Source organism: Pongo pygmaeus, chromosome X, assembly GCF_028885625.2.
Source record: "Pongo pygmaeus isolate AG05252 chromosome X, NHGRI_mPonPyg2-v2.0_pri, whole genome shotgun sequence".
Taxonomy (NCBI): Eukaryota; Metazoa; Chordata; class Mammalia; order Primates; family Hominidae; genus Pongo; species Pongo pygmaeus.
The window spans coordinates 53,919,535-54,062,095 of NC_072396.2; the positions used below are offsets into that span (position 1 = coordinate 53,919,535).

A 142,561-nucleotide genomic window follows, 5' to 3' on the forward strand; every position below is an offset into this window, starting at 1 on the left:
TTTTCAGCTCCATCCTCAGGTAGGCCTTCCACATGTTCACAAGATGGCTAACAGCAGCAACCAGGCTACATGCTTCTTTGTTCTTATCCAAGGGAAGATAGGTCATCTCCTCCCTCAAACGCTGAATAAAAGTCCTAAGCCTCATTGTGATTGGGTCATCCCTGAACCAGTCATCACTGTGGCTAGGAGGGTGAAATTACTCAGATCAGTTTATACCAATAAAGGCCTACACCTAGAGCTGGTGGTGGGGTCAATCCCTCTCACATCCCATAGTTGTTACACAGCGGGAGAGGAGTGGAATGGATGCTGCAGAACAACTACAATGTCCACTACAAGGGAGTAAACTAAGAAAGAGGAAGATATGGGGTCCAAGAAAGATTGGGTCCAACCCAGAATAATGAAGGGACGTCCCAGGATGACAGCTGCACCGCAGGCCTACAGAGCAATCAGTCCAAATTGGAACAGGAGACGAAGGACTCCAGGAAGAAGTTATCTGGGGAAAAAGGGGATTCAAATGATTTTATACTTTCCTTGAGAATTTGGAATAACTTAAGAAGGTGATAAAGTCAGACAATGCGAGGAAAAAAAGAAAGACAATTAGAAACTCTAAGGAAAAAAAGCTGTATAAGAAAAGCAATGTAATCCTAATATACTAATTGGATCTTTCTGGAACAATATTTACATAATCATAATAACGTAAACACTTTATTGCCCTTAAACTTTTAGAATGACCTAGTGGCAAAGTATGGATGACTTAATTATGGTTATAGAACAAAGTGTAAATATTAACCTTGTTAATATAAAAGTAAAAGTGCAGTTGACAAGTTAAAAGAGAGAAAAGGGAGAGTAAATCTATTAGTTAAAGGTAGAAAGATAAGGAATAGAGGATATATAATTAGTGACATGGCTATATTGGAGGCATGGGAAAGGCATTTGGGTGGTATAAATAGCAGGAAGTTAATAGAGAATGACTAAAATTGATCAATAAAAGTTGATAAATAGAAAAATCTGTATATTGGCTGAGCGTGGTAGCTCACGCCTGTAATCCCAGCACTTTGGGAGGCCAAGGTGGGCAGATCACCAGAGGTCAGGAGTTCAAGACCAGCCTGGCCAACATGGCGAAACCCCATCTCTACTAAAAATACAAAAATTAGCTGGGCGTGGTGGCGCATGCCTGTAATCCCAGCTACTCGGGAGGCTGAGGCAGGAGAATTGCTCGAACCCAGGAGGCAGAGGTTGTAGTGAGCCAAGCTCGCACCGCTGCACTCCAGCCTGGGCGACAGAGCAAGACTCCGTTTCAAAAAAAAAAAAAAAAAAAAAAAAGACAGAAAAGAAAAATCTGTATATTATTTAGAGATATGAAGATAATTACTGGAAAAAAAAAAACCCAAACAGTTAAAAGTAGACTAGTAGATTTGCAGGTCAAAATGATAAACTTACCATGTGTTTTTCTCCACTTCCTCCTGAGACCCTGCTAAAATCATTGTAAAGGGATTAAAAAGGGTATAAATACACAATGATGAAGAGAGTGGGAACAAGTCCATCAGCAAAAGAGAGATTTCAACAAATTTCTGGAAGATAGAAGTAAATGGAGGAATGGTGACTGATGGAGCATGGTGGAGGAAGCCACAGCCTGGAGTATGCATGGAGGTGATGCTTCAGAGGAAGAAGTTGCTCTTTCTCTGCAGAAGCCTGGAGTGTCTTGGTCTTGACAATGCCAGGTATGATGAAGGATGGGAGTCAAATGCGGGGCTGAAAATTGGGAGTTTAATGGGAAGGCTGCATATCAAACCATGAATCCCCCTCCCCCTCCCTTGTGCACAATTCACAGCAGCCAGGTATCTACCCATTAGGCAAAAACCAGCGGGTTCTTCGCTAAGGCAATTGAACAACCTCAAAGAAAAGACATTAGCATTCTGGCATTCAGGGACTCTGCAGTATAGCAAGTTAGCTCTCTAGTCATCCTAAAGGAAGGCCACCAGTTGCCTAGCCCTGCCCCCATACACAGAGCTTCTGATCAGATTTTTATTGCTACATTCTTAAATATCAGCAAACAACTATGGATCACTAGGCATTTGAGAAAAGACTGCAACTTGAAAGAGACCAAAATAAATAAACAAGGGAAAAAATAATCCAAATGAAATAGATATTTCAAAGAACAGAAAGAAATATAAAAATACCTCTATTATTTTCAGATTCAAGATGATAGTACATCCATAAAACAAGAACAGAATGCAATAAGAAAGGAAAAGAGAACAAGAGTGAATGCTAAGAAATTTAAAATGTGATTGCCACATGAAAAGACATGCAATAGAAGGGTTGAAAGATAAAGTTAAGTCTTCTCTCAGAAAGTAAACAAAAACAAAAGGAAGAGAGGGACAAAGCTAGGGAGGGAGGGAGGGAAAGAGGAAGGGAGTGAGAGATGGAAAATAGGAGAGTGGATAAAAAATTACAAAAGATAAATTCAGGAGATCTACCATCTAACATTAAGGATTTCCAGAAAGAGAGAATAAAGGAAATGGAGAAAAGGAATAGATCAAAGACATAATATGTCAGAATTTCCCAGAGTTAAAAGACTTCAAAATGAAGGGATGTAACAAATGACCAGCACAATGAATGACAAAAGATCTGAAACCTAAACACATAATTATTAAGTTTCAGAATACCAAGAATACAATTCTTAAAAAATAACAGGAGGCCAGGCGTGGTGGCTCAAGCCTGTAATCCCAGCACTTTGGGGGGCTGAGGCGGGCAGATCACCTCAGTTCAGGAGTTCGAGACCAGCCTGGCCAGCATGGTGAAACCCCATCTCTACTAAAAATACAAAAATTAGCTGGGTGTGGTGGCAGGCGCCTGTAATCCCAGCTACTTGGGAGGCTGAGGCAGGAGAATCGCTTGAACCCAGGAGGTGGAGGTTGCAGTGAGCCGAGATCGTGCCATTGCACTCCAGCCTGGGGAACAAGAGCGAGACTTCGTCTCAAAAAAACAAACAAACAAACAAAAAAAAACAAAAACAAAAAACAGGAGGAGGGATGGATGGAGTAGAAGTACTTTTCCCTACGCTTCCCACCAAATACAGCTAAAATTGAACTTGGACATTATATATAAACATAAAATTCTGAAAGGTGGATAAAAGGCGACAAACCGGGTAGGGAACTTGGTAGCAGAGAAGTGACATACTGGTGAGTTCCCTGAGTTTGTTTTTTGTCTCATATATCCCAGACTTAGGGCTGGAGAAGCCAACAATTAGATAATAACTGCTCTAACACCACAGAAGAAAGCTGTAGTCCCACTCCCATCCACCAGCAAAGGCCAAGAGGGAAGCTTAGACTTCACACTTGCTAGCTGTAAGTGGTTGCCCCTCTCCCTTTCTGCTGGGGTGGTGTCAGAGAAGGTTGCATGGGCAGCTGGAACTCCCACTCCCACCTAGCAGTAACTAGGAAACCCTCCCGGTGAGGTATCAATAGAGAGTGAGTGGGGAATCTGGACTTCTACTCCCACCTGGCAGTAATGAGGCAGTGTGCCCTCTCCCTTGCCAGAGTGGTGTCTGAGGAAGCAAGCTAAAACTGAGTATTCAAATAAGATCCAACGTCTCACAACACAATACCCAAAATGCCCAGTTTCAGTAAAAAATCACTCATCAAACCAAGAACTAGGAAAATCTCAACTTGAATGAGAAAAGATGCTCAATAAACACCAACATTGAAATGACAGAAATGTTAAAATTATCTGACAAGAGCTTTTAAGGAACTATCATAAAAATGCCTCAACAATTTGCTTAAACATGATTAAAACAAGTAGAAACTGTCAGCAAAAAAATAGACGATATAAAGAACCAAATGAGAATTTTAGAACTGAAAAATACAAAAAAATAAAAACCTCAACAGATAGGTTAACAGCAAAATGGAGAGGGCAGAGGAAAAAAATCAACAACCTTGAAGATAGAACAATAGGAATTACTCAACAAACTGGGGGTTGGGAGGCAGGAATGAACAGAGCCTCAGGGAGCCGTGAGGCTATTATAAAAGATCTAACATTTGTGTCACTGAGGTCCCAAAAAGAAGAGAAAAAGTGATGGGGAAAGTCAATTATAAAGCAATGAAACTCAGACTGCTATCATGCATCTTATGATCAAAACTGAATGCTAGAAGAAAGTGAACCAATGCCTTCAAAGTTCTGTGGGAAAATGACATTGCTCTTCAAACTTTATAGCCAAGTGTGAGGATGGAATAAAAATATTTTCACCACCCTGGCTAACACGGTGAAACCCCGTCTCTACTAAAAAAACAAAAAATTAGCCACGCGTGGTGGTACGCACCTGTAGTCCCAGCTACTCAGGAGGCTGAGGCAGGAGAATCACTTGAACCCGGGAGTTGGAGATTGCAGTGAGCCGAGATCGCACCACTGCACTCCAGCCTGGGCGACAGAGCGAGACTCTGTCTCAAACAAACAAAAAATATTTTCAGACATGCAACGACTCAGGAAGTCTACTTCCTATACAACCTTTCTGAGAAACTTACTTGATGATGTGCTCCATCAAAACAATGGAACAAGCAAACAAACAAAACAAAAACCTTGGGAACCAGCAAACAGTGGATATAATCACAGAAAGCAGTGAAGAGAAGCCACAAGATGACAGCTATGCATCAGACCTTAGAAAGCAACTAGTGAAGATTTGAAAAGGAGACTGAGGGCTCTGGGAAGGTCTCCCAAGGGGCAAAAAGTAGACGTGATGGAATTCCTAATGGAGATTTTGGAAAAAAAAAAAAAAGGAATATATGATAAAGAGGAAAAACAGAATTAGAAACTTCAGAAAAAATAGAAAGCTGCTACAAGGAAAAAGTATTAAAAAGTACATTGCTTTGCTCTGCAATGAAGATACATAGTCATATTAACAGCTGTTTATTGCTTTTCAATTTTTAGAACCCAACTATAAACAAACATAAAAAAACTCAATTATTATTATGGAACAGAATTTAACATTATGTTTTGACAATATAAAAGACCAGATGACAGAAGTTGGGAGGTTAATGGTGAGGAAGGGGGCTATAGGAAATGGTATTCTCTCATCTAACAAAATTCTAGTTTAGAAATATTGTCTGTAGTTCATGGAACAGGAAATAAAGGCATTACTCAATAACCCACAGAAAAACTAAACTATACTAGAAGCAGGAAGGAGTTGAACTTGCTGTAAATGATCTAAATCCTCATCTCTCATAGCAGGCCATCAATGGGTAATGTCTGAAAGTAATGATTTTTTAAATGCCCACATATTATGGAGGTATGGAGATAAAAATCAGAACAAATAACTAAAAGTGGTGGCGAAAAGTGAGAGTGGGGGTGGGGATGTGTGGGGCAGTAGACTTTTGCTTTTCACAAGTCCGTCTGTAGTGATTTGACTTTACTGATTTGAGTTTTCTAAATAAGGTACATGGATTACTTCTATTTTAAAATGAGAAAAAAAATTTTAAAAAGGACACTCCTGCCCACAACCCTCCTCCCCCCAAATTTCCTTATCCCTCCAGACCGACTGTAGCAGAATATAATAAAGTTTGGGAAACCTTGCAGTCTCTCTTCCTGCTTCTCCCTTAGGTGAAGCCTCTTTGCTTTAGTCAAAATGGAATATTTGTTAGCCCAGACAGGGCATATTTATTCTCACCTTCTTGTTTTTATGTCTCCCAGGCCTGGAAAGCCTTTCCTCCTTATCTCTACCAGTTGGAATCCTCCCTTTTAAAAAGGCTCAGCTCAAATTCCACCTCCTCCAAAAGTCTTCGTTGTCCCCTGGTAGAACTCTCTCTCTCCTTGGGGGTTCCTACGAGTCTTCATTTATGCCTCTGATTATGACACTTAAATGTACTTTTTTTTTTTTTGAGATGGAGCCTTGCTCTGTTGCCCAGGCTGGAGTGCAGTGGTGCGATCTTGGCTCACGGCAACCTCCGCCCCCTGGGCTCAAGCAAGTCTCCTGCCTCAGCCTCCCTAATAACTGGGATTACAGGCATGCGGTACCATGCCCGGCTAGTTTTTGTATTTTTAGTAGAGACAGAGTTTCGCCATGTTGGCCAGGCTGGTCTTGAACTCCTGACCTCAGGTGATCCACCCGCCCTGGCCTCCCAAAGTGCTGGTATTATAGGGTGAGCCACTGTGCCTGGCAAATGTACTTTTTTCAAGTACTGTTTTTTTTGGTTTTTTTTTTTTTGAGACAGAGTCTTACTCTGTTGCCTAGGCTGGAGTGCTGGGTTCAAGCAATTCTCCCACCTCAGCCTCCCAAGTAGCTAGGATTACAGGCGCATGCCACCACACCCGGCTAATTTTTTTTTTTTTTTTTTTTTTTTTTGAGACGAAGTCTCACTCTTGTCCCCCAGGCTGGAGTGCGATGGTACAATCTTGGTTCACTGCAACCTCTGCCTCTCGGGTTCAAGCAGTTCTCCTGCCTCAGCCTCCCAAGGAGCTGGGATTACAGGCGCCTGCCACCACACCCAGCTAATTTTTGTATTTTTAGTAGAGACGGGGTTTCACCATGCTGGCCAGGCTGGCCTCAAACTCCAGACCTCAGGTGATCCACCCACCTCGGCCTCCCAAAGTGCTGGGATTACAGGCGTGAGCCACCGTGCCTGGCCTAATTTTTGTATTTTTAGTAGAGATGGGGTTTCAGTATGTTGGCCAGACTGGTCTCAAACTCCTGACCTCAGGTGATCCTCCTGCCTTGACCTCCCAAAGTGTTGGGATTACAGGCGTGAGCCACCATGCCCAGCCTGAAGTACATTCTTTAGGTCAGTGTTTCATGCCCCCAACCTTCTTTCACCCCAGCTACCAGAGTGGTCCTCCTAAATACCAATCTGGCCCAGTTAGTCCCTTGCTTCAAACCCTTCTACAGCCTCCCATTGCTCAGAGTCAAAGCTAAGCTTGACTGCTTGGATTCCACCACTTCTCCCACTGCATGGGTGATGCCCCATTCCCCCTGAAATCCATGCACTTTCACCCTCTTGATTTAACTGTGCTTAGGCAGCTCCTCTGCTTGGAATGTTTTTTCCTCCCTTTCCAAGTGGTAAGCACTCATTCCTCTTTCAAGACTCAGTTCAAGTGTCCCATCCTCTATAAAGGCTTTCCCACCCCAGGGAGAACGATCTAATACTTCCTATATGCTCACTTTGCCTCACCTAGACTTCCGTTATATCATCTTCCACAATTAGTGTGCTTAACCGCTTACTTATCTGAGTTCCCAATTAAGCCAAGAATTCCTGGAGGGCATGTATATCTAATTCCCAGAACCTAGCACAGGGCCTGACACATGACAGGAATTCAACATATGCCTGCTGAACAAATGGATGGAAAAATGATGCATGAGTGAATACAGGAAAGAGCAAGTGAACTGGTAAATGCTTACATTAATGTATTAATGAATGAGTGAAGTTGTGAGTTAGTGCATATATAAGGTAATGAATAAATGAGTGGATGAATGAATGATAAAAATAAGTCAAGTAAGTGAATGAAAGGTGCCCATGCCAGTGAGGCAGGCAAGGATGAGTGAATTCCCACCTCTATGTCTTGCTTCAAACCCACCAGGAAGACCTCCTGCCCTGCTTTCCCCTCATCTAAACTGCACACCACAGTGTTAACCTTTTAGATTCCAAGGAACAAAGACACACACAGGTTAGTGATGGGGATTTATTAAAGCATTCACAGGGAAATAAGGAAGACAAGAACAGCTACACAGGCAGCCTCATGGAAGAACAGAAACTTGAAAATGGTTCATGATCCAAAGCAGCTCTAGAGCCTGGCTTATCTTGTCACCCCCTCAGCTGCAGGCATCTGTTGCTCCCTTCTCTAGTGCTTCCCAAATTGGTGACTCAACTCCTTTCTGGCTGTATTTATACTCCTCCTACTGCTACTGACTAACTTCTTTCTGCCCCCCTCGATGCTAGCCCATGGCTTTTTCTGCCTCATGGGTCCTGCAGCTTCATGGCTCCCGGCGCTTCAGTTCCTATTAATCCATGGCTTTTCTGCATTGTAGCTCCTGCTGCCTCTTCCATTCCTGTTGCCATGTTGCCACATGGTTCTGGCTACCTTGTGGTTCTTGCAGTCTCATCGCTTCTACTGTCTCATGATCTTATCTATTCAAGCCTTCTGCTGCTTTGTGGATCTCATAGTCAGTTTTGTCTCATGGTTTCTGTTCCTCGTGGCTCCTATTGCTTCATGGCTTCTGCGTCCTTTTAGCCCATTGTTGCCTTGCTGCTTCATGGCTTCTGCCACCCTGTGGCTCCGTGATCTCATTATACAAATGTCTCATGACCTCTGCTTACTTATGGTTTCTGCAGCTTTCTCTTTGCTTTTGCTGTTTAGTTTCTGGCCACCCCTCACCCACCACCACTAATGCCTCATTAAATTCTAATTAACTGTTCTCTTCTTCTGAATATCTCACATTCTGCCTCCCTGAAAGATCTGGTTGTTTCATGCGTTTGCCATTTGATACATGCCACCCCTGTAAGGTGGAGTCTTTACGCCAGTCCAGCTAATAGGCCACTGGCCAGCCTAGAGATTGGTTGCCCTTGAATCAGACACTATCCACATCCAGCTATCTGTGGCCAGGATTGTGAGGTCACATGGTACAGAGCATGGCAACTTATGCTAAAGAAACCCCTTAGAAGGGACTGCAAGCATGGCAGGTTTGCTAAGGGTTTCCAGAAGGGGGCAGTGTAATTGGCAAGCATCTTGTTTGACCTGTCCAATACATCGACCTTCAAGGTTCAACCTAAGTCCCACCTTCTCTCTGACCACCTCTGCCTGTCCTGATCTACAATGGGATAGATCAAGATCAAGGCTCTAGAGATGACATAGAAAGGAAACCTAGGTTCCATTTCTGGCTCCAACACTTCCTAGCAGTGGGACCTTAGGAAGTTAATTCCCCTCTGAGGACCTCAGAAGGGGTTTGGGCAGTCTTCCCTTACAAGTCTGACATTCTGGGTATCTCACTATAAGTTATTGTATAAGAGATGTGACTCTTACCTGGGAAAGCCCTCAAAAACATCTCTTGTAGGAAAGAGGGAGTCAGAGTCCTGGCTTGGAAGAGCCTTACTGCACACTGGAGGTGCTTAGCCAAGATTTCTTGAACTGGATGAATGAATCAATGGCTTGTGGAGGGGTGGGGAGAAGGGGGGCAGTGAGAGACCACACAGCACACAGAATGTCTAACTAACTTGAGGAATTCCAGTTGCTGAGGAGGATGTAAGGAGATTCTGTTTCAGAGATGGATAAGGCAAGAGATGACTGGGACAGGGTAGGAATCATGGCTATTCATGGGTACTCATTCTATCCTCTCAGTCACCCTCCACATCCAATAATCAGTCATTAAGTTATCATCTTCCCTTAACAGTTCACACCTTAACACCTCCAATCTATTCCTACTGGCCTTTGCCCTAGTGCAGGCCTTCTGGTCTTTTTCCAGTCTCCTAATCTTGTCATCTCCATTCGCTCTCTCACAAATGGATTCACTCATGCATTCATTCATTCAAAAACTTTACTGGGTGCCTGTTTTGTGTCAGGCACTGTGCTTTTTTGCAGGGGCTATACTGGTAAGCAAAATATCCCCAGGCCCACCCTTGTGGTGCCTAAAGCTTATTCAGAGACAAAATAAACAAATATAGTAGTGTTAAGAAGCTGATTTAACAGGGAAACTACAGGCACGGGCACATACAGCATGAACATCTAACCTAATCTGTTTTCCATGCTGGTTGGCTAGCCAGCCAGAAACAGGTTAAGTTCACATCTGATCTGGAGTCCCCCTATTAAAAACCATTTCATAGCTCCCTCACCGCCTTCAAGCTATGGTTTCCAAATCTGGCTGTACCCTAGCCATGTGGTAACCTTTATAAGCATTCAAGATTCCAAATCCTCACCCCAGACTTACTGAATGTTTTAGGGGCCGGGGTCCAGAATGCCCTACCTGTTTGTGGTATACAGCCAATTTGGGAACCACATTGTCCTACAAGACAAATTTGAATTCTGTAGCCATGCATTTACGACCCTCTTCCAATCTGGTTCCTCTCTACCTTTTCTTGCTGCTTTTCCCCCACCCCAGGAATCTTCATGCTTCAGTATTTGTTTTGCTGTTTCTTGCCTTCATGTCTTCATGCATACTGTTTCCAGTATCTGGAAATTCCTTCTACTTCCTCAACTGGCTAATTCCTACCAGTCCCTCAAGACTCAGTTCAGGTGTCACCACCTAGACTACAGGATGCCTTCTCTGAATCTTCATATAAGCTAGATGTTTTTCCTGTGCCCGTCACAGTGTTGATCATACTGTATGGTTAATGGCTGTTTTACAAATTGTTTCCCCAATTAGACAGTGAGCTCCTCAAAGGCAGGATAAAGATTTGACTCATCTTTGTGTTCCTGGTGCACAACACTGTGATTTCCAGAGAGAAGTGCCCAATTAAACTTAGATACTGTTGTGGAGTACTCTTCAACTCCCTACAGCAAGGCTACTGCGTCCACAGTATAAGGGAGTCAAACTAGTTCCTCCAACAAGCCCTAGGGAATCTACTCGGATCCAGCTTGCTCTTGGAAACACTGTGGTGCCCGGCCTCCCGTGAGCATAGCCTTCATTGACAACGGTTGCCCTGTGATGCCAGGAGGTGGTGGGGCACAACAGGAGAGAGCAGGGGGCAAGCACTAAATAGATCCGAGTGGAAGTCTAGGCTCTGCCACTAAACCAGTGGAATCTTGGACAAGTCACCTCACTTCCTGGATCCTCAGGACTTAAGTCCCCAAAGCTCCTTTGTAGCACATGTGTTCCTGTGTGCCAGGGCCTTAGCCTAAGGCATCTCATGTAATCCTTTTTATCCTGTGAGGTAGGGGTTAGTTATCTGGGTTATTATCCACGCCTGCTGAATCAGATTTCCAGAGGCGGGACCAGAGCAATTTATTTTTAAAGAGCTCCACATCCTTTGGATGTGGGGGTGCAAGCAGGGAACTGCTGCTTCTCATTATAAGCCCTTCTGTACTATTTTATTTTTTTACCTATGTATATATTGCTTTACTTTTTAAAAAGGAAAAAGAAAAAGCTTTACAAACGATTCTGATGTGCAGCCAAGGTTGATAACCACCTGTACAGTGGAGAAAGCAGTTGAATGACTTGGAAGACCTGGGTTCAAACCTTTTTGGGCCTCAGTTTCCTTATCTGTAAAGTGGGGAGAATAGCAAAGGTGACCTTTAAAGGGCTGTGAATGATCTAGATGCCAGCCAAATTGCTTCATATATATTTAATTTTCTCTTTGCTTCACTACTGCAAGGTAGGTGTTTATTATCTCCTTTTACAGATGTGGAAACTTAGGCTCAGAGGTGAAGTAACTTGCACAAGTTTCTACAGCTAGAATTTGAACCAGGTCTGACCCCCGAATTGTGCTCGTCCATAAAGGCCAGCATTTGCCAAATTATGGCACACAGTAAGTACCACCAGTGGTACGTGACTTCTTTGGTTGAAAACAGACAAATTTATTTTGTTTTGATAGTTACGTCTTTTAATATGTATTAGAAAAATACATAATTAGCACACATCAAACCTGCGATTTCACAGATATCACTACTTGGGATGAAAATGATATAGGATAACAATGTTAGACCTCAGATCAACCTCAAGAAAAATACTGAGTAAATAGTACAGGAGGGCAATTTGGAAGTATTATTAAAAACCAATATATAAATATCCTATGACTTTGCAATTCCACTTCTAGGAATCAACCCTAGGTAAACTTTCACACATACACTTTCACACAGGCATAGGGACGCTCCTGTGTAGTATTTTGTAATAGCAAAACCTAAAAACAGTCTTAATGTCCATCACAAGAGAAATGCATAAGTAAAATGTGGTAATCATATGATGACAATCTATACAGCAATTACAGAAGATGGATTGAGCTACATTAAGTAACATGCACAGATCTCAAAAACATCGTTAAGCAAAGAAAACAAATTGCTAAACAATTCAATATATCATTTGCATTAAACACACAATATTTCCAATGAGTTCACATATGTACGTACAAGCATTAAAACAAAGTCTAAACGGAAGTACAACAAACAACAGCCACTAAGAGGGGAAGGATCAAGAGGGGGAGTGGTTGGTAGCTGAATGAGACTATCTTTAACAATCTAATTTCTCAAAAGGAGAATGAATTCATGCATTATTTGGGTAATTAGAATGGACTTAACTTTTAAAAAGCAATATACAGATTGGAATTAAAGTGTGATGGTGTATGTGAATGAGTAAAGGCTGAGCTCATCGCACCCGGCTTTGCTGCCTCTTCATGATCCTTATAGCTAATGAGGTTAGTTCCTAAAATGAACCTCACACGTGTTAGGCTGGGATGTGGCCCAGGATACCTCTCCCCTATTTCCTCACAACCCAGATTGGGGCTCAGGCACCCGGTTACCAGACATGATTGAAGCTACAGGTTTCCTCAGGCCTTCCACTTACCAGGTAGACCCCATCAGTGCCCTGAAACTTTCCCAGTCAGCAGGGCATTCAGCACCTTCCAGATTTGGAGGCTTCTTCTGTCCCTAACAGCTGGGATCAGAAGCTCTCAGGGGTCCAGGCATGAGGGTTATATTCTGAGGGGTCGGCACCTAGTGGGCTCCACGAACGGATAAGGCCTCCAGTGAGGAGCTTGACATCATTAAATCCTATGAGGTAGGTAATATTGTTAGCCCCATTTTACAGATGAGGAAACTGAGGCACAGAAGGTCAAATGACTTGCCCAAGGTCAAACAACTAGTAAGTGACAAAAAGTGGGACCAGAACCCATAACTGTCTGTCCCCAGAGCTCATGCTCCACTCCTAGTGCCTGACCAAATCCTACCAATTTGTCAAGGTCTAGCTTAAATGTGACCTCCAGGAAGCCTAGAGGGGATCACCCTCTTCTCAAATTCAAAGTACATATGACATTCAGCTAACTATAGTCATTCATGAACCCACTGTATCTCCTTACTAGGAGGGTAGAGATCATGTCTGATTCAACTCTGTATTCCAAGCACAGAGCCTGACAAATAGAGGGTGTTCAGTATGTGTCTGATGAATACATAAATGAATGAATACACAAATGAGTGAATGAAGGCAGTTTCAGGTAACTGCCTAAGACTCCTATGAGGTCCTGAGTACCTTTGCCCAGCTCAGGGGTGCTGTCATCCTAAGCTCTCTTGGAATCAAATTCAGCCTAGGCTCCTTCTAAAACAGGTCTCCAATATCCTTTATTATTTTGCAAACATACTCACATGCACACATGCGGATACATACACACACACATATATACCCACACACACAGTGGGCAAGAGGCCCAAGGGGCCCACGATTATGGGTGATGAGGGGGAGGAAGGGGGTGTGTGTGATGAACAGATGGCCCTGTTCAGCTCAGCACCTCCTTTCGGAGGCCAGAATACTCCCTGTCGTTCAGGAATTTCTGCTCCAGACCTAACATCACCTCTGTTCCTCTTCATGCTTGATTAGCAGTGCCTAAATCCCATGACTACACCAAAAAGGGCCAGGAGGTAGGGGGAAGGTTGGGAGTCAAATATCCAGAGATTGGGAGAGGGACAGCTTAGGAATCCAGACAGGGCGGGAGGGCAGAACTACTGCTACTGCTCATTGGGGTTGGGGTTGGCATCTGGGTACTTGGTGAGGTCGAAGGTCAGGACTTTGCTGATCACACAGTCCCCTTGCTGAAGGAGGAGGGAGAAAAAGAAAAATAAAATTGTAAGGAGAGAATTAAGAGGGGTCTAGTGCCCCAGGACCAGGGGCCTCAAACCCTCCTCCCTGAATACCTGCCCAAAGCCCAGTCAATGGTTCTCTCTGGGTGTGAGAGGATATGCTCAGTCCCATGTGCCTTCTCTCCCTGCCTACTTCTGTACTCTCCTCCTTTCTCCACTGTCTGGCTGCCTCTGCCTGCCTTTCCACCTGTACCCAAATGCAATGGCCCTGCCTGACTGGGCTGGCTAAGCCTCCAGAGGCAGGGCTCCAACAAGCCCAAATGGCCATTCAGGACCTGATTCCCTATGCTCCCCCACCTCCTTTCCCCTCCACTGCAGCCTTCCTTTCCTGCCCTGGGAAATCAGGCAGGGAGTAGGACTGGCTCCTGAGCCAGGCCCGCCCTACCTCAGGATAGACTCCAATGAGGCTCTCGGCCTTGGTGTAGAACTCCTCCTTGAGAGAGATGACGATGGCCTGGAAGTTGCAAGTCGACTGCTCCTTGATGTAATTTGCCACCTGTGGGAAAGGCCGCCAGGCACTTAGCAAGGCTCAAACCTTAACAATCCCCTGTATTTTCCAGCCACAACCAGAAGGCAGAAGAGGTAGGGTAGGGAGAGGAAGGTGGGGAAAAGAGAGGTTGAGAGAAGGAGACTACTGACTACCACAGCATGGATGACTCTGGGCCCAGCCTCCCAGGCACAGAGAGCAGGCAGCAGGAACGGCTAGGGCACACTCAGGAGTTGCTCCCTGAAACCCAGCCCCGACCTGGGGGCATCCCTCCCAGGCCCCACTTTCTTTGCACCCACCTTGCCAATGTTGGTGTTATCCAAGGCAGCATCGATCTCATCCAGGACGAAGAAGGGGGCTGGCTTGTAGCTGGGAGGGAACCAGTAGGTGAGCTGACACTGAGGCGGGGAGGGGGTGGCAAGGCGGGGTGGGACAGCCCCAAGGCCCATCAAACAGGCCAGCTTCCCACTCCACTTCTTCAGAGACTAAAAAACCCAGGTCTCAAAGTTGCCGGAGCCCCTAAAAGCCAACACATCAACAAAGCCCTCCCCTCTGCACTCAGCCCTGTGTTCCAGGTTCCTACAGAACCACAAGAAGACATGGTCCCCTCAGGAGCTTCCAGGCTGGCTGGGGAGCTAAAGCTGTCCAAGGTTCTAGTCGTAATGACCGAGCTACCTAGAGGTCCACCCCATTCCAACACACGCCATCACAGCATGCTCTGTCATGCTTCCTTGCCTCTGCACATGCCGCACCCTCAGCCTAGAATGCCTGCTGGTCTACCTGGCACTTCTACTCATCCTTTACATCTCCTGCTCAAGTGGCACCTGTCATTAAAAGTCTTCCCTGGCCTACCCATACCCTCCCCACAGACTGGGTTAAGTGTACCTCCTCTGTGTATCCATCTCGCCCATGCTCACCGGGTTACAACACTTAGCACATGTCTGTTTATGCGTCTGGCTTCTACTAGACTGTGAGCTCCTCGAGGCCAGAGACCCTGTCTGATAATCTGTGTCCCTAATCCCTCCGCAGGGTCTGGTACAGAGCAGCACTCAAGAAATTGATGCTGTACAATCAAGCAATATAAGTTGCAGGAGTCAGACTCCAGTACTACTGGCATTCAGGAGGGGAAGGTCAGGGTATGCCACAGTGATCAAGGAGGGCTTCCTAAAGGGGAGGAGAATGAGGAAGGGTGAAGGGGTGAAAGGTGATGATCAAGCTAGATTTACATGGAAAGGGATTATTAGCCAGCAACCTTGTGAGCAAAAGCCTGGAGGCGGAACTGAATACATGCAGAGGCCAGTGAGGACATGCTGAGCAGATGAGGGTGGATGGGGAAGACAGGTCCAGAAAAACCAAAGCCAGATACGCTGCAGTAGATACTGAAACAGGGATGCAATCCAGATTCCACCAAACCATCTTCACCTTCGCAGATCTCCGCGTATCCTTGGGCCCCAGAGTCTCTGGTGGCCTCAGTTCAGTCTCTTCGTCAACTGCCCTAGGGGATCAGCCTTACCTGTGGATGGCAAAGAGCAGGGCCAGAGCTGCCACTGTCTTCTCCCCCCCTGACAAGTTGTCCATAGGCCGGAAGCGTTTCCCAGGAGCCACACAGTTGTAGTTGATGCCATCCAAGTAGGGCTCTTCAGGGTTCTCAGGGCCCAGGAATGCCTAGGGGAAGGCAGATATGTCAGGATCTGTATCCGAGTCTGGATGGAGACAGGGACAGGAAGCCTAGAGGGAAGGACAACTGAGGATGGTAGCAGCTGGTTGGGTAAGGGGCTCCAGCCTACCTGGGCACTGCTATTGCGGGACAGGGCCTTATAGATCTCATCAATGTTGGTAGCCACAGATTCAAAACAAGCATTGAAGCGGTCAAAGCGCTCCTTCTTGATCTGTTCGAATGCCTGCTTGGCCTTTTTTGCTCGCTTTCGGGCTGCTTCAAACTCTGCCAGAAAGAAAGACAGAAGACCCCTCAGTGCCCTGGCAAGAAGGACCTGCAAATGACAATCCAGAGCAGGGACATCCCACCGAGAGAGAGGAATGCTTGAGGAGGGTCCCAGAAGGATCTGTATCCAGTGGACTGGCCCCTGGATACAATGCAGAGTAAGAAACAGGGGCCTGGAGCCACACAAATATGGGTTCCTCCCTGTGTTCTACCAGCAACCAGCTGTGTGACCTTGAACAGGTCATTTACTCTCTGGGAACCTCACCAATTTTCCGTTCTATAAAGCAGGTATAATAACCCCTACTGTTTAGGGCTCCTGGGAGTTTTAAGTAAGAAAACATGTCAGAACAGGAACTGCTGTGATGTACAGCAGGCCCGTGGCATACCTTTAGCCTCTTGTCCTCATCGTAGGCCCAAGTAGAAGGGTAAATCTTACCATCTGAGGTCTCCTGGAACTTGTCTCGGACACTTTCCAGCTTTTCCATGGCCTTCATGTTGGGGGCGGCAATACGCTGAAGCACACTCTGCTGCTCGTTCAGCTTCTGCTGCAGTGTGTTCATCTCTTGCTTGATCTCTTCCTCAGCCTGGGCATCCTGTAAGCCCCAGGCCCAGCAACGTCAAGAAGGGCCTGGCCCCTGTGCCAAGGCCCCCACCGAAAGATGACTGACTGAGTGTGGCCTGGGCGCCTGCTCCTATACGGAGGGCAGGTTCTTCTTCTCTAGCTCAGTTCCTTCCACCAGATCCTACCCATAATAACCATTCCCACCATCTCTGGAAATTATAGGCTGAGGCTGCTTTCTAATCTCTAGCCCTTCCCCCAGGCCCTGCCAACCTCTTTGTCTCTCAGGAGGAGCAGCTGGTGGTGTCCCTCTCTGGCTCTTAGCCCAGGCCATGAGCCAGTACCAACCCAGGGTGACCTGGAGGCTCCCACACTGGCCGCTTTGGACTCCACTTACAGCTCCACAATAAGTAAGGCAATTCACGTTTTCTGCTTAGATCACTACATTTGAGCAAATTCCATTTGAGTTTAGTTTTAGTTGTTATAGATATTGCAATGCATTTCTGGGCTTGTGCCTTTCTGCCACTTTCAGTCAATAAATATTTACTGAATGCCTACCAAGTGCCAGGCACTGGGGCCATCCTGTCCTGTGAGCCCTGGTTTCTGTGCTCACAGAGCTCAGGGGTCTAACAGAGGAATGCACATAAGTAAACAACCAGAATACTGTAGGATGAATGTGAAAACAATGATAAGCAGGCAGTGTTGAATCAGCACACAAGAAAGACACCTAACTCAGACTCAGGAGGACTCAGACTCCTAACTCAGAGATCAGGAGATTGATAGTTCTTGAGTGGTGAATGTTAGTACTATTATGTTTAGTGAGCCTAGGGTATTTTGGGTATAAATAAGTATAATAAGTAGAAGGAGGGATCCCACTAGTATATAGAATATGTGCCTGCATTGAGGTGTTCTGGTTGGTTACCTCATCGGGTGATAAAAATTAAGGTAGGCTTCCAGGAATATGTTTAAGCTAAGGACTACAGGATGAACAAGTGAAGACAGAGAAAAGGAATAGACTTTTTTTTTTTTTTTGGAGACAGAGTCTCGCTCTATTACCCAGGCTGGAGTGCAATGGCATGATCTCTGGTCATTGCAAGCTCCACTTTCCAGGCTCAAGTGATCCTCCCACCTCAGCCTCCCAAGTAGCTGGGACTACGGACACGCACAACCATGCCTGGCTAATTTTTGTATTTTTTGTAGAGACAGAGTTTCGCCATGTTGCCCAGGTTGGTCTCAAATTCCTGAGCTCAACTGATCCACCCATCTCAACCTCCCTAAGTGCTGGGATTACAAGCGTGAGACACTATGCCCGGCCAGGAACAGACTTCTATGCAGTTGGGAGCATCACAAAAAATAGCCAGGGGAGGTTGCTCATGGTCCGTTCATCGAATTGAAAAGAATTCAAAAGAGAAAGCAAGCCAGGAATGGTGGCTCATGCCTTTAATCCCAGCATTTTGGGAGCCTGTCAGGAAAAGCGCTTGAGAATAGGAATTTGAGACCAGCCTGGGCAAAATAGGGAGAGTCCATCTCTACAAAAATAAAAAAATTAGCCAGACGTGGTGGCACATGCCTGTGGTCCCAGCTCCTTGGGAGGCTAAGGTGAGAGGACTGTTTAGGTACAGGAGATCGAGGCTGCAGTGAACCATGATGGTGCCACTGCACTCTAACCTGGATGACAGTGCGAGACCTTGTCTCAAAAAAAAAAAAAAGAGTAATCAACTTTAATAAACTTCGAAAGCTAAAAAAAAATATATATATATATGGCAGTAGTAGCAATTGTGTGTGTATGTGCATGCGTACAAGTGTGTTGGAGGGCACAGAAAGAGAAGATGCTAGATAGACAAGTAGAAGACAGATTATAAAGGGCCTTATAAAGTTTAGACTTTATCCTGAGAAAGGTGAGGTACCAGTGAATGATTTCAAGAATAAGGACATAAACTTATGTACATTTTAGAAAGCCCTTATGAAGATCTCTATACACGACTTTGGAGTGGTCTCCAGGATAGGATTTTTTTTTTTTTTTTTAAAGTTTTTTTTTGAGATGGGAGTCTTGCTCTGTCGCCCACGCTGGAGTGCAGTGGCGCGATCTCGGCTCACTGCAACCTCCGCCTCCCAGGTTCACGCCATTCTCCTGCCTCAGCCTCCCGAATAGCTGGGACTACAGGCACCCGCCACCATGCCCAGCTAATTTTTTTTTTGTATTTTTAGTAGAGACGGGGTTTCACCGTGTTAGCCAGGATGGTCTTGACCTCCTGACCTCGTGATCCACATGCCTAGGCCTCCCAAAGTGCTTGGGATTACAGGTGTGAGCCACCGCACCCGGCCCCAGGATAGATTTTTAAGTAAAATATGAAAGCTACACAATAGTGTATGCTATATTTTATTGAAGTGAAGGTAGAGGGAATATAAATATATTTGTATTTTAAACATATAACGACAAGAAAAAGAATCCAAAAACTAATTAAAGGGTTATCTATCAAGAAAAAGAGGTGAAGGGGACAGGAATGGAAGCAGGAATTCTCTTCATGTACCTCGTTTTATACTTTTGGTTTTAGAAACACATAAAGATGTTATATATAACTATTAAAGCAAAATTAAATCAAAATGTGAAAACCACTGGGTAAAAAATTGTTGGGGAACAAGATATTCACAAGATGCCAAAGCATCACTCTAAAGATTACTAATTAATGACAAAGGTAAAAGTGTACATTTAGCGTTGAAAAACCTAGCAACTGACACTTTAACTGAGGGATCAAACTCAATAACACTAATAGTGGGCACATTCTGACATGATGTACCTTCTGGAGGGATGCCACATCAAGTTCACCAATGAAATGTTCTTTCCAAAAAATACTTAACATGAATCCATTGAGTCTCCAGACTGGATGAAATTTCCAATTTACAGGAAATACAAGGGTTGGAAGAGCAGGTTAAATAATATTGTAAAAAAAAAAAGAACATATCCATAATGTGGGACATTTTTCAAGAAAACTCTCATAGACTCTTTAAAAGATCAATGCCATGAATAAAAGGTAAAGGGATAGCTCCATATTAAAAGAAACTAAAGAGACATAATAAATAAAATAAATTCATAAATTTTGATTGGATACTAGTTCCAAAAAGAAAAAAAACTACAAAAGACACTTTTAGAACATCTAGAGAAATTCAAATATGGGTTGATGATTAAATATTATGAAACCTAATTATTCATTTTCTTAGGTATAATATGAAATTATGGTTAGGTAAGACAATCCCTTGCTCTTAGCATGCTGAAGTATTTAGGGCTGAAGTATCATGGCCACACTTCCTTCAAAAGGTTCAGCAAAAACAAAAAAACTGCAAGTAATGGGAGGCAAGAGGGAAGGAGGGGAAAGATAGGGGAAAGATGAGAGAAAAAGCAAATGTGGTAAAATATTCACTGGTGAATCTAAGGTGAAAGGCATATGAGTGTTCACTGTTCTAGTCTTTCAAGTTTTCCACAGGCTTGAAACATCTCAAAAGTAAAGCTGAAAAAAAAATCAAAATGCTAAAAAGAGTAACCCCTAAAAATGAAAAACAAACTAAAACAAAGAAACCTAACTATATATTAAGCTGGTTAGACACTCAGATAATTCTTTCAAATTACTTTAAAACATAGGAACATGACTATACATTCCCAATAAGGCTTTCCTTAGCTTAATAATAAAAATAATCTCAGAAAATCTTAAACTATTTAAAATTACATTCAATAATCAAATTGTTACTATCTTTTTTTTTTTTTTTTTTTGAGATGGAGTCTTGTTCTGTCGCCCAGGCTGGAGTGCAGCGGTGCGACCTCAGCTCACTGCAACCTCTGCCTCCCAGGTTCACACCATTCTCCTGCCTCAGCTTCCCGAGTAGCTAGGACTACAGGCGCCTGCCACCACGCCTGGCTAATTTTTTGTATTTTTAGTAGAGATGGCATTTCACCATGTTAGCCAGGATGGTCTCCATCTCCTGACCTTGTGATTAGCCCGCCTTGGCCTCCCAAAGTGCTGGGATTACAGGCGTGAGCCACTGCGCCTGGCCCTTTTACTAATAATATCTTATTGTGATTTTTCAAACTAGTATATACAGAGTAGGATAAAGTAAATGTGTTATTATGTTAGTGTTGCTAGGAACTGAGATTTTCAGCAACTGGGAGACTCAAAAAGAAAATCAATGACGTTAAACTAAAAATTACAATTTCAATTCAAAGTATCAATATGAACTCATGATGCATTTTTCCTTCAAAATAAAAAAAAAATGCATTTAATAGCCCAATCTATTGAAAAGTTCTAGAAGCACTAACAAACCCAGCAATCATGAACACTCCAATATCCAGATGTTAGCTGCTAAATAATAGCATTTCCCACTAAAGGAAGTCAGAGCTTCCTGGAGAAACAGTTGATTCCAGGTCTGGGTGGAAAATGGGGAGGATGAACCTGGACATATTGGAAAGCAAGGGAGATATCAAAGACTACCAGGGTTGTGTTGAAATGATTCAGAAGCCAAACTGAATGAGTCACCATTGGCCAAAGATGGGACAACCTGAGCACCAAGAAGGATTTCTAATAACCACAACAGACTGAAAGACACCAAATATATTTAAATTCATAATGATATGAGAACTCAGTGGACAAATCTTGAGAAAGCCAAGGAAGCAATTCTTTATTTTATGAACTGATAAAGGGGGGAAAAAATCAAGCATATATATCCTGCCTTTCCTATACAAACTGTATCTCAGAATAACCAAATAAATGATGAGAGGAAGTATCTCTTTATAGTATTCCAGCTAGTAAACACAGAAATGATAGAATAAGGTCACCATTTTGCAACGCCTGACTAATTAATGGATCTATGCAATAATAAGCATGGCTGCAAACCACACAAAAAGAGCCACTAATGGACATTATGTACCTTTTGATGGAAGTACCACCACCAGCTGTGAAGGAGCCGTAGCTACAACAAACAATTGAACCCCAAAATTTGAATCTAACCAAGCCACTGTGCTGTCCAATCCGGTTGCCAGTAGCCACATGTGGCTACTTAGCACATGATATTTGGCTAGTGCAACTGAGGAGATAAAATCTTAATTTTATGAAATTTTAGTTCATTTAAATTGAAAACCTGATATTCAATTCAGTTACTGGAAAACTTTGATGTATATTTGGAAAACTTGGGTATGTGGGTCTCCTTTTTCAATTGTAAATTTTAGGAAATCTAAATATAGATCAAGTATTTCTGAGGAAATTTTAGCATCTGAATTGAGATGTGCTGTGTTAAAATACATACTAGATTTTGAAGACAGTACAAAAAAGATCATCAAATATCTCATCAATAATTTTTATATAGTTCACACATTGAAATCATACTCCTGAGGATACTAGGCTAAACATAATATAGTATTAAAATTAGTTTCACCTTTGTCTTTTTATTTTTAAAATGTGGCTACTAGAAAATCGAAAATTGGCCAGGTGCAGTGGCTCACACCTGTAATCCGAGCACTTTGGGAGGCCGAGGCGGGTGGATCACGGGGTCAGGAGATCGAGACCATCCTGGCTAACACGGTGAAACCCCGTCTCTACTAAAAATACAAAAAAAATTAGCCGGGCGTGGTGGCGGGCGCCTGTAGTCCCAGTTACTTGGGAGGCTGAGGCAGGAGAATGACGTGAACCTGGGGGGCGGAGGTTGCAGTGAGCCGAGATCGTGCCACTGCACTTCAGCCTGGGCGACAGAGCAAGACTCCATCTCAAAAAAAAAAAAAAAAAAAATTACATATGTGGATCACATTTTACCTCTTCTGAACAGCACTGATCTACATCTAACTACCCACTTATAAGAACTACAGAGGATGGCAGAACCATCTATGGTTTTTTTTTGGTGGGCGGGGGTGAAAGGAACATTTTAAACACTACAGGACACAATCAGTAAAGTATAGAATGTGAACAATCCTTCAGAAGAAATGAGTCAATTTCTACAACAACAAAAAAATAGTGCAAAGAAAAATAAAAACAGGTGGAGGGGGATCCTATAAGTTAAATGAGATTCAAGTGACATATCAATTAATGGCTTTATCAATCATCCACTAACTATCGTCAATCATCTTATTTGACTTCCAATTCAAGCAGGTAAACTGTAGAGTGTGTGTTTGCGTGTGAGCATCATGGATGTGTAACACTATTAAGAAATTACTGCCAAGCGTGGTGGCTCACGCCTGTAATCCCAACACTTCGGGAGGCCGAGGCGGGCGGATCACAAAGTCAGGAGTTCAAGACCAGCCTGGCCAACATAGTGAAACCCCATCTCTACTAAAAATACAAACAATTAGCCGGGCATGGTGGCAGGCGCCTGTAATCCTAGCTACTCAGGAGGCTGAGGCAGGAGAATCGCTTGAACCCGGGAGGCGGAGGTTGCAGAGAGCCGAGATTGTGCCACTGCACATCAGCCTGTGATAGTACGAGACTCTGTCTCAAAAAAAAAAATTATTTTTAGGTATGTAATGGTTCTAATTATTTTTAAGAATTCCTATCTCTTTCAGAGATGTATCCTGCAATATTTGCAAATGAAATATGATGCCCAGAATTTCTTTTTTTTTTTTTTGAGACGGAGTCTTGCTCTGTTACCCAGGCTGGAGTGCAATGGCGTGATCTTGGCTCATTGCAACCTCTGACTCCTGGGTTCAAGTGATTCTCCTGCCTCAGCCTCTCAAGTAGCTGGGACTACAGGCATGTGCCACCACGGCCAGCTAATTTTTTGTATTTTTAGTAGAGACGGGGTTTCACCGTGTTAGCCAGGATCAATCTCCTGATCTCATGATCTGCCTGCCTCGGCCTCCCAAAGTGCTGGGATTACAGGCGTGAGCCACTGCGCCCAGCCCAGAATTTACTTTAAAATAACCTAGGGGTAGGGAGGGATAATAAAGTGTCAGGGGGCGGGGGGGCCGGGCCCCGTGGCTCACACCTGTAATCCCAGCACTTTGGGAGGCCAAGGCGGGCAGACCACGAGGTCAGGAGTTCGAGACCAGCTTGGCCAACACAGTGAAATCCCGTCTCCACTAAAAATACAAAAAAATTAGCCAGGCGAAGTGGTGGGCGCCTGTAATCCCAGCTACTCGGGAGGCTAAGGCAGGAGAATCACTTGAACCTGGGAGGCAGAGGTTGCAGTGAGCCGAGCTTGTGCCACTGCACACCAGCTCAGGCCACAGTGTGAGACTCCATCTCAAAAAAAAAAAGAACTGTGTGGGGGTGCACATTAAACAAGTTTGGCCAGCAGCTGACTGTTGTTAAAACTGGTGATGGCTATATGAGGGAGCACTGTAGTATTTTACTTTTGCATATAAAATTTTCCATACTAAAGATCTAAAAATAACAACAACAAAAAAACTTGAAGTGGTTCCCACTGGCCAAGATGAACAATGTGAGCATCAAGAAGAAAAATGGGGGCCAGGCGCAGTGGCTCACACCTGTAATCCTAGCACTTTGGGAGGCTGAGGCAGGCGGATCATGAGGTCAGGAGATTGAGACCATCCTGGCTAACACGATGAAACCCCGTCTCCATTAAAAATACAAAAAATTAGCCGGGCGTGGTGGTGGGTGCCTGTAGTCCCAGCTACTTGGGAGGCTGAGGCAGGAGAATGATGTGAACCCGGGAGGCAGAGCTTGCAGTGAGCTGAGATCATGCCACTGAACTCCAGACTCCGTCTCAAAAAAAAAAAAAAGAAAAATGGGGCCGGGTGTGGTGGCTCATGCCTGTAATCCTAGCACTTTAGGAGGCCAAGACAGGGGGATCACATGAGGTCAGGAGTTCAAGACCAGCCTGGCCAACATGGCAGAACCCCGTCTCTACTAAAAATAAAAAAAATTATCTGGGCGTGGTGGCGCATGCCTGTAATCCCAGCTACTCAGGACGCTGAGATAGGAGAATCACTTGAACCCAGGAGGCAGAGGCTGCAGTGAGCTGAGATCATGCCACTGAACTCCAGCCTGGGTGACAGAGTGAGACTCCGTCTCAAACAAAAACAAAGAAAAATGGGCCAGGTGCAGAGGCTCACACCTGTAATCCCAACACTTCAGGAGGCTGAAACAGGAGGATCACTTGAGGCCAGAAGTTTGAGACCAGCCTCGGCAACACAGTGAGACCCTGTCTCCACATTAAAAAAAAAAGAAGAAGAAAAATGACTCTAACAGACTGAAACATAAAAGACATCTAAACGTTGAAGTTTCTTTTTTGAGACAGGTTCTCCCTGTCACCCAGGCTACAGCGCACTGGTGTGATCTAGGTTTAGCGCAGCCTCAACCTCCCAGGATCAAGTGATCTTCCTGCCTCAGCCTCCTGAGTAGCTGGGACTACAGGTACATGCCATCACACCCAGCTAATTTTTAAAAATTAGCTCTTGGGCTCAAGCAATCCCCCTGCCTTGGACTCCCAAAGTGCTGGGATTACAGGCGTGAGTCACCACACCTGGCCAACATTTATGTATTTTTTTATTTTTTGAGACAGGGTCTTGAACTATTGACATTTTGGGTCAGGTAATTCGTTGCTGTAGGGATTGTCCTGCGCACAGTAGGATGTTTAGCAGCATCCCTGGTGTCTACCCACTAGATGCCAGTAGTAACCCCCCTAACCCAGTTATGACAAGCAGGCGTGACGAATATCTCCAGCCATTGTCATATGTCCCCTGGGGGAACAAAATATCTTACCCTCTCAATGAGAACCACTCCTATAAAAGGACTTAAAAAAAATAGTGATACCACTATTACACTTAAAAGTATTAACAATTCCCACGGCCGGGCACAGTGGCTCACGCCTGTAATCCCAGCACTTTGGGAGGCTGAGGTGGGCAGATCACGAGGTCAGGAGATCGAGACCATCCTGACTAACACGGTGAAACCCCATCTCTACTAAAAATACAAAAAAAATTAGCCGGGCGTGGTGGCAGGTGACTGTAGTCCCAGCTCCATGGGAGGCTGATGAAGGAGAATCGAGTGAACCTGGGAGGCAGAGCTTGCAGTGAGCCGAGACCACGCCACTGCACTTGCACTCCAGCCTGGGTGACAGAGCCAGACTGTTTCAAAAAAATAAATAAATAAATAAAAAAAATTTCCCAGTCTGGATTTGGCTAACTACATCCCTGTGCATTTTTTTTTTTTTTTTTTTTTTTGAGACGGAGTTTTGCTCTTGTCACCCAGGTTGGAGTGCAATGGCACAATCTCGGCTCACTGCAAGCTCCGCCTCCCGGGTTCAGGCGATTCTGTCTCAGCCTTCCGAGTAGCTGGGATTACAGGTGTGCACCACCATGCCAGGCTAATTTTTGTATTTTTAGTAGAGATGGGGTTTCACCATGTTGGCCAGACTAGTCTTGAACTCCTGACTTCAGGTGATCCACCTGCCTCGGCCTCTCAAAGTGCTGGGATTACAGGCGTGAGCCACCGCGCCCGACCCTCATGTGCTTTTTTAACATTCCTCTGGCACCAGTGTTTCTGATAGTTGGTAGATATAGAAGCTTGATCAGAGCCACGTTTGTTTTTTGGCAAGAATACTTCATAGCTAATGTTGAACACTGGTCAATTTTAACATTACAAAGAAAGTGAGAACTGACATCAGGTGTTTACTGATGTGATGCAGATGGAAGTTCACAAGTACACAATACCACCTATGATATATACTTGCCTAAAACAGAACTTGAATCCAATCAAACCCTAGATTTACCTACCAGTTTATAGGAAATACAAGGAATAGAAAAAACATGTTCAGTAACATCAAGGGGACATAATCAGCCAAATCTAGAATGCAGACAATTCTATAGTACCAACGACCCAGTTCCTTCCATAGATAAACACGAAGAAAAAAAATAAAATAAAAACGAAGAAGAAAATGTTATAGACTAGCAGAGACCAATTTTAACATACGGACCTTACTGGAATATTGATCTAAACACATAAACTGCAAAAAATAAAAAAAAATAAAAAAATGTTATGGGACTTTCATGAAATCTAAACATTTACTGATTAGATGATATTGTGGAGTTATTGTTAAATATTTTCAGGTATAATATTATGGTTGTTTTTCTTAAAAGTTCTCATATTCTAGAGATACATGCTGAGCTAATTGTGGATGGAGTAATGTCTAGAGTTTTCTTTAAAATACTCCAATGGGGGGTATAAAAAATAAGATTGCTTAACTGTTGAAGCTGAGTGCCTGAGGTTCATTATTATCATTCTCTTTACTTCCATATGCTTGAAATTTTCCATAAGTTAAAAAAATCAAATCCTCCTGAATATAATGACGATTGAAACACACCATAAACTATTTAGGAGGCTCCTGTAGTTGGCTATGTGAGATGAAAGTGGCCTGCATTAGAGACAGTGGAAACAAAAACCAGAATTCAATAGATATTTAGGGCCGGGCACAGTGGCTCACGCCTGTAATCTCAGCACTTTGGGAGGCCAAGGTGGGCAGATCACCTGAGGTCAGGAGTTCAAGACCAGCCTGACCAACATGATGAAACCCTGCCTCTACTAAAAATTAGCTGGGCATGATGGCGGGCACCTGTAATCTCAGCTACTCGGGAGGCTGAGGCAGGAGAATCGCTTGAACCCGGGAGGCAGAGGTTGCAGCAGTGAGTAGAGATCATGCCACTGCACTCCAGCCTGGGCAACAAGAGCGAAACTCCGTCTCAAAAAAAAAAAAGATATTTAGGAGGCAGAATCCATAGGGTTTGGTGCTTGGTAATTAATTGATTATGTAAAGTGAAAGAGGGAGAAGTCAAGGATGAGGCTCAAATTTCTGGCTGAGCATGTGAGTGGCACTGAGGAGATGGGTAAATATGGGGAGGAAGGCTAGGGTTTGAGGTACCTGTGGGACCTAGCATAGAGATTGCAGCGGAAGCCATGGAAGTTTACTTTAGTGTGCCAAGTTTACTTTAGTGTGGTATCCACTTTAGTGATACCCAGGATGAAAGAATGCCAAGCGAGGAGGAAAGAGCCCTGAGGAACACCTGAGGTCAATCTGTTCACTGTACTGAAGTCTCTTCTCTGTGTGTACCTAGGCTTAGCTTAGTTATATACACACATGGAAGGGGAAGACTGATAGCAGGCAAGGGCAGGAGCAACTCGGGGTATGGGGTGGGGAATGTGCATATGTCTGTTTGTATATATGAGGGCGAGATCCTGCCTCACAACTGAATCCTCCCATCCTTGCCAGCTTTCCCCTTTCCAGCCATGGTCTCCATAGAGCCCCCAGATGGGCTGACCCCCTCTCTGGACAGCTAGGAAGATGGTCCTACTACCACCCAACCCCCACCCCCACCACACCCCTGTGGTTGATCCTCACCTTCAGATCCTCACACAGATCACCGTAGTCAATCTCAATGAGGGCCTCTCGTGCATAGATACTGGAAATTCTCTGTGAACCACTCACTGAGTCCTCCCCCTGGGAGCTACCCTGCAATGGCAACGGAGAGTCAAGTGGAGCAGACTGGCCATGAAAGTGCACTTCTATAGGGAGCTCCTTTGCAGCCTTCAAACTTTGAGAAAGCACCTTGCTAGAAAGCACCATGGCAGAAGGAACAGAGGCTTTGCAGGCAGAATGACTCAAGTTCAAAATTGAGCTCTATGGCCAGGTGCAGTGGCTCGTGCCTATAATCCCAGCACTTTGGGAGGCCAAGGCAGGTGAATCACTTGAGGCCAGGAGTTTGAGACTAGCCTGGCCAACATGGTGAAACCCTGTCTCTACTGAAAACACAAAAATCAGCCAGGAGTGGTAGTGCATGCCTGTAATCCCAGCTACGTGGGAGACTGAGGCACAAGAATCACTTGAAACTGGGAGGCGGAGGCTGCAGTGAGCCAAGATCACGCCACTGCACTTCAGCCTGGGTGACAAAGTAAGACTCTGTCTCAAAAAAAAAAATAAAAATAAAAATAAAAATAAAATAAAAAAATTGAGGTCTACCACTTACTAACATTGTGATTTTGGGCAAGTCACATTCTCAGATCCTGAGTTTCTTCACCTGTAATGTGGGGATAATGCCTGTCTGGCAGGTCTGTGGTTAGGATTGGGGTAATTATGTCACACACTACCATGATGCCCAGAACATTTCTGGTATTCAAAATATTTTACTGAATTAAACTGAAATGCCATTTGGAAAGTGAGGAGGGAGAAAGATACATGGGACTGAGATACATAACCAGGTCTAAGACAAGATATTAATATATGCAAACCTCCTCTAACATTTCCCATCCCCTTGCTACAAATCTTTGCTTCCACTGCTCCTCTTTGGCTAGTATCTCTGGTTTTCCTACAACTAAACTTCCTCACCTCTGCATTGCTGATGTCCCTTACCCAACCCTCTCCTGGCCAATCTCCCTCACTGCAGCTAAGCTATCACCCTCAGGTCCCCTAGCTTTCTGTCTTCCTTTGCTCTTGGCTAATGTCCCTCAATTCCCACTCCTACCAATTTCTGTCACCTGCTGGAGCTAATATAGCTCAGGTCCCTAAGGTTAATGAATTACTTCATTCTTTCCTGGCTCAACTCTCTCACCACCCACTCACTGGCTTGCAGCTGTATTCCCAATTCAACTTCTCTCTCACACCAAAGCCATTATTACCTTTCGCCTCACCTGCCTTCACCACTGCACCTTGCCTCATCTCTCCTGCATCCCTTTTCATGTCCCTTCACCATCTGCCCACCATCTTTCTCTCTTTTGCTGCCCTTCCTGGTCACTTTCACTCCCCATCCCTGGTTAATGATGTTCATAGCCCACTCCCACCACCAGCCACAATACTCACCTCTTCCTGACTAATATCATCCATGGTGCCTTTTGACAGTGGCAACTTAATGTCCTGCATCTTACAGGCCTGTAGCAAGTTGTGACGGTCACTGCGCTTCTGTTCAAGCTTGGTCTCAATGGCTGTCACCTCCTTCTGTAAATGAGTCATTTCCCTAAAAAAGGTCCAGGGGCTAGGTGAGACCCAAATCTGGCAGGGTGCCTGCTCTACCTACGTCCTCCCACCCCAGGCCTGAACCCACTCACTTGTTGGCGCCCCCCAGTTTCTTACGAATCTCCTCCATCTCATGATTCTTGTCATTCACTTCCGACTTCTTGGCCAGATGCTGATTCTTCAGGTCTTGTAGCTGAGCCATGGTCTCATCTATGATCTTCATGTGTCTTTGTTCCTCCTGGTCCCAGCAGTGGGAACAGGACAATAGGTGAAGACTTTCCCCATCTTACCCTGGGATATTCTCCTGCTCCCACCCTTCCTACTAGGCAGTTTATTGGAGTCACTCGTCAATGAGCTTTGCTTTCACACCCCCATCACCCCTCAGCCTTCTATCTTTTTTAAATTTGGTTGTCCTCTCCCACACACCCCAATTTTACAAGTTATCTAGTATATGTAGAAAAGTATAGAGAAAGTATTAAGGGGGGAATCACTCACAATCTCATCAGCTAGATAATCAATTAACATTCTAGCACATTTTCTCTCAGCATTATTTACAGACAGCTTTACATAGTTGAGACTAGATTGTAATTAAAACTGTATTCTGACTTTGTTATATTTGAGCATTTTTTTCTATATCAAAACTTTGTCATGTGCAGTATGGTAACATTTGTTGTTTTTTTTTTTTTAAAAACCCACACAAACAATACTGTGCATTTTCTATGAATACACATATGCAAATGTACAAGTATTTAAGTAAATCCTTAAAGGGTCTGGAAGAATCACCTCTGGCAAGACGAAGGGGACTAGGATGAAGAGTGGTCAGCCAAAGGGGATTGTAGCCTTATGTATAATGTTCTGATTTTTACAAAGGAAAATTTTTGTTTTCATTTTGATCTTAAGTCACATAAAGGGGGCCTGGTGGAGTGGCTTACACTTGTGATTCCAGCACTTTGGGAAGCCAAGGTGGGCAGATTGCTTGAGCCCAGGAGTTCGAGACCAGCCTGGACAATAAGGCAAAACCCCGTCTCTACAAAAAAATACAAAAATTAGCTGGGTGTGGTGGTGCACGCCTGTGGTCCCAGCTACTTGAGAGGTTGAGGTGGGAGGATCATTTGAGCCTGGGAGGCAGAGGTTGCAGTGAGCTGAGATCGTGCCTCTGCACTCTAAACTGGGCGACAGGGCGAGACCTTGTCTCAAAAAAAGTAATAATAATCACATAAAGGGGACATATCTGCAACTTACTCCCAAATGGCTCATAAAAAATAATAAGCATATATATATAGAGAGAGAGAATGCAGAAGATAATGCGGCAACATGTTGATGACCGATGAATCTTGGTGATGGGTAGATGGGAGTTCTTTGTACTATTCCTTGCAATTTTTTGCAAAGTTGAAAATTATTTCAAAATAAAAAGTAAAAAAATTGCATATATTTAATATCCCAAATCATCTAGGTATCTAACTTGTCTTGCCTCAGGATTTTACTGCCCAAGCTACAACTGCATTTAAGATTTCAGACACCAGGCCGGGCATGGTGGCTCACAGCTGTAATCCCAGCACTTTGGGAGGCAGAGGCAGGCGGATCACTTGAGGCCAGGAGTTCCAGACCAGCCTGGCGAACATTGTGAAACCCCATCTCTACTAAAAATACAAAAAATTAGCCGGGCTTGGTGGCGGGCGCCTGTAATCCCAGCTACTCAGGAGGCAGAGGCAGGAGTTATCGCTTGAACCTGGAAGGCAGAGGCTGCAGTGAGCCGAGTGCTACTGCACTCTAGCCTAGGCAACAAGATCAAAACTGAGTCTCAAAAAAAAAAAAAAAAAAAGATTTCAGACACTAAAGAGGACTACTTTAATCATCAGGGGTTAATGACGAAAACACACAAACAAGCAACAAACATAGGCAGACATAAGTCAAACAGTAAGTTCAAACCAAGAGAAGGCCAAATCACCTCAGGAGGGAATGCTATAAGGAACAAAGGCTTCATAATAGTTTAAAGAGAAAGGATGTGAGAAAATTGAGTCATCACACAATACATGGTGGCACAGGCATGCTAAACTCAAAAGAACTGAGCTGTAGCAGTCAGTAGCATAGTCACACTGTGAAGTGACTAGGTTTCAGCAAAACATCATCATTTGTTGCACTGAATTTACATAGTCAATCTAAATTTTGCTCATTTTGTTAGTATTTAATTTTTAACGTTCTCTTAGCATTTGGTTAAGTGTTCTAAGTATATATATTTGTATATACTTAAGTAACATCACGGATTTAAGGCAACACTGGCAATCTTAGGGACTATTTTTCCTTTAAAAAGGGTCTGTGTATTACTAAAGTTTGAAGACACTACATAAATAATTTTACAAATGTAGCATGATTTGCTAAATTCCCACTTTCCAAGGGGCACTGAGTAGTTTCCAATTTGGAACTATAAATAATGCTTCTTATAAACATCAAAGTGTTCGCATAAAGCTTTGCCAGCATTTTGGATCATCTCCTCAGGTATTACTGAGTTACAGGGTATAAATGCATTGTGAAGCTTCTTGAAGGATGGGTGCCACATTACGTAAGAATACTCGTCTCCTGGCCAGGCACGGTGGCTCATGCTTGTAATCCCAGCACTTCGCAAGGCCGAGGCGGGTGGAACACGAGGTCAGGAGCTCGAGACCAGCCTGGCCAATATGGTGAAACCCCGTCTCTACTAAAAATACAAAAATTAGCTGGACGTGGTGGGAGGCGCCTGTAGTCCCAGCTGCTTGGGAGGCTGAGGCAGGAGAATGGCATGAACCCGGGAGGCGGAGGTTGCAGTGAGCTGAGATAGTGCCACTGCACTCCAGCCTGGGCAACAGAGCAAGACTCCATCTCAAAAAAAAGAAAAAAAGAATACTGGTCTCCTATACCATGGCTGGTATTGAGCATTGTGTCCTTTGTTTTTACATTTTCCATGATGTGCTAGAAAATACATTGTATCTAATTGTTGCTTTAATTTGCGTTTCTTTAGTAAGACTGAATTATTTGTATGTGTTTAGGGACTATTTGAAAGTCTTCTTGAACTGTTTGTGACACTTATCCATTTTTCCTGTTTAGGTCTTGGTATTTTTCTTATTGATTTAGATGAGAAATTTCTAAGTTGTGGACATTATCCTTCTGTCTGCCATATTTCTTCCCATTTTTCCTCCCAGTTATTAGTCTGTCTTTTAATTCTTTCCTTCCTTACCTTTTTGAGCTTTTCTATCTCATTTTCATCTTTTTTCACTGTCTGCTCCCACATGTGTACTTTATCTTGGTCCTCCTTCAGTTGGTTCTTTTCAAAATCCAACTGAATGCCCAAGCGAGTCTTCTGATTCTCAAACTCCAAACTGTGTATAAAGGTGGGGGGAGAATCACTCATAATCTCATCAGCCAGAGATAACCAATGTACAAAATCCAACTATGGGAAGAAAGGGAAACTAGACCCAGGGCTCAGGGACCCAGAGTTACTGATTTTCAGTCACAACTTGCTTCATCCATCCATATGCACGTAAAACGGTCCCCTGAAGCTGAAGAACTAAGTTCCTCAGCCTAGCCCTGTGGACATGGCATAAGGCAGGGAAGATTTGGCCAAACCTTATTTATCCCTCTTTAAACACTGAAGACCCCAGCGCCCTCCAAGTTCCTACAAGGAGGCATAAAAGAGTCTATCTGATTCCACCAGCTATGGTAATTCCTATTTATTAGGCTTCCATGTACTTTACATACATTATCTCTAATCCTCTAATCAACAGCTCTGCAAGTAGGCATTATTATCCTAATTTTACAAATGAGGAAAACTTAGGCCAAGAGGTAAAAGACCTTGCCCAAGGCCACATAGCTGGTAAATGGCACATGTGAGACTGAAACCCAGATTTAACACCAAAACCTGGGCTCTTTCTAGTATACCACCACTGCAACATAATGTAGTGGATTAAGAAGACTGGCATCTCAACTCTGCCACTTACTAGTAATGTAATTCAGGCAAGTTGGTTATACTCTCCAGGCCTGTTTCCCCATCTGCAAAATGAACATCATAATAATACTTACCTTAGGGTTATTGGGAAATTTTTAAATGAGTTAATATGTATAAAGTCCTTAGAACCACACCGGGTCCATGATAACTACTCAATCAATTTTAGTTACCATTATCACCAGGTATATTGACTGTACTCAGCTTACTTTTGTCCAAGGGCTTCAACTAGAGCATCCCAACTTCTGCCCCAAGGTCCCAGAACCTCTTAAAGGGCAGAACTTGGATAGTACAAAAACATGGAGAAAATACTGGATTCCTGCTATTGTCCTCCTCTCCATCTCTTCAGAAACTCAAGAGTATGCAACCAGCATACACAGTCACTGGCAGGCCAGGCAGGACTAACTTCCAATTGCCCTCTCCAACTCCTAATATGGTGTGACAGATGCTGCCAGATGTCATGCTAGCAGCTTAAACCTATTAGCCACTATAATCCAAATGAAATGTAACTAACTCTATAATTTTGAGCTATGCAATTTTATATCCAATCTCCTAAGTATGACTCATAAAGGCCTCTGTGATCCGGCCCCTGCTGACCTCTCCACCACTCCCTACCTTCTTCCTGACCCTGCTTTTATGCTCCAGACATTAAAAACTACTTAGTATCCAGAACAAGGCATGCTCTCTCACACCTCCAAGCATGCTGTTCTCTCTGCCTGGAATTCACTTTTTCTGTCGCTGCCTGGCTGGCTAAATCCTACTCACTCTTCAGGTCTCCAGTCATCACTCCCTGTTTTGTAAAACCTTTCCTGACGGTTCTGAGCAGGTTCCTAGTTTCTATTACACTTTGTTGGGTTCCTCCCTTTTTAGACTTCAGGTGCAGAAGCAAGTTAATCATATCCCACAGTTCATAACACACTTATCATCACTGCCTGGGCAAGACCCTTCCCTTGTCCTCTTTGTTTCAATCCCCAATTTCCATTCCCATTACCTTCCCTGCTGTGAACATGCACCACAAAGTGACATACACACATGCATTCCTTAAAAATGCATATCCTTGTAAAATGTCTTGGTTCTAAAATTTACACAAATCTACTGCATTAAAAATTTTATTCTTTTTTCTGGTCAATACCAGGTTTATAAGTTATCCATTACTGCCCATAAATCTAGTTCCTGCTGTGAACTCCCACACAGTATTCCAGTCTATATATTCATTTGACTTATGCTTCCCCCAGTAATGGCCATCTACATTGCCACCAATGTCCCACTACTACAAGTTATGCCAAGATGAATGACACTGAATGTGTATCTCTTTGGGACCCTATGGCAAGACTCTCTCTGGGATATATACCCATAGGTTATAATATATATATATGTATATATATACACATGTATTTTTTTCACATACTACACAGGACATCTATAGATTTCCACCTACTACTGTTAGACTTTTTAATTTGCATTTCTCTGATTAAGAGGTTAGACCTCAATTCCTATGGTCATTAGCCACTTGAACTTCTCTTTCCATGAAAGCCTATCTATATTCTTTGCCACTTTTTTTTTTTTTTTTAACTTTTTTCATCGCATTGGGTATCATTAAGTACTTTGCCACATTTCTATTGGGTTTCTTGTCATTGTTTTTTATTTTTCCTGTTGTTGATTTGCAGTTCCTTGAAAATTTCTTCAGTATTTTGTATCTACCTTAATTACACCATTGATCACACTGTCCTCAAATTGATGTTTCCCCCAGTACTCTATATGTTTCCTGAGGAAAGAAACAGAGTCTGATTCAATTCTGTATGGGCAAAGGGCTAAACTGCTAACTGAAGCCCAGGGTACAAGGGATGACCTCCTTCAGCAAAGACTGTGCTGTGTTCATCTGTCTTACCTCCATCTCCCTTGTCCCCCTTCCAATACCTAGCACAAGACAACCTGGCACAAGGTAGGTACTCAACAAAGGTTTGTTGAATGAATGAATCAACTAAAGTGAGGAAAAATGAGAAGATTATTTTCTTCTGGCTATTGTTTCAACCAAGAATTTCATCTCCCGCCTCCCTCCACCTCACATTGCCCATTATGATAATAACAACAAAAGCTACTATTTCTTGCTCTTAGTAGATGATATGTAAGCTGCTAAATACCCTTTAAAAAGGTAAAAAAAAAAAAAAAAGCCAGGCGGGGGTTGGGGCCAGGCGTGGTGGCTCATCCTGTAATCCCAGCACTTTGGGAGGCCAAGGCTGGTGGATCACGAGGTCAGGAGTTCGAGACCAGTCTGGCCAGCATGGTGAAACCCCATCTCTACTAATACGAAAAATTAGCCAGGCATGGTGGTGTACACCTATAGTCCCAGCTACTTGGGAGGCTAAGGCAGGAGAATTGCATGAACACGGGAGCCCAGAAGGCGGAGGATGCAGTGAGCCAAGATCATGCCACTGCACTCCAGCCTGGGCGACAGAGCGAGACTCCATCTCAAAAAAAAAAAAAAAAAAAAAAAAAAAGGCCGGCAATATGGCTCACACCTGTAATCCTAGCACTTTGGGAGGCTGAGGCAGGAGGATCACTTGAGCCCAGGAGATCAAGACCAGCCTGGGCAACATGGCAAAACCCCATCTCTACAATAACAACAAAAAAAAAACAAAAAAAGAAAAATTAGCCGGGCGTGGTGGCAAACACCTGTAGTCCTAGCTACTCAGGAGGCTGAGGTGGGAGGACCACCTGAGCCTGGGAAGGTCAAGATTGACACTGCACTCCAGTCTCGGAAACAGAGTGAGACCCTATCTCAAAAAAAAAAAAAAAAAAAAAAAAAAGGTAAAACAGGTAATCTTAAAAAAAAAAAAAAAAGATTATTTCACCTGATCCTCCCAACAATGCCATGAGATAGGTATCATTATACCATTTTGCAGATACTGCAGCTTACAGAAGTCAAGTCACTGCCAAAGATAACGAGTTGTGGAGCTGGGGTTGTAATCCAGGAATCCAGAAAATCAAGTTTAGAGTTGGCACTCTTAACCACTATAACTATACCATACTGCCCTCCTGATTTCTGTTCTTCAAGGCCTACCTACAAAAACTCACATAGTTCTAAGAGCTGACCCTTGCCTATGACAGCATCTGGTTTTCCAAGGATGTCAAGCTAGAGGCTCAAGGGCATCCCAATCTCTTCTACCAATCCTCCCACCTACCGCTTCTTGGCGATTTCATTCTGCCGTTTCACCTTCTCTTCCTCAAACTCCCGGATGTTGCGCACACCAATCTCCCGACAAAACTCTTCAAACACCTCATCCTCTACCTGAGAAGAGAAGCCAGGGAGGGCATCGGCCCTTTTAGTCTGTCCTGCTTCCAGTCCCAGTCCTGCCCTGACGCACACGCTGGCATGGCCCACACCCTACCAACCTGGTTCATCTTCTCCTTCAAGTCTTTCATTTCCCTCTCTCGGCTCTGAATGATCCTCTTGATATCATTAATGCGAGGCCCAAAGTTGGCTAGCTCACTCTCCAGCTTGGATTTTTCCTACAGGCAATGGGTTGAGAGGACAAAGCAGACCAGGCTCCTTGGAGAAAAAGCTACCTTGACTGCATTGGCCCCACAGTCAGGAAGGGCTAGCTCTCCACAACTGAGAGAACCTGGCTTAGCACAACTGCCCTAGTCAAGTCTCCATGATGTTGCACTGAAGCCATCACATGGCTTCTTCCCTGCCATCCAGTTCAGCCAGCTTCAATCCACAGGGCTGGGCACACAGTAAACATCATTAGGTATAGGTCCCAATGTTTGATCTACTTGATTCAGAATTCAGTTTAGATTTTTTGAGTTTAGAAAGAGATATATAAATACACACACTACATATAAAACCTCTAGCGCGGTCTGGGGAAGTACTCAATAAAAAAAAAAAAAAAAAAAAAAAACCACATGAATATACCTAGAACAGTACCCTCCCCCCGCCCCACTACCACAAGCAGGGACTGAAATGCCCATAGTTCACTTTCAAAAATTCAAATTTGTTGAATGAATAAATTATGCTAACAATAGCACATAACATAAACTGAACACATGGTAGTCTTAAGCACTTTACATGTTAACTCATTCAATAATGACCCTATAAAGTAGGTATCATTTATTTATTTTGAGACAGAGTCTCGCTCTGTCACCCAGGCTGGAGTACAATGGCACGATCTCGGCTCACTGCAACCTCCACCTCCTGGGTTCAAGCAATTCTCCTGCCTCAGCCTCCCAAGAAGCTGGGATTACAGGCGCCTGCCACCACGCCCGGCTAATTTTTTGTATTTGTAGTAGAGACAGGGTTGGCCAGGCTGGTCTCCAACTCCTGACCTCAGGTGATCCACAGGTGATCCACCGTGCCCGGCCGAGTAGGTATTATCTTAACTCGCATTTCACAGATAAAGATGTGAAGGTTGACACTGAGAGGTGAAATTACTGCCTAATGTCATACTCAAGGCAGAGCCAAGCTCTGAACCCCTGGCTGTCTGACTCTATGCTATACTTGACTTCCTGTGGCAGGCTGGGAGGAGACGGGGAAGTGAAACAAGTTCCCCACCCCCAGAGAAACCTAGGCCAGGAAAGTGTGGATGGCCTTTGGAGAACAGGGCTGAAGGCCAGGCCCCACCTGCAGATTCAGAGCTAGATGTCGTGTCTTGGTCTGTTCTAGGTCACTCTGGGAGTACTTGAGCCGCATCTGCAGTCCATGGGCCTGAGACTGCACCTGACGCAGCTCTGCCTCTTTCCGTTTTGCCTTCATCTGCTCCTGAAGGGAACAAGAAAGAAGGGCTAGGTGGTAAGGTGGTGGCTGACCTAGGCTTAGGACTCCCACTGCTAAAAACAGCACTGCCTGTGGCTTACTTTCAGCTCCTCTGTCAAGCGCTCCTTCTTCTCTTTCAACTTGTCTACTGCTTTCTCATCCCAGCGCCGCGCCTTGGCCTTCAGGTCACTGGCCCCACCAGAGATCACTCCTGACTTCTGGAATAGGGTTCCATCCAGTGCCACTGTCTACACACAGCAGGGGGAAGAGAGAAGAGGGGGAGAAGCTGAACAAATGAATCTCCAGTACTGAGTCTGTCCAGCTCCAACCTGGGCAAGGGAATCCACACCTTGTGGCGCTGGTGGCCTCCAAAGGCAATGCGGCGGGCATCCTCCACGTTGTCACAGACAAGGGCATTGCCACAAGCATACTGCAGGGCTTTTTTGATATGAGGTGGCTCATAGCGAATCACATCAATCACTAGCTTGGCCCCCTTCAGCTCCCGGAGTTTCTCATCTGTAGGCTTTACCTGTGGGGAGAAGCTCAGTCAGTGGCAGAACACAAACACGGAGTACTAGAGGAGGGACCCTTGAACACTGGCCTGACCCAATCCCCAACAAGCCTCACCTCCAGGTAGTCAAGAGGCAAGAAGGTCTCAGGCTCCCCACGCTGCTCCTTGATATACTGAATACAGTCCCGGCCTGTCTTCTCCGAGTCCACAATAATGGCATCCATGTTCTTGCCCAAAACCTTGGTTACAGCAATCTGATACTTCTTTTGTGTGGGCTGGCATAGGTCAATGAGGCGGCCGTACTGAGTAAAGTAGGAAGGGAAAACTGAAGTATGAAGCTTTTGGAAGCTGGCTTAGGAATCCTAATTCCCAGTATGGAAAGGGGGACAGACTAGAATCTATATCAGGAAGTGACTGCAACTGTATTGCCTAGTAGTTAAGATAATCCAATACCAAGCATGGTGGTGTGTGTTTGTAATCCTACCTACTTGGGAGGTTGCAGTGGGAGGATAGCTTAAGCCCAGGAGTTCAAGACCAGCCTGGGCAACATAATGAGACCCTGTCTCAAAACCAACAAAAAAGACAGCCCACTAGTTCTGTACCCACGTAACCCTACCCTATCTGAATGGGACTGTATGGACTGAGGAGGAGGCAACTGCAGACTAGCTTGCTGTGTGCACTCTAGATCAGCACAGTGGCCAATCCTAATGTCCCTCTGAAAGGTGGAAAAGTTTGGGTAAGAGAAGGGAGGTAAAGAAATGAATAAATGAGTTACATAATGAGGGAAACTCAATATTACATTAACACCTCAAAAGAGGTTCAGAGCAAGAGATGATATTGTCTCTTAGCACAATTATCCCAGATGCCTGAAAGTGTGAAGCTATGTTTGCTGAGAACACTCCTGGTTTTGGAACCTAACAAGATTGAATAGAAGCCTGCAAACCTGAATGGCCTCACCCTAGGAGACATTTTTATATGACATGATCATGGACTAGACTAATTATTAATTAATGACTGAATGGGATTCTAGTAATGTGCCAGTATCTTTCTACTTTTTTCTGGAGACGGAGTCTTACTCTGTTGCCCACGCTGAAGTGCAGTGGCGCAATCTTGGCTCACTGCAACCTCCACCTCCCAGGTTCAAGTGATTCTCCTGCCTCAGCCTCCCGAGTAGCTGGGGTTACAGGTGCCTGCCACCATGCCCGGCTAATTTTTGTATTTTTAGTAGAGACGGGGTTTCACCATGTTGGCCAGGCTGATCTCAAACTCCTGACCTCCGATGATCTGCCCGCCTCGGCCTCCCAAAGTGCGAGGATTACAGGCGTGAGCCACCGCTCCCAGCATCTTTCTATTTATTACATGATTGTTCTGATGTAAGGGATCTGTGTTTGAAGATCAAAGTGGACTGTGGTTTTATGAAATATATATTTAGTCTTCTACCCGCAAGTTCCTGACACACAACTCCTAAAACCCTTAGAATCTCAGGAACGAGCAGTGTCTTTTGTATGTTAATGAGATGATTATGGCTGGAGGCCCATAGATAGCTTCTGGATAGGGGCTGGTTACCAGAAAGACCAAGGCAGGATTAGATTTGGGACTCTTAGCTCCACCCCCGCAACCTTCAGGAGGGGAGAGGGGCTGAAGGTTGAACTGATCATTGATGGCTGATGATCTGATCAATCATGCCTACATAATGAAGCCCCTGTGTGGGGGTACCTGGAGGGTGGCTTGCCCAGATTGGGCATGGAAGCTTCACATCTCTTCCCCCATACCTTGCCTTATGCATCCATCTGGCTGTTCTCTGTATCCTTTGTAATATCCTTCATAATAAATGGGTAAACATAAGTAAAACATTTTCCTGAGTTCTGTGAGCTGCACTAGTAAATTAATCGAACCCAGAGAGGGATTCTTGGGAACTGTAATTTATAGCAGGTCAGTCAGAACCACAAGTCACAACCTGAGACTTGCAATTGACATCTAAAGTCTTGGACTGAGCCCCTAACCCACAGGATCTGATGCTATCTCCAGATAAATAGTGTCAGAGCTGAAGTGAATTATAGGTCACCCAGCTGGTGTCTGCTGGAGAATTGCTTGCTGTGTGAGGAAAAACCCCCACACTTCTGGTGTCAGAAGTGAAGTGTTGTGCTGGTTGTGTGAGAGTAGAAAAAACACTTTGGTTTTTTCCTATCTCACAGAAGAACACAGCCCCCATGCTGTAAAGGAAAAGCCTATTCTGGCTCCCAAGCAATGACTTCAGGCAGTCGTGTCTGAATCCAGAATCATCTTTCTAAACCTCACATTTACCATTTTACAGACCACCACCACCCAGGAACTATGCCAAATATATATATTATTTCAAATTCTCACAAGCACTTAGCGAAATACATCTGGCTGGGCGTGGTGGCTCACGCCTGTAACCCCTACCACTTTGGGAGGCCGAGGCGGGCAGATCACTTGGGGTCAGGAGTTTAAAACCAGCCTGGCCAACATGATGAAACCCCGTCTCTACTAAAAATACAAAAAAATTAGCTGGGCATGGTGGTGGGCACCTGTAATCTCAGCTACTTGGGAGGCTGAGGCAGGAGAATCACTTGAGCCTAGGAGGCAGAGATTGCAGTGAGCCGAGGTTGTGCCACTGCACTCCAGCCTGGGCGACAGAGCGAGACTCCATCTCAAAATCAATCAATCAGTCAATCTCTTTTACCAGTTCCCTTCCCGCAGCCTCCAAAACCAAGCCTGGTTCCCTAAGAACTATCAGATTAAGGGGGCAGGGACTGACTCTAATCATACTTATCTCTCCAGCAGTGTCTAGAGAAGTGATAGGGAAATATTAGTGGAACCAAACTAAGTTGAACCCAGGTATGGGATAATATTCAGGGAACCTGGGAACTCAGGATTTGGTGAAAGAGGCCAAAAGATCAAGAGATCTGATAAAGCTCAGGGTGTCCCTAAAAGTTACTGGGCCACTTAATACATGCCAAGGGAGCCCATTTAGAAGACTGCACCGAGCTACTTCCTGGGAGAGAAATTCCAGCCCCATGGCCCCACCTGCTTCCAAAATCTTTCCTGGTTTTCCAATTCCCCTCCCAGAGGCATAGACATAGCAAGACAAAACCTTCAGAAAGACACAATTGGTATGATGAAAACAACATGATTGCCTAGTATGACAGGTTGAAAAATTAAAAAAAAAAAAAAGAACATGAGCTTAGAACAAGTTGGGTTTGAACTGCAGTTCTTCCTCTTAGAAGCGGTGCTTTTTTAAACCTCTCCGAGCCTCATTTCCCCCAACAATAAAAATGGGATTGGCAACCCTGTCCTTACAGGGCTGCTGGGAAAATCGTGTGACAGTGAGTGTAAGTGCTCAAGAAATGAGTTCCCTCTCTGTTCTTACCACAGAGCCAGGGTAAAGGCGCTTGATGCTTTCCATTATCTCTGCCTTTCGCTGCTGGCGGCTGCTCTCCTGGCGGTCGATGCGGGCATCCCCTAGCTGCTCCATCACCTGGTTCAGCTCCTTATTGATTTCATCAATACGCCGCTTGGCCATCTCCACCTCCTCTGTCAGCTCCCCCTCTAGCTTCTTCTGCTCTTCTAGGGACTGCCTACAAAGTGAGGGCACACAGGAGTTACTCCTGCTGGTGAGAAAATACTCCTGGCTCAGAGCTCTGGGGGTCCTGCATGAAGAGGGGCAGGTATGTAGGGTCACAAGAACAGGCCTGGAAGTAAGGGGGACAGTTGCTGAGCTACATACTTGCTAGTGGTGATGTATTCCTCCAGTTTCTCAATCCGCTTCTGATTCTCTTCAATTTCCCGCAGCTTTTGCTTGATCTTGGCCTGGGAAACAAACATATTCCATCATCAGGGGCTGCACAAGTTTACGCCAAGACCATGGGGGCCCTAGATAACACCCTTTATGTGCCCACTCATCCAAGAGCCAAACAGTCCAGGACAATCTGTCACTAATATAGGAGGCCTACTAAAAAGCAGACATAGGTGGTGTTCGGTTTGATCTACTAACTGATGATGGGGGCCTCCCAGAGCTCCAGAACCTCTCACAGGTGTTCTACCCAGCCAAGGCATCTTCTTCACCAACCATGGAGGCTCAAATCAAGATAAAGCTTCACAGGCCTTTCTGTACCTCTGTTTCCTCATCTGCAAAATGTGGGTAATCTCCACTGCATAGAATACACATTAAGTGCTTAATATAGGGTTGCTATTAATATTAATGACTATCACATTCTTTTTTAAAAATTTTTATTATTTTTTAAAATTTAATAAATTTTAAAAATTTATTTTTAAATAAATTATTTATTTAAAATAATAAAAAATTATTAGGAGAGCAGCCGCCAGCAGCGAAAGGCAGAGATAATGGAAAGCATCAAGCGCCTTTACCCTGGCTCTGTGGTAAGAGCAGAGAGGGAACTCATCTCCTGAGCACTTACACTCACTGTCACACGATTTTCCCAGCAGCCCTGTAAAGACAGGTTGCCAATCCCATTTTTATTATTGGGGGAAATGAGGCTCGGAGAGGTTTAAAAAAGCACCGCTTCTAAGAGGAAGAACTGCAGTTCAACACAGTGAGACAGGGTCTCACTGTGTCAGGGTCTCGCTGTGTTCAGCTCAGGCTGATCTCAAACTTCTGGCCTCAAGTGATCCACCACGCCTGGCCAACATTCTTTTAAATATTTAAAAGTGCTTAGCAGAATGCCTGGAACACTGTACACTCCTGGGACACTATGACAACTTTCTATCGTTGTTATTACAATATTGATATCAGGGAGGCAGTAAGTAAAGTATATTTGGTAAGAGTGTGGGCTTTAGAGCTACACTGCCCAGGGTCTGGTTCTGATACTTAATAGTTATGTGAGTGGCTGGGCACGGTGGCTCACGCCTGTAATCCCAACACTTTGGGAGGCCAAGGCAGGCTGATCGCAGAGGCAGGCAGGAGTTTAAGACCAGCCTGGGCAACAAGCAGAAACCCTGACTCTACAAAAATAAAAAAATTAGGAGGCCGAGGCAGGCAGATCACTTGAGTTCAGGAGTTCAAGACCAGCCTGATCAACATGGTGAAATCCCATCTCTACTAAAACTACAAAAAATTTAGCCAGGTGTGGTGGCACCCACCTGTCATCCCAGCTACTAGAGTGGCTGAGACACAAGAATCACTTGAACTGGGCTGGGTGCGTTGGCTCACACCTGTAATCCCAGCACTTTAGGAGGCCAAGGCGAGTGGATCACCTGAGGTCAGAAGTTCGAGACCAGCCTGACCAACAAGGTGAAACCCCGTCTCTACTAAAAATACAAAAATTAGCTGGGCATGGTGGCTGGTGCCTGTAATCTCAGCTACTTGGGAGGCTGAGGCAGGAGAATTGCTTGAACCCGGGAGGCAGAGGTTGTAGTGAGCCGAGATGGCACCACTGCACTCTAGCCTGGGCAACAAGAGAGAAACTGCATCTCAAAAAACAATAAAAATAAAAATAAAAAAATAAAAAGAATCATTTGAACCCAACAGGCAGAGGATGCAGTGAGCTGAGATCATGCCACTGCACTCCAGCCTGGGCAACAGAGTGAAACTTTGTCTCAAAAAAAAAAAAAAAAAGTAGCCAAGCATGGTGGCAAGCACGAGTAGTGCTGGATACTCGGGAGGCTCTGGTTGGAAGATTGCTTAAGCCTGGGAAGTCGAGGATGCAGTGAGCCATGGTCGCATGGCTGCACCTCAGCCTGCATGACAGAGAAAGACTCTGTCTCAAAAATAACAATAATCTTGTGACCTTAGGCAAATTACTCTGTGTTGTAATTTCCTCATTCATAAAATAGGGTAATGGTAGCCATTCCATAAAGATAATCATAAATAAAGAATTAAATGAGTGAATACATGTAAAGAACATTGCCTATCATACAGTAAGTGCTCAACAGATGTGAGCTACTGTCATTATCATTAAGATTATCATGGCCAGGCACAGTGGCTCAGGCCTGTAATCCCAGCAATTTGGGAGGCCGAAGTGGGTGGATCACAAGATCAGGAGTTGGAGACCAGCCTGGCCAACATAGTGAAACCCTGTCTCTACTAAAAATACAAAAATTAGCCGAACATGGTGGTGCGCGCCTGTAGTCCCAGCTACTCAGGAGGCTGAGGCAGGAGAATTGCTTGAACCCGGGAGGCAAAGGTTGTGGTGAGCTGAGATCGCACCACTGCACTCCAGCCTGGGCAAGAGCAAAACTCTGTCTCAAAAAAAAAAAAAAAGATTAACATTACAGGTTGGGTAACTCTAATCTAAAATGCTTGGGACCAGAAACGTTTCAGATTTTGGATTTTATTTTGGATTTGGGATGCTCAACCTATATCCTTTTCTGTGGACCATCATCCCTAATCTTATAACTATAGCCCACCTCTGTCTCTACTTTCTTCCGTTCTTCCAGATCCAGACGGTCCTGGTCAGCTTTCTGGTCTCGATTGAATTTCTCCAGCTCCTGGGCCAGGGTAGCCGCTCTCTTGCTGGCTTCTTCTTTCAACCGGTGGTATTTCTTCACCTGTGTTAGGGACAGGGAAGGAGAACAGGGATGACCAAGTCAGCAGATGTCAGCCCAGGGATCTCCTCCCTGCCAACCCCTTCCACAGCTTACCTGATTCTCCTCCAAGGTCAAATCTCTGCCCTGACTCTGACTCTCTTCTTCCATCCGTTCTTCAAACTCCTGCCGGGCCTTCTCCACTGACAGCATCTCCTTCTCCAGCTCATCCATGTCACCTTTACGCTTCTTGTAGTGCTTCTGAGCATTCTGCAGAGACTTCTTGGCTGCTTCCAGCTTCTTGATTTTGTGGGAGGTGTTCTCCTTGGCTTTGATGTACTGAGGCCGCTTCTGGTTCAATTCTGAGTCCTTCTCCCTTTTGCCAGAGGGGTGGGGGAAACCAGTGAGCACTATGGAAGAAGGGAGGGTTCCCAGGCTTTTCACCCAAAGGAGAGCTTGAGCCCCTGAGACAACCTCAGGGAATTACTTAAAAGAACAAGGGCGTAATGCCCCACAGATCCTGAAAAAAAGCGGCAGTCTGACTACTCCCTGAAAGGTATGACTTCAGCCTGGCATTCCAGCCACTCCATAAGGCAAAGCTACCAACTCTGCCTCAACCCTGGCCAAGAAGCTCATTAACAACTCCCAAGAACATCCTGTATTTACTTAGTTGGCCCCTCAAATTCCTATCCTTTAAACTTCTAGCTTCAGTTTCCTCTTCTAGGAAGGCCTTCTCAGCCACTCCATTGGCTCGGCCTCACACTGGTTCCTCTTTCTTGGCAAGGCCACCACCCCTTTTGAGTTCTCCCTCATCTGAGCACCTGTCTACCCAGGGCCTGAGTGCTTAAATATTCTATTTGTCTAAACTGCAAGTCAAGAAATGTGCCTGGTTCTTACAAAAGCAAGTCAGGAGAATAACAGAGAAATGAGTACAGGTACTGAACTCCGGGCTCAGAGGAACCCTAATAAACAGCACGGCCTCTTGGCTTCCCACAAGTCGCAGGCCCAGGTCTGCCTCTTACTTGATCTCCTTCTCAATCTGCTGCTGCTCCCGCATCATTTTGCCCAGCTCCTTCTTCTTCTCCTTCAGCTCATCCTCCACCTTGTCCATACGCTTCTTGTCCTTCTCGATCTCCTTGTTCTTTGAGGCCAGTTCCTTGTTGAGCTTCTCAATTTCCACTTCATTATGGTAAAGCTTAAAGAGCTGCAGCTGTACCTGAGCCCGTACTACCTCATCCTTCAGGCGCTGGTAGCGGTCAGCCTGTGCAAACAGGGGAATGGTGGCAGGGGTGCATCGATAAGGCACTGGCTCCATCCTGGTCCCTCAGAGCCAAGAGGTAGCTTGGCCACCTACCTCTTCTTTCTCCTGCTTTGCTTCCTTGCGTTCAGCCGCAATATTTTTCTTGCGATGGTAATTAAACTGTGTGTCCTCTTCAGCCTTCACCATTTCCTTCTTTCGCTTGTCATACTCCTGCGCCAGCTCCCCAGAACGACTAATCTCTTCAAATAGAGCTGTCCTCTCTTTGGGGTTCTTCATGGCAATAGATTCCACAGCACCCTAGTAAAGGTTGAAACACTCTTCCACTTCAGACCCCAGCCAACCCAGTTCACCTTACCCACTTCCACTCCTTCATCCAGAAAAAGTTACCAACTTTCTCTCTCCCATGCCCCTGGTGCCACATTTCACACTGGGCTTTGAGGACAAATTCCTTGCCCTCTGAGGAACACAGGGAGCCAAAGGGACAAAGACAACAAAGTGTTATGTGCAGTAACAGAAGCAGCACAGGAAAAGGACAAAATGAAGCTTGGGGGTAGGAGACTGATAGGGATATCTATCTCAGAAGGCTTCCCAAAGGTGACATCTGTGCTGAGTTTGGAAGATAGAGGGAAACTAACCAAGAAAATAAAAGAGAAAAGGTGGCCGGGTGCAGTGGCTCACACCTGTAATCCCAGCACTTTGGGAGGCTGAGGCAGGCAGATCACCTGAGATCAGGAGTTCAAGACCAGCCTAGCCAAAATGGTAAAACTGCATCTCTACCAAAAATACAAAAATTAGCCAGGCATGGTGGCGGGTGCCTGTAGTCCCAGCTACTTGGGAGGCTGAGGCAGGAGAATCACTTGAACCCTGGAGGTGGAGGTTGCAGTGAGCCAAGATCGTGCCACTGCACTCCAGCCTGGGTGACAAGCAAAACTCCATCTCAAAAAAACAAAACAAAACAAAAACAAACAAACAAAAAAAAAACAGAAAAAGTTATTCTACGTAGAGGAAAATTAATATGCAAAGACCTGTAGGCCAAAGAAAGCAGGTGAATTTGCAGAACCATAAATGGTTTAAGTAGGCTGGAGTGCAAGGCTGGAGAAGAACATGCAGATGGTATTTGGATTTTGATGATGGTGTTTCCCAAATGATAGGCTTAGGAGTTTGGATCTCATCCTAAGGCAATAGTTCTCAAATTTCAGCCGACATCATAATAAACTGGAGAGCTTGGTAAAACACAAATTGCTGTGCCCCACCCCACAGTTTCTTCCAAGTAGGGAAGTCTAGGATAGGGCCTGAGAATGTGCATTTTCTAACATGTTACCAGGTAATGCTGATACTGCTGGTCTGGAGACTACAGTTTAAGAACCACCATTGTAAGGCAATACGGAATCACTGAAATGTTTTAAGGAAAAAAGGGAGGGGAAACAAAACAAATGTGTCTTCATAAGATGAGCCTGGCTCAGGGGCCAGACTGAAGTTGGGAAGCTCAGTGAACAAGATGCTACATTAGTTCAAGGGAGAGATGATAAAGCCTGAGATGGAGCAGACAGAGTGGGGATGGGACATGGTCTGGCAAAAACCAGATAGCCAATAACTGTTAAAAACGCCCACCTGGAAAACGAGGAAGTTACGAGCTTTGATGAGAATGCCCAACTTCTCTAATTCCTCACTGTACTCATGTAGTTGGACCACTTTGTTGTTGATCTTGTACTCAGAAGAACCCCCTACAAGACAATGCATGAGTTGGCAAGGGTCAGGCCTCCTTCCTGTCCCAATCAACTAGTCTAGCCACCTCCCAGGACCCAAGGAGAGCCTTCTGGCAAGCCTCACCCACCTACAATGACACGGGCAAAGGTACGGTCCTCAGCACCCTCCTCAGAGTAGACCATGCTGACAAAGGCCCGGTTGGCAGCTGGCTTGCCCACAGGAGCTCCATGGATCAGGTCCCGCAAGGTCTTTACCCGCAGGTTGCTGGTTTTTTCACCTAGCACAAAGCTGATGGCATCCATGAGATTTGACTTACCTAAGGGAAGAGGGACGAGGCAGTAGACGGAAAGTCAGGATGAAGAGGAGAGGAAAAGGAATAAAGATATTGAGACGAACAAAAATGTCCCCTAATCACTCAGTACTCAGACTAATGGGAAGAGAGACTACTCCTCTGTCCCCATAAAGACTGAGCACAACCAAAGCTCTGGGTCAAAGGCTTAGGGAAAATAGTCCTTTTGCAGTTACTATATAGCAGCCAGAAGCTAGAACCCAGGACAAGCGTAGTGACTCACACCTGTAATCCCAGCACTTTGGGAGGCCGAGGCAGGAAGATCGCTTGAGGCCAGGAGTTTGAAACCAGCTTGGACAACAAGGCAAAACCCAGTCTCTACAAAAACTTTAAAAATTAGCTGGGCATGGTGGCATGCGCCTGTAGTCCCACCTACTCAGAAGGCTGAGGAGGGAGGATCGCTTGAGCTCAAGAGTTCAGAGCTGCATGAGCTATGATGACACCACTGCACTCCAGCCTGGGTGACAGAGCAAGACTCTCTTTAAAAAAATAGTGAAAAAAAAAAAAAAAAAGAGGAAAGAATAATTTAAAAAAAGAAGCTAGAATCCAATCTAAAGAAATGGTATATTCACAGAATGGATAGTTCTACAACCTTTAATGATATGGACAAAAGCCCACAATAGGTGAAACAAACAAGACACAAAACTCAACGATGTTAAAATAATATAAAGTAGGCCGGGCACGGTGGCTCACGCCTGTAATCCCAGCACTTTGGGAGGCCGAGGCAGGTGGATCACCTGAGGTCAGGAGTTCAAGACCAGCCTGACCAATATGGTGAAACCCTGTCTCTACTAAAAAAATACAAAACTTAGCTGGGCATGGTGGTGGGCGCCTGTAATCTCAGCTACTTGGAAGGCTGAGGCAGGAGAATCGCTTGAACCTGGGAGGTGGAGGCTGCAGTGAGCCAAGATCGTGCCATTGCACTCCAGCCTGGGCAACAGAGTAAGACTCCATCTCAAAAAAAAAAAAATAATAATAATAATAATATAAAGTAAAATTTAAAAATAGGCTGGGAGGAGGGGAAAATGGGAGTTTTTTGTCTTTTGAGATGGAGTCTTGCTCTGTTGCCAGGCTGGAGTGCAGTGGTGTGATCTCAGCTCACCACAACCTCCAACTCCCTGGTTCAAGGGATTCTCCCACCTCAGCCTCTCGAATAGCTGGGATTACAGGCACACATCACCACGCCCAGCTAACTTTTTGTATTTTTAGTAGAGACGGGGTTTCACCATGTTGGCTAGGATGGTCTCGATCTTCTGACCTTGTGATTCGCCCACCTCGGCCTCCCAAAGTGCTGGGATTACAGGCATGAGCCACCACGCCTGGCCTGGGAGTTGTTTTTTAATGGGTATAGATTTTCAGTTTTGCAAGATGAAAAAGTTCTAGAGATCGTTTGCACAAAAACGTGAATATATTTAACACTACTGAACTGTACACTTAAAAATGGTTAATTTAGGAAATTTTATGTGTATTTTACCACCATCTAAAAAAAGAGCGTATTCCTGTTGTGATACAATATGAAACACACAGCATCATTTATGATGTATCTTGCCAAAAATATTTAACCTGAATCTATTTTTTTCCTTTTTTAAATTTTTTGTTATAATAAAGACAAGGTCTTGCTGTGTTGCCCAGGCTAGTCTTGAACTCCTGGCCTCAAGTGATCCTCCCACCGTGGCCTCCCAAAGTGCTGGGATTACAGGCATGAGCCACCATATCCAGCCTAATTTGAATCTAAACAAGCCTTTAGACTTATCTTCCAGTTCCTAGGAAATACAGCAATACAATATAGAGGAACATAGTAAGGTTTCCATGAGGAAATCTTAACACAAACACAGAATGTGGGATGTTCTCAAAGAAAAATGGCCCGGTCTTTTCAAAAAGTCAGTGTCTAAACAGAAAGGTTGAGCCGGGCATGGTGGCTCACCTGAGGTTGGGGAGTTCCAGACCAACCTGACTAACATGGAGAAACCTTGTCTCTACTAAAAACACAAAATTAGCCGGGCATGGTGGCATATGCCTCTAATTCCAGCTACTCAGGAGGCTGAGGCAGGAGACTCGCTTGAACCTGGGAAGCAGAGGTTGCGGTGAGCCAAGATCGCGCCATTGCACTCCAGCCTGGGCAACAAGAGCAAAACTCTTTCTCAAAAAAAAAAAAAAAAAGTTGAGCGAACCATTCCAAAACATGAGAGATTTCTGAGACATAGGTAAACAGTGCACAAACTTTGACTGGACTCTGGTTCCAAAATAACAAAAAGACATTTGGGGAGCAAGTTAAGGAAGCTTAAATATAAACTGGATAATTGATGACATGAGGAAATTTTCTTAGTTGTGATCACTAAATAGTCGTAGTACAGGAGAATGATGATTTTAAGAGGTGAATGCTGAAGCACTTAGGGGTGAAATGTAATTGAGTCTGTAATTTACTTCCAAATGACTAAGTAATGCACATATATGCTTGCAAATTTTCATAATAAAACTTGGGAGAAGAGAAGGCATAGGAAACAAATATATGAAAATGTAAACAGTGCAGCAGTGATTGCCTCTGAAAAGGAAACTAAGCAGCTAGGGTCAAGGGAGTCTTCTTTTTACTACTGTATATCCTTAAGGATTTTTAAAATTGTATACCATGTGCATGTATCAGCTATTCAAATAAATAAGGTTTTCAACATTAACAGTGGCTATCTTTTCAGCAATGGAGTTACAGCTTTTACTTTCTTCATTTTAGAATCTGAAAACAAAAAAGGTTTTATTTATTTATTTTTTGAGATGGAGTCTTGCTCTATTGCCCACGCTACATTGCACCTACCAAGTTCAAGTGACTCTCCTGCCTCAGCCTCCTGAATAGCTGGGACGACAAGCGTGTGCCACCACACCTAGTTAATTTTTGTATTTTTAGTAGAGATGGGGTTTCATCATGTTAGCCAGGCTGGTCTTGAATTCCTGACCTCAAGTGATACACCCACCTCGGTCTCCTAAAGTGCTGGGATTACAGGCATAAGCTACCACGCCCAGACCTTATTCATTTATTTATTGAGACAGGGTCTGACTCTGTTGCCCAGGCTGGAGTGCAGTAGCAGTATCACAGCTCTCTGCAGCCTTGACCCCCTTGGCTCAAGTGATCCTCCTGTCTCAGCCTCCCAAGTAGCTGGAAGCATGGGCATAAGCCACCATGCCCAGCTAGTTTTTGGATTTTTGCAGAAGCAGGGTCTCCCTATGTTGCCTAGGCTGGTCTCAAACTCCTGAGCTCCAGAGATCCTCCACCTTGGACTCCCAAAGTGCTGGGGTTACAGGCATGAGCCACCGTTCCTGGCCAAAAAAAAAGATGTTTTAAAAGTTTAGGCCGGGTGCAGTGGCTCATGACTGTAATCCCAGCACTTTGAAAGGCCGAGGCAGGCAGATCACCTGAGGTCAGGAGTTTGAGACTAGCCTGGCCAACACGGTGAAACCCCGTCTCTACTAAAAATACAAAAATTAGCCAGGCACAGTTGTGTGCCTATAATCCCAGCTACTTGGGAGGCTGAGGCACGAGAATCGCTTAAACCCAGGAGGTGGAGGTTACAGTGAGCTGAGATCGCGCCACTGCACTCCAACCTGGGTGACAGAGACTCACTCTGTCTCAAATTAAAAAAAAGTTTAGTCGGGCTGGTGGATAAGGAGGAACAGTTTAGTCTCTATAATTTCTATCTCAAGACTGTCTCTAAACAACTTATATATGACTTTGAACTGAAGATCTGATTTCCAACACCTTTCTACTCAGCCATAAAAACAGCAGCCCAAGTCCTTCCATGGAGATGGTGTAAGACTATGATTAGGTTGGGCACGGGGTCTCACGCCTGTAATCCCAGCACTTTGGGAAGCAGACGTGGGTGGATCACTTGACCTCAGGAGTTTGAGACCAGCCTGGACAACATGGCAAAATCCCATCTCTACAAAAAATACAAAAATTGCTCGGCATGGTGGCGCACTCCAGTTGTCCTGACTACTGGGGAGGCTGAGATGGGAGGGTTGCTTGAGCCTGAGAAGTTGAGGCTGCAGTGAGCCATGATTGTGCCACTGTATGCCAGCCTTGGTGACAGAGCAAGACCCTGACTCCAAAAAAAAAAAAAAAAAAAAAAAAAGGCCAGGCACGGTGGCTCACACCTGTAATCGCAGCACTTTGGGAGGCCCAGGTGGGCGGATCACGGGGTCAGGAGTTTGAGACCAGCCTGACCAACGTGGTGAAACCCGTCTCTACTAAAAATACAGAAACTGGCCGGGCATAGTGGTGCACGCCTGTAATCCCAGCTCCTCAGGAGGCTGAGGCAGGAGAATAGCTTGAACCCGGGAGGCAGAGGTTGCAGTGAGCTGAGATCGCACCACTGCACTCCAGCGTGGGCGACAGAGAAAGACTTCATCTCAAAAAAAAAAAAGAATCACTTGAACCCAGCAGGCAGAGGTTGCAGTGAGCCGAGGTCATGCCACTGCACTCCAGTGTGGGCATCAGAGTGAGACTCCCTCTAAAAAAGCTTGAAAACTTGGGCTTACAACCAACAGACCAGGTTCTAATCTTACTTTCACTACTTCTTAGCTGACCTTCCATTCCCTCACCTGGAAAAAGATGAAAAAACCACAATTCACAGGTCTAAAAATATGTGCGGCACATACTTCTCTATTAGAGTGGCAGGAGCACAGGCATGGGTTCTGAGAACCACGGACAAGTTATCACACCTCTGTGCCTTAGTCTCCTCATGTATAAAACGAAGCTATTGGCATTTTCCTCCTAGGGTCATTTTAAGAATTTAAATGTAAAGGGTCCCTTGGCTGGGTGCAGTGGCTCATGCCTGTAATCCCGGCACTTTGGGAGGCTGAGACAGGCAGATCACTTGAGCCCAGGAGTTTGAGACCAGCCTGGCCAACAGGGCGAAACACCACCTCTACTAAAAATACAAAAACTAGGCAGATGGGGTGGCGCACGCCTGTAGTCCCAGCTACTTGGGAGGCTGAGGCACGAGAATCACTTGAACCCAAGAGGCAGAGGTTGCAGTGAGCCAACATCACGCCACTGCACTCCAGCCTGGACAACAGAGCAAGACTGTCTCAAAAAAAAAAAAGAAAAAGAAAAAGAAAAAACAGGGTCCCAATAAATAAAGTACTTGACACAGAGTAGGTACTCATTAATTAGTCCTATCCTAAGTCTGGACTCAGCTCTTGTCTCCCTCATCACAGCAGGACTAGCACATCATGCAGACCAGGAATCAGCCTTTTAGGAACCAATATCCAACCTTTGGGCTTCTCCCATCATTTCCAGGGAGGACATCATCATCTCACAACCACAAGCCTCTCTAATCACAATCAATATGGCAAACATTTTTGTAATATATATTATGGACTGAATACCAGTAAAACCTTTCAGGGAATGTCTGCTTTAAGGTACTCACAGGTCCATGAAGATACAAAAACATGCACCATCAATATAGGACTTAATAAACATTAATGTGTACCAAGTGTCTACGGTATGCCACAGAGGAAGAGTAATTCACCAAAGGGACTAAAGGAATGGCTTGTAGAGGTGGGCCTTGAAGAACGGGGGCAAGTGGGGGAGTGCCATGGCCCTTTTCAGAACAGCTGGGAATACAAATCTACTAATGCTGAGGGGACTGAATGCCAAGAGGTACATCCTAGCTCTTCCAACAGGGGCCACTACACTAAAACCCGAGGAAACTGGGTGGACACCAAGCATTAGCCGTCCAGGCCAGTGGTTCTCAAACAAGTTAGGGGTTTGGGGGAGTCACACACACTCTCTGTGACATCTGGCAATGTCTAGAGACAGTTTTGATTGTCATGCCTGGGGAGGAGGGGTGCTACTGTCATCTAGCAGGTAGACAGACGCCAGAGATGCTGTTAAACATCCTACAACGCACAGGGCACATCCCACAGCAAAGGATTATCTCGCTGGAAATGTCAATAGTGCCACTGTTGAGACACACAGTCTCCAGGAAAGGTACTCAGTATGTGCTACTTCAGCAAGGGCAGCCTCTTAGGCTAGGATATCATTCAGCTAGAACATCTCTGGGGTGGAAGAATACAGCAGGATTCCAAATGGACATCTGAGGTGAGAGGAATCCACGGTGTATCGTTTAGAGTTGGGAAGATACAAAATAGAGGCTTTACCTGACCACCCTTTCTAAAGACACCACCCAAGTCACTTTATCACATCCACCTGTCTCATTTCCTGTATAGCACTTGTGACAGCCTAAAACCATCTCATTTTCTCCTTCTTTATCTTCTTTCCCCTCTGGAATATAAGTTCCCTGTGAGCATGGAGTTGGTTTATTCTATTCTCCGCTGTTTCCACAACTTGCAATTGAATAACTCCTGATAAACAATAAGCATTCAACAAATTTGGTAAATTAGTTAATTTCGGCTTTTGACGGTTTCGGTGGTAGTAAAGGGGCGAGTTCGAGGCAACTACCTCTGACATAGCGGTTGGGGGTGGGGATCGACACCTCAAGCACTCTAAAGACTGGAGCGCTGGGTCTGAAATTCAAAAGTGCCGCCTCCAGAGAAGAGTAGAAAGGAAAGAGTTAGAATGTACCAATGCGAGGCGAGAGGGGACGCTGGGCTGAAACAGAAGTGCACCGTTTGGGACCGAAGGCCACGGGACAGCTACCAGCGTCCCCACATTTTCCGGAGGGGGTCAAGTAAGGCTGGGAAGCCGGCTCCGGCCGGTCCGGCGGGGAGCCGCGCGGCGGGGAACTGAGCTGGCGGGAAGCTGGCTCCAGACGCGCCTCCTTTGGCGGGAGGGGGAAGTAGGCGGGGTAACTAGCAGCTCGGCCTGTACTACTTGGCCGGGGCGGGGGCCGTGCAGGAAGCGGCAAGTGACACCTGGAAGGGGTTCGAGTTAAAGCACCCGCGCGGGGACAGTGGGTTCGAGCAGAACCCCCTCTGGAAGGGCAAGGAACCCGTAAGGGTCCGCGACGTTTCAGGTTACATGGGCTGGGTTGTACTACTCCGGCACCGGATAAGGGGTCCAGGCCGGGACGTGCGCAGGGCCGCAGCCAGGTTTATCTCACCAGAGCCATTGGGTCCAATGATGGCGGTGAACCTCTGAAATGGTCCGATAATCTGTCGACCCTTGTACGACTTAAAGTTCTCAATCTCAATCAGTTTCAGGAACCCCATGACGGCCGCGGCGCCGGCGGCGGTAGGACAGGCCGCGCCGTACGCCCGAGAACTGAGGTAGCCCGCGCGGGAAACGCCGCAATGCAAGCCGGGCGACCGGCAAGTGTCGCGAGAATACGTCCAGGCCTAACGGGATTTTCCCCTTCCGGCAGGAGTGGGACCAGGGGCGGGGACTGATGTTGCGTAAACGAGGAGCGAGCTGACGACTGGCGTGGTGCCTCCGCCCCCCTTTCTTGTTGCATGGCAACAACAAACACTTGCTCCTGCGGACCAGATCCCCGGAGGAGTTGGTGCTGGGCAGAATCAGAGCAGTTCTTGAGGTTCAAGGAGGCGGGGGAGACCTGAGCTCACGCTTGCTGAGACGGAAGTCACAGCAGGATTATGCCCCTCAGGGCAAGAGGAAGGTGGGAGCTCAGCTGTGGCTTTAGCCTGGCCAGCTTTCAAGGCTAGGACAAGGACAGGGTCGGGAATTGGAAGGATCCGAGGGGAGCAGAGGGCTGGACGGGAAGGAGGGGCCAACGGGAGGATTCAGTGTTAGGTGAGCTCAGACTTTGCTAATGGTGGGGTGGGATTGGAGGCGGGACGGGATGCGAAGGCGGATGGGTTGTGAATGGGGCTGGGGCTACTCCCAGGCAACAGGGATACAGGCTGGGGAAGGCTACGGCCTGAGATACTACCCCTATCCCCTGCCTCCCTCCTGCTCTACCAAGCAGAGTTCAGAAACTGCCGCCGTAACCCAAGAACAAAGTTGCATGCAGAGCCAACCTAAGAGCTTCAAAATCGGGATTCCTTACTGAGAAAGGTATTTTGTGTGAACCCCCAGGAGTCAGGGTCCCTAAGCCAGTGGTCTCCACCTCCACCTACCTCTGCCTCCATGCCTCTCCCCCATCCCATTCCCACAGCTCTATACCACAATGCCACCTTACCTCTCTTCCCTCTCTGCTCTCTATCATTAATAAGGCAGGGGCCTTAGCAATCCAAGAAGCTTAAAATGTCAGTTGAATCTTCCCCTTCAGTGACCTTATACTGTGATGGCAGGTGAAACCAGTAGGTAAGTTGGTGCCATTCTCAGACTTAAACATGAAAGGATCTGGTGGTTGCCATAATTCTTCCTTTAACTATTTATTAAATTATGTCCGAAGGCTAGAAAGAATCCTAAAGACTTAGGACAAGTCCAGGAAAGTGAGGAAGTGGCTGGGCATGGTGGCTGACAACTGTAATCCCATCGTGAGGGAGGCAGGCCAAGGCAGGAGGATCACTTGAGACCAGCAGTTCAAGACCAGCCTGGGCAACACAGTGAGACCCTATCTCTACTAAAAATTTAAAAATTAGCTGGGTGTGGCAGCTGTCACCTGTGGTCTACCCAGGATGCCGAAGCAGGAGGATCACTTGAGCTTGGGAGATTGAGGCTGTAGTGAGTGGTGTCCGCACCACTTCACTCCAGCCTAGGTGACAGAGCAATACCCTGTCTCAAAAATAAATAAAGGGAGGAAGCTTGGTAGATGGAATCTAGTAGGGGAACCATAAATGAAGTTCAGTTGGGAGAAACAATCAGGCTGAGGGGATAAAATGGCTAAAAGACAGCAATCTCATGTAATCCATGGGGAAATACTGTTCCCTTTTAAAAGATGAGATGGTGAGCCTGGGTGACATAGCAAAACCCAATCTCTACAAAAAAATTTTAAAAATTAGGCAGGCATGGTGGCACACACCTGTAGTCCCAGCTACTCAGGAGGCTGGGGCAGGAAGATCCTTTGAGCCCAGGAGTTTGAGGCTGCAGTGAGCCATGATTGCACCACTACACTCCATCCTGGGCAACAGAGAGAGACCCCATCTAAAACAAATTAAAAATAAAATAAATTTTATTCTCTGCCTCAGCCTTCCGGGTAGCTAGGATTACAGGTGCCCACTGCCACGCCCGGCTAATTTTTTTGTATTTTTAGTAGAGACAGGGTTTCACCATGTTGGCCAGGCTGGTCTTGAACTCCTGACCTCATGATCTACCTGCCTCGGCCTCCCAAAGTGCTGGGATTACAGGCGTGAGCCACCGCGCCCAGCCAAAAATAAAATAAATTTTTAAATTTAAAAAAAGATGAGATGGCACTTGGGGGGAAAATTAAATTGGATCCTTATCTCACACCATACACAAAATACAATTCCAAGTGGATTAAAAACCTAAGTGAGGCCGGGCACAGTGGCTCATGCCTGTAATACCAGCACATTGGGAGGCCGAGGCAGGAGAATTGCTTGAGTTCAAGACTAGCTTGGGCAATATAGTGAGACCCCATCTATATTAAAAAAAACTAAATGGGGCCAGGCACGGTGGCTCATGCCGGTAATCCCAGCACTTTGGGAGGCCAAGGAGGGCGGATCACAAGGTCAGGAGATCGAGACTATCCTGGCTAACACTGTGAAACCCCATCTCTACTAAAAATACAAAAAATCAGCCGGGCCTGGTGGCAGGTGCCTATAGTCCAGCTACTCGGGAGGCTGAGGCAGGAGAATGGCATGAACCCGGGAGGCGGAGCTTGCAGTGGGCCGAGATCACGCCACTGCACTCCAGCCTGGGTGACAGAGCGAGACTCCACCTAAAAAAAAAAAAAAAAAAAAAAAAAAAAATTAAATGAGGCTGGGAGCGGTGGCTCACGCCTGTAATCCCAGCACTTTGGGAGGCCAAGGCGGAGTTCGAGACCAGCCTGGCTAACATGGTGAAACCCCGTCTCTACTAAAAATACAAAAATTAGCCGGGCGTGGTGGCACATGCCTGTAATCCCAGCTACTCAGGAAGCTGAAGCAGGAGAATCGCTTGAACCCGGGAGACGGAGGTTGCAGTGAGTCAAAATCGCGCCACTGCACTCCAGCCTGGGCGACAGAGCGAGACTCCATCTCAAAAAAAAAAAAAAAAAAAAATTAAATGAGAAAGGCAAAACTTTAGAAATATAGGAGAATATCTTTATGACCCCAGGATAGGGAGGGATTTCTTAAATAATAACTACTAAGCTCAAAGGGAAAGATGGGTAAGTATGACTACATTCAAATTCACCATAAAGAAAGTGAAAAAATGTGGTAAGTGCACACAGAAAGCTTCTAAAATATTGATAATGTTCTATTTTCCGAGATTTGTGTAGAGTCCACAGGTGTTCGTTTTGTTAATGTGCTTCATAACCTATATGTATATTAACCACATTGCTTTGTATGTATCAATTATTACCTTAAAAATCAAGTGGGCCGGGCGCGGTGGCTCATGCCTGTAATCCCAGCACTTTGGGAGGCCGAGGTGGGCAGATCACGAGGTCAGGAGATCGAGACCATGGTGAAACCCTGTCTCTACTAAAAATACAAAAAATTAGCCAGGCGCAGTGGCGGGCGCCTGTAGTCCCAGCCTGTTGCCCAGGCTGGAGTGCAGTGGCGCTATCTCGGCTCACTGCAAGCTCTGCCTCCTGGGTTCATGCCATTCTCCTGCCTCAGCCTCCTGAGTAGCAGGGACTACAGGCGCCCGCCACCACGCCTGGCTAATTTTTTGTATTTTTAGTAGAGACGGGGTTTCACCATGTTAGCCAGCATGGTCTTGATCTCCTGACCTCGTGATCCGCCCGCCTCAGCCTCCCAAAGCGCTGGGATTACAGGTGTGAGCCACCCGCCCGGCCTACAATTAATTTTAAAAGGAAAACCTGGCTGGGCATGGTGGTCACACCTGTAATCTCAACAATTTGGGAGGCTAAGGTGGGAGGATTGCTTGAGCCCAGGAGTTCAAGACCAGCCTGGGTAACATAGAGAAACCCTGTCTCTACAAAAAATACAAAAATTAGTCACACCTGTAGTCCCAGCTAGTCGGGAGGGTGAGGTGGGAGGATCACTTGAGCCCAGGAGGCGGAGATTGCAGGGAGCTAAGATCGTGTCACTGCATTCCAGCCTGGGCAACAGAGTGAGACATTGTCTCAAAAAAAAAAAAAAAAGGACAACCTGATTTTTAAAAAAATGAACAGATATGAATGGGCACTCCAAAGAGAAGTAAATAAAAATGGTCAAAAAAACCATGAAAAGAACTTTATTAGCAATAAGGAAAATTCCAATTAAAACAAATAATTATAATTTTGTACCCACAAATTGGCAAAAATGTAAAAGTATGGTATACCAAGTGTTGGTGAGAATGTGTAATGACTAGAATTTTTATACACTATTGTGAAAGTGTAAATTACAATCTCCTTGGAAAACAACTTAGCACTATCTTGTAAAGTTAAATATGCACATACCCTATGATCCAGCACTTCCACTCCTAGGTATATACTAGAGAAACTTCCACCCTGTATATATAAATCTTTTAAAATCTATAGGTCCTTCTGTCTTTTTCTCTCAAAAAAAAAAAAAAAATTAGCTGAGTTGTTTGTCCTGCAGTCCTAATCTCTCTTGAGCCCACCTCAATCAGAGTTTCATCCCCAGAACTCCATCAAACATGTTCTTGTCAGGCCGGGTATTACAGGTGGCTCACACCTGTAATCTCAGCACTTTAGGAGGCTGAGGCAGGAGGATCACTTGAGCCCAGGAGTTCAAGACCAGCCTGGGCAACATAGTGAGAGAGAGAGGGAATGGTAACACATTTTGGATAGTGTGTGGAGTGCTCTTGGAGTAAGGATGAGGGGGAAGAAATCAAGGACACTTCAGTGGTATCAATAATGTTCTGTTTCTTAGCTGGGGAGTTAGTTCATGGATTTCTATGTTATCATGCATCCTAACTTAAATATATGGGTTATATATGTTCTCCTATATGTATCAACTACTTCACAGTTACAAAATGGAAAACAAAACAAAGCACCAAAAAGATCCAAATAGCTATAGGAGGAATTGAAGAATCACGCTCCAAACAAAGGAACAGCACATACAAAGGCCCTGGGGTGGGAACAATTACTGTGTTGGAGGACTTAATCAGCTTGCCTGGAGCACTGTAAGCAAGGGAGACAGTGGTTTGAGACAAATTGGAGAGGTGTGCAGGAACTAGATCTTGAAAGCCCACAGTAAGGAGTTTGGATCTGATTCTAAGTACAGTGGGAAGCTAGTGGAGGATTTAAGCAGGTGAGAGACATGATCAGATTTATGTTTGCTAAAGTTTTTTTGGCTGCAGCTTTGGCTGGGTTACATGCCAAAAGTGAGCTTCCCAAAATATGAAGGAGCACAGGCAAATTTAAGCTTTCTAGCCTTTCATTTGACCAGAAAATAATTAATAAAAGTAAAAAAAAAAAAAAGGGGGGGGGGACATATATTTCAGAAAAGAAAGCTGCTTCTGGTTTCTGTGATTGGGCTATAGGAGTCAATAGAGGAAGCTGGAATACCAACATGGAGACAGTTGTGGTTATTCAGAAAGGTGGCAATGGTGGCTTGGACCAAGGTTATTTTGAAAGAAGAAGGAGTGAGGGAAAGGAAGGATTAAAGGATGTCTCCTAGTTTTTAGCCTGAGCAACTTGGTGAATGGTGGTGCCACTTACTGAAATAAGGAAAACTGAGTACAGTATAATGAAAAAGGAGTGTTGTAGATGTGTTTGAGGCTTAGAAAGGTGAGCAGGGGTCAGATCATGAAGAACCTTATAAATCTGGCAAAGGGGGTTGGGTCTTATAAGCACTGGGGAGCCATTGCTTTAAAAGTGCTTTCAAAGGCTTTATGCTGAGGAGTGCCATGGTCAGATTTGCTTCCCAAAGATCACTCTGGTAGCCAGTGCAGAGAAATCCAGTGCAGAGAGGGTAACGTTGGAGCAAGAGAACCCAGTGGGGCTCCTGAGATACTGCCTGACACCAGATTGTGAGGCCTGAATTAAGCTGGTGACAGCAGAGATGGAGGGCACAGATATGAAATATATCAGGAAGTAAAATCAGTAGGAATCAATAACTGCTGAAATATTATAGGGAGGAAGGAATGGGGGTGGCGTGTAGTCAAAGATGGTGGTCGGCACTGATGGGCCATTCCACCTCCCTTTTGCTCCAGATGTATAACATAAACCAGTCAACAGATACCAAGGAAGCAGCAGCCATCGAGGCTAGAAGAAATCGAGAAAAAGAGCGACAAAACCGATTCTTCAATGTGCGGAACCGAGTCATGGGGGTGAGTGGGTAGTAGGGACTGTTGCTCAGGATCAGGGCCACCTCACTCATACCTGGAGAGGAATGTGTAAGTGCCCATGATAGCCCTTCCCCTGATTCAAGCAGGCCCCTAGGGCAGGAAAGGAAAGAGAGGGAGAAGGCACCCACCCCTACAGGCCTGGGAAGAGCTTGGGAAGAGGGATAGGTCAGTGCAAGGGAAGAGACTGGGGGGACGGCTGACCCTTCTTCAGTCAGCTCTGGGCCATGTGACCTGGTTCTTGAGACAGGCAACACGGAGCTAAAAGAGGCCTAAAGAATATTTGGAGTCTGGGTGCAGTGGCTCACACCTGTAATCCCAGCACTTTAGGAGGCTGAGGTGAGCAGATCACACGAGGTCAGGAGTTTAAGACCAGCCTGGCCAACGTGGTGAAACCGTCTCTACTGAAAATACAAAAATTAGCTGTGCGTGGTTGTGCATGCCTGTATTCCCAGCTACTTGGGAGGCTGAGGCACAAGAATCACTTGAATCCAGGAGGAGGAGGTTGCAGTGAGCCGAGATCACACCATTGCACTCCAGCCTGAGCGACAGAGTGAGACCCTGTCTCAAAATTACTGCATATACCTAAACTATCTCTGCAAGGCTATGTTAAGAAACTGTTAACCAGGCTGAGAGACAGAGATGGAAGGGACACTTACTCCTCACTAAACTGTATTCCTTTTTGTATGATTTTGAAATGTGATAAATGAATTATAATCAAAATAAAGAGAAAATATTGATAGTTTAAGAAACAAAAGATTGCTAGGTGAGTGGATAGAAGGGGGATGCAGCATGGTATTTTGGAAGAGACCCCGTAAGTATTTAAGGCCAGGTCTGCTGACTGTTGTGTGTGTGGCTTTGGATAAATCACCTGTCTTCTCTGAGCCCCAGGCTCCTCTTCTGTAAAATGAGGCTGAAGGAAGTCAGGCGAGTATTAACACACAGTGGCAGCTTTGAAAACCAGTGCATAGTACCTGCCGTAAGAAGTTGGCTAGGGTATTAGTGTTCTGATTGAGATCCAGCTGACAAGCTGACAAGCATTTCCTCGGGGCCTGCTCTGTGCCAAGCACTGTGTTGGGCAGTGGGGATATGAAAATGACTAAGGCCCAGTTTCTGTCCTGAAAGGGCTCACAGTCTGGTGGAGGAGAGAATACAGAGAGGCGAACATCAATATAATGTAGACAGTGGGTTCTAGATTCTATGGGAGTAGAACCTGCCTGAGGGGTCAGGAAGGTGAAGGCTGAGCTGGTCTGGAAGGACGAATTGGAATTTATGTAAAGAGGGGAGGAAAGTGTTCCAAGTGGAGGGAGCAGCTTGAGCAAAGGCTATTGGTTCAAAACAGCCTAAGATATTCAGGGAACTTTAAGCACAGCTCATAAGGGTAAGGTGGGACTAAGAGATGAGGCCAGAGAAGGAGGCAGAGGCTAGACCATGGAGAGGCTTACAAACCATGCTCAGGAGCTAGAACTTTATCCAGTAGGTACTGGGGAGCTACAGGATTCTGAAACAGGTAAATTCTAAGAAGTTTGTGGTAGGACATTGAAGGCCCCCTGCTGGGCCGCTACTCTGATTGTGCTCCTTTCTTTGGGATCAGGTGGATGTCCAGGCCCTGAACAACCAGGTGGGAGACCGAAAGCGTCGGGAAGCAGCAGAAAGAAGCGAGGAGGCAGCTTATGGTAAAAGCCAAAAGCCAGGGGCCAGACAAGGGTGTAAAGAAAGAGCTCGAGTGGGCTAAGGTAGGGCAGTTCTGCCTCTGAGGCCTGAGGCCCTGGGGTGGTGGGACAAACTGGATGGACCTTGAGAGTAGAGGCCATGCTAAGTGGACTCTGTCCCTCCTGGGGTATCTTCTCCATATCCTTGCTCACCACCCCCAGGTACCAGCCAGGTGCAGTATGATGTGATAGTCCAGATGTTAGAGAAGGAAGAGGCAGATCGAACACGTCGGCTGGCCAAGAAAGTCCAGGAGTTTCAGGAGCAGAAGCAGCAGCTCAAGAACGAGCGTGAATTTAGTCTTTGGGATCCAGGCCAAGTCTGGAAGGGGCTTCCAACCTATCTTAGTTACAGTAATACCTATCCTGGTCCAGCCAGCCTGCAGTACTTCTCTGGGGAAGACCTAGACAGGGACACACGGCTGAGAAAGCAGCAGGGGCAGTTCAGGTACAACTTGGAAAGGCAGCAGCAGGAGCAACAGCAAGCCAAGGTTGATGAGAATTATGCAGGTAAGCAGCCCGATCTGTCCTAAGCTGAGTACAGCACCCAGGGGACCAGAACTGTGTGGGGAGGTCCAATTATCCATAGGGTTGGTGCTGAAATGTTAAGTTGTGCAGACCCCAACCTCCCTGACTTCCTTCAGTAACTGACAGTGTAGCATTGTTCTTGATTAGCTTGGCACTCCATTATGTGGAGGCAGCACAGTGCAGACAGACCTAATGGCTCTGCCACTTACTAGCTGGTTTGGGCAAATGAATTTTCCCTCCTGTGCTTCAGTTTCTTCATCTTTAAAATGAGAATAATAATCTATACCACATAGAGTAGCTACTATTATGATATTGTCTGTGGCCACATCCTTCTCTTCCATTAGAAGAAGCCCTTCAAGGGCAAGGACCATGTCTTATCTACTTGCACTGTTTATTTACCCTTCACATCAACCCTGTTACAGCACTCTGTTCTGTTGGACCACTTATTGTAGTTGTAGCTAATTGTGAAAGTATTTATTTAATATCTGTCTTCTCCCTAAAATGTCAGCCTACTGAAGATGAACCATCTCTTTCATGTCTACCCATCTCCCAGTTGCATAGTACAGTGTCTGACAGGTCTTAGGAATAGCAAGGAGCTCAGTGTGGCTGGAGCAGAAAAAAATTGTCAGTACCTTTGCTCATGCCATGCCCTCAGCCTGGAATGCCCTTTGCTCTTTTAGCCTGTATACAAAATGTATTTCAAAGATCACCTCTTCCTGGAAGCCTTCCTCTTTTCCACCACCCAAAACCCTCTTAATACCCTGTGTACATCCCTGCCATTGCTCTTGCCAGATTGTGGTCTATCTATGTTTGATCTGTGTCCCCAACTAGACAGGGAGTTCTCTGAGGACAGGATTTAATTCAATGGTATCATTAGAACCCAACACATGGACCTTAGACTGAGATTCAGAGATATGAAATGATTTACCCAAAATCACACAGCTCAGAAGCAGCAGAACTGACATTGGGACCCAGGTCCATTGGAGGCATCTTTTAGTTATGCACTTGAGAAATCCTTGTTGCTGCACCTAGTTCCTTCCACATCCCTACAACTCGGACACTAACCCCCTCCTAAACATTTGTACACACACAAACACAAAACTTGCCGAACAAATGGCTGGATGAGTGAAACAGGAATGGAGCAAGCCAGTACAGTACCCTGGCCATATTTCTCTGTGTAGATGCGCTCAGTAACCAGCTGCGCCTCGCCATGGACGCGCAGGCCACCCATCTGGCCAGGCTGGAGGAGTCCTGTCGTGCCGCCATGATGTGTGCCATGGCCAATGCCAACAAAGCGCAGGTATGGCCTGAGCCATGCAGTACCTTGGGCTCTCCCCAACTCCTGAACAAAATCCTGGGGAACCTTAGCCACATTCTTCCTCTTACATCCCCTCTTAAATCAGCATCAGCCCTCTCATCTGAGTATTCCCCCTTCACTGAAGGCCCCTCTTAGGGTACAAGTCACCTCTCCCCACCTCCAGAAGCAGGATGACTTGAGAACAGAACATTGCCCTCTCATCCTCCGCTTCTCAGTCTAAAGGCTTCCTGAAGGCAGAGAAGTTCCCTGCCCATTCTCCCCAACACATGTGTTAGAGGCATTGAAAGGCCATACAGTATCTGTTCTTTCTCTCCTTGAGATGGAAGAGTAGGGCCATGTTCCCCCCTCCCCTGTGACAGAGTTCCCTGAGGTTGGGCACCCAAATGTTTGCATCTGGGGGCTCCACCAGGCAGCTGTGCAGGCTGGGCGTCAGCGCAGTGAGCGTCAGCGTGAACAGAAGGCCAACCTTGTGGAGATCCAGCACCAGAGCACGAGTGACCTACTGACTGAAAACCCCCAGGTCGCCCAACACCGTATGGCTCCCTACCGGGTCCTGCCCTATTGCTGGAAGGGCATGACTCCAGAGCAGCAAGCTGCCATCAGGAAAGAGCAGGAAGTACAACGCTCTAAGAAGCAAGCACACCGTCAGGCTGAGAAAACATTGGATACTGAATGGAAAAGCCAGACCATGAGCTCAGCCCAGGCAGTGCTGGAGCTAGAAGAGCAGGAGAGGGAATTGTGTGCTGTATTTCAAAGGGGTCTAGGCTCCTTCAACCAGCAGCTGGCTAATGAGCAAAAAGCCCAGTGAGTTCTAGGTGGTGGTGGTGGAGATAAAATGCCAAGGGAAGGAGAGGAGGGATGGTGAGGAACCATGGAGAGAGGGAAAGCATGTCAGCTGAGACCTCTGGACTTCTTTCACAGGCAGGATTACCTGAATTCAGTAATCTACACCAATCAACCTACGGCCCAGTATCACCGGCAGTTTAACACCAGCAGCCGCTAAGTTCAGGATGTTTATCTCTCCCTTCTCCTCCATCAAGCTCACAGGTGGTTAGGAGTCAAAGAGAAAAATGCTGTATACTCCCACCTTCTAACCTAGGTAATAAAGTTCTGCACTCAAAATCAAGTCCACGCGTTGTAACAGGACACAAAGTATTATGAAGGTACTGCCTTTCCCACCCCACCCTGGAGCTCTGAGCATCCAACCCTGTCACAGCCTTCACATTTCTTCCCCATGCCAGGCCCCCTAGCACAAAACATTGCCTACATTCTGTGAGAAAAAGAGACTTTATTAGGCACAGAGGGCGACTGGTAGGCAGTTACAAAATGGCTACTGGGCTTCCTCCCAAGCTGGAGAGTAGTACCCCAGGGGAAGGAAGGGCAGAGAAGCGTGTGTTTTCTCTGCCTTCTCCCTTCAAGGCTGCATACGAATGGCCCCATCCAGCCGGATGACCTCTCCATTGAGGAATGGGTTCTCGATGATGGCCTGTACCAGGTGAGCATACTCAGCAGGGTCACCCAGTCGGCTAGGGAAGGGCACTTGGCTGGCCAAGAAGTTGCGCACTTTCTCTGGGAGGCTGGTCAGCAGTGGGGTGCCAAACAGACCTAAACAATATAGCCAAATTCAGAGACTCACCCTTGCTTTCATATTTACCTGGTTCTTCCTTACTTTAGCCCTACTTCTTGGTGGTTCCCTGGGACCCAAAGATAAAAGGCTGCTGTTGCTTAGGTGGTGGATACCTTCCCCTCTCAACTGTCCATGGATCCCACCCAATCCCAGGTATGATGGAGAGAGGGGATATGTCTACCTGGAGCAATGGTCATCACCCGGATGCCTATGGGAGCCAGATCCCGAGCAATGGGCAGTGTCATGCCCACTATTCCCCCCTTGGAAGCAGAGTATGCAGCTTGTCCAACCTGGAGAAAAAGTAGAGGTCATAGGTGGGAGGGCCCCAACAAGTCACTTAGGAGGCATAAGTCTTGCCCTTGCCCACACACCTGACCCTCGAAGGCAGCCACACTGGCAGTGTTGATGATGACCCCACGTTGGCCTCCCTGGTCTGGTTCATTCTGGCACATCTCACCAGCCACCAGGCGGATCACATTGAAGGTGCCCATGAGATTCACCTGTAGGACAGGTGGAGACATGCTATAGGACCTGAGGCAGAAGAAGCCTTTGTCCCCTAAAAACTTTGGGGTCCTCCACAGCCAGACACTTCTTACTCCCACTATCCCTGGAGAACTTCCAAGGCCTTACATTAAGAACTCGCTGGAAGTCTTCCAAGGTATGGGCCTGGCTCTTCTTTAAGTTGTACGTCTTGTTAGCCACCGCGATGCCTGCACAGTTGACAGCTACATCCACACGGCCAAACTTTTCTTTTGCTAGAGCCAAAGCTGTTTGCACATCCTTCTCAGAGGTCACCTTCAAAGGGAGAAGTGGAGAAGGTATTCATCTCCCAGCACCCACTCTCACCACTAAACCTGAGGGAGGGCAGGGCAGGGCATGCCCAGTCCTTGGGTGAGAAGAGATTTGTGAGAAGGGAGAGGCCAAGAGAAAGGTTGTAAAACTTGAGAGATAGGCTGGATGCGGTGGCTCATGCCTGTAATCTCAGCACTTTGGGAGGCCGAGGCGGGTGGATCACTTAAGATCAGGAGTTTGAGACCAGCCTGGCCAACGTGGTGAAAACCCGTCTCTACTAAAAATACAAAATTAGCCGGCATCGTGACACATGCCTGTAATCCCAGCTACTTGGAAGGCTGAGGCAGAAGAATCGCTTGAACCCGGGAGGCAGAGGTTGCAGTGAGCCGAGATCATGCCATTGCACTGCAGCCTGGGCAACAGTTAGACTCTGTCCCAAAAAAAAAAATTGAGAGAGTAGGTCAAAGGTGAAAATGTTAGGTAATATAGAGCAGTGTTGCAAAACATTTTTCAAATCAATACCCTCTTGATATATTCACATGCTCCTGAAGATTCTTAATTGCTGTGGATCAGAGCACTAATGCAACCCTGTTGTGAGGCCGGGTGCAGTGGCTCACACCTGTAATCCCAGCACTTTGGGAGGCTGAGGCGGGCGGATCACCTGAGATCAGGAGTTCAAGACCAGCCCGGCCAACATGGTGAAACCCCGTCTCTTCTAAAAATACAAAAAAAAATTAGCTGGGCGTGGTGGCAGGTGCCTGTAATCCCAGCTACTTGGGAGGCTGAGGCAGGAAAATCGCTTGAACCCAGAAGATGGAGGTTGCAAGGAGCTGAGATTGTGCCACTGCACTCCAGCCTGGGCAACAGTGAGACTCCATCTCAAAAATAAAAATAAAAAATAACCCTCTTGTGAGAATTATTGATAGGAAGATAAACTAGCTTTTTTGTATTCTTACCTGCTAAGATTTCATCAAGTTTCACTTTCTGTAGTTTGTTTCATGAAAACAAGTTTTTTGACTTTGTAAATATAAAATTACAAGGCACAATATGCATTTTCAAACTATACATAACTCCTCCAGGAGATTGTTATGTCCAATCCCCATCCCCATTGTTGTGAATCCCAGCTTTAGAGAATCCTTATCACAGGTGGTCCCACAGTGCTTGAAGGCTCAGGCCAAAAGAGACAAGGAGATGGGTCTACCGCCCCCATAGAGGAGACCCTTATGGGAGGGACCCCCACAGGTTCCCAGGCCGGTGTTGGTGACCTCATGCACACCCTGGGAGAGGAGAGGTGACCCCACTTACGTCGGCTGGGGCGAAAACGCAGTTGTTTCCTAACTTCTTGGCCTGGGCCTCCCCACCCGAGTTGGGCAGGTCCAGAAGCACAGCAGAGGCTCCCTGCCCCACAAGTCGCTCCGCCGTGGCCAGGCCCAGGCCCGAGGCTCCTCCGGTTATTACCGCCACCAGGCCCTGTCAAAAGGGACACGGTCAGGGTCAGCTGTTACATTGCCCAGGCCATCCCCACGCTGTCGCCTGCCTGTTCTCCAGGCTTCTGAGGAGAAGGGGGGAGGGGAGCGGTCGTGGTCACCCCTGCGGGTAAACTAGGTGTGCTGCTTCTCCTCACCGTTGGGACCTCGGAGGCAGAAGGGATTTCAGCCCCAGACAGCCCGTCCCGTGACCCTAGATAGATAGACAAATAGATAGATAGATAGATAGATGATAGATAGATAGATAGATGCGCCGCGGAGTGTTGACTTTCACCTCTTGAGCCCAACGGCCACAATACCAGGCCTACATAAGCATGACCCTTTCCCTCGAAACCGATCTCTTTCTCCTAGTTCCACGGCCGCGCTGTCCCGGCCCGTAAAGGAGGGCAAGCAACAGAAGCAAAGAACCTTCTACCTTCACGCTCCGACACGCTGCTGCCATCTTGTCGCCGGCCACTCCACTGGATGGGGGCGCAGGCGCTCGCTGATTGGCCGAGGCGAAGCGGCGGAAGGGGCGGTTGCGACGGGCCGGGGCGTCTGCCGCTGCCGCGTGAGACGTGGGGGCGTGGCCTGGTACTTTAGTCCTTTGGCCAGAGGGCGGATTCCTCCTGCTAAGGTATCCCCAGAGTTATTTCAACTGGGGAAAGAGACCAATAGCAGAAGTACAATACCACAACACCCCTCGCCCTACTCTCTAGCTGGCCTTTTGGCAAGTGGCCTGCTCCGCGTGGGGGAAGAGGGGTGGATATTGAGAACGGATGCCTTCCTCCTCTGAAAAAGTCTTCATTCAAGTATGAATGTATTTGAGACTCCTATATGCTAGACTGTGTGCGGGGCACCTGGGATACCCAGCGGAATAATAGATTCATGCCTTCCAGGAGGGCACAGTCCAGTTGGAGAAAGAGAATTACAGTACAGACACAGAAGAATGGACGGAACCAGATTCTGGGACACTCAGACAAGGAGATCCAAAGATGAGGAGTCTGAGTTACAGAGAGAGAGCCATGTAAAGAGAAATATGTTGAGGCCGAGACAGATGGAAGAGAGATGCCAGATAGGATCACAGAGAGATGAATGTGGAGAGCCGCTAAGAGAGATGCTTGGAGACAGACATTCTAGGACAGCTGCTGAGAAGCACAAACCTAAAGAGGCAAAAACATCTTTCATCAGTTCAGGCTTTGCTACTCTCCTCTATCTTTGTCTAATTTATTTTAAGTCCAAAAACCCAGAACACACTCTGCAGATTGGACTTCAACCAGAGACTATTATTTAAGACCCAGGTCTTCGTAATCCTAGAACATCTTTTAGGCAGCTTCCAGAAGCTATGTCATTAGAGTCTTGAGCCCAGATATCTAATCTGTCTTCCTTCTATACTTTTCCTCAAACCAAGGTCTTCAGGCCATAAATCTTAGCCTACTATTTCAGCCTCAGAACTGCTTTATGTTTTCTCTATCTGAAATATCTCTCCCCACCTGCTTTCTCACCCAGGAAGATTCCCCTCCAGGCCTTCTAGTTGTTGACGGCGACCACACTCATAATCACTACACCGTATTTACCAAAGGATTTAGCACACCGGTCTCACAATTTTCCTATCTACATGAAGTGCTTCCATCAATTTATAGCACTCTTCATCTGGCCCAATATGCTGTAGCCACAGTGGCCTCCTTTGTGTTAATCTTTGCATTAGCTGCTCCCTCTGCTTGGAATGCTCTCCCCTGATCCTTGCATGACTGCCTTTATTTTTTTTTTCATTCAGAACTAAGCTTAAATATCACCTTCCCAGAGGGGTCCTCCCTAAATATTCAAACTGTAGCCACCTAGACACTATCCCATTGCATATTTGAATTCTCTTCATAGCACTTGCATGTCCGTAATCCATTTTCCAACCTTAGGGCCAGATGTGCTGTGGAATTCAGAGTTTTTTTCAATTTGAGAAAGGAAGACATGTAATTTATATTACATAACTCTTTAAAAAAACTAGTCAAACATAACTCTTTGTATAGTCTATATTATATAACTATTGAGAAAGGCCTGGAGCATCGTAATGAAACATTAATATTTCTGAAGTGAAAGGTATGAAAATTCACACCAAGTGTGAATAAAGACTATAAATAGCCTCACACTACTTCAGGTCAGGTTTTGTCACCTATTGAGTTTGAGCTCCAAAGTATGAAAAAACAACCTTATGCTTTTCAGAACTTTTGGCATCGCAGGATTGTGCCTACAGGCTTGTGAGCCTGCACGCTCCTCTAACCTGGCCTTGTTTGTGTAGTTCTCCCCCTGCTGGAAGGTAAGCCCCATGGCACCAGGGGCTTGTCCAGCTGGTTCACCCAATGCCAAGAACACTGCTTGGCGTGTACAAGACACTTAAAACAAATGTGTTAAATAAATGAATTAATGAATTAATCTTGGAAGAATTTCCAGGCCCAGTTTTATGATTCTTTCACCTGCCCAACTCCGGGAACCTTCACCTCCTCTCTACTTTAACCACCTGTCCAGGCCACATTTATTGCACTTGTCATTCCCTGGAATAACCTCCTGCCCTCCCCAGCATCTAAACACCATCTTTTCTCTCTCTGACCATGTTCTCGAGTTGTCTTGGATCTCTTCCCCTCTACCGCTTTTTTTTTTTTTTTTTTTTTTTTTGAGATGGAGTCTCCTGCTGCCCAGGCTGGAGTGCAGTGGCGCATCTTGGCTCACTGCAACCTCCGCCTCCTGGGTGCAAGCAATTCTCCTGCCTCAGCTTCCAGAGTAGCTGAAATTACAGGCATGGGCCACCACGCCCGGCTAATTTTTGTATTTTTAGTAGAGATGGGATTTTACCATGTTGGCCAGTCTGGTGTCGAACTCCTGATCTCAGGTGATCCGCCCTGCCTCGGCCTCCCAAAGTGTTGGGATTACAGGCATGAGCCATCGCACCCAGCCTCAGCTCTATTATTTACTAGCCGAATGACCCTGGACAAGTTACTTAACTGATGTGCCTCAGTTTCCTCTTCTGTAAAATGAGTATAATCAAATGACTATTCGTAGGGTTGTTAGGAATAAATGAGTTAACAACTATATATTTAAAAAGGACTTGGAACAGTGCTTGGCCATTAGCAAGAGCTATATAAGTGTTAGCTATGGTTACTCTTCAGAGCAGTGTTTCTCATCCTTTTCTATGCTACGGACACCTATGGGAGTCTGGTGAAGTCTGAGGAACCCCTTCCCAGAGTAATGCATGCGTCCTATAAGTAGGATTACAAAAGAAACCAATTATATTGGGGTACAATTTTCAAAATAAAAAACGCACCTGTAATGTAGTAATATATGTGCTTCTTTATTGACACATTAAATAGCAAGCTCTATCAACAGGTCTAGTGACAACCATGATTTTTGAAATAGTGATGTTATTTTGAGAGATGTGCAACAACTGTAATAATGAAAATCTGATCTCTCTTAGTGTCAAAGTCACAGGTGCTAATATTACTGCAGTTTGTTACCCACATCCCCTAGAAGGATATGCTATATTTCTATTAGTAATAGCGAAAATAATGATGCAATTTCCCCTCTATCCAAGTCCATGGGCTCTTTGAATTCTATTCACTGACTCCTCAGGGGTCTTTTGGATTGTGGGTTAAGAACTGTGTTTAGAGGGAGCTCTCTGAACTTCTTCTAGTTCTGAGGGCTGCACAATTAAAAGAACTGTTTTTAGAGCAAACGGAAGCCATTAGTGAATACTTCTCTCTTGCCACCTCCAAAATTGTCTCTACCCACCCCCAAAATTGTCTCTACCCACCCCCAAAATTGTCTCTACCCACCCACACCATCCTTTCCTTGGGTCTCAGAGAAGTCCTGTTTAGGGCTCACCCTTCCACTGGGTTTTGTGTCCCAGCCCCTCCCACTTTCTTGGGGATTTCTGCTACTGAGCATCCTCTCTCTTACTGCATGCATCTCTGTCTCAAAACCATTAGAAAATAGGGAATGGGGGCTGAGTGTGGTGGTTCACACCTGTAATCCTAACATTTTGGGAGGCTGAAGCAGGAGGATGTCTTGAGCCCAGGAGTTTGAGACCAGCCTGGGCAACATAGCAAGACCCTGTCTCCACACACACACAAAAATAGGGAATAAAGTGATGTCAACCTTTACACGCACATACTCAACAGTTTGGATGCATGTCTCATGGGAACCTGAGGGCCAGAGGTGCGCAAAGGGGCCCAGCAAGGACACCAAAACAAGCAACATGCAGCATTGTGTCAAATTAGCCCTGCCAGGGAACAGAGAAAAACAAAGGTGGTCTTTACTCCTGGGTGGTCTTCACTCCTGGGAGATAAAAACCACAAGATAACCCATTTAACTCTTGTGGGCACCTGCAGTTACCTCTGCAAAGACAGAGCTGCACTGGTTCCGGCTGGCTCTGAGGTGACATTGACAAGTATAAAGAATCCCAATTATATCGTCATTTATGTGAGGGGAAAAGAAGAACCCCAAGTGATGATTATACAGAGCCTGTCATTTCTGAGTGAGCTGGGGCACAATCTGAATGATTGGTTTAAACGCTGAAGGACTGCAGGGGACATGAAAATTACTGTGGCGAGCGTTTGAGAGGATGCTGAGGACGCATGTTGGCTGAGTATTTGCCACTTGAATAAATGGGGCTGATGTCTGAATGAGCCTGAAGGATGACAGCCTCAGGTTATGATGACTTTGCCATTGCCTAAATCAACTGCCATTTTTCAGGCTTTGCGTAATCAGACCTTTCTGGCTGCATTTGACATATTCATCACTTGCTCTTCCTAGAAACTCCCACTTGGCTTCCAGGAAGCCTGACTCTCCTGGTTTCTTGTACTCCCCTGATTGTTCTTTTGTCTCCTCCCTGGGTTCTTTTTCTTCTGTCCCCTCTCTGGGGAGCTTATCCATCTCCTGGTTTCAATACTCCCTCTCTGCTGAGGACTTCCCAGTCTCTACTTTGAGCTCATCTTCTCCACTGAACTTCAGAATCATATAGCAAATAATTTGCTGGCCCTCTACACCAGATGTCCTAAATTAAACTCAACCATTGCCCCCTAAAACTGCTGTATCTCAATTGGTTGCAGTACTAACTTCCCAGACACCCAAGCCAGATCCTGGGACTCACGCCCTTTTCACCCCATCTAAGCAACTGCCAAGTCCTGCTGATTTAACTCCTACATACTTTTTGGATCTGGCACCTCCTCCCACCTACTTTCCTATTATCACCATCCAAAATCTCTTGCCTGTACAATTGCAACTGGTCAGACTCCACTATTGTTGCTCTTAAAAGGATCATCCAAGAAACCAGCAGAAGCCTCTTCCTAAAACCCAATTTTTATTGTTACCCACTTGCTTTCAAACCCCTTCAGTGCCCCCTCTTCACTTTTTTTTTTTTTTTTTTTGGAGGGAGTCTTGTTCTGTTGCCCAGGCTGGAGTGCAGTGGCACAATCTTGGCTCACTGCAGCCTCCACCTCCCAGGTTCAAGCGATTTTCATGCCTCAGCCTCCCGAGTAGCTGGGACTACAGGTGCCCACCACCACACCCGGCTAATTTTTATATTTTTAGTAGAGACAGGGTTTCACCATGTTGGCCAGGCTGGTTTCGAACTCCTGACCTCAGGTGATCTGCCTACCTCGGCCTCCCAAAGTGCTGAGATTACAGGCGTGTGCCACCGTGCCCGGCCCCCACCTCCTCGCTTTTAAGGCTTTCCATAATCCGATGGCTGCTGGCTAACTTCGGCATCTATAACACGACACTTTCCAGTAACAACACACTACTTGGTACCCCCACAGTAGTGTTGCCAGATGAGGTATAGGATGCTCAGTAATTATATTTGAATTTCAGATAAAGGATGAATTTTTCTTTTTTTTTTGAGACAGAATCTTGGCTCTGTCACTCAAGCTGGAGTGCAGTGGCACGATCTCAGCTCACTGCAACCTCTGCCTCCTGGATTCAAGCAATTCTCCTGCCTCAGCCTCCCTAGTAGCTGGGACTACAGGCGCCCACCACCACCCTCGGCTAATTTTTGTATTTTTAGTAGAGACGGGGTTTCATCATGTTGGTCAGGCTGGTCTCGAACTCCTGACCTCAGATGATCCACCCACCTCGGCCTCCCAAAGTACTAGGTGTGAGCCACTGCGCCCAGCCGAATAATTTTTTCATATAAGTAATCCCATGCAATCTTTGGGACATGCTTATATTGTAAAACTATTTGTTATTTATCTGAAATTCAGACTTGTGGGCACCCCGTATTTTTATTTGCTAAATGTGGCAACCCTACCCCACAGATGACCCCCAGGATGGTGCGATGCCCCTTCTGAGGGTCCCACAGCTCTGAACCAACACTTACCCACCTGAGAGACTGAGGATCTATTCTGATCTCTGTATTCTTGCTACGCAACACAGAGAGCCTGGCATAGAACAGATGGCAGTGTTTGCTAAGTGAATGAATGCATATGTGTGACATAGCAATAAACCTGTATCTTCCGGTGGAATCAGTAAGTGTTGTGATCAGTATACAGTGTCAGTTCCGCTTATATCCACCTTCCTTTCACAGTCTTGGAAAAATCACCTCATGGTTTACACATTCCCCCCAGCAGGTGAGCTAGAAAGCCAGGAGTCATCTGTAGACTTAGGGAAGCCATTATAGGACCAGTTGGGTTTTCTGTTTTTTATTCGGAGTTGGAAGGAACGGGAGGGAGACGACCATCTTTTGGCGATATGAAAGTCGAGAAAGGCAAACAGGAGGGGAGCAAGAGAGGAAAAGAAGAGGATGTGAAAAGCCCGAAGGAAGGCAGGAGAGCAAGCAGGTAGGAATAAAGGCGAGGAAGCGGGAGCCAGCTGGCACTACAGCGAGGAGTGACAGCCGCCGCCAGCAGGGGCCGGGAGCTGGGAGGAGGGAGGCTCAGGCAAGCCGCCCTGAGCCATTCTTCTCCTTCCTGGACTCTTCACCACCCATCCTGCTAACCAAGGGCCTCCACCTTGCTCGTCGTCAGAGGCAGACACCCAGGACTTGGCCCTCTTGGGCTTTCTAGCTCTCCAGCCCGGGAGTTAGACTAATTTTCCAACTCCCCCGGCCCCAAATCGGGAGGACAATAATCCCTTCCGCTCCGCGCCCGCCAAGGTCGAGTTAGGAAAGACTTGGAACAGAATTAAACGGCTTTGGGGAAGATGAGTCAGCCGAACGGGGCTGCAGCTGCCAGTGAAACCCCTGCCAGTGTGATTGGGCAACAACCAGAAGTAGGGGGCCCGCGGGGTGGTGGTGCCATCCCTTAAAGGCAGTTCATATAATAAGTCTTGATCGCGCACCCACTAAAGGGGCGGCTTTGGGGTCAGGCTCAATTTCCTCGACTGTGAAGTGGGAATATGAATACTTGACTTATCCGAAACGAATCATGTCTGCAAGGTGCCTGGGCTATAAAAAGCGGTCAGTCAATAGTCACGGTCGTGCTTAGTGCAGTGCCCTCCACCCTAGGCCACTTTCGCCATGTGAGACTGTCCCAAAGGCGGGGGTGTGGGGTGCAGGGGGGAGCCCCTGATCGGGCACGGGCAGAAGACAAGTTCTTTTTTTTCTGCCACTTCCAGGTGAGGAAGAAAAGACGCCTGCTCCGGAACCAAGGGTTGGGTGGCGATGTACTGGCCTCACCTGCTTTAAGCAAAGTCACCTTAGATTTACCATGTTTGCTATTCACTCCTTCATTTTCTTTATTAGAGGGAGGGCTGATTAAACGGAAGGACTTACACTAAGACTCCAGTACGAGGCTGTACTATAGACCTGACCGAGTGAGCATGAGAAGACGAGACCCGGGAGAAGGAGGGCAACAGCGGGCACCGAGATCCACAGGTCCAGAGTCTAGCCGCCACCCACACCCTGTCTTTTCGGAGCGGTGCGCGCCATCTGCGCATGCGCTCCCCATCCCTGCCAGGTCCCCGGCGGGGTCAGCCGGCTGGCTGGTGGAGGTGCTACCCGCGCATGCGTGTCCTGCTCACAAGGCGCTCCCAGTGCGGTTGGAGTGTCTCCAGTGGAGCTGACAGTTGGGAGGACCGAGGCCCGGCCCATAGCGGGTGGCTGTTAGGAGGTATGGATAAAGGACCTGTGTATCTTGGTGCCCACTGTCGCCCTCCTTCTCCCGAGGTCTCGTCTTCTCACACTCACTCGGTGAGTGACAGCGACAGGTCACAGAGGGCGGTAAAGTGCGGCGCCCCTGGGGGGTTTCGTCTGGCGCGGAGTAGAGGTGGACGGCAGTTGTGGTTGCTCCTTTCACCTGGACTCACCTGTGTGGTCCCCTGGCAGGGACTAAAAACCAGAAGACGGAGAGGAGTGAATGTGTTTGACTCGGAGGAAACCTCTCTTGAGCCTGCCCTCACATCCTTACAAGGGATCCAGTCTGAGGTCCAGTTGTCCCCAAACCCATCTACTCCCCCACCACCCACTTCCCTGACTAAAAGCTAAATTTGGACGGTAACCACGCCCTACCCCATCCCCTTGGAGTCCTTCAGTCAGCTCCAAAGGCCCACCCCACATTCTGGGGGCCTCTGAGTCAAAAAGGAGGGCCCATTGGGCAGGGTGGAGTTGAGGGACCTGCTGTGGAGATGTCTCTGGCCTGGGGAAACCACTGCTTCCTCATCTGCCACTGAGACTGAGGAAGACCCGCAGATGGGCCTTGGCAAGCACCCAGAAGAATAACTCCAGACCACCATTCAGGAAGTTAAGACAGTGGGAGATTGGGTTAATGACCTTGACCCCAGACCCCTGTAAGGAAAGGAAAGGGAGCCTCTGGCTGCTCCTTCTGCAGATGGGAAGTTGAGGCTTCAGGGACCTTAAAACCTAATGGTTCTTATGAATGAGAAACATTCATACCCAGTAGTACTGTTTAACTCACATACCATGTCTCAGGATCTGTTGTAAGCATATTAACTCTTATTTACTTATTTATTTATTTATTTATTAAAATTTTTTTTTTTGAGACAGAGTCTCACTCTGTCACCCAGGCTGGAGTGCAGTGGCTTGATCTCAGCTCACTGCAACCTCTGCTTCCCGGGTTCAAGCAATTCTCCTGCCTCAGCCTCCCAAGTAGCTGGAGTTGCAGGTGCATGCCACCAAGCCAGGCTAATTTTTTTTTTTTTTTTTTTTGCTTTTTTTTTTTTTAGTAGAGATGGGGTTTCGCCATGTTGACCAAGCTGTTCTCGAACTCCTGACCTCAGGTGATCTGCCCCTCTTGGCCTCCCAAAGTGCTGGGATTGCAGGCATGAGCCACTCTGGTCAATTTTTGTATTTTTAGTAGAGACGGGGTTTCACCATGTTGGCCAGGCTGGTCTCGAACTCCTGACCTCAGGTGATCCACCTGCCACGGCCTCCCAAAGTGCTGGGATTACAGGCATGAGCAACCGCACCCGGCCCATATTAACTCTTTTTTGTTTTGTTTTGTTTTTTGAGACGGAGTCCTGCTCTGTTGCCAGGCTGGATTGCAGTGGCACGATCTCAGCTCACTGCAACCTCCACCTCCCGCGTTCAAGCGATTCTCCTGCCTCAGCCTCCCGAGTAGCTGGGATTACAGGCATGTGCCACTACGCCTGGCTAGTTTTTGTATTTTTAGTAGAGACGGGGTTTCACCATGTTGTCCAGGACGGTCTCGATCTCCTGACCTTGTGATCCGCCCACCTCGGCCTCCCAAAATGCTGGGATTACAGGCCTGAACCACCGCGCCTGGCCATATTTACTCTTAATCCTCACAACAACCCTATGAGGTAGGCATTACCATCCTCCTCGTTTTACAGATGAAGAAAGTGAGTACTGAAGTTAAGCCACTTCCCAAGGTCTCACAACTAGTCAGAAGCAAAGCAGGACTTCAAACTCAGGCAGTCTGGCTCCAGAGTCTGCACTCTTTTGAACACAAGTGATGCTGCTCTGGGGAAGAGAACAGATAAGAGAGACCCAGTAGAGGTCAAGATTGGAACTCATTTCCTAAGCACCTTCTCTCACACTATTTCAGTCTTCCAAATGACCCTGTGAGGGAGGAATCTGAGGCAAAGAGAGGTTACATATTTTTAAAGAAATATATTACTCATGACACTTATTAAAGATGGTAGGGCCAGGCTTTATTCAAGGCCATGGCGACAGGTATGCAGACCACTGCAATGGGGTCTTGCAGTGGGAGAAAGATTGGACTCAACTCTAAGTCCAACAATGACAAGTGGAGATTTGTAACCAAGGAGCAGGGTGGGGTCAGTGGATGAGAAATTACTAAGAAGAAACATCTAGGACAAGGGGTTTCTGGCTAAACTGACTTGATAGGATTATTGCTGAAGGCAGGCCAGGATGCTAAGAATCCAGGGTAGTCAGATACCAAGGGTGGGAAATTTCCCCTAAATTGACTTAGCAGGATTCTTGCTCAAACTAGATTCAATAAGGATAGAGAGAGTCCTTATAAGGACCCTTATAAGGACAGGTCAGGCCTAGTCAAGCAGAGTACATGGAGGAGACTGACTAAGGTTTTGGTCAAAGGAGACAGTCTTTGTCAAATATCTTGCCCAGCCGGGCAAGGTGGCACATGCCTGTAATCCCAACACTTAGGGAGGCCAAGGTGGGAGGATCGCTTGAAGCCAGGAGTTCAAGACCAGCCCGGGTGACATAGCGAGACCCCATCTCTACCCCAAAAAATGTTTTGGGATTTTTTGAGACAGGGTCTTGATCTGTCGCCCAGGCTGGAGTACTATGGCGCAATTTTGCCTCATTTGCAGCCTTGACCTCCTAGTTGAGATGGAGTCTCGCTCTGCTGCCTAGGCTGGAGTGCAGTGGCGTAATCTCAGCTCACTGCAACCTCTGTCTCCCGGGTTCCAGCAATTCTACTGCCTCAGCCTCCTGAGTAGCTGGGATTACAGGCGTGGGCCACCATGCCCAGCTAATTTTTTTTTTTATTTTTAGTAGAGACGAGGTTTCACTGTATTGGCCAAGCTGGTCTCAAACTCCTGACCTCAGGTGATCCACCCACCTAGGCCTCCCAAAGTGCCAGGGTTACAGGCATAAGCCACCACGCCCGGCCCACTACATGCATTTTAACAAACATTTATTGGTTAATTCAGCAGATGTTTATTATGCTGGGTGTTCTCGGAGGCACTGAGGACTCAGCAGTGAACAAAACAGACGTGGTCCCTGTCCGCAGCTCTCTGAAGGAGGGTGAAAGTAAAGAAACACAGCCAACATTAGTTAGCGGTAAAAACCGACTTTATTCAGTAACTACTGACAGTAGAGGAAAGAGCTGAACTTCATTCTTATTTGCACAGAGGTGACTAGGAGTTTTGTTTTGTTTTTTGAGATGGAGTCTCACTCTGTTGCCCAGGCTGCAGTGCAGTGGCACGATCTCGGCTCACTGCATCCTCCCAGGTTCAAGTGATTCTCCTGCCTCAGCCTCCCAGGTAGCTGAGATTACAGGCACGCACAACCACACCCGGCTCATTTTTGTATTTTTAGTTGCGATGGGGTTTCACCATGTTGGCCAGGCTGGTCTTGAACTCCTGACCTCAGGTGATCTGCCCACTTTGGCCTCCCAAAGTGCTGGGATTACAAGCGTGAGCCACTGCACCCGGTCCATGACTAGGAGTTTTTTTTTTTTTTTATCTTTATTTTTATTTTTTATCTTTTGAGATCTTGCTCCGTCGCCCAGACTGGAGTTCCGTGGCGTGATCTCAGCTCACTGCAAACTCCGCCTCTGGGTTCACGCCATTCTCCTGCCTCAGCCTCCCGAGTAGCTGGGATTACAGGTGCCCGCCACACGCCTGGCTAATTTTTTTTTGTATTTTTAGTAGAGACGGGGGTTTCACCGTTTTAGCCAGGACGGTCTCGATCTCCTGACCTTGTGATCCGTCCCCCTCGGACTCCCAAAGTGCTGGGATTACAGGCGTGAGCCGCCGCGGCCTCATATTGTTAAACTTTTCTTAGAGCTAAGGAAGAAGGTGGTCAGGACCCATCCTTGTCAGGTGTTGGCTAGGATGAATGATAACACTCTTTTGACAGCCCTGAGCTTTTTCAGACTGGAACTCAAAAGGGAGCTGGGCTGCCCCCAAGCGGTAGCCTTAGGCTGCTAGAAGCTATGACAAAGTTTGGTCATGTCTCTTAGTGCAGGGGTTTGAATGCAGTGTTTCTGCATAGAGTTTGTGCAGTTTGAGGGGGAGTGTGGAACCAACAATAAACATGTAAATGACTTTCAGGTAGCGATATTTGAAGACAAGGGAGGTTGGGAGAAGGAATTGACTATTATGGTGAACTGAGAATCCAGAAATACAAAGGCCTGGGAAGAACAAGTGAAAAGCCCCGAGGCAGGACCAGGCCTGTCTTTTGCCGGGGCAGGAGGGAAGGCCCGTTTTCCTGGAGCACGGGTAGCACTCAGTGAAAGCAGTGAACAGGGTGAGACTAAGGCAGAGGATGGTGGGACAATTGAAGTCTGAGATCTTGGAGATACTCAGGGGCCAGATCACAAGGACTATGTGCCAGCAGGCCCACCCCATAAACTCATGCAAATTTGCACTGTATAAGCGCAGCTTGTGCTGAAGGGATGAGGACAGGGACCTAAAATTGCACTTGTACTATGTTCACCAAGTTGTACAGTGCATCCTGGTACAGGGCTAAGTCAGCCAGAAGAAAAGGGTGCCTTTTCCCAATAACCACAAGTTAGGCAAACTGTGAGCCAGAGGGGTTGCATCTGCTCAGAGGGGCACTGCTGTGGTCTGAATGTTTGCGCCCCCTCACCACTAAATTCATAAGTTGAAATCCTAACCCCCAAGGTGATGTTATTGGGAGATAGGACCCCTTGGGAGCTGGGCTCCACCTTCATGAGTGGGATTAGTGCTCTTATAAAACAGGCCCAAAGGAGCTCAATTGCCCCTTCCACCAGGTGAGGACACAGTGAGAAGGTCTCATCTATGAACTAGGAAGTGGGTCCTCACCAGACACTGAATCTGCCAGTGCCTTGATCTTGGACTTTACAGCCTCCAGAGCTGTGAGAAATGAATTTCAGTTGTTTAAGTTTATGGGGTTTTTTTTGTTGTTGTTATAGCAGCCCAAATAGACTAAGACAGGCATTTTTGTCTAAATAGCATGAAGGGGGCTGGACATGGTGGCTCACGCTTGTAATCCCAGAACTTTGGGAGGCCAAGGCGGGCGGATCACCTGAGGTCAAGGGTTCAAGACCAGCCTGGCCAACATGGTGAAACCTTGTCTCTACTAAAAATACAAAAATTAGCCAGGTGTGGTATGTGCGCCTATAATCCCAGCTACTCCGGGGGCTGAGGCAGGAGAATTGCTTGAACTCGGGAGGCGGAAGTTGCAGTTAGCCAAGATCTTGCCACTGCACTTCAGCCTGGGTGACAGAGTGAGACTCTGTCTCAAAAAAAAAAAAAAAAACCAATAATAATAATAAATAGCATGAAAGTGTTCTATGGGTTAGCTGTGGCTTGTGGGCCAGGCGCTGAGCTAGCAGTTGCCAGGGTAGCAGACCAGTTATGAGGTTATTGAAAAAGCTGAGGCAGCTGTCTTAAGAAAAGATAGCCATGAAAAATGAGTTTATTTTACATTATTACAATGGCCCATAGTGGCTGTTCAATGGGCATGTTCAGCACCTCCATGGAGAAACTGCTGTGACAGCTGTACAAGGGAAAGGATGATATGTTCAGGTACTCATTGATATTTGAGAGTGACTTCATCCAGATGAATGAACCCCTCTTTCCCCTCTTCCTCCTGCATTCCCTTTTCTCTCCCCACTCGAGACCTTCCTCAGTCTCTCTCACATTCCTTTATTTTTTATTTATTTATTTATTTTTTTGAGACAGTCTTGCTCTGTCACCCAGGCGGGAGTGCAATGGTGCGATCTCAGCTCACTGCAAACCTCTGCCTCCTGGGTTCAAGTGATTCTCATGCCTCAGCCTCCCAAATAGCTGGGATTACAGGCATGCACACCACGCCCAGCTAGTTTTTGTATTTTTAGTAGAGATGGGGTTTCACCATGTTGGCCAGGCTGGTCTCGAACTCGTGAGCTCAAGTGATCCACCCACTTCAGGCTCCCAAAATGCTAGGATTACAGGCGTGAGCCGCCATGCCCGGCCTCCTTTTATTTCTTCAACAAAGCATTTATTAAGCACTAGTATGTGCAGCACATGCAAAAATGTCCTCAGTGATGTCTCCAAAATCAGGTAAACAGACAAGTTTTAAAAAAAATTTATTGAGTTATCAATTTATGCATCTCTATCTTACAAAAAGAATTTGAGCAGCTGTCAATTCCAAGATTTATCTTTTCCTGCCACTATACCATGATGGACAGCAGACCTAAGCTAGGGCAAGATGATAAGAATTCCTTCTATTTATTTTGCTTTAAAAATGTTTATATTATAGGCCAGGCGTGGTGGCTCACACCTGTAATCTCAGCACTTTGGGAGGCTGTAATCCCAGCTATTTGGGAGGCTGAGGCATGAGAATCGCTTGAACCCAGGAGGCAGAGGTGGGCGGATTGCTTGAGCTCAGGAGTTTGAGACCAGCCTGGACAACATGGCAAAACACCGTCTCTACGAAAAATACAAAAATTAGCTGGGCATGACGGTGCGTGACTGTAATCTCACCTACTTGGGAGACTGAGGCAGGAGAATCAATTGAACCCAGGAGGCGGAGGTTGCAGTGAGCCGAGATCGCGCAACTGCACTCCAGCCTGGGTGACAGAGCAAGACCCCATCTCAAAAAAAAAAGTTTATATTATTATATTTATGTTGTATATACTTTATCTTCTTTTCAAGTGTGCAGAAGGGAATGATAGAAAATAAAACACTCCCAGTTATATCAGATACTCACATTTTGCCATGTTTACTTTGGATTTAATTTTTTTTTTGTTTTTGACACGGAGTTTCACTCTTGTCGCCCAGGTGGGAGTGCAACGGCACGATCTCGGCTCCCTGCAACCTCCGCCTCCCTGCAACCTCCGCCTCCCAGGTTCAAGCGATTCTCCTGCCTCAGCCACCCAAGTAGCTGGGATTACAGGTGCCTGCCACCATGCCTGGCTAATTTTTGTAATTTTAGTACAGATGGTGTTTCACCATTTTGACCAGATTAGTCTCAAACTCCTGACCTCAGGTGATGTACCCACCTCGGCCTCCCAAAGTGCTGGGATTACAGGTGTGAGCCACCACGCCCGGCCTAGACTTAATTTTTTTAAAATAAAGCATGAAAGATCCAGTTGACTCTCCCTTGGTTCCCTTCCCTAGGTCCCCAAGGTGTATCCCCTGTAAGCCCTCAGTTTCCCTTGTCCTGAATTTGGAGTTTTTCATTCCTATGCATGTTTTGTCCTTCAATTTTATATGAATGTATTCATAAATATTTTCTAGTAATTTAAAGAACATGATGTGGTCTTGTTTTGCGTGTCTTGAAACCTTAGACCCGTATTGACACTGTGGGGCCCCTCCTGCAGGTTGCTTTTTATCGTTCAACGTTGTCTATATTTGTACACATAGCTCTAGCTATCTCTTAATTGACATGGTGCTCTCCAGCATCCAAGGACTTCAGGGTCCATTATTTTCTACGATCCTCACAACAAATGTCATGATGCCCTCAGGACTCAAGAAGAATCTGAGACCCAGAGAGTGAAGTGAAGACCACAAAGGGGCAGAGCCCCAGGTTTCTGACTCCTGGCTCACTGTGGCTCCTCTGCTTGGGTGCTATCTGGATAATACCATGAGTCGCATCATTAAGACAAGAAGGGTGAGTAACAGAGGGCAGGCAAGTGGGAGAGAGAGGAAAGGAGCATGGAGAAGAGGGTAGAAAGGAAGGGTAGACAAGGGAAGGAAAAAAAGGGGGCAGAACCAGCAGAGGGAGCTGTATAGCTTTAAATCGATCTGATTCTCATGCTCAACCTTGGCCACTCATTGGGATCACCTGGGGAGCTTTGCCAACTAGTGATGCCTGGAATCCACCCCCAGAAATTCTAACATAATTGGCCTAGAGGGAGGACTGAATAGGAGGATGTTTAAAGGCTCCCCAGCTGGTTTGAATGTATAGTTGGGGTTGCAAGTCATTGACTAAGCAAAGCAATTTGTCAGGCAGTGAATTGGCTGAGGGGGCGAAACTCAAAGGCTGGCTTGTTAACATTAATAAGATCTTACACCTTGAAGGCTGGCTTGATAATACGATGTAAATAAGGTATTGAGATCTTGGGCCTAGATTCTATCAACAGAAATGGGCTAAAATGAAGGAGGTGATAATCCATTTTCCTTAGGGTTGTTCATACTAGTCTTACACTATTGTGTTCAGTCGTTGGGGCTTTGACTTGAAGGAGAGACCAGCAATTTTCACAATGAATACCAGTAAACCCCTACAGAGTAACAGAATTCAGCAAACACTCTAAGTACTTCCTTTATGCTGGGCCTGTGCTACAGGGAAGGAAGACAGAGATGAGAAAATCATAATCCTTGCCCTCAAGAAGCTCAGACAAACAGGCAACCTGGACATATATACAGACAATTAACTCAATGGGCTAAGTGCTAGAGATAAGTCCAAGGAACAGAAAGCAGAGAACACCTAACTCTACCTTGGGAAGACTGGCAGAGGGGCTAAGGGTAGGCTTCACAGGAAGGCTGCATGAGTGAACCAAGTCTTGAAGGTTGAGTGGGAGTTGGTTAAGGGCATGGTTGAGGCTGGGAGTTAGGAAGAGCATGTGTAAAGGCTTAGGGTGGTAGAAGCACATGGAACACATATGTGGCAGGGGAGAAGCTGGTGATGAGGCTGGAAAGATGGGGGCCTTGTGTGCCATACCCAGAAGTCCTGGCTTGACTCTGTAGGCAGCCAGGCATCATCAAAGCGAGGAATATAGGGAGAGCAGGGAGGGCCTTATGGAGAGGTGGCATCTAAGCTGGGTCTTGGAGGATGAGTAGAATTTCAACAGGCAGGGATGTGGGATGGAGAAGAAGGCTTCCCAAGAAGGGACAGGAGCAGAGAGAAAAGTGTGAGCAAAGATGTGGAGGCAGGATGAGTTTGACATGTGTCAGACACAGTGAAGGAACCGATCCTCTGGTAGGAGTGATCACAGTCATCTGGGGCACTTTTATTTTTGTGACGGAGTCTTGCTCTGTCGCCCAGGCTGGAGTGCAGTGGCGCGATCTGGGCTCACTACAAGCTCCGCCTCCTGGGTTCACACCATTCTCCTGCCTCAGCCTCCTGAGTAGCTGGGACTACTGGCGCCTGCCACCACGCCCAGCTAATTTTTTTGTATTTTTTTGTGGAGACAGGGTTTCATCGTGTTAGCCAGGATGGTCTCGATCTCCTGACCTTGTGATCCACCCGCCTCGGCCTTCCAAAGTGCTGGGATTACAGGCGTGAGCCACCGCGCCCAGCCTATCTGGGGCACTTTTTAAAAAAAATTTTTTTTTTTTTTTTGAGACAGAGTCTGACTCTGTCGCCCAGGCTAGAGTGCAGTGGTGTGATCTCGGCTCACTGCAACCTCCACCTCCTGGGTTGATTTGATTCTCCTGCCTCAGCCTCCCAAGTAACTGGGACTACAGGCACATGCCACCACACCTGGCTAATTTTTGTATTTTTAGTAGAGATGAGGTTTTGCCATGTTGGCCAGGCTGGTCTTGAACTCCTGGTCTCAAGTGATCCACCTGCCTCGGCCTCCCAAAGTGCTGGGATTACAAGCATGAGCCACTGTGCCTGGCCAAAATATCTTTTTTTATTTCTTTGCTTTCTTAATACACTTACTTTAAATTAAGAAAAAGAAAAAAGCCTGGCGCAGTGGCTCATGCCTGTAATCTCAGCACTTTGTGGAGGCCGAGGTGGGAGGATTGCCCGAGCTCAGGAGTTCAAGACCAGCCTGGGCAACACAGTGAGACCCTGTCTCAATAAATAAATAAATTAATTTTAAAAAGAAAAAAGGATAAAATATCAATCCCTGGCATCTACTCCCCTCCCATCCTCCAAGATGATTCTAATTTATATGGTCTGGTAGTGCAGTCCTGGCATCAGTATATTTTAAAAGTCCCCCAGGTGATCATAATCTGCAGCTGGGCTTGAGAGCCACAGCTGTAGGGGAGCTGTTGAGGACATGGATGGAAAGGTCGGCTAGAGCCAGATACCATGACTATAAATTAGCTAATGTTTATTGATTTTTTTTTTTTCAGATGTGGTCTCTGTTGCCCAGGCTGGAGTGCACTGGTGCAATCACGGCTCACTGCAACCTTGACCTGCTGGGCTTAAGTGATCCTCCCACCTCAGCCTCCTGAGTAGCTGGGACCATAGGCATGTGCCACCTTGCGCAGCTAATTTTTAAAATTTTTTGGTAGAGACAGAGTCCTGCTATGTTGCCTAGGCTGGTCTGGAACTCCTGAGCTCAAGTGATCCTCCTGCCTCAGCCTCCCAAAGTGCTAGGATTATAGGCATGAGCCACCTCGCCTGGCCTATTGAATGTTAACTGTGTACCATTCACTTAGTGTATATTAATCCATTTAATCTTCACAACTCTATGAGGATGGGTACTATTATCATCCTTGTGTTGCAGTTGTGGAAACATAATTTGTGCAACGTCATATGCCAAAGTGGCAGTCTGGCTTTCAAGGCATATCCTAGAAGGGCTTGTATTCCAGGCCAAGAGGTTGGCTTTTCTTCTGTAATCACCTTTGTTAGTTCAATGTGTATTCATCCAGAATTTTTCTTTATGCACCTGCAAGCAAGTATCCATACACATTTCCCCCTTTCTTTCTTTCTTTCTTTTTTTTTTTTTTTTTTTGAGATAGAGTCTCACTCTGTCACCCAGGCTGGAGTGGAGTGGCATGATTTGGCTCACTGCAACCTCTGGCCCCTGGCCCCTGGCCCCTGGGTTCAAGCAATTCTCCTGCCTCAGATTACAGGCATGCACTAAAAAGGTGGCATACTCTTTACGCCTTCTGTGCCTCGCTTTTATGAACAATGTATCCTGGAAATCATTACACATCAGTACATAGAGAGCTTCCCCATTCTTTTTTTTTTTTTTAACAGCTCATTAGCATTTCTTTGTGTGCATGTACCCTACTTGATTTCATCTTGGATTGGTTTCAGTTTCTGGCTGTCAAAATGCTGTAATGAATTATCTTGTTTATGTGCCATTTTGCATATTCCCAGAAATGAAATTGCTGGGTTAAGGGGTAGGTAGATGTGCATTTGTAATTTAAATAGGTGTGGCCAAATTGTCCTCTGTAGATGTTGTACTGTTTTGCATTCCTACCTGCAGTGTATGAGAGTATGTTGGCACTTAAAAAATTTTTAGAATGCCGGGCGCGGTGGCTCGTGCCTGTAATCTCAGCACTTTGGAAGGTCGAGGCGGGTGGAACACGAGGTCAGGAGATTGAGACCATCCTGGCTAACATGGTGAAACCCTGTCTCTACTAAAAATACAAAAAATTAGCCGGGCGTGGTGGCGGGCACCTGTAGTCCCAGCTACTCAGGAGGCTGAGGCAGGAGAATGGCGTGAACCCGGGAGGCGGAGCTTGCAGTGAGCCAAGATCACGCCACTGCACTCCAGCCTGGGCAATGGAGTGAGACTCTGTCTCGTAAAAAAAGAAACATTTTTTTAGATTCAGGGGGTACATGTACAGGTTTGTTACATAGGTATATTGCATGATGCTGAGGTTTGGGCTTCTATTGATGCTGAGGTTTGGGCTTCTATTGTACCTGTTACCTGAATAATGAATACAGCACCCAATAGGTAGTTTTTCTTTTTTTCTTTTTCCTTTCTTTTCTTTTCTTTCTTTTTCTTTTCTTTTCTTTTTTTTTTTTTTTGACAAGACCTTGCTCTGTTGCCCAGGCTGGAGTGCAGTGGCGCGATCTCAGCTCACTGTTACCTCCACCTCCTGGGTTCAAGCGGTTCTCCTGCCTCAGCCTCCTAAGTAGCTAGGACTACAGGCATGTACCACCACGCCTGGCTAATTTTTGTATTTTTGGTAGAGACGGGGTTTCGCCTGTTGCCCAGGCTGGTCTCGAACTCCTGACCTCTGGTGATCCACCCGCCTCGGCATCCCAAGTTTCTGGGATTACAGGCGTGAGCCACTGCACCTGGCCAAAATAGGTTGTTTTTCAACCTTTGTCCCCCTTCCCTCACTCTCTCCTTTTGGAGACCCCAGTGTCTATTGTTCCCATCTTTATGTCTGTTTGTATCCAATGTTTAGCTCCCACTTATAAGTGAGAACATGTGGTGTTTGTTTCTTTTTTCCCAATTAGATCCTGATATTTTAGGGCCAGGTGTGGTGGCTCATACTTGTAATCCCAGCACTTTGGGAGACCAAGGCGGGTGGATTGCTTGAGCTCAGGAGTTTGAGACCAGCCTGGGCAACAAGTCAAAACCGCATTCTACAAAAAGTATTAGCCAGGCATGGTGGCATGCGCCTGTAGTCCCAGCTACTCAGGAGGATGAGGTGGGAGGATTGCTTGAGCCCAAGAGGCGGAGGTTGCAGTGAGCTGAGATCACACCACTGCACTCCGGCCTAGGTGACACAGCGAGACTCTGTCTCAAAAAAAAAAAAAAATCCTGATATTTAAATGTGGATTTTTTTCAACTTTTATTATAGATCAAAGGGTACATGTGCAGATTTGTTACATGGGTAAATTGCATGACGCTGAGGCTTGGGGTCCCAATCATCACATCGCCCAGGCAGTAAGCATAGTACCCAACAGGTGGTTTTTCAGCCCACGCCCTTCTCTCTCCCTCTCCCATCTAATGGTTCCCAGTGTCTATTTTTCCCATCTTTTTTGTTTTAGTTTGCAAGATAATTTTTATTTTTACTTCTTTTAAAAAATGGACATTAATATTCAATATATATGTATACCTTAAAACTTCACCCAGTTTTACAAAAATTAGTCGGGCGTGGTGGCACATGCCTGTAATCCCAGCTACTCGGGAGGCTGAGGCAGGAGAATCACTTGAACCTGGGAGGCAGAGGTTGCAGTGAGCTGAGATCGCGCCACTGCACTCCAGCCTGGGTGACAGAGCAAGACTCCATCTCATAAAAAAACAAAAAACCAAAACCAAAAAAAAAAAACCCCAAAAAAAAAACTTCACCCAGGCTACTCTGGGCACACTGTCCATGGGTTAGTCCTGCTCTGTAAGGAGCAGTAAAAAACAACAACAAAATCTCCCAATTTAGTGAAAACAAGGCATTCAATGGCAGACCAGCAGCAGAAACTGCTTATTAGCTAATAATCATTTTATGAAGTCATATCTATATAAAAACAAACACTAAAGAGAATAGACAACTAAAGTGACAGGCATAATTATAAATAAATACCAGATTACCAGATTTTAAATAGTAATCTATAAAAGTTTTACTATCTAAGGATTTTCACTCAAAGAAGAAAAAACACATAGTAATGTCAAGCTTGCAGAATGGGGAGTTAACAGATACATTTTCTCTTAATGGAAACCTATCTAGCTTCAGTAACATTCCTGGATGAAGCATTAAGTTACTGTTGCACTTTTTTTTTTTTTTGAGACGGAGTCTCTCTCTGTCACCAGGCTGGAGTGGTGCGATCTCAGCTCACTGCAACCTCCGCCTCCCGGGTTCAAGCCTCCTGAGTAGCTGGGACTACAGGCACATGCCATCATGCCCAGCTAATTTTTGTATTTTTAGTAGAGACGGGGTTTCACCATGTTGGCCAGGATGGTCTCAATCTCTTGACCTCGTGGTCTGCCCGCCTCGGCTGGGATTACAGGCATGAGCCACTGTGCCCAGCCTTTTTTTTTGAGATGGAGTTTCACTCTTGTTGCCCAGGCTGGAGTGCAATGGTGCGATCTCAGCTCACAGCAACCTCTGCCTCCCGGGTTCAAGCGATTCTCCTGCTTCAGCCTCCCAAGTAGCTGGGATTACAGGCATGTGCCACCATGCCCGGATAATTTTGTATTTTTAGTAGAGACAATGTTTCTCCATGTTGGTCAGGCTGGTCTGGAACTCCTGACCTCAGGTGATCTGCCCACCTCAGCCTTCCACAGTGCTGGGATTAAAGGCATGAGCCACCATGCCTGGCCACTGTTGCACATTTTTAAAAGACTGGTCCAGCTGTGTTTCCTCTCATTTTAAATCATTCTCTTCATTTAAAGTATTGGCAGGAGCATCATTACATAGATTGTCTAGAATGTCTTTGTTTAATCCATTTGACTCCTCCTTTTGATCTTCATCAGTATTAACCTCTTCAATTGTCTGTACCCTGGGTGTATTCATTAACATTATCATTTCCTAGGGACTATTACTCAGCAGCTTTGCCTGCCTTCTTTCCAAGGCCACTTGTTTATTTCTCTCAATCCTTTGTTGTTGCTCATCTGTTAGGCTTCTACTTGACTCAGAAGCAAACATCTCACTTTCAGATGAGCTTGTCAGAAAGGGATCTAATTCAGTAGCAGTTACACAATGTCCATTATTTTCCCCAACTTCCTCATTATTGCTAACAACATATTCATGTAAAATAGGGAGATCAAGTCGAATTCATTTTAAACAGGTCTGAATTTCCTTTTTATTTCTCAGGTATTCAACTCTGTCAATAAAATCCTCAAACTGCAGTTTAGGGAATCGCCTACGTGCCTAGTGTTCCATGTGTCTGATTAGCATCATTAAGTCTTCAGCCTCATGACTTTTACCTTTGAATTTTGCCTTATCAAATACATGCCTTAAGGCTGGAAGCCCTCTCTCTGAAATTAATCTGTGAGCATCCAGCTTGGATATATTTCTTTTAATTGCTCTCTTTGGAGGTACAGGAACAAGTGCTCCACTTCCTGACTCTATATCAGGTTCAGCTCCTTCACCATCTTGTCTCTCTGGAGAGGCTGGAGGTGGGAAAGGAGGAAAAGTTTCATCTTTTACATGCTCATAATCTGGAAGGTCAATCATGCCATTCTCCTGTGGTTCTAGCATCTTTTCCTCTGGCTTTCCTCTCTTTCTGGACGCTCCTGGATTTTCTTTCCAGGTTCATCTAACCTCACAGACAGCAGGGGCCACAGTGCAGAGCTCAGTGTGCAAACTAAGCATGCTTCTTCTATTTTTCCCATCTTTACGTTCATGTGTATTCAGTGTTTAGCTTCCACTTATATGTGAGAGCATGTGGTATTTGTTTTTCTGTTCCTGTATTAATCTGCTTAGGATAATGGCCTCCAGCTGCATCCATGTTGCTGCAAAGGACATGATTGTGTTCTTTTTTATGACTGTGTAGTATTCCATGGTGTATATCTGACACATTTTCTTTATCCAATCTGCTGTTGATGGGCATCTAGGCTGATTCCATGTGTTTGTTTTCATGACTAGTGCTGCAATGTGTCTTTTTGGTAGAACGATTTCTTTTCCTTTGGGTATATACCCAGATGTGGGCACATTTTTAAAGACTTACTTAATTTTTGAATATGTGATACGCATATGCTTCAGAAGCAAAGGTGAAAAGGAGTGCAGTGGGCTGGGCACGGTGGCTCTCGCCTGTAATCCCAGCACTTTGGGAGGCCGAGGTGGGCGGATCACCTGAGGTCAGGAGTTTGAGACCAGCCTGGCCAACTTGGTGAAACCGTGTCTCTACTAAAAATGGAAAAATTAGCCGGGGGTGGTGGTGGGTGCCTGTAATCCCAGCTACTTGGGAGGCTGAGGCAGGAGAATCACTTGAACGGAGGCAGAGGTTGCAGTGAGCCAAAATTGCACCACTGCACTCCAGCCTGGGCAACAGAGCAAGACTCCATCTCAAAACAAAAAACAAAAAACAAAAAGGGCAGTGGAAAGCTTCCTGCCATCACAGTCCATCTACCCAGTGTCCATCCCACCATTAATCATTATTAGTCATTTATTACGTAATCTTCTAGTGTTTTCATTCTTTCGCTCTTTCGGTGTATGTGTGTGTGTCAGATATAGATTTTTATAACTTATTAATAGAACTTTTAAAACATAAACCAAAATAAAGAATACTTCTGAAAGGGCTGGAACATTCTGGGTCCCATGAACTGTCAAAATAGGCACACTGGAAAAACTGGAAATAGAATCCAACGTGAGTAGGGGGAACATATAAATAAAGGAAAAACAAAGTTCATATAAAAGTGAGAGACAACAGAACCTGGCTATCTCTGAAAGCAAGCTCCCATCATTTTGAGCTCTTCACAGAAACAGAAGAGGGAGCTATAACCATGAACTTAGAAGAGCTTTCCTTCTAAACATGCCAGAAAATTAATGTCGTATAAAAAGATGGAAGTCAAATCCCATAAAAAGTTATTGTAAGAAAATAGAAAATACAGAGCAGAATGACCTCACTACAGACAATGGGAGAATGCCAGAAAGATGTGCCTGCAAAACAGATGAAAATTCTATCCTAATATTGCCAAATGAGCTCAAAGAGATTAAGAAATTATAAAAGATAAGAAAGAACAGCATACATCAGAAAGAGAAAAATTCAGAAATGGAGTAATGGAATTTGAGAAAGAATTAGAAACAAAACAAAAAGTCGTTTCAGAAATGCAGACTAAACTAGAAGGAAGCTGGGTGTGGTGGCACATGCCTGTAGTCCCAACTACTTGGGAGGCTGAGGTGGAAGGATCACTTGACCCCAGGAGTTTGAGGCTGCAGTGAACCATGATTGCGCCACTGCACTCCAGCCTCAGCAGCAGATTGAGACTCTCTCTCTAAAAACAAACAAACTAGAAGTAACATAAGAACAAATAAAAACAACAGATAATGGCTTGAGAGGAAAAGGAGAAAAGATTTTAAAATCAAAAAGAAGTAAAAGGCTTCTGGTTTTAACATGGACATAAAAAGAACTGAAAAGAAACTCCTAACCTCACAAGAAAAAACCTGGGCAGAAAGCGAATGAACAACTGCACGAACTCATCAGAGAACTGAGATCACAGGACAGGTGACCATCCTGAAATCTGGAGAGAGACACAGTACCTGCAGAGAGACACAGGACCGGAGCATTTGCTTACCCCAGGCTGAAGCCGCTAGATGCTATATGAGCTGATAGGAAGTTTAAACTTGAAATGTTGATGGATTTCTGGAGGCCGAGTGCAGGCTACGGAAAGAGTGTGAAGCTTTTGGGGACCGCTGTCATAGGGGAGTTCCCACCCTTTTGCAGGTTATTTTAAAATTATTATTATTTTTATTTATTTATTTATTTATTTTTGAGATGGAGTCTGTCTCTGTTGCCCAAGATGGAGTGCAGTGGCGCGATCTTTGTTCACTGCAAGCTCTGCCTCCTGGGTGCAAGCTAGTCTCCTGCCTCAGCCTCCTGAGTAGCTGGGATTATAGGCACTTGCCACCACGCCCAGCTAATTTTTGTGTTTTTAGAGAGACGGGGTTTCACTGTGTTGGCCAGGCTGGTCTTGACGGGTGATCCGCCTGCCTTGGCCTCCCAAAGTGCTAGGATTACAGGCATGAGCCACTGCGCCCGGTCTAAAATTGTTATTTATTTATTTATTTATAATAGAGACAAGGTCTCACTATGTTGCTCTGGCTGGTCTTGAACTCCTGGGCTCAAGCAATCCACCTGCCTCAGCCTCCCAAAGTGCTGGAATTACAGGTGTGAGCCACCATGCCTGGCTAACTTTTGCAGGTTTTTACTCCAGAAACCTCACCAGACTCTCACTGGATGAACAGAGAGAACCTGGAGAAAGATTCCTTCTTGCCCCCTGTGGTGCTGGCTGGAGGAGGGAAACAGTTACCACACTGCCTAGACCACGTAGCCTGTTACCCTTACAGAACAAACGGCTTAATCTACAGGGGAAAGTGTAAGGCTTATTTGAGGGACTATGTCTCAGGTACGAGATCTCTTAATTCTTTGGGGATCTGTGTCTTAGGGTGTGATATCTACAAACTATTTGGGGTTCTGCTTCTCAGGGTTAACCTAAATAACAGAGAGGCTCTCTACAGAAAAAGATATTTGGCTGGCCGTGGTGGCTTACGCCTGTAATCCCAGCACTTTGGGAGGCCTAGGCAGGCGGATCACAAGGTCAGAAGTTCGAGACCAGCCTGGCCAATATGATGAAACCCCGTCTCTACTAAAAATACAAAAATTAGCCAGGCATGGTGGCGGGCACCTGTAGTCCCAGCTACTCGGGAGGCTGAGGCAGGAGAATCACTTGAACTTGGGAGGCAGAGGTTGCAGTGAGCCAAGATCGTGCCATTGCACTCCAGCCTGAGTGACAGAGTGAGACTCTGTCTCAAAAAAAAAAAAAAGAAGGAAAAATATATTCATTCAGGGATGGGGCATTGCAATGGGAATATGTGTGCCATAGTAAACTATGTGCATACTCAGGGAGGTAAAGGAAGGCAAAGGTTTTTAAAGGAAAAATGAGGAGAGTTATGTAATTGTTTTCAAATGATTATCCTTGGCCACAAAGATCAGTAACAAGGGTGATGCCAATCCAGAGTTGGATAGGCAGTTGCTAGGCAGATGTCCTCAAAGTATTTTTTGCTTAAGGTTGTAATGGGCTTTGTGCAAAATTGTGGGGTTTTTTTCTTTTTTAAATATATTTTTTTGGCCAGGAGTGGTGGTGCACTCCTGTAGCCCCAGCTACTCAGGAGGCTGAGATGGAAGGATCAACTGAGCCTCAACCAAGGCTGCAGTGAGCTGTGATCATGCCACTGCACTCTAGCCTGGGTGACATAGTGATACCCTGCCTCAAAAAAAATTTTTTTCTTTAAAAAATTTTTTTAGAGATGGGGTCTCGCTATGTTGCCCATGCATGTCTTGAACTTCTGGCCTTTAGCAATCCTCCCACTTCAGCCACACAGAGTGCTGGGATTACAGGCGTGAGCCACTGCACCAGGCCTTTTTTCTTTCTTTTCTTTTGAGATGGGATCTCTCTATGTTACCCAGGCTGGTCTTGAACTCCCTGGGCTCAAGCAATCCTCTCACCTCAGCCTCCCAAGTAGTTGAGATTACAGGTGTGCACCACCACACCCCAACAGGATTTTTTTTTTTTTTTGCAGTCTTTGGTGATACGTTTTGTTATCAGGTATACAAACTTGAGAACCCTCTCTTCCCCAGCTCTATTTGCCAGTTTTTGTTTGTTTGTTTGTTTGTTTGTTTTTGAGATGGAGTTTCACTCTTGTTGCCCAGGCTGGAGTACAATGGCACGATCTCCGCTCACTGCAACCTCTACCTCCCAGGTTCAAGAGATTCTCCTACCTCAGCCTCCTGAGTAGCTGGGATTACAGGCATGCGCCACCACACCCTGCTAATTTTTTGTATTTTCAGTAGAGACGGGGTTTCACTATGTTGGCCAGGCTGGTCTCGAACTCCTGACCTCAGACGATCCACCCGCCTCGGCCTCCCAAAGTGCTGGGATTACAGGTGTGAGCCACCGCGCCTGGCTCTTTTTTTTTTTTTTTTTGGTTGTTTTTGTTGTTTCTGTTTTTCTGGGTTTTTTTTAACATAAGTGACTCCATTTAGATTCTGACACCTTTCATATCAATAATGTGAGGACCTTGAGTACTTTGCATTTTTTTTCCAAGGTGTGAGCTTTCTGAGGTATTTGGAGGTTGCTGACCAACAGTATGAGGTCCTGAGGTGTTTAGGAGCCTGTGTCACGAGATGTGAAGTCACTGAAATATTTTTCTTTCAGACTATGAATTTCTTGGGATATTTGGGGGTCTGAGTTTCAGGGTGTGAAGACTGTAGGCTGTTTCCCAGGTCTCTGATCTATAGGCCAGGCTGTGAGGCTTCTGAACCCTTTGGGGTTCTACCTCCCAACATGTGACATCTCACACTTCCTTGAATGTGAGTTCTATGTGAGGCAGAAATTTTAAAATAATAATAATAATAATAATAATAATATAATAAGTACTGCATTTATTCATTCCAAGAAAAGTAACAGGCAAGGCAAGGGTTAAAAAGAAAAGAACAAGTTTTCCTCTGCCTAGCAATTTCACTTCAAAGACAGTTTTAATACAATGCTGTCCGAATACCCAAGGCCAAAGGGATGGGCTCCAGACACCCCCACCCCGCCCTGCCAACTTCCAGAGCAAGGTTGAAGGAATAAAAAGAGAAAGACAGATTCTTTCACTGTTGCTCTTTTCCCAGACTTCTTAAGCATTATTATGTTTTATAAATGTCTCCTTTGCCTCTGGGGGCTGGCTTTAGCTCAGCAGTTAACTTCGACAATGCTTTCCATGGTTAGGAAACCAACCTCTCTGGGTGGTTCGAGACCCGTGGGCCCTCTCCAGTCCTTTCGTGGTCGCCAAAAATGTTGCGGTAAACTGAGGAACAGAGAGACCAATATGGAGTACATGAGGATTGTTGTTTATTTTAGGTACGCACCGGCTCAGTGGTTTCATATCTAAAAAGCTGAGCCAGTGTGTACCTAAAATAAACAACAATTCTCCTCTACTCCATATTGGTCTCTCTGTTCCTCAGTTTACCGCAACATATGAGCTGGTTTATTTTTATCATGGTGTGAGTTCTCTGAACTCTTTGTGGGTCCATTTTCATCATTGTGAGGTGATTACCATTTTTGAGGATTGGTGTCCCTGACTGTGGACATTTCTGAACTTTTGAGGTTCTCTCCTTGAGTTTGAGGCCACATTGTTCTTCCAAGGCATATTTACCCATATGCTAGGTCTCTGAGCCGATTTATTGACTATATCCAAAATGTGAGGTCAATAAGCTTCTTTCTTTCTTTCTTCCTTCCTTCCTTCCTTCCTTCCTCCCTTCCTTCCTTCCTTCTTTCCTTCCCTCCCTCCCTCCCTCTCTTTCTTTCTTTTCTTCTTTCTTTCTTTTTTTTGATGGAGTCTAGCTCTGTCGCCCAGGCTGGAGTGCAGTAGCTCGATCTCGGCTCACTGCAACCTCCGCCTCCCAGGTTCAAGCGATTCTCCTGCCTCAGCCTCCTGAGTAGCTGGGATTACAGGTGCCTGCCACCACGCCCAGCTAATTTTTGTATTTTTAGTAGAGACGGGGTTTCACTGTGCTGGCCAGGCTGGTGTTGAACCCCTGACCTCAGGTGATCCACCCGCCTCAGCCTCCCAAAGTGCTGGGGTTACAAGCGTGAGCCACCGTGCCTGGCCAATGAGCTCTTCAGTATCTTTTTGTAGGATGTTAAATGTACAAGTAATTTTGGGAGTCTGTATTTCAAGTTGTCAAATCTCAAAGACTGGTGGGAGCATTTTATCATGTGGTGATATTAGCTGTTGGGGGGTTCTGTGTGCTAGAGTGCCAGGTCCCTGAGTAGCTTGAGGGTCTTTGTACAGGCTGTGATATCTTTAATCTGTTTGAGAGTCTCTATACCATGGTGTATGGTATCTGAGTTACTTGGGTCTTTCTTCCATGGAGTGAAATCTCTGAGCTCTTTTGTGGCTTGTGTCACATAGTGTGAGGTCTCTAAGCTTTTGGGGAATCTCTGTCCAAGGTGTAAGGCTGGCTGGCTTTCTTTCTTACTTTCCTTCTGTCTTTCTCACTTTCCTTCTCTCTTTCTTTCTCTGTTTCTCCTTCCTTCCTTCCTTCTTTCCTTCCTCTGTCTCTCTCTCTCTTTCTCTCTTTCCCTCTCTTTCTTTCTCTTTCTTTTCTTTTCTTTTTTTTGAGACAGGATCTTGCTCTGTCACCCAGGCTGGTGTGCAGTGACACGATCTCAGCTCACTGCAACCTCCACCTCCTGGGCTCTAGGGATCTTCTCACCTCAGCCTCCCAAGTAGTTGGGACTATAGGCGAGCACCACCACATCTGGCTAATATTTTTGTATTTTTTTGTAGAGACAGGATTTTGCTGTGTTGCCCAGGCTGATCTCAAACTCCTGGGCTCAAGTGATCCACCCACCTCTGCCTCCCAGTGTTGGGACTACAGGCGTGAGCCATCGGGCCCAGCCAGGTGTGAGGTTTCTAAGCTATTTGGTGCCCTGTTTTCTAGCCTGTGAATTCTCCAAGTCAGTTTGTTTATTTTCTACCTGGGTATAAGGCCTCTGGGCTTTTTGTGTTTTTGCTATCCAGGAGATGGGGACTCTCAACCTTTGTGGACCTCCTTCCCTGATGGTCAGGTTTTAATATTCTGACAGTGTAATGTCCCTGAGTGTGGAGGCTCTGTCATTTTAAAGGTCTTTTGTTTTTGTTTTTTGATATTTTTTGAGATGGAGTCTCACTGTCGCCCAGGCTGGAGTGCAGTGGTGTGATCTCGGCTCACTGCAGCCTCCACCTCCCGGGTTCAAGTGATTCTGCCGCCTCAGCCTCCTGAGTAGCTGGGACTACAGGCGCACGCCACCACACCTGGCTAACTTTTTTTGTATTTTTAGTAGAGACAGGGTTTCACAATGTTGGGCAGACTGATCTTGAACTGCTGACCTCAGGTGATCCACCCGCCTCGGCCTCCCAAAGTGCTGAGATTACAGGTGTAAGCCACCGCACCCAGCCTGTTTTTTGTTTTTTGAAACAGAGTTTTACTCTGTTGCCTAGGCTGGAGTGCAGTGGTGCAATCCCAGGTCCTTGCAACTCCCACATCCCAGGCTCAGGTGATCCTCCTGCCTCAGCCTCCTGAGTAGCTGGGACCACCACGCCTGGCCAATTTTTTGTATTTTTAGTAGAGACGGGGTTTCACCATGTTGGCCAGGCTGGTCTCCAACTTCCAACCTCAAATGACCTGCGTGCCTCTCCCTCCCAAAGTGCTGGGATTATAGCCGTGAGCCACCATGCCTGGTCTGAGTTTCTTATTTTTATTTTTTATTTTTTAAATCAATGGGGTCTTGCTTTGTCACCTAGGATGGAGTGCAGTGGTATTATCATAGCTCACTGCAGCCTTGAACTCCCGGGCTCAATCGATCATCCTACTTCAGCCTCCCAAGTAGCTGGGACTACAGGCACATGCTACCACACTTGTCTCGAGTTTCTTATTTGTATTACTTGTTTATTATCTGTCTCTGTCCTGTGAGAAAGTGACATTCATGAAGGCAGAGGCTTTGTCTCGTTGCTGTGCTGCTGTGTCCCCAGCAGCTAGAACATAGCCTAGTACAGAGCTAAGCAGTTCATAAACATCCATGGAATAAATGCATGCATGAATGAATGAATGGATCTGGCAGAATATCAAAGGAGTAGCCCCAGCCCAGCTCAGCCCTCAAGATAATTCTATTAACTGTGTGCAGTGGCACGTGCCTGCAGTCGCAGCTACTCAGAAGGCTAAGGTGGGAGGATCCCTTGAGCTCAGGAGTTGGAGGCTGCAGTGAACCATGATTGCACCACTGCACTCCAGCTTGAGCAACAGAGCGAGACCCTGTCTCAAAAAAAGATAGGCTGGGCGTGGTGGCTCACACTTGTAATCCCAGCACTTTGGGAGGCTGAGGTGGGAGGATTGCTTGAGCCTAGGAGTTCCCGGGTGTGGTGGCCCATGCCTGTGGTCCCAGCTACCTGGGAGGCTAAGGCAGGACAATAACTTGAGCCCAGGAGGTCGAGGCTGCAGTGAGCTGTGATCACGCCACTGCATTCCAGTGAAACACTGTCTCAAAAAAAAAAAAAAAAAGAGAGGGAGAGAAATGAAAAAGAAAGATAATTCTCTTACACACTCTATCAGAGGCAGGTGGGCATCTTATTTCCAAGACCCTCCACCCAGGATGTTAAGACAGAAGTGAGGTTCATAGCTCATCTTCAAAGGCTATTTGTACATATTGGCCCAAAACATACTTCCTCAATCCTAAATATGATTTCTGTTTTCCTTTTTCCTTCCTTCCTTCCTTTTTTTTTTTTTTTGAGACGGAGCCTTGCTCTGTCACCCAGGCTGGAGTGCAGTGGCATGATCTCCACTCATTGCAACCTCCGCCTCCCAGGTTCAAGCAATTCTCCTGCCTCAGCCTCCTGAGTAGCTGGGATTACAGGCGCCTGCCACCTTGCCCAGCTAATTTTTGTATTTTTGGTAGAGACGGGGTTTCACCACATTGGGCAGGCTGGTCTCGAACTCCTGACCTCAGGTGATCCGCCTGCCTCAGCCTCCTGGAGTGTTGGGATTACAGGCGTGAGCCACGGTGCCCGGCTGATTTCTGTTTTTCTTTTCCTGGAAGTGGGGTGGCATGGGAGGAGGGTGGGAAATAAAATCCTATCAACATTGTCTAGGAAAATTCCCAGTACTTGAGTTGCTGTAAGTCAGTTGGCGAATTTCCTTTTTCACTACTATGCAACAGTTTATATCATGTTGATAAATTGACACAAAATGATAAAGCATATTATCTAGAGCTGCACTGTCCAGTATAGTAGCCACTAGCTACATGTGGCTATTTACATTTAAATTAATTAAAATTATGGCCAAGTACAGTGTCTCATGCCTGTAATCTCAGCACTTTGAGAGGCTTAGGTGAGAGGACTGCTTGAGACCAGGAGGTCAAGACCAGCCTGAGCATAAAAATGAGACCCTGTCTCCACAAAAAATAAAATTAGCGGAGCATGCCTGTAGTCTTAGCTACTCAGGAGGCTGAGGCAGGAGGATTGCTTGAGTCCAGGAGTTCGAGGCTGCAGTGAGCTGTGATGGTGCCACTGCACTCCAGCCTGGGTGACAGAGTGGGACCCCGTCTCTATTTTTAAAAAATAATTAGATTAAGTAAAGTATTTGACACAAGCTACAACATGGATGAAGCTTGAGGACCACATGCTAAGTGAAATAAGCCAATCACAAAGTGATTTCACTTATATGAGCTACTTAGTCAAATTCCTAAAGACAGAGAGTAGAGTAGTGGTTGCCAGGGGCTGGAAGAAGGAGGGAATGGGGAGTTATGGCTGAACAGGTATGAGTTTCAGGTTGGGTAGAAGAAAAGGTTCTGGAGATGTGTGGTGGTGATGGTTGCATAAAAATGCAAATGTTTGGCCAGGTGCGGTGGCTCACACCTGTAATCCCAGCACTTTGGGAGGCCAAGGCAGGTGGATCACAAGGTCAAGACATCGAGACCATCCTGGCCAACGTGGTGAAACCCTGTCTCTACTGAAAATACAAAAAATTAGCCGGGTGTGGTGGCACGTGCCTGTAGTCCCAGCTACTCAGGAGGCTGAGGCAGGAGAATTGCTTGAACCTGGGAGGTGGAGGTTGCAGTGAGCCAAGACCACACCACTGCACACCAGCCTGGGAGACAGAGTCTCATTTTGTCTCAAAAAAAAAAAAAAAAGCAAATGTTCTTTTTTTGTTGTTGAAACAGAGTCTTGCTCTGTCGCCCAGGGGCTGCAGTATAGTGGCATGATCTCGGCTCACTGCAACCTCTGCCTCCCAGGTTAAAGAGATTCTCCTGCCTCAGCCTCCTGTGTAGCTGGGACTACAGGCATGAGCCAATACGCCTGGCTAATTTTTTTTAATTTAATTTTTATTATTTTTTATTTTTTTGAGACAGAGTTTCATTCTTGTTGCCCAGGCTGGAGTGCAATGGTGTGGTCTCGGCTCACTGCAACCTCTGCCCCCCCGGGTTCAAGTGACTCTCCTGCCTCAGCCTCCCAAGTAGCTGGGATTACAGGCACCTGCCACCATGCTCGGCTAGTTTTTTTTGTATTTTTAGTAGAGACAGGGTTTCATCGTGTTTGCCAGGCTGGTCTTGAACTCCTGACCTCAGGTGACCCGCCTGCCTCGGCCTCCCAAAGTGCTGGGATTACAGGTGTCAGCCACTGCACCCGGCCCATTTGCCACATTTTAAATACTCAATAGACACATGTGGCTAGTGGCTACCATACTGGACAGTGTAGATAGAGAACGTTTCCATAATTGCTGAGTGTTTTACTGAACGGTGCTGGTCTAGAGTTATGACAGAAAGCTCTGCAAGAACTAAAATCAGAAAGAAGCTGAAGAGGTAGAAACAGTTGTCTCTAGGGCTAGAACTGGGGTTTGGGAAGGACAGGCAGAAACTTTGCTTTTTATCAAAATCCCCTCAGGATATGGGACTTATTCCCATGCTCATGAATTACTGTGATAATCTGAAAGAAAACCCACTCCCCCAGGCTCCACCAGGGAGTTAGATCCTTTTCTTCTTTTTTAAAAAAAAATCAAGGTGAAATTCCATATAAGATTAACCATTGCAAAGTGAACAATTTAGTAGCAATTTGTACATTCACAATATTGTGCAACCACTACTTCTGTCTAGTTACAAAACATTTTCATCGCCCCAAAGAAAAACCCTATACTCACTAATCAGTTGCTCCCCATTTCTTGCACCACCTACCCGAGACCAGCCCCACTCAGCCCCACTCAGCAATCATTCATCTGTGTTCAGTCTTTATGGATTTACCTATTCAGGGATCATACGATATGTGACTTTTTTTTTTTTTTTGAGACAGAGTCTTGCCCTTGTCACCCAAGCTGGAGTGCAGTGCAGCGATCTCAGCTCACTGCAACCTCTGCCTCCTGGGTTCAAGTGATTCTCCTACCTCAGCCTCCTGAGTAGCTGGAACTACAAGTGTGCGCTACCATGCCTGGCTAATTTTTGTAGTTTTAGTAGAGACAGGGTTTGCCATGTTGACTAGGCTGGTCTCGAACTCCTGGCCTCAAGCAATCTGCCCACCTTGGCCTCCCAAAGTGCTGGGATTACAAGCGTGAGCCACTGCGCAAGGCCAGGTTTCACCACTGTTAACTAATATCTGGCTTTGTTGATCTTTGGCATCATGTAGCATACACCTCATTCCTTTTCGTGGCTGAATAATATTCCATTGTATGTATATACAAGTTGAGCATCCCTTATCTGAAAATTCAAAATCCAAAATGTTTTCAGATCCGAAATGATGCCACAGTGGAAAATTCCACAAATAAGTACTTAAACTTTGTTTCATGCGCAGAATTATTTAAAATATTGTATAAAATTGGCCAGGCATGATGGCTCATGCCTGTAATCCAGCACTTTTTTTTTTTTTGAGACAGATTCTTGCTGTCACCCAGGCTGGAGTGCCCGATCTCGGCTCATGGCAACCTCTGCCTCCCAGGTTCAAGCAATTCTCCCGCCTCAGCCTCCCAAGTAGCTGGGATCACAGGCGTGCACCACCACATCCAGCAAATTTTTGTATTTTTAGTAGAGACAGGGTTTCACCATGTTGGCCAGACTGGTCTTGAACTCCTGACCTCAGGTGATCCACCTGCCTCAGCCTCTCAAAGTGCTGGGATTACAGGCGTGAGCCACTGCACCTGGCCCAGCACTTTGGGAGGCGAAGGTGAGTGGATCACTTGAGCTCAGGAGTTGAAGACCAGCCTGGGCAACATGGCAAAACCCTGTCTCTGTAAAAAATACAAAAATTAGCTGAGTGTGGTGGTGCATGCCTGTTGTCCCAGCTACTCGGGAGGCTGAGGTGGGAGGATTGCTTGAGCCTGGGAAGTTGAGGCTTCAGTGAGCTGAGAACACATTACTGCACACCAGCCTGGGTGACAGAGCAAGACCATATCTCAAAAAAGAAATACATACATACACACACACACATACATATATATGGTATAAAATTACCTTCAGGCTATTTGTATGAGATGAATGTAAAACATAAATGAATTTCATATTTAGACTTGGGTTCCACCCCAAGATATCTCATTATGTATGTATAAATATTCCAAAATAAAAAAAAATCCAAAATGTAAAACACTTCTGGTCCCAAGCATTTTGGATAAGGGATACTCAAACTGTACCACAATTTATTTAGCCATTCATCTGTTGATGGACATTTGGACTGGTTCCACCTTTTGGCTGTTGTGAATGCCGCTGCTATGAACATGTGTTAGATGTGCTTGAGTATCAGTTTTCAGTTCTTTTGGGTATATATTTAGGAGTGGAATTGCTAGATCATATTGGAATGAGACCACCACTTCTCCTGTTGTCCTTCCCAGCTTCTCCCCCACCTCCCCTTTTCCCTAGTTTATAAGACAGGAGAAAAGGGAGAAAGTAAAAAAGTTGGAAAGAAACAGAAGTAAGATAAATAGCTAGATGACCTTGGCGCCACCACCTGGCCCTGGTGGTTAAAATAATAATAATAATATTAACCCCTGACCAAAACTACTGGTGTTATCTGTAAATTCCAGACATTGTATGAGAAAGCACTGTAAAACTTTTTGTTCTGTTAGCTGATGTATGTAGTCCCCAGTCACGTTCCTCACGCTTACTTGATCTATCATGACCCTTTTACGTGGACCCCTTAGAGTTGTAAGCCCTTAAAAGGGCTATGAATTTCTTTTTCGGGGAGCTCGGCTCTTAAGACGCGAGTCTGCCGACGCTCCCGGCCAAATAAAAACCTCTTCCTTCTTTAATCCGGTGTCTGAGGAGTTTTGTATGCGGCTCATCCTGCTACAATATGATGATTCTCTTTATTTTTTTTTTGAAATGGAGTCTCGCTGTGTCGCCCAGGCTGGAGTGCAGTGGTGTGATCTCGGCTCACTGCAACCTCCGCCTCCCGTGTTCAGGCGATTCTCCTGCCTCAGCCTCCCGAGTAGCTGGGACTACAGGCACATGCCACCACGCCCGGCTAATTTTTTGTATTTTTAGTAGAGACGGGGTTTCACCATGTTAGCCAGGATGGTCTTGATCTCCTGACCTCGTGATCCGCCCGCCTCGGCCTCCCAAAGTGCTAGAATTACAGGCGTGAGCCATCGCGCCCGGCCTCTATGGTTACCTTTTAGAGGAACTGCCCAACTATTTCCACAGTGGCTGAACCATTTTGTATTCCCACCAGCAATGTATGAGGGTCCCAGTTTCTCCACATCCTTGCCAACACTTATTTTCTGTTTTGCTGATTATAGCCATCCAAGTGGTGATGAAGTGGTATCTCATTGTGGTTTTGATTTGCATTGCCCTACTGACTAGTGATGTTGAGCATCTTTTCATGTGCTTCTTAGCCATTTGTATATCTTCTTTGGAGAAATATCCATTCAAGTCCTTTGCTCATTAAAAAAATCAGGTTGTTTTTGTTTTTGTCATTGAGTTGTAAGAGTTCCTTATATATTCTGGATACATGACCCTTGTCAGATATATGATTTACAAATACGTCCTCCTATTCTATAGGTTGTCTTTTCACTTTCTTAATACTGTCGTCTGATACACAAAAGTTTTCAATTTTGATGAAGTCCAATTTATCTGTTTTTGTTGTTGTTGTTGTTGTTGTCTGTACTTTCGGTGTCATAGCTAGGAATCCATTGTCCAATCCAAGAGCATGAAAATTTACTAGAGCCTTTTCTTGGGGTGGGGTTCAGTTCATGGCTCTCAGTAGCTTGGAAAATTTTTGCTCCACTTTCAGATGGACATTGCCACTGCTCATCTTCACTTCCTGACCTCCAGCCCCACCCTGGCTCTAGGCCACCCTGCTGCCCAGGATCTGCCCCTGGATGCTCAATCATCAATAGACCACGTCAACCATGCTGCCTCTGGCTGCCAAACAGCTGCAGTGAATTAACGTAGACTTGGTTGAATGTGTTTAGTACCACCTGGGAAAGAAACTCAAAATTTGAAAGGGAAACTCAACATTTCCTCAAATCCTCAAGAATTCAGCACATCGATTTTGTAGCAAGTTAGCTTTTGTCATTTGGATTCTAGGAGATTTGATGATTTGGTGAATTGGTCATTTAGTCAATTGGGTTTTGAAAAGAAAGTGCTGGGGCAGATCACGAGGTCAGGAGTTCAAGGCCAGCCTGGCCAACACGGTGAAGCCCCATCTCTACTAAAATATACAAAAATTAGCCAGGCGTGGTAGCAGGTGCCTGTAATCCCAGCTACTCAGGAGGCTGAGGCAGGAGAATTGCTTGAACCCGGGAGGCGGAGGTTGCAGTGAGCCGAGATCGTGCCATTGCACTCCAGCCTGGGCGACAGAGCTAGACTCCGTCTCAAAAAAAAAAAAAAAAAAAATGAAAGAAAGAAAGGAATGATAAAAAGGAATAAAAAGAAGATTAAAAAAAAAAAAAGTGCTAGGCTGGGCACAGTGACTCATGTCTCTAATCCCAGCACTTTGGCAGGCTGAAGCAGGAGGATTGCTTGAGACCAGGAGTTCGAGACCAGCCTGGGCAAATATAGCAAAACTTCGTCTCTACAAAAAAAAAATTAAAAATTAGCCTGGATGGTGGTGCACACCTTATAGTCTCAGCTACTTGCGAGGCTGAGGTGGGAGGATTGCTTGAGCCCAGTAGGTTGAGGCTGTAGTGAGCCATGATCACACCACTCCACTCAGCCAGGGTGACAGAGTGAGATCCTGTGAAAGAGAAGAGAAGAGAGAAAGTCTGTGGTAGTGAAGAAGAAATGAGAATATAGACATATATCTGCTTATTTTTGCAAAAAGAAACACAGGAAAGATAAACCATAAGTGAATATGATTGTTTACCCCAGGGCCATGGTGGGCATCTGAAACTCTGGTGGAAGTCCCTCCATTCCTGCCACTTTCAGGTCTGTGTTGGGTGGGGGAAGCAGGAGAACCCTCTCTGGAGGGACTCTGGGCCTGGTCCTCACCCCAGGCCAGCAAAGGCTCCTCTCAGCTAAACAGCATCTCCATATTGCTGACCTGAGCAGGCATAGTTAGGGCAACATCCCTAACCAGCCCCTCCCTGCCCCGTGTAAGGTCCCTAAGAGCTGGGGGTGGTCGCAGGGAGGGTGCCTGGTGTGGGAACTGCCAGGTGCAGGCTGGCTCGGTGCCTTTGACCTCACCGGTCCTGTGACTTCACCTTCAGTCCAGTCCATTCTACCTTCCTTAGAGCTATGGATGGTGAGATCAACAGCCGGGGATGAGGGGAGATTGGAGTCTGCATCTAATACTGGGAGATCTTTTAACTCATCCAACCAATTCCTTATTGAGTGTCCTGTCCTGGGTTCTGGGGACACCACAGTGAACAGAACAGACATAAATCTCTGCTCTCAGAGAGCTGTCATTCTGGTGGGGGCATTAGTGACGGTGTTAGGTAGTGAGTAATGCCCTGAAGAAAATGAAGCAGGGAGGTGAGGTAGAGCAGACTGAGTTGGGTGGGCACTCACCAGTGGTGAACAGGGAAGGCCTCAGTGAGGTGACACATGACCTGAGACTGGAACCTTGAGCTGAAGGAGCCAGCTGTGCATCAGTCTGGGGGATGGGTGTTCTAGGCAGGGACAGTGTAAAGGTCCTGAGATGGGAATGAACTTGGCTAGTAACAAAGTTCCAATAAGGGCAGAAATACTTGGGGCTCAGATTTTGCCAGGCACACACTCCAGTTTGGCCCAATCTGGTAGTGCTGGGGGAGCAAGGTGAAGGGGAAAGGAGGGAGGAGAGAGGCTGTCCTGAAGTGGGGCAGGTGCAGGTGATGGCAGGAAAGGCCTTGGGCACAGGAGGTAGGTATGGGTTTATGGCATTTGGGTGACTGCTGGAGTGGGGCCACTATAGAGTTATGCCTTGAGGGCTGGGAAAGTCAGGGTTGGAACTGGAGAGGGGATGGTGGAAAGGTAGAGTAAGGTCTTCCTGAACCCTTGGGAGAGCCCTAAGGGGCCACCTCACTTATCTCTCTCCCTCCCTCCTCCTTCCTTCCTTCCCTCCCTCCCTGGAAGCCCTGCTTTTGAGGAGAGCCATGGGTGTAGGTGGCAGGTACCTCTCACCTAGTGGGTCACCTGACTCCTGTGGCACATGCCTGAGGCTGCAAGATGGCAGTCTTGGCTTATGGGAGTAGGTGGGGAGAAGATTCTAGATCAAGGTGTTCTTGCCAGCTCTCTCTCTCTCTGTCTTCAGTCAGAGGCACAGATGCATAGACAGAAGCCAGCACAGGCACAGCCTCTGAGTCACCCAGGTACCTACATACAGTGACCATACAATACCCTCTCTCTCTCTCTCTCTCTCTCTCACACACACACACACACACAAATCCATAGCACACAAGCACAGACACAAACACACACACACTTTGACATATGGCAGCAGCAAACAGAGACATATACAGGCACAGTCACTCAGAGATACCCAGTACAGTAACCATCAGTCACTCACAAAGAGACACAAGTCACACTGATACCTACCTGCCATATAGAGACACATAGCCCATTAGCATAGACATGGGCAGAGCCACACACAGGCTGACATACAGTGATACCAAACAGACCTGTGCAGATGCAGCCTCATAGATACACACACACAAGCAGAGGTACTGAGAAGCAAAAGGGCATGCAGACAGGGCTCACATGCACCCAGACCTGGCTAAATAAGTTATCCCAAAACACACTGTACTGTAGAAGGGAATATAGTCATGCACATCAGTGATACACAGTGTTTCTTTTGGGGCTGTGGCAACCATTGGTGATCACTGCTAGATCCAGGGTTTCTTTAGAAACTAAGTTGGAAGCTGGGCAGTGGCTCATGCCTGTAATCCCAGCACGTTGGGAGGCCAGGGCAGGAGGATCGCTTGAGGTCAGGACTTCAAGACCATCTTGGGCATCATGGTGAGACTCTGTCTCTAATATATATATACAGCATATATATATATTAGCATATATATGTTAACAGGGCATGGTGGTGCATGCCTGTAGTCTCAGCTACTTGGGAAGCTGAGGTGGAGGATCACTTGAGACCAGGAGTTCAAGGTTGTGGTGAGCCATGATTGCACCACTGCACTCCAGAAAAAGAAGCTAAGCTGTAGTTTTGCCTGTTAGGTTAAATGAAGAGAGGAACAATAAAAAAAGAGGAACCACAATTATGGACTCTAGAATTTAAGCTGGGTAAAGAGGGAAGTGAGGACATGAGAGAGGTGTGAAACACTGAAAAGGTAGTAAGATCAATAAATTGTAGATCCTAATGGGGTCGAAGGGTGTGATGGCTAATTTTATTTGTCATTTTGACTGGGCCACAAGTTGCTTCTTGTTGTTATGACTTTATCCTCTGCTGGCCTAGAGGTGGTAATCCCAGAGGAGGGAAGGCTTCCACCAGGAGACACAACAATGATTCCATTGAACTAGAAGTTAAGTCTGTGGCTACTTTGGGCTCCTTGTGTCTTTGTTTTTCCTTTTCTTTCTTTCTTTCTTTTTCTTTTTTTTTTTTTGAGACGCTCTATTGCCCAGGCTGCAGCGTAGTGGCACAATCTCGGCTCACTGCAACCTCCGCCTCCCAGGTTCAAGCAATTCTCCTGCCTCAGCCTCCCAAGTAGCTGGCACTACAGGCATGTACCACCATGCCCGGCTAATTTTTATATTTTTAGTTGAGACGGGGTTTCACCATGTTGGCCAGGCTGATCTCGAACTCCTGACCTCAGGTGGTCTGCCCACCTCAGCCTCCCAAAGTGTTGGGATTTTAGGCGTGAGCCACTACACCCAGCCTCCTCGTGTCTTTGAACCAACAGGCAAAGAAAGGAGTTATTATGCTGGCTGGGGTGATCAATCCTGCCTACCAAGGGGACATTGGACTACTACTTCATAATGGAGGGAAGGAAGAGTATTCTGGAATGCAGGCGATCCCTTAGGGCATCTCTGAATATTACCATTCCCCGTGATTAAGGTCAATGAAAAACTACAACCCAATCCAGGCAGGACTATAAATGGCCCAGACCCTTCAGGAATGAAGATTTGGGTCACCCCACCAGGTAAGAACCATAGCCAGCTGAGGTGCTTGCTGAAGGCAAAGGGAGTATGGAATGGCTAGTGGAAGAAGGTAGTTATGAACACCAGCTATGACCACATGACTGGTTACAGAAATGAAGATGGTAATTGGCATGAGTATTTCTTCCTTACTAAAAAATTCTTTTTGGCTGGGCACAGTGGCTCACGCCTGTAATCCCAGCACTTAAAGCACTTAGGGAGACTGAGTCAGGTGGATCACTTGAGGTCAGGAGTTCAAGACCAGCCTGGCCAACATGGTGAAACCCTGTCTCTACTAAAAATACAAAATTAGCCAGCCGTGGTGGTGGGTGCCTGTAATCCCAGCTACTTGGGAGGCTGAGGCAGGAGAATCGCTTGAACCCAAGAGGCAGGTTGACCTCAGGTGATCCACCTGCCTGGGCCTCTCAAAGTACTGGAATTATAGGCATGAGCTACCGTGCCCGGCCCCCTCTCTTATTCTTATATCATGTAATTTAAGATGTATTAACTTTACATCATAGTATTTAAGTTACACACTATCAAGGAAAAGAATAAATGTCACTCAAGGACTTCACATCTTTTGGAGAAGGGGTTAATGGATTTTTCAACTGTGCACAGGATAGTTGCATCGTGTCAGGTGGAATTATGACCTTGTTATTGTCTTTACTGGAGATTAAGTATGGTTTAAAGGGATGTGTGTGGGTGTCGCGTTGGCAAGAGATGGATTTGTGATGGTTAATTCTATGTGTCGACTTGTCTAGGCTGCAGGATGCCTAGATACTTGGTCAGACGTGATTCAGAACGTGTCTGTGAGGATGTTTGTGGATGAGATTAACAGTTAAATCAGTAGACTGAGTAAAGAAGATTGCTGGCTCTAATGTGGGGTAGCAACATCCAATCAGTTGAAGGCCTGAATAGAACAAAAAGGCTGACCCCCCCCCACCCCCGCCCGCCAGGAGAAAGACAGAATTCTGCCTGACTGTTTTCTAACTGGGACATTCGCTTTTTCCTGCCTTTGGACTCAAACTGAAACATTGATTCTTCCTGGGTCTCAAGCCTGCTGGTCTTTAAGCTGGAACTACACCATTGGTTCTCCTGGGTTTCAGGCCTTCAGACTTGGACTGAATACACCATCAGCTCTCTTGGGTTTCCAGTTTGCCAACTCACCCTCCAGATCTTGGGACTTCTCAGCTTTGATGATTGTATGAGCCACTTGCTTATAATAGATCTCCCCCCATATATGGACATGTATATATCTTTACAAGTTATTGTTTCTGTTTCTGGAGAATCCCAACTCATACAATGGGGAGGTGAACTGGAAGTTGAAGAGGTAGTGGTCAACAAGTGAAAACTTTGAAACTGAGGTTATGGAGAGGCTGCAGCTATTGTTAACCACAAGGTCAATGGTACAACAGTGGTGTGCGTGGCTGAAGTGGAGTGGGCACAGTATCAGTGGAGAAGAGCTCACAGAACAAAGAGACCAGGGTTAGACTCTGGATTTTTTTTTCTGAGACCGAGTCTATCTCTGTTGCCCAGGCTGAAGTGCAGTGGTGCGATCTCAGCTCACTGCAACTTTCACCTCCTGGATTCAAATGATTCTCATGCCTCAACCTCCTGAGTAGCCAGGATTACAGGTGCATGCTACGACGCCTGGATACTTTTTGTATTTTTAGTACAGATGGGGTTTTGCCATGTTTCCCAGGCTGGTCTCAAACTCCTGGGCTCAAGTGATCCACCTGCCTCAGCCTCCCAAAGTGCTGGGATTATAGGCGTGAACCGCCGCACCCGCCAGACTGTGGATTTTTAATCTCCTACTTTTTTTTTTTTTTTTTAATAACTGCTCCTTGCGAAGCAGGGCTACCCCACAGGCAGTGTGCCCAGAGTAGCCTTTATTCTTTATTTTTTTAAAAAATAGAGATAAGGTCTTGCTATGTTGCCCAGGCTGGTCTTGAACTCCTGGACTCAAGCAATCCTCCTGCCTTAGCCTCCCAAAGTTCTGGGATTACAGGTGTGAGTCACCCATGCCTGGCCTTAATCCACTATCAATATGTATTTTGAAATCACCAAGAGTTCTGGACAAGAGAGGTATTGGAGAGAGTGACAGTGAGCCAGGGATAAACCAAAGGGGAGTGATGAGGGGCTTGGTAGATGACTGTGATGAAGATGAGTAGAAGGCTGTGGAGTCTAATGCTTGTGCCTCAGAGGAGCTGGGGGTGGGAGGGTTCCTGAGGAGAGAGGGACCATGGTCTGGGAGGAGTGCATGAAGTGCATGGAGGACACTTATGCCTCTGGAATCACTGTGATGAGAGCTGTGGAAGAGAAAACTGGCCACTGCTTGAGAGTGATGCAGTATTGTCAAGGAAGACCCATTCATGTTCCCATTGGAGCAAGAAGGTGAGCTCAACCTTCAGAGAAGTATCCTTCAGCTCTAGACTAATAGATTCTGCTGATGACTGAGTGTGAGTTCCAGAAGGCAAAGTCTCAGGATATGGGTCATAAAAGGGCATTCGAAGACTTACATTTCCAGCCATGATGGAGTAACAGGGACTGAATTTACTCCCCTGCCTTAAACAACTAAGAAACCAGGTAAAATATGTGAAACAAAGGTTTCCAGACATTAGACAACAGGAAGCATGGGACCATGATCCCATGAGAGAAGAGAAACAACTGAGTGAACTATATGATGGCCTGGAGAGAGTTTCCAGGTTGGGGGGCCGGGGCGGTGAGGAGGACTGAAAAAGAGCCTTGTGGCCTCTCTGAGTTTAGAAGACATAGTTAAATGAGTTTCTGGCAGTGACAGCAGCCAGAATTCACAGGGAAGCATAGAGTACCATAGAGGAGAGCGCTGCACACAGAGAGAAAGCTCTGGAGATCTATAGGGGGTTCCTTTCAAGCCTTCAGCTGAATTCTGATCAGCACACATATATGAGGAAACTATCTGAAGTCCAGGTGTTACCAGTGGAGGGTGTTGGCATTTTGAAGAAAGAATTGGGCATTTCGAACAAAGTGGAGTCATCCAGGTTCTTGGCGTTTTGCACAAAGAATTGGACAAAACGCACAAAGCAACGAAAGAATGAAGCCACAAAAGAATGAAGCAGGCTGGGTGCGGTGGCTCACACCTGTAATCTCAACACTTTGGGAGGTCAAGGCAGGTGGATCACAAGGTCAGGAGTTCGAGACCAGCTTGGCCAACACGGTGAAACCCCATCTCTACTAAAAATAGAAAAACTAGCCGGGCATGGTGGTGGGTGCCTGTAATCCCAGCTACTCGGGAGGCTGAGGCAGGAGACTTGCTTGAACCTGGGAAGCAGAGGTTGCAGTGAGCCGAGATTGCACCACTGCATTCCAGCCTGGGTGACAGAGCAAGACTCTGTCTCAGGAAGAAAAAGAAAAGAAAAAAAAAGAATGAAGCAACAAAAGCAAAGATTTATTGAAACGAAAGTACACTCCACAGAGTGGGAGCAAGCTGGAGCAGGCGGCTCAAGAGCACTGGTTACAGAATTTTCGGGGATTTAAATACCCTCTAGAGGTTTCCCATTGGTTACTTGATTTACACTATGTAAATGGAATAGTGGCCCACAATCAGTCTGATTGGTCATGGAAGGTGACCAATCAGAAGCTGAAGTGAAGTTACAAAGTTACACCCTATGCAAACGTCTGGTTGATTATAGGAGGGGCCCAATCACAGGCTGAAGTGAAGTTACAAAGTTACACCCCTATGCAAATGAAGACTAGGCCCACAACCAGTCTGATTGGTTGTGGGAGGAGACCAATCAAAGGTACTTTCCTTTCTCATCTGTGATGCAGAAGAAGGGGGTAGGTTGCAAAGGGAGTAGCCTCTGATCTTTTTGTTACTTGGGCCTGGGAAGTTGGGGTTTTCCTTTTGATTTAGTTCTAGGAAGTCAAGTGAATCGGCCTTAGGTTCCCTGCTTCCAGACCCTATTCTCCTGCCTCGTAGGGAAAGGCCATTGCAAAGGATCAGGAGGAATAATAATCCTCAGAGCCAGGAATACTTTATCTCCACACTAGCCTGAGTGGAGAAACCTCCTAACACATAAGACATTGAGTAGAAAGCTCAGGACGGTATTGCCTCAGTACCAAACTAGCTTTAGACTAAAGGCTATGCAGGTCCTGCCTAAAAAAACCTTAAAAGCAGACCAAGTGCGGTGGCTCATGCCTATAATCCCAGCACTTTGGGAGGCCAAGTCAGGTGGATCACTTGAGCCCAGGAGTTTGAGACCAGCCTGGGCAACATAGTGAAACCCTGTCTGTACAAAATTACAAAAATTAGCCAGGTGTGGTAGCACACGCCTGTAGTCCCAGCTACTAAGCTCACAGGGGGCTGAGATGGGAGGGTCGCTTGAGCCCAGGAGGTTAAGGCTGCAGTGAGCCATGATCACAAGGCTGCAGTGAGCCATGATCACAACGCTGCACTCCAGCCTGGGTGACAGAGTGAGACCCTGTCTCAAAGAAAAAAACAAACAACAAAAAACCTTAAAAACAAGCCTCAAAAAGATCAAATTGATTGTGTCTTGGACCAAAACAAATTTTTTTTTTTTTTTTAGATAGGGTCTCACTCTGTCGCCCAGGCTGGAGTGGCATGATCTCGGCTCACTGCAACCTCCACCTCCCAGGTTCAAGCTATTCTCCTGCCTCAGCCCCCTTAGTAGCCTCCCAAAGTGCAGGGATTACAGGCATGAACCACTGTGCCTGGCCAAAAACAAAACAAAAAAATTTTTAAGTACAAAAAAGTCAGCACCCAATAAGGTAATATTGATATGGGAGTGGGGCAGGGAAGTGCTGGGTAGAGAAGGGTGGGTCCCTGGCTAGGGGTCCACCCTGGGGTTGTGCCCATGGACCTAGGTAAGAACAGGCATTTCTGGTTTTATGCCCAAATGTTGCATTTCCCAAGACCACCCTGGCCTGCCACACCCCCATCCTGTGCCTATAAAAACCCCGAGACCCTAGGGGGCACAGACACAAACAGCTGGACATCAAAAAGAGCACACCTGCAGAAGAGCACACCAACGCACCGGCAGATGCCGGCAGGCCATCGACTGGTGGAATGACACGGAGTTTGGCCGGGGGTTGGAGGAGAGTCTGGCCGCTGGGCGGCCCAACTCCAGGAGAAAACCACCTTCCCACTCTATCCCCCTTCTGGCCTCCCCATCCACCTTGCTGACAGCTACCACCACTCAATAAAAAACCTTGCACTCATTCTCCAAGCCCACATGTGATCCGGTTCTTCCAGTACACCAAGGCAAGAACCCTGGGATACAGAAAGCCCTCTGTCCTTGGGATAAGGCAAAGGGTCTAATTGAGCTGATTAACACAAACTGCCTACAGACAGCAAAACTAAAAGAGCACGCTGTAACACATGCCCACTGGGGCTTCAGCTGTAAACATTCACTCCTAGACACTGCCGTGGGGCTGGAGCCCCACAACCTGCCCATCTGCATGCTCCCCCTAGAGGTTTGAGCAGTGGTACACCAAAGAAGCGAGCCACACCCCCCTCTCACACCCTGCTAGGGGGATAGGGAACTTTTCCCGTTTCAATATTTACATCTGACGCCCAATAAAAAATTATCAAGCATGCAAAGAAACAGGAAAATACAACCCATAATGAAGGGAAAAATAATCCACAGAACATGACCCAGAAATGACCCAGATGATAGAATGAGTAGACAAAGGACGTGAGAACAGCTGTTATAAATATATTCCATACATTCAAGAAGGTATAGGAGCGGAGAATGGTGGCATGTGCCTGTAGTCCTAGCTACTCGGGAGGCTGAGGCAGGAGGATCATGTGAGCCCAGGAGTTTGAGGCTGCAGTGAGCTGTGATTACAGCTCTGCTGTACTCCAGGCTGGGTGACAGAGTGAGACCCTGTCTCTCTCTTAAAAAAAAAAAAAAAAAAGGCATAGGAAAGCATGAGTATGACTGAAATTGAGCACCCAAGGAAGACCCTTCCCTGTTGTCCCTGCACCCACCTTAGTTCAAGGTTGAGATCAGTCCTTGATGGAGAGAATACGGCTGTGACTTGTTGAATGGCAGAATTTGCTGGAAATCTGCTTGCTGGAACTTGCCAGAAATCCACCATCTAGAGTGCCAGTGAAAGCTGTTCATGGGGAGGTATCTTGCTGGAGGCACTCTGCCACAAAACTACCTGAGGGAGAGTGCCAGGGGATGTTGCTGGCTACTGGGTGCTGTTGGCTGCCCTGCACCACAAAAGCTGGAAAATGGAGAAGCTGTGAGTCCTTCAGGAGCCAGAGGCAAACTGCTACTAACCCATCTGATGGGGAATTCCAGCGGGAGGCTGCTGGCTATTGGGTGCTGATGGTCACCACGCACTGTGGGAACCAGGCACTGGATAAGTTGTAGGACCCTGTTGCTATAGAAAGCTGCAGACACTGCAGTAACCTGCAAAGTGGACACTCCAGCACCGGGAAGCAAAACCTTTTTCCTTCTTGAAATGTCTCTCCAGTGCCCTCTACTGGCAAAGCTTCAGTGCCAGGTGGCAAAGGAAACATGTAAAGGGACCAGATCTGTTTTCACAGAGCAGGCATGAAGAGTGAATTTGAAGCTGAGAGGTAAAAATTGGTAAGCGGTACAGTCCACCCCTTTGACTTCTTGGCTTTCATGTGCACATATTTGAATTCTTCTACAACAAAACAACTTGGGCGAGGTGGGAGGATCATTGAAGGCCAGGAGTTTGAGGTTATAGTGAGCTATGATCCCGCCATTGCACTCCAGCCTGGGTGACAGTGCAATACTCTGTCCCAAAAAAAAAGAGAATAACACAACTTTACTCCTACCCAACAAGATATAGCTATCCTTCTTACAAGAGAGGAAGTTGTTATCCTTTCACCCAAATGAGAAGACACATCTCTGTCTGTATTAATTACTCCTCAAATTCAGCCATGGTCCCGCTGATATCCTAGTACCTAAAGAGTAAATTGTAAAATTAACTTCCAACTTCTTGTATATAAAATAAAAATGGGAAAAAGAGAAAAAGAACATGGCTAGATTATGCAAATAAACACATACATATAACAAGCAGAAAGCAAATGAGGAAAGGTAATATAGTACTCATTTCTGTAATTGATCTCAAGGCTGTAATTGACATCTATGGCTTCCTTCTGTTATTATCCATTCTGTATTTCCCCTGCCTTCATTCAGAACCTCAGATGCTCTTTTCTACCTGAAGGAGTCACCCAAACTTTCATTCTGGAAGGGTCTGAGTAATTGATCATCCTGCCTGTTGAGTTACTGGAGTTTAACCTTTTAATGGAGTTTAACCATTAATCTTTACTATGGGGGCCAGGCACGGTGGCTCACACCTGTAATCCCAGCACTTTGAGAGACCAAGGCAGGCAGATCACCTAAGGTCAAGAGTTTGAGACCAACATGGCAAAACCCCGTTTCTACTAAAAATACAGAAATTAGCCAGGCGTGGTGGCATGCGCCTGTAGTCCCAGCTACTCAGGAGCCTGAGGCAGGATAATAGCTTGAACCCGGGAGACGGAGGTTGCAGTGAGCCAAGATCGTGCCACTGTACTCCAGCCTGGGTGACAGAGTAAGGCTCCGTCTCAAAACAAAAAACAAAACAAACAACAACAATAACAAAACTTTACTATTAGGCATGGAAGTACTAAGAGGCACCCCAGATAATTCTCTGGGTTGCAAACATGGTCCTCTTTGCCTCCCTTGTGTAGCAACAGCTCAACTTCCACTTGGTAATTAGGATCAATCACTAGAGCCAGTAAATTAAGTCTTACCTCACCCCCTTTTTTGGCTTGTGGTTTCATTGGCATAAGGAGCCCAAAATGTCCCACATTTTTCACTTTCCAATTCACTGGAATTATTGTTGTGTCCCCTGGAAGAAACAGTCTCCCTTTGAGGACTAAGATCTCCAAACTAGCAAAGCTCAAAATTGCTGAGACAGGAAGCAAAAATTCTGTGAGTAGGTTATTAGTTGTAATAATGAGAGGAGCTACTCCTACTTCTACCCCTTGGTTTCAGGACCCATTTATTCTGGCGATGGGAGAGATAGTGCTGTATAATAGTCTCTAGCTCAAAGTATATATTACATTCCAAAAAATAGTATACCATCGTTTCAAGATGTTATTTCCCAACTGGCATCAAAACCAAGTTTCAGTAAGCCATTTCACCCTTCAAGTAGACCAGCTGCTCTAACATGATGTGGTATGTGGTAAGACCAGTTAATTCCATAGGCATGAGTCCGTTGCTGCACTTACTTTGCTGTGAACCAGAAGCAAAGCTGTGCAGAAGAGTCTACAGATGGTAGTTCTGGCATAAGGATTATGGACAGAGTAGGGAAAACTATATCCAGAAAATACATCTGTTTCTGTGAGACTGAATCTCTGTCCCCCTCCATGATGGAAGACTTCCAATGTAATCAACCTGTCACCAGGTTGTTGGCTTGTCCCCACAGGGAATAGTGCCATATCAGGGACTCAATTTTGGTCAATGCTGTTGGCAGATTAGGCACTCAGCAACCATGCCACCCTTGGTAAGGGGAAGTCCATGTTGTTGAGCCCAGGCATAGTCTCTGTCCCTGCCCATGGCCTATTGCCCATTGAGCAAATACCGGAGTGGCTGGTGAAAGAGGCTGATGCATATCAACAGACCACATAATTTTGTCCCCTGGATTCATAACAGTCTCCTATGCAATGTATGCCTTTTGGTGGGCATTCACATAGGACTCAAATATCTTCACAGTCTGTCCCCATTCAGAGAAGGCTGGTCACATTTCTCTTCCCCAGACTTCCTTGTCGCCAGTCTTTCAATCCTGTTCTTTTCAAGTCCCTAACTACATGTCAGTGTAGATCTATACTTCTGACTATCTCTTACTCCACACATAGTGGACAACTAAGCATACTGTTCAATGTTCTGCCCACTGGAGAGGATCTTCCTTCACCATTGTCATCCAGTCACCCCTGAGTACAGCTGTAGTGCTGCATCTGTCTACTTTTGGATGGTACCAGTATAACATGCAGATCCATATATAAGGTAGGCTTCAGTTTTCCTTCTTCAGTCAACTGGTCATAGGAACACTCTGTGATATCATAGGCATGGATTGAAGGAGAGGAGGCAAAGCAACAGGAGTTGGTGTCAAAAGAGTCTGAATTACCTGCTCATGCGACTTACTTGTACCTTCTGGACCTGCTCAACTTAGTCTTTTATGTACCATTTTCATCCAATAATAGATTGCTGCTATGCATGCCTAAGCTTATGGCTATGTGCGTCAAAGAAGACACCAGTTCATGATGAGAGTCTCAGGCTGTATGGTCACCTAATATCTCATGGTTAGGTGTTTCAGTCTCTGCCAAGGCCCAGCAGTAAGCCAGAGCTGTTTCGCAGGGAATAGTTTTCTGCGAAAGAGAGCACATACTTGCTCTAAAGTCCTAGAGGCTTACCCTGTGATTCTCTCATTGGTGCTTGCTAGAAACTCCATACAATATTCTTATTTGTCACAGACACTTCATGGGATCTGCTGGGTCAAGTGGAAGAGCAGGTTGTATTGCAGTCTGAATTGCAGAGCTTTCTCTTGTCTGGTTCTATTCAAAACTGGGAACCTTGGGTGATTCTATAGATGGGTTTGAAGTAGCACACTCAGGCCGGGCATGGTGGCTCAAACCTGTAATTCCAGCACTTTGGGAGGCTGAGGTGGGTGGATCACTTGAGGTCAGGAGTTCAAGACTAGCCTGGCCAACATGGTGAAACTCCGTCTCTGCTAAAATACAAAAATTAGCCAGGTGTGGTGGCGGGTGCCGGTAATCCCAGCTACTCGGGAGGCTGAGGCAGGAGAATTGCTTGAACCCAGGAGGTGGAGGTTGCAGTGAGCCGAGATCGCGCCATCACACTCCAGCCTGGGCAACAGAGCAAGACTCCATCTCAAAAAAAAAAAAAATGAAGTAGCACACCCAAATGTTGCCTCCAAGGCTGGGTGTGGTAGCTTATGCCTGCAATTACAGCAGTTTGGGAAGCTGAGGTCGGCAGATCTCTTGAACCCAGCAGTTCGAGACCAGCCTGGGAAACATGGCAAAACCCCATCTCTACAAAAAATAAAAAATAAAAAAGTTAGCCAGGTGTGGTAGCATTCACCTGTAGTTCCAGCTACTTGGGAGGCTGAGGCGGGAGGATTGCTTGAGCCCAGGTGACGGAGTTTGCAGTGAGCCATGATCATGCCACTGCACTCCAGCCTGTGTGACAGAGTGAGACCCTGTCTCAAAAAAAAAAAAAAAAAAAAAGTTGCCTCCAAAACACAGAGGCCTACCAAGGGTTGTAACTTTTTGTTTGTGATAGGAGGTGTGAGGTATAGCAACTTGTCTTTCACCTTGGAGGAAATCTTTTGACATACTCCAGACTATTTAACTCTTAGAAACTTCATTGAGGTGGCAGGCCCCTGAATTTTTGTGAGGTTTATACCCAACTGTATCAGGCAGGGTTCTTCAGAGAAACAGAACCAATAGAATGTGTATATATTTAGAGAGGGATTTATTTTAAGGAATTGGCTCATGTGATTATGGAAGCTGGCATTTTTTCAAGTCCAAACTCTGCAGGGTAGGCTGGCAGCCTGGAGTCCCAAGGAAGAGCTGATGATACAGTTTAAGTTCAAAGGCCTCCTGCTGGCAGAATTTCTTCTTGCTTGGTGGAGGTCAGTCTTTGTTCTATTATGACCTTCAACTGATTGGATGTGGCTCACCCAAATTATAGAGGGCAATCTGTTTCACTCAAAGTCCACCATTTACATATATATATATTTTTTGAGACAAAGTCTTGCTCTGTTGCTCAGGATGGAGTGCAGTGGTACGAGAACAGCTTACTGCAGCCTCCACCTCCCGGGCTCAAGCAGTCTTCCCACCTCAGCCTCCTGAGTAGTTGGAGCTACAAGCATGTGCACTATGCCTGACTAATTTTTTTTGTTTTTGTTTGTTTGTTTGTTTGTGACAGAGTCTCGCTCTGTTGTCCAGGCTGGAGTGCAGTGGCGCAGTCTCGGCTCACTGCAAGCTCTGCCTCCTGGGTTCACGCCATTCTCCTGCCTCAGCCTCCTGAGTAGCTAGGACTACAGGCGCCCGCCACCACGCCTGGCTAATTTTTTGTATTCTTAGTAGAGACGGGGTTTCACCGTGTCAGCCAGGATGGTCTCAATCTCCTGACCTCGTGATCCGCCCACCTCAGCCTCCCAAAGTGCTGGGATTACAAGCGTGAGCCACCACACCTGGCCTTGTTTTTGTTTTTTGTAGAGACAAGGTCTCACTGTGTTGCCCAGACCTGTCTTGAAGCCCTGGACTCAAGCAATCCTCCCACCTCGACCTCCCAAACTGCTGGGATTACAGGTATGAGCTACTGTGCCCAGCCCTTTCATTCTTTTTTATTTTATTTTATTTTATTTTATTTTTTTGAGACAGAGTCTTGCTTCTTCACCCAGGCTGGAGTGCAGTGGTGTGATCTTGGCTCACTGCAACCTCTGCCTCTGGGGTTCAAGCAATTCTCCTGCCTCAGTCTCCCCAGTAGCTGGGATTACAGGCACGTGCCACCACGCCCGGCTAATTTTTGTATTTTTAGTAGAAATGGGGTTTCACCATACTGGCCAGGCTGGTCTAAAATTCCTGACCTCAAGTGATCTGCCTCGGCCTCCCAAAGTGCTGGGATTACAGGCATGAGCCACTGCACCTGGCCCCCTTTCATTCTTAATAAGACGTCTAAACTATTTGCTCCTTTCTGCTCACCAGATCCAATCTACGTGTCATCAGTGTAGTGGCCCAGTGTGATGTTTAACTGAGTATCAAGATGAGCAATATCTCTGCTGACTATATCATGGCAGAGAGCAGAATTGACACAGCCCTGAGGCAACACCGTAAAGTTATGCTCTTGTTCTTGCCAGGTAAAAGCAAATGGTTTCTGGTAGTCTTTGAAAATTGGTGCAGAGAAAAGGTCATCAGTCAGGCCAGTACCTGCATACCAAGCGCCAGGGGGTGTGTTGAGTTGTTCCAGTAAATATACTATATCTGGGACAGGAGCTACAAGTGAAGTCGCCATCCAATTAAGTTTATGATTGTCTGCAGTCATTCTCCAAGATTCATCTAACTTTTGCACCAGTCAAACTGGTGAGTTAAATGGAGATGTGATAGGTGTCACCACCCCTACTTCTTTCAAGTCTTTTCTGGTGCCATTGATCTCTGCATTCCCCTCAGTATGCATTATTGCTTCTGGTTTACTAGCTTTCAAAGGAGTGGATGTTCCAGGGGCTTTGGCTTTGCCGTTCTTACTGTAATGGCCCTCACCCCATGGATCAGCAAGCTGATGTGGGGGTTATGCCAGTTTCTTTTTTTGGGAGCGGGAGGACAGAGTCTCTCTGTCACCCAGGCTAGAGTGCAGTGGCACGATCGCAGCTCACTGCAGCCTCAACCTCCTGGGCCCAAGTGACCCTCCCACCTCAGCCTCCTGAGTAGCTGGGACCACAGGCACGTGCCACCACACCCAGCTAATTTTTACAATTTTTTTGTAGAGATGGGGTCTTGCTGTGTTACCCAGGCTGGTCTTGAACTCCTGGGCTCAAGCTATCTTCCCACCTCAGCCTCCCAAAGTGCTGAGATTATAGGTGTGAGCCACCACGCTCATCCAGTTATGCCAGTTTCTAAGTATGTTTATTCCAATGATAAATTCAGGAAGTGGGAAAATAACTATAAGGTGGGCCACTGGACCAACTGGGCCCAATGTGAATCAAACCTGAGCTAAGACTATTACCTGACCACCCTAAAGCCCCTGCTTTGATGGACCACAGTGGCATTGTGGGTCCCCAGGAATTAGTGTCAATTCAGAACCAGTATCTAGTAATTCTCAAAAGTTCTAGGCATTTCCTTTTCCCCAATGTACAGTCACTCTAGTAAATGGCCACAGGTCCCTTTCAGGAAGGCTTGGAGGAAGATTTACAGTATGTATGCGTGGCAATGGTGCAGGCTTCTCCCTCAAGAGGACCTGGCTGCCCCTTCAATAAAGGGGCTCTAGACCAGTCTCAGTGGCTCACACCTGTAATCCCAGCACTTTGGGAGGCTGAGGCAGGAGAATCGCTTAAGTCCAGGAGTTTGGGACCAGCCTAGGCAACACAGCGAGACCCCATCTCTAAAAACTATAAAATAAAATATTTTTTTGAAAAAAGAAGGGTTTGCCGGGCGCAGTGACTCACACCTGTAATCCCAGCACTTTGGGAGGGTGAGGCAGGTGGATCACGAGGTCAGGAGATTGAGACCATCCTGGCTAACACAGTGAAACCCTGACTCTACTAAAAATACAAAAAATTAGCCGGGCGTGGTGGCGGGTGCCTGTAGTCCCAGGTACTCGGGAGGCTGAGGCAGGAGAATGGCATGAACCCGGGAGGCGGAGCTTGCAGTGAGCCGAGATCGCGCCATTGTACTCCAGCATGGGCAACAAGGCAAGACTCTGTCTAAAAAAAAAAAAAAAAAGAGGGGCTCTGGATCTGTGAATTGACTTCAGTCTGGACACTGAGTGACAGGCTGACTCTCCACTGTGGTGACTTGAGTCAGATTTTTGGCTACTAGATCGATAACTTTTTCTGTCATGTAGACTGAACAATATTCTGGTAGGGTATCCATCTGTTTCATGCCCAGGGAAATGGTGGTCAATGTGCCTGAACATCCACGGTGCTGTATTTGGCAGTTAAACGCTGCCACTTGACCTCTGTTACTTTGGTATTCCATGAACCCCATTGAAACCAGGGAGCCCATCCCTTACAGTCATACCTTGCCTACAAAGAAGAGTAACAACAGAGCTTTCCAGGATGCAGGTATTTTTCTCAGTAATGGATTTCTCAATGCCTTGGTGAAGGGAGGGTCTTTCAACCGTTTTCATGGAACATAGTTAGGAGTTGTGGGCAAGTCGAACATAATAAATCTCCAACATTCCTATCCCCTTAAGCCTTTGGATTCCCTTTCCCATATCATACCAGGGCAGCTCAGGCTTCTCAACTTAATTAACTGTAGGGCCATAATTGAGTCCAAGTTTCAGGCAATCAACCAAAAGCTACCTCCAGCTGCATAAGCTGACACTTTAAATACAGAGTCTCTAATAAGTGTACTTATCTCAATGAATTCTGCCCTATCTAGTATTATATTTTGCTCTCCTTTGTCTAATAACCTTGGAAACCACTTCTGCATATAAATTCCCTATATTTCTGTCAATATATATTAGCAATCTTACAATGCTTTTGGTGTATAAGCTGCTTCCTCCTTGTTCATAGAGTGCACTTGTTCCCCTGGACCATGCTGAGATTTGACCTTAATTATTGGTCTTGTGGCAATAGGGGGTGGTTGTGGCAGGAAGAGGGGAGAATGGGCATTCCCTTTCAAGGCATCCTCCCCAGGTCAGTTTATCTCAGTGTTTTCAAGGAGAGAAAGGCTAGTCTCAGATACTGAAACAAACACTGAAGGACAAGCTATTTCCATTAGTACGGGAGACTCAGAGTGACTTGGTAGTTCGAGATTGTCAGTTTCATCTGAGACCAAACAGATGCCCCTCCAGATCCAAGTTTCAGGATCCCATTCTTTATCTTTCACATGAGAGACTTGTCAAGACTGTGAGTTCAACTTGCACTGCACAATTAAATGTTGTGTTTGATTGTCAGTAGTATCAGCCCATTATGCATCATGAAAGTTCTCTGGTTCTCAGACTGTGACTTGAGCTGAGAAGTCAATGGACCCCGGCTTGTTCTTTTCTTTTTTTTTTTTTTTTTTGTTTGTTTGAGACGGAGTCTCACTCTATCGCTCAGGCTGGAGTGCAGTGGTGCGATCTTGGCTCACTGCAACCTCTGCCACCCGAATTCAAGCGATTCTGCCTCAGCCTCCCGAGTAGCTGGGATTACAAGTGCCTGCCACCATGCCAGGCTAATTTTTGTATTTTTATTAGAGACGGGGTTTCACCATCTTGTCCAGGCTGGTCTTGAACTCCTGACCTTGTGATCCACCCGCCTCGGCCTCCCAAAGTGTTGTTGGTATCACAGGCGTGAGTTACTGTGTCTGGCCATCATTTTCTCTTTTTTTTTTTTTTTTGAGACGGAGTCTCGCTCTGTCGCCCAGGCTGGAGTGCAGTGGCGGGATCTCTGCTCACTGCAAGCTCCACCTCCTGGGTTTAAGCGGTTCTCCTGCCTCAGCCTCCCGAGTAGCTGGGACTACAGGCACCCGCCACCATGCCTGGCTAATTTTTTGTATTTTTAGTAGAGATGGGGTTTCACCATGTTAGCCAGGATGGTCTTGATCTCCTGACTTTGTGATCCGCCCGCCTCAGCCTCCCAAAGTGCTGGGATTACAGGCGTAAGCCACCATGCCTGGACCATCATTTTCTCTTTGTAAGTGCACAAGTGCATTCAGAACAATCCATCCCACAACACAGTCCTTATAGTCACGATTGCTGTCATGATGGTCAAGTGCGGCAGCCATTTGGGCTCCCAAGGCATGTGCTTCAGTTGGCACTTCATCACAATCAACCCTAGGTTAATTAATTGTGATGCCTCTACATGCCAGGGATTATTAGCATCCATTTCTCATTGGCAAAGAGTTCAGCACTATGCTCAAGCCCAGAGCATGAACAAACCAATCCCCAAGTCCAATCTCTCCAGGTACATTTCCTGGGACCGTTCCTGGCAACAATTCTGTATCAGTCTTAGTCCAGTTAGGAGACAGAATGACACAGGAATTTGAGCAGAGAAAGTTTAATATAAGAATTTACCCCTGGGCTGGGCATGGTGGCTCACACCTGTAATCTCAGCACTTTGAGAGGCTGAGGCAGGTGGATCACTTGAGCTCAGGAGTTTGAAACCAGCCTGGGCAACAAGGCAAAACCCCATCTCTATAAAAAATAAACAACAATGGCCGGGCATGGTGATGCATGCCTATAGTTCCAGCTACTTGGGAGGCTGAGGCAGGAGGATCACTTGAGTTGAGGAGGTTGCGGCTGCACTGAGCTATGATCGTACCACTGCACTCCAGCCTGTGTGACAGACTGAGACCCTGTCTAAAAAAAAAAAAAAAATTAAAAGAAAAATTACCTCTGTTCTGGTGTAGTTGGGTGGAAAAAAAAAAAAAACCTATAACAGGGATTTAGAATAACAAGGGATTGGCTACTAAGATGTAAGAAGATCTCTAAGAATACAGGAATAACAGATATAAGGCGTAGTCACCATCCCTAGGCTGAGACAGAACACCGATGAGGTTGAGATCCAGAGCTTGTTGGAAAAACCATGGCTGTAGTTACTGAATGGTAGAGAAGTTCATTGTGGTGCTGCACTGATGGAAGTTGTTGGAAATCTACCCTCTGGAAATCTGTTAGCTATGGTGCTATGGAAAGCTGTTCGCTGCTGAGTGCTGCTGGTATCTGTCTACTGTAGGAGCCCGGCACTGGGGAAGCTGTGAGTGCTGTGGGATCCAGAGGCACTCTGCTACAAAACTCCTGAGAGTGAGTGCTGGAGGAAGGGGAAAGCTGCTGGTCACTGGGTGCTATTGGCCACCATGCACTGTAGGAACCAGGCACTGGAAAGGCTGTGAGCACTGGAGGAGTTAAAAAAAGCCAGGCAGCAGGAGCCTGCCAAGTGAGCACAGGAATCAGGAAGGAAGCCCCTTTTCCTTTTGCAATATCTCTCCAGCACCCTCTGAGAAAGCTTCAGTGGCAGCTGGCAAAGGAAAAGTAGTAAAAATATGCTCCATTTTCACAGAGCAGACAGAAAGTTGAATTTGAAGTTGAGAGGCAATAAATCAATAACCAGCATATTATGGGTCAAAGAAGAAATCAGAAAGTATTTTGAACTGTATTAAAATGAAAACACAACGTACCAAAATTTATGGAATGAAGGAAAAACAAAGTTGGAGTGCTTAGAAAAGAATTTATAGCATTAAATTATGATTATTATTTTTTGAGACAGAGTCTCACTCTGTTGCTCAGGCTGGAGTGCAGTGGCGAGATCACAGCTCACTGTAGCCTCGACTTCCTGGGCTCAAGCGACCCTCCCACCTCAGCCTCCCAAGTAACTGGAACCATAGGCATGCACCACAACACCTGGCTATTTTTTTTTTATTTTTGTAGAGACAGTGTCTCACTATGTTGCCCAGGCTAATCTTAAACTCCCAGGGTCAAGCAATCTTCCCACCTTGGCCTCCCAAAGCACTGGGATTACAGGTGTGAGCCACTGTGCCCAGCCTAAATTCTTATATTAGAAAGGAGTGGTCTCAAACCAATGACCTCAGCTTGTACACTAAGAAACTATGATACAAAGAGGAAATTAAACCCGAAGTAAACAGATAAAAGGGAATAATGGCTGCTGGGCGCGGTGGCTTATGCCTGTAACCCCAGCACTTTGGGAGGCCGAGGCGGTCAGATCACTTGAGGTCAGGAGTTCAAGACCAGACTGGCCAACATGGCAAAACCCCATCTGTACTGAAAATACAAAAATTAGTCGGGCGTGGTGGCAGATGCCTGTAATCCTAGCTACTCGGGAGGGTGAGGCAGGAGAATCCCAAAACGAGAGACTTATATTCATAAATTTGACATTGAAGATGAAGTGGATACATTCCTTAAAATATACAAGCTACCAAAGCTCACTCCAGACGAAAGACAACCTGAATAGCCCTGTCTTTAAATAAATTTATTTTGTAGTTAAAAACTTTCCCACAAAGAAAACCCCATTCCCTGGCCAGGTGCAGTGGCTCATGCCTATAATCCCAGCACTTTGGGAAGCTGAGGTGGGAGGATCACTTGAGGCTGGGAGTTCAAGACCAGCCTAGGCAACCAAGTGAGATCCCTGTCTCTACAAAAAGATCCCTGTCTCTACAAAAATTAGCGAGGTCCAGGCACGGTGACTCACGCCTGTAATCCCAGCACTTTGGGAGGCCGAGGTGGGCAGATTGTGAGGTCAGGAGTTTGAGACCAGCCTGGCCAACATAGTGAAACCCCGTCTCTACTAAAAATACAAAAAAAAAAAAATTAGCTGGGTATGGTGGCAGGTGCCTGTAATCCCAGCTACTCGGGAGGCTGAGGCAGGATAGTCGCTTGAACCTGGGAGGTGGAAGTTGCAGTCAGCCGAGATCGCGCCATTGCACTCCAGCCTGGTTGACAGTGCGAGACTCCATCTAAAAAAAAACCAACAAAACAACAAAAAAAAAACAAGTTAGCCGGGCATGGTGTGGTGGTGTGTGCCTGTAGTCCCAGGGCATGGTGTGGTGGTGTGTGCCTGTAGTCCCAGCTACTTGGGAGGCTGAGGCGGGAGGATCGCTTGAGCCCAGGAGTTCAAGGTTATAATGAGCTATGAGCACGCCACTGCACTCCAGCCTGGGCGACAGAACAAGACCCTGTTTCAAACAAATAAACAAACAAAAGAAAACCCCATGCCCAGATGGCCTCATTGGTGAATTTGACCAAGCAGGAAGAAATAATAGCAGTTGTACACAAACTCTTCCAGAAAATAAAAGAGAAATATATTAATTTTCTGTTGCTGCATAACACATTAAATCAACACCCATTTATTATCTCAGCTTCTGTAGGTTAGAAGTCCCAAACAACAGGTTTTTTTTTTGTTCAAAGTACTACAAGGCTGAAATCAAGGTGTTAGCCAGGCTGAGCTCTTGTTTGCCGGCTCTGAGGAAAAACACACTTCCAAGCTCATTCTTGTTGTTGGTAAAATTCAGTTATTTGCAGTTGTACAAATGACGATCCTGTTTCTTTGCTGGCTGTCAGCCAAGGCTGCTCTCATCTCCTAGAGGACACTCACATTTTTTGCCATGGGGCCTCCTGTGTCTTCAGGCCAGCAACAATGTGTGAAATACATTTCATTCTTCTCTCTTTCAGACACAAATTTAAAGGGCTCATGTGGTTAGGTCAGGCCCACCAAAATAATCTCTCTATTTTAAGATCAACTGATTTGGGACCTTAGTTACATCTGCAAAATCCCTTAGCAGCAGTAGCTAGATTCGTGTTTAATTAAATAACTAGAGGTGTGCACGTGCACCAGTGGCTGGGAATCTTAGAATTCTGTCTACCACAAGGAGGGAATACTTCCCAACATATTCTATGAGTTCAGCATTACCTTGAGCCTGATATCAAAACCAAAGACCTCACAAAAAAAAAAAAATGACAGACCAAATATCTCCCACAAACATAAATATGCAAATTTTTAACAAAATTCGAGTAAATCAAATCCAATACAATTCATAAAAAGGATAATATATGGCCAGGTGCAGCGGCTCACGCCTGTAATCCCAACACTTTGGGAGAACGAGGCGGACAGATCACCTGAGGTCAGGAGTTCGAGACCAGCCTGGCCAACATGGTGAAACCCCGTTTCTACTAAAAATACAAAAAATTAGCCACGCGTGGTGGTGTGCACCTGTAATCCCAGCTACTTGGGAGGCTGAGGCATGAGAATCGCTTGAACCTGGGAGGCAGAGGTTGCAGTGAGCTGAGATCACGCCATTGCACTCCAGCTTGGGCAACAAGAGGGAAACTCCGTTTCAAAAAAAAAAAAGGATAATATATTACAACCAACTGGGGGTTATCACACGAACATGAGGTTGGTTTGACACATTGACAATCAATCATGCCAGGCGTGGTGGCTCATCCCTGTACTTCCAGCACTTTGGGAGGCTGAGGTGGGTTGGTCACTTGAGCCCAGGAGTTCCAGAGCAGCCTGGCCAACTTGGCAAAACCCCATTTCTACAAAAAATACAAAAAGTTAGCTGGGCCTGGTAGCACGCACTTGTAGTCCCAGCTACTTGGGAGGCTGAGGTGAAAGAATCACCTGAGCCCCTGAGGTCAAGGCTGCAGTGAGCCGAGATCACACCACTGCACTCCAGCCTGGGCAACAGAGTGAGACCCTGTCTCTAAATAAATTAATAAATAATTGAAAAAAGTTACAGAAAATCAATCAGTGTTATTCAGCATATTAACAGACTATGGAAAAAATATGATCATCTCAATTGATGCTAATAAAGTGTTTGATAAAAGTCAACATCCATTCCTGACTCAATGAAACATAATAAAACTGAACAAAACCAAACTCTTAAAAAATTAGGAATAGAAGAGACCTACCTCAACTTCTGAAAGGGCACTTACATAGAAACTATAGCCAACCTCATTCTTAAGGATAAAAGACATTGTGTTCATCCTAACATCAGAAAAAGATAATAAAAAGATCATTTTTGTTTAACATTGTACTAGAGGGTCTAGCCAAGGCACTAAGGCAAGAAAAAGAAATAAGGCAGATTGATTGGAAAGGAAGAAGTAAACTTTATTTGCATGTGACATGATTGTCTCTCTACTAAAGAATAAAAAAATAAAAAATTAATTGCTTTCATGAGACACAGGACCAGAATTTATAACTATTCAATCCCACTGGGACCATCTGTTTTCTGTCATCAACACACTGCAGCTAAAACTATACAATGTTAAACACCCTCCATCTAGGCCCAGGGACTGTCACAGAAGAGATGGGCATGTGAGATTATAAGGGCTGGTTTTGAGGGATGCAATTAGTTCAGACCCTCCAAATCAAGGAAAGACACACAGATGCTTAAACAGCTGACAAACTGAGGAATTTGCCTCTCTAAATTTCTTAACTCAAATGAGTTTAACAAAATATTAATGTTTTATATACCTAATTACTAAAAGTCAATAGCTAAGACCAGGATTCAATTCTATATACTTACTTTTTTTTTTTTTTTTTTTTTTTTTTGGACAGGGTTTCTCTCTGTTGCCCAGAATGGAGCGCAGTGGCAGGATTTTGGCTTATGGCTCACTGCAGCCTTGACTTCTTGGGCTCAAGCCATACTCTCGCCTCAGCCTCCCGAGTAGCTGGGACTACAGGTGTGTACCACCACACCCACCTAATTTTTGTATTTTTTGTAGAGATGGGGTTTTACCATGTTGCCACGCTGGTCTGGAACTCCTGAGCTCAAGTGATCTGCCCACCTTGGTCTCCCAAAGTGCTGGGATTGTAGGCGTGAGCCACTGCACCTGGCCACCTTGTTTTTTTGGCTTTTGGCTTTTGACAGATATTACTTAAAAGGTTTTAAGGATTAATGAATGTCTGCCCACCTCCATTCCCATCTGCCCTAAACCGTTTAATTGGCTATCATTCTTTTGGCTCTAAGTCCCTTGGCCACAGGGGTCTTACCAAGGGACAAGGTGGACTCAGGCTAAGTAGCTGCAACACCCTAACGATGATATGGGACAAAATTAAAAATTTGGCTATCAGTGCTGCCTCTGACAAATCTTGGCCACAAAAGGGGAAATGTAAATGAAAAATAAAACCCTAAGTCCCCTCAGCCAATGGAATGGACCCTCTTTTAGCTGAGAACTCCCCCAAAAGCTTAAAACTGAGTTCCAGTCATAATGGGACAGGAGGTCAGACACACCTCATTATACCCCCTCTCTTTTATGGTTTAGACACAACAGCTGACCAGCATTAATGTTAAGATCTCTAGAGATCAGATCATAAGACTGACAAAACAGGCTCTGTCAAATAAAATCTCAGGGCTACCCCAAGGTTTTCAGTCTGTTTTACAAGGACTTTTAAAATTTGGGCTCCCATGCAGTGGCTCACACCTGTAATCCCAGCACTATGGGAGGCCAAAGCAGGCGGATCACCTGAGGTCAGGAGTTTGAGACCAGCCTGGCCAACATGATGAAACCCCATCTCTAGTAAAAATACCAAAATTAGCCTGGCGTGGTGGTGTACGCCTATAATCCCAGCTACTCGGGAGGTTCAGGCAGGAGGATCCCTTGAACCCTGGAGGCAGAGGTTGCAATGAACGGAGATCAAGCCATGCACTCCAGCCTAGCGACAGAGTGAGAGTCTGTCTCAAAAAAAGGCTGGGGGCAGTGGCTCATGCCTGTAATCACAGCACTTTGGGAGGCCGAGGCGGGCAAATCACCTGAGGTCAGGAGTTTGAGACTAGCCTGGCCAACATGGTGAAACCCCGTCTCTACTAAAATTACAAAAATTAGCTGGGCGTGGTGGCAGGCGCCTGTAATCCCAGCTACTCGGGAGGCTGAAGCAGGATAATTGCTTGAACCTGGGAGGCAGAGGTTGCAGTGAGCCAAGAATGCACCACTGCACTCCAGCCTGGGTGACAAGAGCGAAATTCCATCTCAAAAAAAAAAAAAAGAAAGAAAGAAAAAAAAAATTGGCTTCCGGTTTCTGACAAGAGGATTTATAATTTATTTTATAGTCCATTGTATCATTAAATGCTATGCTAAGACAGTGCACAGGAGCACTAATGTGTTCATGCCCCTGAAATCCTCGACGGGGCACTTGTAGATACTTACAGGTTACTGCCAGGCAGTTTCATTCCTCTAATCCTGAATCTCACTCCGACTATGCCCCTCGCCAGAAAAGAAAAAAGCTGGAGTGGTCTTTGCCTGATTCCCATCATATTAACTCTCACCTCAGGATTGAGGGATAATCAAGTTCAGGGGAGCTGAAACCATCCCATAAACTTAAAAAAGAAAATTAATCAGGGAAGAAGGGAAGGGGAGAAACAAAAATAAACCAAGCTTGCAGGACATTCAGCATTCATCATGAGGTCAGCTTGCTCCCTGACCTGCTTCCTCAGAGTTGTTTGCTGCCCATTTTCCCAGAATCACATAAACCCTAGTTTATCCTACCCTTAACTGCTCTATAGATAACAACTTGAACATTATAAAACATTGTTTTCCCTTTGAAATATTGTTTTAGATCCTGCATGCCAGTAAAACTACTGATGTCAGCTGGTCTGAAAGACTCATAAGAAGGTCACTCACTGGCTGGACTTGGTGGCTCACACCTGCAATCCTAGCACTTTGGGAAGCCGAGGCGAGTGGATCACTTGAACCTAGGAGTTCAAGTCCAGCCTGGCCAACGTGGTGAAATCCCATCTCTACAAAAAATACAAAAATTAGCCGGGCATTGTGGCATGTGCCTGTAGTCCCAGCTAGTCAGGAGGCTGAGGTAGGAGGATTGCTTGAGTCTGGGAGGTCGAGGCTGCAGTGAGCCAAGATCCTGCCACTGTACTCCAGCCTGGGCGATAGAGTGAGACTCTGTCTCAAAAAGAAAAAGATGGGCCAGGTGCAGTGGCATGATCTCAGCTCACTGCAACCTCTGCCTCCTGAGTTCAAGTGATTCTCGTGCCTCAGCCTCCCAAGTAGCTGGGATTACAGGCGTGAATGCCCTGTAATATGTCATTGTCAGTGCCCTGCAGCCAAAGACTGGAAATATGAACATGCCCTTAGTTGAGCAAGTTGGGTTTATTACTTTTTGCAGCAGAGGAGAATGCACACCATAGAGAACTACGGGGCATCTTGGGAAGAGAGTGTCAGAACAGATGTGTTATGGGATTTGGGCTTGTGTTAGATGTTTTGGGGGAGGGCTTAAGGAAGTGAGGTTTTACGTTAGGTTGAATGCTATCCAGAAGTGGAAGTAATTCTATGATTGGGTATATGAATAAATCTTTTCTAGAAGGAGGGAGGACTAGAGAGGCTAAAGCTGTGCAGGTGCTCCTCAATTTCCGAGGCTATTATATCCTGATAAACCCATCATAAATTGAAAATAAAACAAAACAGAGCCACACATCCCAGTTTATGTGGTTTGTTCACACCTGTTGCCCAGCATAATTATTATTTAAAAAAAATTTTTTTGAGACGGAGTCTCACTCTATCGCCCAGTGGTGTGATCTCGGCTCACTGCAACCTTCGCCTCCCAGGTTCAAGCAATTCTCCTGCCTCAGCCTCCTGAGTAGCTGGGACTACAGGTGCGTGCCACCACGCCCGGCTAGTTTTTTGTATTTTTAGTAGAGATGGGGTTTCACCATATGAGCCAGGATGATCTCCGTCTGCTGATGTGATCCGCCCGCCTTGGCCTCCCAAAGTGCTGGGATTACAGGTGTGAGCCACCACGCCCGGCCCAAAAAAATTTTTTTTAGAGACAGGGTCTTGCTCTATCTCCTGGGCTGGAGTGCAGTGGTGTGATCAGAGCTTACTACAGCCTTGAACTCCTGGGCTCTGTCTCCCAGGCTGGAGTGCAGTGGTGTGATCAGAGCTTACTACAGCCTTGAACTCCTGGGCTCTGTCTCCCAGGCTGGAGTGCAGTGGTGTGATCAGAGCTTACTACAGCCTTGAACTCCTGCCTCAGCCTCCCAAGTAGCTGGGACTACAGGTGTGTATCACCATGTCCAGCTAATTTTTAAAATTTTTGTTTAAAATAAAACACAGGGTCTCACTATGTTGGCCAGGTTGGTCTCGAACTCCTGGCCTCAAGTGATCCTCCCTACCTTGGCCTCCCAAACTGCTGGGATTACAGGTGTGAGCCACCTCACCTGGCCTCTAGTATAATTATTAATAGTACCCCTTTTATTCTTAAATTTGTCTAACTTTAGATTATAATTTATATGGTCACATTAATTATAAGAGAAAGGGACTCTTTTAATAAAGAGATAATCAATGGTAATCATAATGCACAAACACATCAGTGGAGGGAATTCTTAGAGGATAAAAAAAGACATGTTTAATCCTATTGGGCAAGCAGCCATTAATTAGCCTTCATGCAGAATTAGGTCTGTTACTGGCCTAGTGGCAGAAATGAAATTGCTCTACACATTATGATCATAAAAGAAGGCCGGGCACATGGGAGGCGGAGGTTGCAGTGAGCTGAGATCGTGCCACTGCACTCCAGCCTGGGTAACAGAGTGAGACTCAGTCTCAAAAAAAAAAAAAAGGCCAGGCACAGTGGCTCACGCCTGTAATCCCAGCACTTTGGGAGGCTGAGGCGGAAGGCTCACAATCACTTTAGCCCAGGAGTTTAAGACCACCCTGGGCAACATATTGAGACCTTGTCTCTACAGAAAACAAGAAAAAATTAGTTGGGACCAGGTGCAGTGGCTCACGCCTGTAATCCTAGCACTTTGGGAAGCCGATGCAGGTGGATCACCTGAGGTCAGGAGTTCGAGACCACCCTGGCCAACATGGTGAAACCCCATCTCCACTAAAAGTACAAAAATTATCTGGGCGTGGTGGTGCATGCCTGTAGTCCCAGCTACTTGAGAAGCTGAAGCAGGAGAATCGCTTGAACCTGGGAGATGGAGGTTGCAGTGAGCCGAGATTGCACCACTGCACTCCAGCCTGGGTGACAGAGTGAGACTCCGTCTCGAAAAAAAAAAAAATTGTTGGGCATCATGGCTCATGCCTGTAGTCCCAGCTACTTGAGAGGCTGAGGTGGGAGGATCGCTTAGTCAAGGTAGCAGTGAGCTGAGATCATGCCACTGCACTTCAGCCTGGGTGAAAGAGAGAGACCCTGTCTCAAACAACAACAACAAAAAAAACACTAATAAAAGAGTAAAATTGGTTTTCTCTTCACTTGGTATTAATAATAGATAATAAAATATTTTGTTCACCTTTTGTGTAAACTGCAAAAAAAAAAAAAAGTGGAGAGAGAAACAGATTCTGTGTGTGTTGTGCTGTCTTTATTAGGTATATTTATATGAATATGTTATTAATATGTGTTCCAGAATTGTATGGGATTCCTAAAAATTGATGTCTTGATATATGTTATCTGTCATAGCTATGATTATTATGTTAAATTGTGGTAAGCCCATAGAACATAACCAAATGTATTTGTCAAGTGTGTCTTTAACCATACCTTTAAAAATCTTATTGTCCATAGTTAATAGCTTTATTCTGATACTTCTAAAATATCTTTACAAGCAAGTATAATGTTAAAGTTTTGTGTCTTCATGGAGGTTCATGAAAAGGATAAAAAGAATCTGATGAGTATTCTGAAATAAAGACACTGAAATATAGACCTCTGGTGATGACTTTCATATTATTCAATAGTACTGGATAAGAATTTCAAAAACTCCAATGGAAAAAACTGGACTCATAAAACTGCTAATGCAGCAACAAGCACAATAAGAATTAATGACATGGGACTTAACTGACAGAGCATTTTTTTTCTTTTTGAGATGGAGTCTCGCTCTGTCGCCCAGGCTGGAGTACAGTGGCGTGATCTCGGCTCACTGCAAGCTCCGCCTCCAGGGTTCACGCCATTCTCCTGCCTCAGCATCCCCAGTAGCTGGAACTACAGGCGCCTGCCACCACGCCCGGCTAATTTTTTTTTTTTAAATAGAGACGGGGTTTCACCGTGTTAGCCAGGATGGTCTCAATCTCCTGAGCTTTTTTTTTTTTTTTTTGAGATGGAGTCTCACTCTTGTCGCCCAGGCTGGAGTGTGGTGGTGCGATCTCGGCTCACTGCAACCTCCGCCTCCCAGGTTCAAGCGATTATCCTGCCTCAGCTTCTCGAGTAGCTGGGATTACAGGTGCTCGCCACCACGCTCAGCTAGTTTTTTGTATTTTTAGTAGAGACAGGGTTTCACCATGTTGGCCAGGCTGGTCTTGAACTCCTGACCTCAAGTTATCTGCCCACCTCGGCCCTCCAAACTGTTGGGATTACAGGTGTGAGCCACCGTGCCCGGCCTAGTTTTTTTATTGACTTCTTTTTGTTTGAAACATTGCTGATTCTTTTTATGTTTTGTTTTCCAGATTCAAGATAACTTTTTTCTAAGCTATCTATATAGCTTTACAGCAATTTAGTAAAGTATACTTTTGTCAACAAAATTGAAACATTTACCTTTCTCTCTACCTGATCTCTTCAGAATTTGGAAACTATTTGTGAGTATTCTTATTGTATGGCAATGTTACTGGAAAGAGGTCTTGATCCATACCCCAAGAGAGGGTTCTTGGATCTCACACAAGAAAGAATTTAGAGTGAATCGGCCAGGTGCAGTAGCTCACGCCTGTAATCCCAGCACTTTGGGAGGCCGAGGCGGGTGGATCACAAGGTCAGGAGATTGAGACCATCCTGGCTAACATAGTGAAACCCCGTCTCTACTAAAAATACAAAAAATTAGCCAGGCGTGGTGGCGGGCGCCTGTAGTCCCAGCTACTTGGGAGACTGAGGCAGGAGAATGGCGTGAACCAGGGAGGTGGAGGTTGCAGTGAGGCAAGATGGCGCCACTGCACTCCAGCCTGGGCGACAGAGCAAGACTCCGTCTCAAAAAAAAAAAAAAAAAAAAAAAAATTTGGAGTGAGTCCATAAAGTGAAAGCAGGTTTATTAAAGTAGAGAAACAAAACAATGGCTACTCCAGACAGAGCAGTGGCATAGGCTGCTCGACTGAGTATACTTATGGTTATTTCTCGATTACATATGCTAAACAAGGGGTGGATTATTCATGAGTTTTCTGGGAAAGGGGCAGGGATTTCCCCTGTAACTGAGGGTTCCTTCCCCTTTTAGACCATATAGGGTAATTTCTAGACATTACCATGGCATTTGTAAACTGTCCCGGTGTCCCGGTGGGAGTGTCTTTTAGCATGCTAATATATTATAATTAACATATAAGCAGTGAGGATGACCAGAGGTCGCTTTTGTCACCATCTTGGATTTGGCGGGGTTTGGCCAGCTTCTTTACTGCATCCTGTTTTATCAGCGGGGTCTTTATGACCTGTATCTTGTGATACCAATCCTGTCGACCTCCTATCTCATCCTGTGACTAAGAATGCCTAACCTCCTGGGAATACAGCCCAGTAAGTCTCAGCCTTGTTTTATGCAGCCCCTATGCAAGAGGGAGTCATTCTTGTTCGAAGGCCTCTGATGGCAATGTAGCTATTTGCATACATTCAATAAAAATCTGTTTTATTTTGTAACAGTACACAATTGGAAATGCTGGTTATTTTACCAAGGCTTTGACAGAAATGTTATATTTTCAGATATGACCAGACTCTGATTTGAGGGATTGAGGTGTTTTGTTTTGTTTTTTGAGACGGAGTTTTTTTTTGGGGGGGGGGGTTTAAATTCTTTTTTAATTTTATTTTATTATTATTATACTTTAAGTTTTAGGGTACATGTGCACAATGTGCAGTTAGTTACATATGTACACATGTGCCATGCTGGTGTGCTGCACCCATTAACTCGTCATTTAGCATTAGGTATATCTCCTAATGCTATCCCTCCTCCCTCCCCCCACCCCACAACAGTCCCCAGAGTGTGATGTTCCCCTTCCTGTGTCTATGTGTTCTCATTGTTCAATTCCCACCTAGGAGTGAGAATATGCGGTGTTTGGTTTTTTGTTCTTGCGATAGTTTACTGAGAATGAGAATGATGGTTTCCAATTTCACCCATGTCCCTACAAAGGACATGAACTCATCATTTTTTATGGCTGCATAGTATTCCATGGTGTATATGTGCCACATTTTCTTAATCCAGTCTATCATTGTTGGACATTTGGCTTGGTTCCAAGTCTTTGCTATTGTGAATAATGCCACAATAAACATACGTGTGCGTGTGTCTTTATAGCAGCATGATTTATAGTCCTTTGGGTATATACCCAGTAATGGGATGGCTGGGTCAAATGGTATTTCTAGTTCTAGATCCCTGAGGAATCGCCACACTGACTTCCACAATGGTTGAACTAGTTTCCAGTCCCACCAACAGTGTAAAAGTGTTCCTATTTCTCCACATCCTCTCCAGCACCTGTTGTTTCCTGACTTTTTAATGATTGCCATTCTAACTGGTGTGAGATGGTATCTCATTGTGGTTTTGATTTGCATTTCTCTGATGGCCAGTGATGGTGAGCATTTTTTCATGTGTTTTTTGGCTGCATAAATGTCTTCTTTTGAGAAGTGTCTGTTCATGTCCTTTGCCCACTTTTTGATGGGGTTGTTTGTTTTTTTCTTGTAAATTTGTTGGAGTTCATTGTAGATTCTGGATATTAGCCCTTTGTCAGATGAGTAGGTTGCAAAAATTTTCTCCCATTTTGTAGGTTGCCTGTTCACTCTGATGGTAGTTTCTTTTGCTGTGCAGAAGCTCTTTAGTTTAATTAGATCTCATTTGTCAATTTTGGCTTTTGTTGCCATTGCTTTTGGTGTTTTAGACATGAAGTCCTTGCCCATGCCTATGTCCTGAATGATAATGCCTAGGCTTTCTTCTAGGGTTTTTATGGTTTTAGGTCTAACGTTTAAGTCTTTAATCCATCTTGAATTAATTTTTGTATAAGGTGTAAGGAAGGGATCCAGTTTCAGCTTTCTACATATGGCTAGCCAGTTTTCACAGCACCATTTATTAAATAGGGAATCCTTTCCCCATTTCTTGTTTTTCTCAGGTTTGTCAAAGTTCAGATAGTTGTAGATATGTGGCATTATTTCTGAGGGCTCTGTTCTGTTCCATTGATCTATATCTCTGTTTTGGTACCAGTACCATGCTGTTTTGGTTACTGTAGCCTTGTGGTATAGTTTGAAGTCAGGTAGCGTGATGCCTCCAGCTTTGTTCTTTTGGCTTAGGATTGACTTGGCGATGCAGGCTCTTTTTTGGTTCCATATGAACTTTAAAGTAGTTTTTTCCAATTCTGTGAAGAAAGTCATTGGTAGCTTGATGGGGATGGCATTGAATCTATAAATTACCTTGGGCAGTATGGCCATTTTCACGATATTGAATCTTCCTACCCATGAGCATGGAATGTTCTTCCATTTGTTTGTGTCCTCTTTTATTTCCTTGAGCAGTGGTTTATAGTTCTCCTTGAAGAGGTCCTTCATGTCCCTTGTAAGTTGGATTCCTAGGTATTTTATTCTCTTTGAAGCAATTGTGAATGGGAGTTCACTCATGATTTGGCCCTCTGTTTGTCTGTTATTGGTGTATAAGAATGCTTGTGATTTTTGTACATTGATTTTGTATCCTGAGACTTTGCTGAAGTTGCTTATCAGCTTAAGGAGATTTTGGGCTGAGATGATTGGGTTTTTTAGATATACAATCATGTCATCTGCAAACAGGGACAATTTGACTTCCTCTTTTCCTAATTGAATATCCTTTATTTCCTTCTCCTGCCTGATTGCCCTGGCCAGAACTTCCAACACTATGTTGAATAGAAGTGGTGAGAGAGGGCATCCCTGTCTTGTGCCTGTTTTCAAAGGGAATGCTTCCAGTTTTTGCCCATTCAGTATGATATTGGCTGTGGGTTTGTCATAGATAGCTCTTATTATTTTGAGATACGTCCCATCAATACCTAATTTATTGAGAGTTTTTAGCATGAAGGTTGTTGAATTTTGTCAAAGGCCTTTTCTGCATCTATGAGATAATCGTGGTTTTTGTCTTTGGTTCTGTTTATATGCTGGATTACATTTATTGATTTGCGTATATTGAACCAGCCTTGCATCTCAGGGATGAAGCCCACTTGATCATGGTGGATAAGCTTTTTGATGTGCTGCTGGATTTGGTTTGCCAGTATTTTATTGAGGATGTTTGCATCAATGTTCATCAAGGATATTGGTCTAAAATTCTCTTTTTTGGTTGTGTCTCTGCCCAGCTTTGGTATCAGGATGATGCTGGCCTCATAAAATGAGTTAGGGAGGATTCCCTCTTTTTCTATTGATTGGAATAGTTTCAGAAGGAATGGTTCCAGCTCCTCCTTGTACCTCTGGTAGAATTCGGCTGTGAATCCATCTGGTCCTGGACTCTTTTTGGTTGGTAAGTTATTGATTATTGCCACAATTTCAGAGCCTGTTATTGGTCTATTCAGAGATTCAACTTCTTCGTGGTTTAGTCTTGGGAGAGTGTATGTGTCCAGGAATTTATCCATTTCTTGTAGATTTTCTAGTTTATTTGCATAGAGGTGTTTGTAGTATTCTCTGATGCTAGTTTGTATTTCTATGGGATCGGTGGTGATATCCCCTTTATCATTTTTTATTGCGTCTATTTGATTCTTCTCTCTTTTCTTCTTTATTAGTCTTGCTAGTGGTCTATCAATTTTGTTGATCCTTTCAAAATACCAGCTCCTGGATTCATTAATTTTTTGAAGGGTTTTTTGTGTCCCTATTTCCTTCAGTTCTGCTCTGATTTTAGTTATTTCTTGCCTTCTGCTAGCTTTTGAATGTGTTTGCTCTTCCTTCTCTAGTTCTTTTAATTGTGATGTTAGGGTGTCAATTTTGGATTTTTCCTGCTTTCTCTTGTGGGCATTTAGTGCTATAAATTTCCCTCTACACACTGCTTTGAATGTGTCCCAGAGATTCTGGTATGTCGTGTCTTTGTTCTCATTGGTTTCAAAGAACATCTTTATTTCTGCCTTCATTTCGTTATGCATGCAGTAGTCATTCAGGAGCAGGTTGTTCAGTTTCCATGTAGTTGAGCGGTTTTGAGTGAGTTTCTTAGTCCTGAGTTCTAGTTTGATTGCACTGTGGTCTGAGAGACAGTTTGTTATAATTTCTGTTCTTTTACATTTGCTGAGGAGAGCTTTACTTCCAACTATGTGGTCAATTTTGGAATAGGTGTAGTGTGGTGCTGAAAAAAATGTATATTCTGTTGATTTGGGGTGGAGAGTTCTGTAGATGTCTATTAGGGCCGCCTGGTGCAGAGCTGAGTTCAATTCCTGGGTATCCTTGTTGACTTTCTGTCTCATTGATCTGTCTAATGTTGACAGTGGGGTGTTAAAGTCTCCCATTATTATTGGGTGGGAGTTTAAGTCTCTTTGTAGGTCACTCAGGACTTGCTTTATGAATCTGGGTGCTCCTGTATTGGGTGCATATATATTTAGGATAGTTAGCTCTTCTTGTTGAATTGATCCCTTTACCATTAT

The 142,561-nt window shown here is 45.8% G+C and overlaps 3 protein-coding genes and 1 pseudogene across 12 annotated transcripts; 1 reads left to right on the plus strand and 3 right to left on the minus strand.

Annotated features, from left to right (window-relative positions):
- Positions 1-11,489: 11,489 nt before the first annotated feature.
- On the minus strand, positions 11,490-55,976 carry SMC1A (structural maintenance of chromosomes 1A). Of its 3 annotated transcripts, none has more exons than XM_054472368.2 (25): positions 55,799-55,976; positions 48,525-48,713; positions 48,302-48,414; positions 46,784-46,987; positions 46,452-46,690; positions 45,547-45,805; positions 45,313-45,453; positions 42,674-42,756; positions 42,317-42,524; positions 39,042-39,227; positions 38,764-38,943; positions 38,516-38,662; positions 38,283-38,420; positions 37,051-37,171; positions 36,844-36,946; positions 32,897-33,038; positions 29,778-29,923; positions 29,533-29,686; positions 28,078-28,188; positions 16,624-16,780; positions 16,033-16,187; positions 15,759-15,910; positions 14,545-14,614; positions 14,144-14,254; positions 11,490-13,710 (listed from the first exon to the last, which is right to left on the minus strand). In XM_054472368.2, the coding sequence occupies exons 1-25, from the start codon at positions 55,905-55,907 to the stop codon at positions 13,627-13,629; spliced, it is 3,702 nt and encodes a 1,233-aa protein (XP_054328343.1). In that variant the 5' UTR covers positions 55,908-55,976; the 3' UTR covers positions 11,490-13,626. The 3 variants fall into 3 exon arrangements, with proteins under 3 accessions (XP_054328343.1, XP_054328344.1, XP_063516108.1); XM_054472369.2 differs by having other exon boundaries at positions 36,844-36,950; positions 37,055-37,171; positions 55,799-55,928; XM_063660038.1 differs by lacking the exons at positions 48,302-48,414; positions 48,525-48,713 and having other exon boundaries at positions 55,799-55,930.
- Positions 54,581-66,690, plus strand: RIBC1 (RIB43A domain with coiled-coils 1). Of its 8 annotated transcripts, XM_054472376.1 has the most exons (10): positions 55,993-56,311; positions 56,621-56,709; positions 56,924-56,958; positions 57,050-57,203; positions 61,882-61,998; positions 63,608-63,689; positions 63,888-64,232; positions 65,432-65,550; positions 65,978-66,372; positions 66,490-66,690. In XM_054472376.1, exons 5-10 carry the CDS (start codon positions 61,882-61,884, stop codon positions 66,569-66,571), a joined length of 1,140 nt encoding a protein of 379 aa, XP_054328351.1. In that variant the 5' UTR covers positions 55,993-56,311; positions 56,621-56,709; positions 56,924-56,958; positions 57,050-57,203; the 3' UTR covers positions 66,572-66,690. The 8 variants fall into 8 exon arrangements, with proteins under 8 accessions (XP_054328355.1, XP_054328348.1, XP_063516111.1 ...); XM_054472373.1 differs by lacking the exons at positions 56,924-56,958; positions 57,050-57,203 and adding an exon at positions 54,617-54,837 and having other exon boundaries at positions 56,060-56,311; XM_063660040.1 differs by lacking the exons at positions 56,924-56,958; positions 57,050-57,203 and adding an exon at positions 55,590-55,711 and having other exon boundaries at positions 56,060-56,311.
- Positions 66,691-66,836: 146 nt separating this feature from the next.
- Positions 66,837-70,020, minus strand: HSD17B10 (hydroxysteroid 17-beta dehydrogenase 10). The gene is made up of 6 exons (XM_054472384.2): positions 69,890-70,020; positions 69,293-69,457; positions 67,826-67,990; positions 67,567-67,695; positions 67,377-67,485; positions 66,837-67,173 (listed from the first exon to the last, which is right to left on the minus strand). The coding sequence occupies exons 1-6, from the start codon at positions 69,914-69,916 to the stop codon at positions 66,983-66,985; spliced, it is 786 nt and encodes a 261-aa protein (XP_054328359.1). The 5' UTR covers positions 69,917-70,020; the 3' UTR covers positions 66,837-66,982.
- Positions 70,021-90,886: 20,866 nt separating this feature from the next.
- LOC129024986 (TIMELESS-interacting protein-like) lies at positions 90,887-92,367 on the minus strand (annotated as a pseudogene).
- Between the last annotated feature and the right edge of the window lie 50,194 nt (positions 92,368-142,561).

Bases quoted from the DNA above. Each gene is read 5' to 3' on its own strand.
- HSD17B10 (XM_054472384.2), bottom strand. From the start codon at position 69,916: ATGGCAGCAGCGTGTCGGAGCGTGAAG. The intron at 67,696-67,825 runs GTAAGGCCTTGG...CCTGTCCTACAG, and splicing joins ACTTCCAGCGAGTTCTTAAT to GTGAATCTCATGGGCACCTT. The intron at 67,174-67,376 runs GTAGACATATCC...TATATTGTTTAG, and splicing joins GGTGATGACCATTGCTCCAG to GTCTGTTTGGCACCCCACTG.
- RIBC1 (XM_054472380.1), top strand. From the start codon at position 61,882: ATGTATAACATAAACCAGTCAACAGATACCAAGGAAGCAGCAGCCATC. The intron at 61,999-63,607 runs GTGAGTGGGTAG...CTTTGGGATCAG, and splicing joins TGCGGAACCGAGTCATGGGG to GTGGATGTCCAGGCCCTGAA. The intron at 65,551-65,977 runs GTATGGCCTGAG...GGGCTCCACCAG, and splicing joins CCAATGCCAACAAAGCGCAG to GCAGCTGTGCAGGCTGGGCG.
- SMC1A (XM_054472368.2), bottom strand. From the start codon at position 55,907: ATGGGGTTCCTGAAACTGATTGAGATTGAGAACTTTAAGTCGTACAAG. The intron at 29,924-32,896 runs GTAAGGAAGGAA...TGCTGGGACCAG, and splicing joins AGATAGAAAAGCTCAAAAAG to GAGGAACAAAGACACATGAA. The intron at 14,615-15,758 runs GTAAGGCTGATC...GTTCCCTCCCAG, and splicing joins CTGCTCTTTGCCATCCACAG to CTACAAGCCAGCCCCCTTCT.